The sequence below is a fragment of the Melozone crissalis genome, unplaced genomic scaffold (genome assembly GCF_028551555.1).
Source record: "Melozone crissalis strain CALT ecotype California unplaced genomic scaffold, PUWL_Pcris_2 ptg000013l_1, whole genome shotgun sequence".
Lineage (NCBI taxonomy): Eukaryota > Metazoa > Chordata > Aves > Passeriformes > Passerellidae > Melozone > Melozone crissalis.
Window position 1 is genome coordinate 46652954 of NW_026535791.1, and position 144179 is coordinate 46797132.

Consider the following 144179-nt stretch of genomic DNA (forward strand, 5'->3'; position numbering starts at 1 on the left):
GCTTGCAGAGTCCTCAGTTCAAGTGTGCTTGTTGGGAGATGCTGATTGCAAGCCTCGGTTTTTAGAAGGTGAGCGGGTGGTTCATAATTTGGGGAGAAGAGGGTGCTGAGCTGCCTTGCCGTCAAGCCTTCTGACTGCAACCGTGGCAGGTCTGGCTTCAGTTCTGAGAAGAGAGAGGGGTTTTTGCCAAATTTTCTAACCCAAGTACCTGCATTGTTACATGCTTAGCTCTGACATGCAAATACTGACGCTCATACATATGTATGAATATGTCAGTGTCGGTCTTCAGCCGTGGATAGCTGTATGCTTGACTGGCATGTGTGTTGCTGATTACTTGATTCTTGGATTCCAATGATTTTTTGAGACAGCTGAAACCCCAATTTTTTTGCATTTTGTTTATTTAGTGAAATAGCAAAAAAAAAAAAAAAAAAAGGAAGAGAAGGCGAAGGTTGATTTAAGTTTGGAGGTTTGTTTTTTTCAAGTTTTTTTTTTTTTTCCTTTGGCTTTGGTGTTTTCTCTTAAGCTGTGTTTCAGCTTGCAGCAAGTGGTTGGCCACCCCTACCCTTCTGGTTCCTTGCTTTCTTTTACACTATTCCAGAACATGTTTCATGCCTTCCCTCTTTCTTGTTTAGACTAAATTAGCCAATGAACAACCTGACCCAGCTGCTTAGCTGTTCCCTGATCTGCATTTTACTTCTTAATGAGCTCAGAGTGACAAGCTATTTAGGCTGCTTGTTCCAGCATCAGCTCTGACTCCATCTGTAACTTTAGTGCCACTTCTTTGTCAGCAATGCCAATTACAAATGTGTGCCTTTCTAATTTACAGCACTCTACTTATAACGCCCACGCTGTGCTCCGTGTGTTCTCTCTTTGCTTCTACTGTTTGTAGTCACCTGAGCAGACCTTCAGATTGTCAGAGCAAGGGTCTGCTACATGGCTGGCATTGATCAGCTATCTATAGCACCATATACAATTTGGCACTGCATAGATCGTTTGCTCCCTTTCATCTGCCCTGAATTTGGAAAGCTCTGTCGGTTCACACGGGGTTCTACAAACCTGTCTGTGCGTTGATCCTTCTGTGAACTGGCAATCCTGGAGCAAATGTGTTCCCTTGCATATGATACTGCAATATGGGAAAAAGAATTACTTACTGTGCATCTGTAGGGCTATATTATATTTTTCTTGGCCTCCTCTGCATTCATCTGCAGAAAAATCTTAAATATGTTCCTCTTTTGCCCGTGAGCAATAACTACAACTTGATCCATTTCTTTGTGTGTATTGTTAAAAATGCAGAACATCCTCAATTCTCTGCTCAGGCAAATACAATATCAGTAAGCAGTCTCCATTTCTGCTGGTTTATAATATGGCTTACTGAGTAGCTGAAATGGATCTGCTCTTTTCTGTTGTTGCTGCTGCTGCTGGGTGTGCATTGCCTGTTGACCAGTTGGTCTTCCGCAGAGTAAGACTCATATCTAGAAAGATGTTTCAGGGAGCACTAAAGGAAGCAATCTGTTTGGCTCCTTATCTTCTCAGACAGACAGTTCCTCAGATTTAATAGCTCATGTATTTTAAATTAATTAAAATACATTACTTCTTCACACTATTCATAATTTACTTTTTTGTTTTAACTTCATCATGTACTGTTGCTGTTCTGATTGGTGGTTGGATATAAAAATACCATTATTATCTCCAGCCATGCCAGATGATATGAGAGCACAATCTCAGACTGTCTGATATTTCATCTGAAAGTTCACTATGGGTGGTTTTCCCACTAAATTTTTTCCTCCCTGTTTGCACTATTTCTTAGTAACTGTGGAATGCCCTCAATTATTGTAAGCAGAGAGGAATGAGGGAAATCCCAAGAAGAGCATCAGGTGGGTTATGATGTATATCTGTAAAGGTAGGATAACAAGGTTCCAGTAGTTACCAGGCTACATTTCTTTCATCAGATCCCATGTGGTGCTTTCAGCTGAAATGAGTGGGCATCAGCCAAGATATTCCTGAAATTATTAAGCCCTTTATCTCCCACAGACTGTGGAAGTAGAATTTGGTTTGATGTGCAGAACAAAGAAGCAGTAGTGAGCAACATTTAGTATCTATTTCTACATTATTGTTTTGTCTTCAGGGGAAAAAAAATTGAGTCTGAGATAAAATGGTTACTTGCATGGTATAAGTGTTAAAAGTTGTGTGTTGCACTCACATGCATAACAGTCAGAAACTGTAAACCAGAAAATCTGGTATTAGAAAGTTTAGATCTTGAGTCGGTAAAATTATAGACATAGGTTGCTGAGTGTAAATGGCCCTAAGAATAAGGCGGTGTATGGATTGATTTTGAACCATTTATGATCTGTCTCTAATAACTGTTCCTTTATTAGAAGATTTACTCAGTTTTTCAGGAAAACAAAACAATAGTGAACAAGCTGCTCAGCATTTAGATTCTCTTGAACAACTGATAAGTAACTATGCAATTTGTTTAGGTTATTAAAAATGCTACCAAATTTTCAAGTTTTATCATAAATTCTATTTCAAATGTTTTTGCAGAGGGTAAACATCATTGGAAAAAATCCCAAAGGCTGACATGTACAGTGAACATGGTGGAGATCTGAATATCATATCTCATTTTTTCTATTAAACAAGCATAGAAAAGTGTAATAGTAAGTGATGGTGGTGGTCAAACCTGTAACTTTTAGGTTTTAATACTGGAGGATTCAGTTTATTTATTGTTTTTTTGAAGATTCTTCACTAAAAGACCAGAAAAGCTTTGAAAATTATGATCATAATTCTAAAGTAATACCATTAGAATTGGTGGGTTTGTCTCAGGAAATTAGATTTGCTTTTATTCTTCTGTTTTGAGTGGCTTAGGTTTTCTGAAAAGGAAGGTTTATTACAAAGGTTTTATCTACTTTCCACAAGTAAGATTGTGCTGATGTCTCTTAAGTGTCACAGTGAAACAACTTCTTTTAAATTTACTCATTTGTAAGAAGGCTTCTGTCCTGTAAGAAGATCCTGTCCTTATCCTTTTTTTAAGTCTATTGATAGTAAGGATGAAATAATTTATTTTAGATATATTATTTTAGCTGCAATAAGGAGATGTGATTCTGATCACAATGACTCTTTGCTACTCCTCCTACTTTTCCTCTGTCTCTCTAGTCTTTTTTAGGAAACACACTTTGGGGACTGCCAGAGGAATGAGTGTAGAGGTGTATGGATCCTGATTTGGCCTGATTATTCATCAGCCAGTACAACAGCTACAGGACGCATTTGCCAGCTAGTACAACTTAGGGCAGTCCTGAGGCTGCTCAAAGGGATGAACAGTCCCAAGAAGGACACAGGAACTGTGACTCTCTGTCACCACTTTTCACTTCTGCACTGAGAGTACTTTAGCCAAGGCAGGAAAATCTGGCAAGTGAAAAAATCTGGAGTGTTAGAAATGTGTTATTTTCAAATAGTCACTTTAAAAATGCATAGGATCAAGACCTCCTTATTAATTTCCATTGATATTGCATCAGCTACAGAACTATTTTGTTAAGATTGGTCATTGTTTCCCAACTTTTTCCTTTTCCTTTTTCTTTTTTTTATACATAATTTTTTTTTTCTCATGTGGTCTAAAACGAATATATTAATACATTTTAAATTCAAAAATATGAATGACAATATTTTGGTTTTACCTCCTATATTACATGAGTCATTGAACTTCTTTTTGTGATTTCTGCATTGAATCTTATAACTTACAGCTTAGCTAGAACGTACCTTTTAAAAAGCTGTCCAGTATTGATTTAAGGACTCCCACTGAAAGGGAATCAGTTATGCCCCTCAGTAATTTACTCCAGTGATTAATTACCTTCAGTATTAATATTGTGCATCTTATATTCAATATCTCTCTTTTTCAATCCAACATTTTCAGTGGGAAAGATAGGAGAGATTTTACACTGTTCTGTGGAGAACTGCTCAGCACTATATGAAGCAAAAATAGCGTTACTCCCTTATTGCTCCCTTACAGATGCATCATTTCACCAGTAGCACTTTGAAGCTCATTGAGACATACCTCTAAATAGGGGCTTAAACATGGTATAAGCCCCTATTACCTCCCAATGAATGCCAGAGAAATACTTACTTTTACATGGGATCTGGAGAGTGAGCTGTTGTGTGTACCAGGGGGCTAAGACTGCAGGTACATTTACTCTCTGGCCTGTATCAGGTAACCTGAAGGAGATAGAGGTTAAGTCCTTCCCCTAAGTGCATGTCTGAAAATAATGTGATTGTACAGATTACTTTGTAGAGAACAGCTTTTCTGGTACAGATTTTTCATATATTTTCATAGAAGTCAACATGGTGATGGAGATGACTGGAGAGTATCAGCCTCTCCCCCTAATTATGAAGCATAATTTTTAAAAGGAAATCAAAACCTTTGCTCATTTATAGGATAAATTGAGGCAGCAAGACTAGACATTGGTTAAGAATTGGTTGCATTGCCTTCAGTGCAGGCTAAAGTTTCTTGTTCGCAAATTAAACAGTACCTTTGGTGTACATTTTTCTCTTCATTTCTTCATCTCCAAATGTGCTTTAGTCTTAACCTAGAGGGACCACCTGTGAGTGAGAGGGTAGTTTAGTCTCCATGCTTATTCACTCCTTGGTCTCTCTGCTGAGACTGTCAAGCCAAGAATGCCAATTAGTTCAGCATTAACAAGCCCCTTTATGTGTTCTATTGGGTCTGAGAATTGACAGCTTCAATTCTGAATTTCCTTGGTTATGTGGATTTATGTTAAATTCTTGTTTCTCATGAAAATGCTCTCAAGCCTCTAGTTGGGCTGTAACTAATTGTTGCAGAATTAAAAGTGGGTGCAAATGAAAAGCTGGTCAGGTTACCCTTGGACTTGGATACACTATCAAAGCTAATCTGCACAGATCTTGCCTAACTGTGTTTACAGTGCTCCTCTGAAATATTTTTTTTTTTTGTCTAAAACTGTGAAAGGTCTTAGTTTTATATTGATGGACATGCATATGCCTGATACATGAGCAAAGAGTGGAATTCGAAGAAAGCCCTGTTCAGAAACAAATTTTGAAAAAGGGAAAGAATTTTAAATGCATGCGCTATATAAACTGCCTTGTACATTTGGTTCAATGTTAGCCCACGTCTGCAAAAGCACGGCAAGTGCTGGCTGCTTATGGACTACATAGGGTAGTTGTGCTTTCTACTGTGCCACCCCACATGCTTAGGAAGACATATGGGTAAACTCCAGAAAACCATATTACCTCACTTTTAGTATTCAACATGCCCTCTTAAAAGCCTTCATCATGAGAACTGCAAAGCAAAAGAAGAAAAAGAAAAAAAAAAAAAAGCTGGTGGTGATTAGGCTACTCTATTGCTGAGATCACAGCATGTCCCAGGATCCTGTATTTTCCCATTGCTTCCCTGTGCCAAGCCCTTCCACTGAGTTCTTTTACTAGATGTAACAGGAGTGAATTTTTTTGTGCATAGATTCTGACCCTTCCCAGGGTAAAAGTTTATGACATAGATCCCCATGCTTCACAGCTACACCAGTATGAAATAATTTATAAGCACCTGCAAACAAAAGGGCAAAATCAGAGAGATTGTTTCTCATTCTGCTTTTCCATTGACTGTACAACACTAGTCAGCATGCCTGAAAAATGTCTCTATGCATGTTGTTTATAGCTCTGTTGCATTAGTCAGCTTCCTTTAATAAATCAGATACAAGTTGTGACATGTTGTTAATTCGATCACTAATAACCTGCTCAAATTGCAAATCTATGTCAGCAGGTTGGTGTTGATTAAGTCATAGTCACTACTAACATATTGTTTTAAATGACTGATAAATTTTATTTGCTGCAGTGATAGACTGCCTGCTCTGATGTATTTGGTTGTGGGCTTGTGGGGGATTTTTGTTGCGGGGGGCTTTTTGGTTGTTGTGGTCTTTTTTTTTTCTTTTTTGTCTCCTTGTAAGCTTAGAAAAATGACACAAATGGCCCTGAGGTGGTCCTCTAAAGGCCTTTCTCTTCCCCTGTTTGCTGCAAAGAGAGCTGGTAGCCACTAGAGGGGAGGAGACTGCCGGCTTTACTGAGCGCTCCAGCTACAGCTTGAAGGTGCAGAGGCTGTCACCAGACTGGTTGCCCAACGAAATGGTTTAAAATATGTCATGAAGGTTAGTAAAAAAATAAAAATAAAATGTTTTTCCCTCATGCCCCCACTTCCTTTAATGCATTTGAAATATTAACTGCTCAGCACATGGGCTATCTTAGGAGGGTTACTATCTCAGGTGATAACTGGGGGAGGGAAAAAAGCCTACGGCAATAAACATTTAAAATGTTACGTCTGAAGGTAATGTGTTAAATCTTTCAAGGTAAATGTTTAATTTTCTATGCAAGGGTGCTGGAAAATTAGGGTGTAGTCTAGGAATAACAGTCATTTATTTCCTATGTGAAATGAGAAGTTTTGATTTTATGTGTTCGAAGTTTCCAATCATTCTGTCCATTCCCCTCTTCCCTTCCCCCCCCCCCCAAAACTATTGATGCTGAACAAATGTATAAACTAGTAGAAAACTTAAGTATCATTCTTACAAACTTTTTGAAACATATGGTCTGTGTTATATGTAAGCAAATCTAAGCCAGAATAGCAGAAAATCTCATTTTATCATCTGTAGATGGATAAATATATATTTCTTTTTTTATATATACATTTGACCTTTTTATTTTATTTTTTAAAACAGAGTAAAATTCTTGGTATTGTTAAAGAGCTATAATGTAGAACTGTAGCTTGTTACACTTACTCTCCTGAGTGTAATTGCACTAAGATCATTCAGTTTCCATTTGGAAAGCCAGTGGCAATTACTGGAATACAATGTATCATGCATTTGCTCACTGGATATAAAACGTATATACTAATTCGCAATAAAATGTAACAGCTGTCAGTGCATTTTCTGCTCTGTTACTTCAATAAATTGGAACTCTGACTAGAAAATGGGAATATTGCATTTTTACACACTCTGTAATGTGTTTGCTTTTTGCAAATACAATTTATTTTTTTCATGACAAAAATTGTGGTTTGTTATTACTGCTAGTGGATAAATATTCTTATATCAGAATGAATTACACATGGTATCTGTAAAGAAGTAGTAATATTTTCTGCTTTTTATTGTAGCCTGTCTCCAGTAAACAAAATGCACTTAACCTACTTCTGTCATGTATTGGGTATTTTTTTATTTTATTTTATTTTATTTTTTAGCATGGCAGTGGTTGAAGGATAGCGGGAGTGTATTTTACCCTACCTTTGCAGTTATTTGAGTAACTGGTTAACATTTTATAGCAGATTGTTAATTCTCTCTTGGATTTATTTTTATTTTTATAAACATATATAGAGATAAATAGTTCTGGAAGACAGTTATTAACCATGACTCCTCACATCATGAACTAGTGCATCTGAGTTTTATTTAAGATAAAATGCCTGCACATTTGTGTAATTTTGTTACTTGAGGTCAGACTTTTCACAGATAATTAGCCTTTTACACACTGTGAAATCAACCTGCATTGGTTATTTGGCTAGACTCTTTGCTTCTGTTCTTTATTTCCCAGAAGGTTAACGTGCTGAAAATCTAGCTGCAAGCACATAGTACTGTCTCTTTGTGTTGCTAATTATCCCGTTGCATAATTATTAATATCAGGAGCAGGAAGAGGAAACAAGCACACCAAATAGTCATGAATGCTAGTGTTCTGGCAGGAAGCTAGTCCTGCATTAATAAAATGTGCCTGTGCCAATATCACAGAAGATAGGAGCGTTCCTTGTTAAGGATCATTTATTAACTGAGATCATCTTTTAGTTCGCCTTGGGGTAATGACTAATGTCAATGGCAAATTTCACAGTTGTCTAGAGAAATGAATTAAATTTGTAATAAAAAGCCCTTCGGCTTGTTGTACATGTTCATTTATTGGAGTAGTTGAACTAGGAGAACTGTAAGGCAACCAAGAACATTGGCTTAATTTTCCTTACATATAATAGTGACCTTTAGCTTCATATTGAAAAAGTTACCTATTATAGACTGGTAAATTAAATGAGAAGTTCCTCTAATGCAAAATAAACTAAGTGACTGAGCTAAGTTAAACGGCCCTTGAGCTTATGAGGTTTTTGGCAGAAACAAATTCCTTTTTTTGCTACATCTGTTCAGCACCAGCCTTCTGAAGGTGGTTTGGTATCTAATCAGTCAGATAAAGTATTACAAACTGGGATGCTAAGAAGTAGTTAGAAGCTCATCCTGTAGGATACCAGGATGATTACAATCTTGGGACAGTACAGTGACATTTTTCACACTGAAATTCTGGGTTTTTTTGAAAACTTTCAAATGTTCTTTACATTATATCTTTTATATAAAGTCAAAGCAACCTGCATCCATTAATAAAAGGGGTGTGTTGGAGTTTACTTTTTTTAAAATTTATGTGTGCACTGGAAAACAGAAGAAAGTTTTAAATATTGTCACCACAGAGAGTAAATATGAAATTTACAGGAAAATATCAAAATGTAAAGGGAAATGGCATGCACCACAGCACAGATGGAGTGAGAATTATAAAATTTCTCTTTTCCTAGGTCAAAGGACAAGAGAATTTTTTGACTTTGGGGTGTATGTATTTTAGTTTCAGGAAAAATGATAAGCCCTGTCCCACCACCAATTTAATACGGACTGTGTCTAATGGTTAGTGTGGTGGGTTTCTCTCTTTCAAAGAGAGACAAGACACAAAAAACAGAAAAAAAGTATGTGGGGAAATCCCAGCAGACAGCAAGAGAAAAATACTGTAGATGTTGAAAGAAAATAGAGGTGAGAATACATTTACTTTGCCATCAAGATCTAGCAGGGCTCAGGATGTGCTTTTATGGTGGCTCCCTGAAATCATACTGCAGTGCTTGGAAAATGGACAGAATCAACACAATAGTGCTGTCTTACTCTGCCTGTTTTTCAAAGTTCATGACAGAATTGCAGCACCAATGTTTTCAAAATCACTTTTCTGTTTGTATAACTACTCCATTTAATTCTAAGTAATGGGTGCTTTGGTGCGATCTGCTGCTGGAATCCTGTGTTTATTTCAATCAAATTTAATATGAATAAATAAGCTTATTTACTCTGAAGGTTCCTGAAGTCTTAAAAGTTTTGTAGATGTGAAATTTCCTTTCTGGTCTATTCAACAGCATAAAATAACTTTTGTAATTCTAGTGACTTTAATGGATGCTTTCCCCATAAAATAATATTTAAAATATATTTTCATGGGAATTAAAGGATGTTCTTACTACAACTGGTGAGACTGAGCAAAAAAACATTGGAATGACTAATAAAATAATGAAAACACAACTGTTAGTATGAATTCCTAATGGCCCCCAGTGCAAACCATAGATTGTTGACAGACATGCAGACATAAGAAGTTTTTACAGAATTTGGGCAACTCTTGACTACAATATTGCTGTGTGACCAAGTCAAGATTGAATTATTTAAAATGTAAAATTAGGTTGAGGAAAGGTTATAGTCAAGTGTACTATCCAGAGATTGTAATACATCCACAGGGAGTCAGTGTTGCCGGGGATCTTTTTTGCACCAGTCAGTTAATGGACCCAAACTAGGGAGGCAGAAAATAGGGAGTTAAATGCAGAGGTACAAAGCTGCTAATGGTTACTGTTTATTTTTTCTGACAGAGAAGGTCAACTTTAATTTTGTATCTGTCACATGCCTGAATTCTAATGTATCATGTTAGCAGCTTTTAAGAATATTCCGGAGATGGTTACCAGAAGATAATGCAGAAATTAAGCATGGTGGCATTCGTAGGTGGGGGAGGGAAAGAGCAGGTTTGCATTGTCCTTCGGTGTAAATCATTGTTAAGTTGTGTGGGACAGCTATCTTTCTTTAAAGTCCAGACTAATATTCATGGCACTGACAGATGATAACTAATTGAAGAAAAATTGTCACCTACATGGCTCTGAGTAAAATCTAAAAGTGTATCTTTTATTCCTTTTTGAAATCCAGAAAAAACAGTTGAGAATATCTTTTTCTTCAGCAGTAAAAAATGGTTTTGCTTAGCTGTATGCAGTGAAATTGCATTTTCTCACTAGCAAGAATGTACAGTAGCAGGAGACTTTCATTTCAAAAAGGCTGCTCTAAAATCCAGCCGTTGAAAGTTGTGACCATGGTAAGCAAGCCCTGTGTTTTTTAAATAAATACTCTAATGCCTGTTCAGAATGTGGGCATGGGCATGTATAAAAAGTGTGGTTTACATAAAGTTTCCAGTATGTTGATTTAAGTGGGGTTTTTGTTTGTTTTTTAAGGAAAGAGGAAAAAAGTGCAATCAAAGCTAAAACTTGATCTGAGTGACAAAAATATTCTAATTTGGGAGTTGATAAAGACAGTGATCATATACAGGTACTGATAAATTTCAATATGCAGTTCTATGAAGAAAACAAAGAATGTTTTTTATGCGTAAGGAAAAGGAGAGTAACTCATACATAATTTTTTTTCCACAACTTTTATTCTTTTCTAGGTGGTGTGTGACCAATAATATAAAATCTTTTAAAAAAACTCAATGAAACTAATGTCCCTGTAGCCAGAAATATGACAGTGTGCAATTATTGCACAATTAAATGAAACTATTGAATATATATATTCTTAAAATTCAAGCACTGTCATTAGCATTTGCAAACTCAATACGTGGAGTACCTGCAGCACATGTCAAAATGTTTCAGAAATTTCGATGTGCAGAATCTCTGAAATTTGGGCTATTGTTACTCAAGTCAGCCAAATATGGATTTAAGTAGCTAAAGTAGCTAAGCTTCAACATGCTGGCTCACTTTTGGGCTTTTAAAATTGTTTTCTTATTTTTCTTTTTTTTTTTTCAATTTTTTTAGCCTTTTAGGAAAAGATCTTTCCTCTCTGCTCTGTTTACTTAAAATTTATTTTGTGTTTTCTACCAAGAGGCATGTTATATTCTGGATTTTTTTTTTTTGGTTTTAATTTTTCCACCTTTGTAAACTCTAGTATTTGCTTTTCACAGCCTTAGATGACCAAGAGATACAGCAACATGGGAGAAATAAAGCAGATATGGGTGGGGTTCTCTAAAACAAATTCATTTTCTCGCTGTGCATTTCTGTGCTGTGGAATAGACTTTGTGCTTATTCACACAGAGGGAGTTTAGAAATGTTTTTAGAAAATGCAGATGTGTAAAGCATTCTTAATAAGGATGGGAAAAGAGTTTGCACTCCCCTTTTAACCACTCTCTCACCTCAGCCCTTTTCAGCATGTAACCTTATTCTCTGTGGGATTACTTGGATGAAAACCAATTAGAGAACTGCTCACACAATATAAATGCATACAGATTAGTACAGATTGAACGGTACCAATGCCAACTAATCATACAGTATATAAAGTCCTAAACACTATAGATATTAAGGAATGATGGGGAAATGGACTCATATTGTTATAAAACTGAGCACAAAATGGAAGCAGCAGAAAACTATTTATTTAAATAATAAATAAAGTATAGGTTTTCTTTTGCCCCTCCTTTTTTTTCCCCTTTGTGGCAATCTGCCCATAGACAAAACTAAGTGTACCAAAGAAAAGTCAGCCTACATGTTTTCAGGGTATTCCCCACGCCTTCATGGTAATGTTACTTTATTGCTGCTGTTTTCTGTCCTTTAACTGTCCGTCCCCTTGATAACCTCGAATGTAGAGTTAATTCTCCAGCTGGGATGAGAATGAGAAAATGGTCTCCTCTGATGTGGATGTTTATTCCTTACAAAGGTGTCTGGGAGGGACAAATAGAGACTGTGAATATAACTGAGTTATTTTAATGCATGGCCCCCAAGGACTGTGTGACCTGAAGGGTTTGTTTTGCCGAGGGAAGCCTGCAAGAGGACGACTGCAGAACCATGAGATCAGCCATTGTTTCCTTTTGCGTTGGTGTTGTCAGTTCCTGACATTCCAGGGAGGATATTTTGAGGAAAATATAGTTGTTTTTTCTCCTCACAACTGTTGCCCAGCAAAGGTAATGGAAAGATGAAAAAATGCAAGTCTCCTTCAGGTTTCATTCTGTCTTCATACTACAATATCTGTTCTGATATGCTTACAGCTTTGGTCATTTGTTCTTCCTTTACATTTTATTTATGGTTTTTTTTGTTAATATAAACAGGAAAATGTTTCAACAATTCAGCTCTAGGCTTTCTGTTGAGCAGTAAGCTCTTCCTACCTCTATCTTCTGATGTTTCTTTGCTATATATAATCACAGTGAAAAAGTAATTTTTAAAGTAATTTCCTAGACAATTATAATTCTGTTTCTAGTTGGAGTCATGTGAGGTACCTGTTATCTACTTTATTATTGGAAAAGCTTTTTAGTCCTTCAAAAACATTTTGGCAACATTGTTGAAATAATAGAACAGAATTTTGAGTGTCTTGCTTCATAACTGCTCCTGGGCATTTGTCTCACAGATCTCTTAGCTGCTGGACTGAATTGTCCATTTATGATTATGCTGAAAGTGACAGAGTAAGGAATCTATCTAGATATAGCTACAAATCAAAAGAAACACACATAAAAGAACTGAGTCATACTCAGTTTGGAAAAAGAAACCCTTAACATAACTAAAGGAAGTGGAATAGTTTACAGGAGGGATTGGTGTGTACATTGGTCTTCTCCAGAACAGCTGTCATTTTTAGATCAGCAGTGATTATGCATTGAGTTTTACTCTGAAAGTGTTTACTATAGCATTCAGGAAAAAAAAGACTAATTACTATAGTCACTCTCTGTACTACATAGTGTCTGTTTTTCTCTAGCTTCAAAGAAGAGAGAAAAGAAGTCCTTCCTACCATGGTTGTTACATAATTTTAGCTGGATTTTTGTGTTCAACTTTTGATAGAGATGTGCAGGAGCTCAAATGCCTGCATTCATTAAGCTCTAACTGCTCAGTTCTGTAGCTGCAATCCAGAGCCAAATCCTGACTGTATGCTCAGATACTAATTATGTCCTAAAAGGAGTGTTGGATTGGCCCTTGTGCGTGTGGCACCCTCATCAGATGATGTCTAGGTGCTGTAATTTCCTTAGCTGAAGTAGTCTAATAATGATTTCCGTATCATGAAAGAAAGCCATTTTAGAAGTGATGTAGAGAAAGCAAGAGCTAGCAAAGATTACAGTACCCAAGCAGCATGACTCCTTAGTGTTACAGAGCAGGAGAGAGCAGCAGGGGCCTAATGTCTCATATGACTTCATGTAATCCACTGCTCCCTTCCTGGTTTGCCCAGGTTTTGGGGACTTCACTGATTGCTGCTTTGGTAGAACTTTCCATTTCAGACCTCAAATGAAAATAGACATGAGCAAAAATGACTGCTATGTTGGAGCTTCTGGATTTTGCCTGGAGATGGGATCACTGGGGTTATTCATGTCAAGTCTCAGTGAACTTGAAAGAATACTGACCTTTTCAAAGAAAAATTCAGACCTGATAATTTGAACTTTTAGGGGGAGTAATTTTTATCATTAATATGAATAATTTCTCAGATTTTCGAGAATGAGATTTATTTTTTCTCAAATGCCTTTTATAACCATTGCCTTAACATTGCCCAGCTCCTTGGTCCAGATGCAGGAAGGAGCCAGCTATCTCCATTGCATTGCTATGGAGTGAAAGACCCTGACTCTCCTCAAAAGGCAAAAATGTGTCTCTTCAGTTCATCTGAATGTTTAAACCATATTAGGGAAAAATATTAATTACTATAATAACCAACACTGAAGATGAAAAGTTTTGATTTAAAGCCGTTTGCCATGTCACTATCACTCAAAGTAAGGATAATCTGAAAGGAATTATTAACATATACTAAGCAGGAAGGACTATGTTATACCATTGGTCACTGAAGATTTATTCTTTTTTCTTATCTGTCACAGATTTGTCAAGGACCAGTCAGGCAACTGACGTATCACCAGTCTGAAGTTTTTAAAATAGAGAAAAACCTATTAGGTCATCCACTCCTCCCTTCTTCTAGGAGAAATTTGTTACTGATAGTGTGGTCTGAAGTGCTTTGTCCTCTTCAATTTTTAATGACAGTTGCTGCTCTCTAGAAGTTCTGGCAGGAGAAACAACATCTTACAGGAAAAATAAAAAATACCTTCAGTGAACAAAGACTACTAATTTAGGAAATTAAATGGAAGTTAGAGGTTTTGTGTGAGCTTTCTGAAATCTCAGAAGGCATCTGTCCAGAAACAGTGAAAAAATTCTGGGCTAACGGTGGAAAGATACTTTCCACAGTTCTTAAACATAAACTATAAATGATAGCAGAGCATTGATTTTTTAATAACAATTTTTATTTTGTTCTATAAAAATGTATTGTAGGAAAAGAGTAAGGGATGGAGGGTTACATTTGAGTGGACAAAGGAGAAAATTAGCTGCCAAGGGTAATAGAATCTGTGCGGTACAACACTGTTTCTGTTTCAAGCAGAGGACAGTGTAAGAAAGCAGTACAGTGCTTACTGATTCATCTCAAAAACCATGCTGAATCCTGAAAACCTGCCAGAACTAACAAGATATCATGGGTGAATTCCTGTTCCCCAACAAGTGAGCAAGGATCTTGCCATTGACTTCCTTGGGGTTAGGATTTCACACAGTAGTTGAAATTTCTGTTGTGTGGTGTGGAGCTGAGGGGTCACTGAGACTTTAACTCATGAATATGCACACACAGTGCTATATTGGGAAGTGAAACGTGGGCTCCAAAGAAACAGGGAGAAATCAGTCTGGGATGCTTTTTGTGCCATCTCCTGACCGGGTCTCACTTCTACTGGGCTGATACTAATCCCAGACATTCCTCATGAATTTACATTCCAGAGAACAATAACTTACCTGAAAGACTGCATTTTCTCTAATTCCCTTTTAATATCCTGTTCATGTTCCTGAGTGTATAAGTAATTGATATGTTATTGTTATGCTTAGATTTCAGGGGTATTTTTGAATACTATCTTCAAGGAAGTGGTATCAGGGCATCATGTGAACTGTGAAGGAAAGGAATGCCATAGCTGACTACCTCCTGTGACCAATAAACCTCTGTGCCATGCTCTTTCCGATTTCACTGTGTCATTGATACTGTCAGTTCCAGGCCTCCTTGCTATCCTAGGCTGTAGAGGAGGGGTGGAAAAACTGCCCTCCAAATAGTAGAGATCTTACTTAGTGGGAATCCTGAAGATCAGGCTGAAGACCTTGAGTGGATTAATGGTGTACACCTTAGTAGATGTGATGCTGCATTTTGTACTGTTTGGAGCATCTGCATATGTTGGAGCATCTGTATGCACCTTGGATACTTTTGTAACACTTACAGCAATAATTTTCATTGAGCTCATTCTCATCCCTCATTTTAATAATTTAGGTTTAATATGGAAGGAATTATAGATACGGCCTCCTAGTCAAATTGTGAAAGATATTCAGCATATGTGTTCATGAAAACCCCACATTTTTACAGATTGTCCACATTCAATACTAAAAAATTTTGAATAAAGAAAAAAATAGTCTTTGGAACAGGATAAACAGTGCATTTCTGAGTATAAAATGTTTGGGAGAATATCCACTCAATCTGATTTTTCTTCATAATTTTCAAAAATGATCCTTATTTTTCACTATTTTATTCCCCACATCAAAACATGAAAAAATACTGTTCATTTTCATATGTTTCTGGTACCCTGGGAAGAGTTACACAGAGCATTTTCATATTAGAAAACTCAGAACATATACATCAGAAGACGTAGTATTCAATGACTGAAGATAATGATTTTTTAAACAAATCAAGAAATTCTCAGCCAATATTTGTTATTCATGCTAAAATTCTGCTCCCATTATCCATTTTTCATTTCTATATCAGAAAAAAACGTTTAGCAGTTTTAGTATCCATAAACACTCCCCGCCCAAAACATAGCACCACTATAGGGAGATCTCTATGCAAAAATACCAATCTTGCTATATAACTTATTTTCCTAATAAATTTTGCAGTGGTATAAAGAAAATTGGACCACATTTATTACTTGTCCTTCCTCAAGGCAACACAGCTTTTTAGATTTGTGGAGTGGACACCAAGGAAGAGAATGGCCCTGTAATGTAGTTCACCATTTGCTCTCTATGGGAAATTTAGGATGGCTTCCTTAAGAGCAGTTTACAGTATAGGTATGACCTAGGTCCCTTATGTAGCTGGGCAGGTTTCTACCCTGAAGTCATTAGTAGAATTAGTAGAATAAGAGCTGACTAGATCTTGTTCATGCTGAAGTCTACTGCTGGAAGTGATAGTCTTGTAAACGTCTGTATTGCACAAGAAATATTATGGGTGAGCTTGTATCTGAGGGCAGAATGAAAATACAGATAGTAGGATTCAGCTGGCTTTAATTCAACTCATTGCTCCCAAATGTCCAGTAATGGCCACCTACTGATCCTGGTCCAGCTGGCAGCATGTGAATATAAAGGTCTCCGTGGAGATAAACAGCAATTAAATCACAGAGAGAGAGGGAGGGAGACAGAGGCAGAAAGCAATTGCTGTTGAAGAAGCTAATATTGAGAAATACCACAAAACCAAGTTTCTACTGCAGGTGTAACATTATTATCGGATTCAAGCTGCATGCACCAAAGTAGAAAACACTGATCTCCTAAGCATATTAGGGGGGGAAGAGAGCTGGATATGATTTGCACTGTTCAAGGCCACAGTGCCTGTGCTACTGTGATGGAAAGACATATGGTGCTTGCTTGAAGCAAGCTGAATACAAGCAGAGGTCAGTCTTGCACTGGTGAACAGGATCTTGCATGTGGATATACGGTGCTACTGGAATTCAGCAGTGGTTAGCACAGCTTGCTTTTCCATTGTGGACATTGTAGAATTGGGGTTAAAAGATGCAACTGTTCTCATCACTGGAGAGGTTGCCCTGAAAAATGTATTTGTTTGCAGCAGTGATGGTATAATTTCTGTTATAGGAGCCTTGTGCCTTTGTTAAGAATTTTTGTTTCACCAATATGTTTCTTTTAGACACTGCATTCTCATGGTATTTAAAGGAAATAGAGTGGGTTAATACCCAGGAAATTCCTTCTTAGAGAATGGAATTTACTATTTTGGATATTTACATTAATATTTTTTTTTTCTATTGAAGTGTCTCTGAAGGAAAAACCATCCTGGGGTGAAATGTTATTTACCTATATAGAGGATTTTTACAGGAATTTTGTTTTCAGGTGCATTGACTCAGCCAGCCTTTCTGTTGGTTAGCATTTGGATTTTGTTGAAAAATCTGAATTTATCATGTACTCTCTAAGTTTAACTCACATAGAGCCAGTAGATGGTAATTTTGTTTCCATCCTCATACAGTAAAAAATAACCTCTTCGCATTAAGATGACTTTGCTTTTTTGCAAAGATGTAGTACGCAGGTCAAAATCAATATGTATCCAAATCCTTTGTGGCAAGAAAAGATGGATAAAATGCTTTGAGACAAAATTTTAAAAACAAACACTGTAATTAGCTTTTATTTAGTCTTTTTTTTTTTAAGACAATGATTTTCATTTCATATGGAAATGTAGATTTCTTCAGAGTAATTTCATGTTCTTTTTGGTTTAAAGCAACTTTTTTCCTTTGATTACTGAAATATGCAGTTCTCTCTATTTAACACGTAATATCAAATCAACATACTTCCCCCTTGCTTTTTTTGCTGATGACAGTCAGCAGAAATCATGTTCCAAAGTGCCCTGAGAACAAGGACATTGATCTCAAGTGAGACTCTTGTGCCACCTTCCCCTTGTCACTTTCAGCTGTAATTTGTTAAGATACCAGCTCTAAATTATTAAACACTTTATAAGTATAAATAATTCAGCAGTCAACAAATAAAGTGACAGCCCATTAATCAGTTCCTGTTCATGTACATAGGTGGCATGCTGTGGTCTGCGGTGGGCTATGAATTCTGCTGGAGTCCGTGCGCTTTGCAGCAGTGCTGCTTCTTCTCACATCAGGAAAAGGTTTGTGTGCATCTTCTAGGTTTGTCATTTGTTTGCACAAAATCCAAGGAGTTCCTGCTGAACTCTAGGGAGGCTCAGTGGTGAATTGAGTCTTTTATTGTATGAGACCACATTGATATGCACTCTTTCCTTCTGGCCTGGGGTTAAATCTTTTGAGGGCCAGCCCAGCTTGGAAACACCAGAAATCCAGCAGTGCCTGTGAGTGGGAATACTGCAAACTGACATGGTCCAAATAGTAGAAGCAACACCTCTTTGCTATTTCAGGCATCACCTGAACAAGGGAAGCAGTGTGTAAATCAGGCTGAGATTCTTGTATGCTGCCTATAAGGTCAGCAAGCATCCCCTCCTCAGGATTTCAGTAAAGTTCTTGTCAAACACAAGCAGTATGTACCAATGAAAGGCTGTTTTCAGAACACCACATATTCCAAATCCAAAGTATTATTAGGGTTTTTCAGTACAAAGGTAGCCTATTTCATACTCCTGAAATTCTACCAAGGAGCTATCGATGGACACAAATGTGGCACAAATGTCCTCGGAAATTTTTATCCAAATATGTCACAAAAATCTAGGTAAACCTGTGTATGAGGATTATGCACTGTGCTTAGACATGATGTTATTTTTGGGGAGAAAAAAAAAAAAGGAAAAGAAAAATTCTCTGGAAAGTGTTTTAAAAAATGCTGTATGAATTCTTGTGTTTTTAAATCACTGTTTGACAAACATAAATGTAGAGTGAACGCCTTTAAGTCTTCATTTTCAACACCGCAGGTGTTGCAAATTTGGATTGGCAGTAAAAAGTTTCCTCAGGAAGAAAGAGAAAATGGTTGTTTAACAGCTTTCCATTCTCATCTTGCATAGAAAGCCTGGGAAATTCTTGTTGTAATGGAGAGACTACAAAGAGGCAACTGAAATGATCCTAAGTCAAGGATCAATCCATCACACATAGGAAAAGATTATGTATGTGTCAATCTCTCTTGCTTTTTGATGCAGAACAAATGGATGTTACCCTTTGTAAATGGTTTATATGAATGCCAGTGCAGCGTTTTAATAGAACAGGCCAAGGACAGAGAGACCTCAGACTTCAGCACAGTCAGGGTTTCTTGCTGGATAAAGCACTAGACTGGAACTCGCAAGACCTAAGTTCTGCTCTCACCAAGCTGTTAGATGACCTTGAGCAAGTCACTTCACCCCTACACAGCACCCTTATAAAACTGTGATAATGATATTGACCTCTTTTGTTACAAAAGTGTGAGGTCTAGTGTTTAAAAGTCCTGCTTAAGAGCAAGTGGTGGTGTCACCCTGTGTGTAGTTGGAACTTGGATGAGACAATTTTTGGACGACATACATGCAAGTGAAGGATTCTAAATTACACTGGTGATTTAATTTGCATAAGTGCTTGAAAAGAGAAAAGTGAGCACCTGTGACGAAGCTGGTCTGAATAATATATAGTAAGTAGGTGCAATGGCAGTAACAAGAAAATAATGTGGTTCAGAAACTGAATATGAGAAATGACAAGCAACTGGCAAAGGAAAGCTTTCACTGAAAGGAATGTGATTCTGTGATGAAGCTGGGATGCAGATTTTCTAAAAAATAAAACAATTTGGATTTTTTTTTTTTTAGAGTGGGATCATATTAAACCTGTGAAATTCTCACATGTAAATAAAGATTAGGCTCATCTCTTTCTTGCAGTAGGATGTATGCAGAAATCTATTGTCTGGTGGAGAACTTACTGGGACATCGGACTGTTTATTGCAAAGTCAGAGCATCACAGAGCTAACTGAGGGTGAGGGAAACATATATGAGATATTACTTTTCTGACTATTAAAAGATAGTCTTTGGTCAAGGGATCAGGTTTCTGGATAATGAGTGCTTTTAAGGTCTGCAAGGTTAAGATGATGTGGCATCAGCTATATATAAAATGCTAGTGCTGCCACTTGAAGCAGAGCTCAAGGTGAAAGTTAAAACTGTCATGGAACAAGGTGGCTGAAAAAAGTTGCAAGGCCAATTGACTGGATCAGCAGTATGGTGGCAGTTAGAAAGACAGGCAAACTGATGATCTGCATCAATCCAAAGGACCTCAATAGCATACTAAAGTGCTTATACTGTTCCCTGCCAACAGTCACTGAAATATTGCCAAATCAAGCGAACACAATAGTCTTTTCAGTCATGGATGCCAGAGATGGCTTCTGGCAAGCAAAACTGGATGCAGCAAACAGTTACTTGACAACTTTCTGGACCCTGTTTGGGTGCTATCAGTGGCTGACAATGCCATACAGAACAGAAATTGCTTGAGGGGGTACCAGCAGAGATTGCACACAGCCCCTGAGGGTTGTCTGCTGCAGATATCAGTGCAGATGACATTGTTTATACTCATGTGGGAGGGCAAGGATTGAGCTATGGCCAACCATGATCATAAATTTTCTCTAGTAGAGACAGGAGACAGCAAGAAAGAACAGTCACGAGGAAGCATAGGAATAGCTGTACCAGCTCAAAACAAAGGTTTCTAACCCCTGTTTCTAGTGCAGGCTGGTGGAGGAAGCCAAGGAGTACAAAAACATGTCAAGTGCCCAGTGATAACACCACAAATTTCTTCTACAGAGAAATTTTAGGAGCTAGAGATAGTTATAGAGCAATACATATCTTTGTGCATTATCCCTGCCGTCTGCAGGACCATCAGTATCTTCTGAGAGACATTATTTGCCCCTCTTTTCCCCTTCCCTTCCCTTCCCTTCCCTTCCCTTCCCTTCCCTTCCCTTCCCTTCCCTTCCCTTCCCTTCCCTTCCCTTCCCTTCCCTTCCCTTCCATTCCCTTCCCTTCCCTTCCATTCCATTCCATTCCATTCCCCTCCCTTCCCTTCCCCTCCCTTCCCCTCCCCTTTATGGGAGCCAAGTTTGATGATTCTAATTTCCACAAATATCCTCAAATTCTTTTGAAAAATTCAATTGCCACTTTACATTTCTCTTGTACAGAAGCCATTTTGATGTCCAATTTCTTACTACAACTGTTGGAAGGTCTTATTATTTTTTAGGCAATTGGGAAGCTATTTATAAAAATCATTTGGATTGTCTTAACTTTTAAGGAGGCTTCAAGTTTGTTCTGTTTTGTTTTAACTTGAACAATACTTCTACTTTTGAATAATTGAAAAATTAAAGAATTTTAAAATAATTCAATAGAATGCTGTAGGAAAGTACAGCATCTTACATCTTACCATCTGATAATGCTATAATTAAATTACTGACAAAAAATAGCTGTTATTAGGCTCACTATAGATTTTATTTTTTTCTCTTTGTGTGTGCAATCTTGTACAGAATCTTTTATTTTAGTAGATAATATTAATTTTTATTTATATTTACTATAACATTATGCCTTTAATGTCTTTAAACCATCCACCACCTGCATTTTACTTCTCTAATTTTTATTTTGTCCTCCTACATAATAGTAAATATCATTCTAATGAATTTTGACTGTATTTTTTTTAATTTACATTTATTCAGTTTGAACATGCTATGCTTACTCTTTTACCATAAGTATTTGATGTCAAATTTTTGAGATAAGGCTTGTTTCAGAATTAAGTTAAATACAACTTCTGCTGTGGATTGCTTCCCAGCTATTCCAAGTGTGACTATCTGAATCATGTTGTGCCTTGATGCAGCATTTACCTGCAAATTAAAGAGGGCTGGCCCATTATTTTGCTTTCTGCTTTGTCATCAACAACTCTGAGCTTCCCTACCATCTCCTTGGCTTTACCACACATCAGTGTGGAAAATAGTAGAACAGTCTTCACTATTTTTTCACTTCACTTTTTTCATTTGGTAATGCAGTCGAAGGACTCTACTTTATTCATGGGTATGAGAAACTTTTTGTTCTTACTTCACTTTAGGATTCTTTAATGTGGTGACCTTCTTTTTTTTATATATGTGCTTATATTTTTGAAGATATATTGTAAGAGAGCTAGAAGACCTTTTGCTAAAAGAAAACTCAAAATATTAAAGAAACCTAAAATTTAAATGAGAAAAATCACCCAGAAACAACAATAAAAAGGAAAAAACTCCCAAACCCAAAAATGTCAATATTGCTTCTGATTATCCTTTAAATAAATTCTCTCATTTTTGATAGATATGCCAGTTTAATTTTTTTTAACCTAAAAAAAAAAAAGCCTTATTTAAACTATTCACTGCTGAATTCCCATTGTCATTGTCTTTGGCTTCTGTTGCACATTGAGCCAATGCTTTCAGAGAACTCTTTATGGAGGATCCAACATGTATTTCCTGAGCTGTAACCACCAATTCTGAATGCAGAATCATGTAGACTTCATTGGCATTCCCCAGATGCATTACCTTATATTTAGCCACTAAAGCCCAGCTGCCACCCTTCTGGCCACTCTTTTTTGAGGGAAGTGTTTGCAATCCTCAACATTTACACAGCTCAAGAAAAAAAAAAAAAAAATAGTATGGTCTGTAAAGTTGGAGATTTTAGTGATCACACCCTTTTCCAGACCACTGATGATTTATGCTGGAAAAGAGCAGCACAAGCATCAGTTGATGGGACAACATCCTACTGTTGTCCATCTAGAAAATTAAAGAACATTTGGGCTATAAAGGTCTATGTTAGGACGTTTTCTTCCTATCCTTTAATCAGTTTTTAATCCATAAAAGACACCCTCTACCAATCCTGCCACAGTTTAATTTCTTTAATAATCTTTAGTGTCAAGGACTTTAAAAATGCAAGTACATCCACATTTCTGCTGACATTGTCAGCACAGTAGGGTAGCAAGGTAGCATTTCCTTTACAGAAATCCAGCTATTTCCTTTGTAACAACCTTTTTTTCTTTTTTTTTTTCATTTTTTTTTTTTTTTTAAATAGAGATGGAGTCCTGCCTTTCCCAGGATCATTTCTTGAGACTTTTTTGAGATGGGAGGTGCATTGGCAATCTGTCAGTCTTCTGCCACAGTAATCTTTCATAATGTAGGTTACAGATGGCAGCCAAAAGTCCTGTAAGTTCAGATTTAAGTTGCCTCAGAGCTCTTGGGTAAAGGCCATGCAGTTTAATATCTTGCTTCTTATATCAAATTGATATATCTAGTTCAACTTAATGCCTGTTTAAAGTCTAGCATGAATGTCCAACACTAGGAACAAAATAATCACAGATCTACACAATATTCTGACTTGGAAGGGACCCATAAGGATCATCAAGTCTAAATCCTAGGACATCCAGAATATCACACCCTGTGCCTGGGAACATTATCCAAATGCTTCTTGAACTCTGTCAGGCTTGGTGCTGTGGCCACTTCCCTGGGAAGCCTGTTCTAGTGCCCAAACATCCTCTGGGTGGAGAACTTTTTTCAAATAGCCAACATAAACCGCTTCAGGCCATTCGCTTGGGTCCTGTCACTAGTCCCCACAGAGAGGAGATCAGTGCCTGCCCCTCCTTTTTCTCTCATGAAGAAGCTTTAGACTGCAATGAGATCTCCACTCACTCTCCTCCGGGCTGAACAAGCCAATTGACCTCATTTTCTCCTTATAAACTTCTCCTTCATCATTCTTGTGGCCCTCCTTTGGATGGTCTCCAATAGCTTTATGTCTCTTTTATATTGTGGCACCCAAAACTGCTCACACGACTCAAGGTGAGGCTGCAGCGGTCAGCGGCCTTAAAATAAAGTCCGTCCGCTAGCAGAGCGGCCAGCTGGCTGCTACAGCAGTGGGGAGTCAACCCTGGTGGCAGGGCCCCAGGGTTGCTCCTACGGACGCCCCTCGGCGGCAGTGGCTTTGGGCTGCGTCCGTGTGGACGAGATCAGGCTGAGAGTCCAATATCAAGCTGCAAGGAAAGACGAGACGAGAGACAGACACTCTCTGGGGACGGTCAGGTTTATTGCCTAGATGAAGGCCAGCCAGGGAGTGACAATCTGGCTTGCACTTAACATAAGTCCAACACAGAGTGATGGTGAACAACGAGTGCAACAGAATTATAAAGGGTGGAGGAATCCATGGGAGAGGTTCAACCAGAACCAATCCAGGGCGAAGAGGTAGTGAACTTATGATAATAGACAGTAAAGGGAGACCAATCGATACATAACAAAGGAGGGGCTCCGGTCCCACAGCCAATCATAACTCCCAAAGTGAGGAACCTTCTAGAAAATTAGGTGGAGTAGGGAGTGACTGGCAGGGCCCAGGGTGGGAGGAGTATGCTCTATGTAAGGAAACAAGGGGAGGGGAACTGGGAGTTAACCAGGGGATTGGCATAACTCAAGGCAGGAGTAACCAAGGCAACAGAATGACTGGCAACACGTGGCGGGAAAAACAGTTGAGGGCAGAACCATTATACAAAATGGGGGTGCAATTAAACAAACTAACCTAACACACTACAACATGAGGCCACCCCAATCCCCCATCCCCTCCCTTGCCCAGCTGGCCATGCTGTGCCTGATGCCTCCCAGGACAGGTTTGGCCCTCCCGGCTGCTAGGGCACTGCTGGCTCATGTTCAACTTGCCATCCACCAGGACCTTTCCATGGCACTGCTCTCCAGCCTCTCATTCCCCAGTCTCTCCATACATCCAGGGTTGTCCCATCCCAGATGCAGAATTCAGCACTCGCCCTTGTTAAACTTCATAAAACTGGTGAGTGCCCAGATCTCTAATTTGTCTGAACTCTCTGAAGGCTTCTTTGCCTTCCAGGGAGTCAACAGCTCCTCCCAGCTTTGCCTTATCTGCCAACTTACTTAATATCTCTACATATATTTACATTTGCCTTTTAGAAGATGAAGAATAACACCTGGCATGTATTTCTCAGCAGAAAATGTTTAGCTTCACATCACACACCTTCCTTGTTAGGAAATGAAGAGTTAATTAATCTCTCTTAGCTGCTCTCCATTTATAGTTCAATCAGGGAGTACATTCTAGAAGAATCAAATCCAGTACAGTTCATAGACATTGCAGTAATTTTGTACCACTATATCATACTACCAGAGGGGATATCAAGATTAGAGTTTTCATGCTGAATATTGAACACATCAGACTGAAGATGTGGAGTTCTTAATTGCCAGAATGGGAGTGTCTGTGCCCAAAATAAACTTGCAATGGAGAAAGTTCACTCATCAACTTGCATGACATAGGACTTGTTCTTTTTATCTGCTTTTTTCACTTAGACAGTAAATTCTGTGAAAAACAAAATCTAATTCTTATGTGCTGAAAAGTCTTGGCCAGTGCCTGTGAAGGAGAGAGAGTTATATATTGGCCAGTGTTGGTGGAGAAGGAGGGTTATACCCTCTTGAACCAGCAAGACATTTCTTTCACCCATGTTTTATCCCACAGGGGGAGGTCCTAACTGTTTTCACCTTCTCCTCGACAGTGTCCTAATCATCAATGCTGTTACCAGCACTGTATCTTAGAAAAATTTACATTCTCATTTGTAGACCTTCTCCTGGGAGCTGAGCATTTCTGCAGCTTCACGTAAAAGAGGAAATTTAAATTGTTTTGTTATAGTACATAGGTGTAGAATATCTAAAATATTTAGTTAATGGAGAAAAGGTGTCTTCTAGCAATTTTGGAAAAAAGGCCCTCACTCTTTCAATTTTTAAGTAGAAGTTCCCAAATGAATACAGTTGATTTTGGATAGGGAGAAATATAAACAAAGTTTTTCTGAGTTGTTTACTCTGTTTCTGGTGCAACAAAAAATCAAAATTCTGTTTAGTCTAGATTGAATGTTTTCCCTTCCTATTTTAGTTAATGAACTTCTCACTTCTTTCAATTCCTCCATGTCCCACTCCCCCAAATAACCAAGATTCCCAACATAGTCACATCAGTATAAATAAAGAATGAGTGTTTTGTGGTTTTTGGATGAGACTAGCATTACCTCTCAGGGAAATCTATTCAGCACATTGTGTTTTATATAAAATATGGTACTATAGAAAAAGCAAAAAAGATGAGATTTTAGATTAAAGTCTGAAAATCTCTCTTAAAAATTCTATTATGAAAATGAAGTAGAAAAAATCATTTCTATACTGCAGAGGAATAAAAACTAACAAAAGCAGATTTTTTTGCTCACAAAATGATGAAATTTTCCCCATAATGCTTTGGGCCAAATTATTTTATTCAATGCAATTTAAATATTTCATTTTGATTTCCTTATTAATGATTTTCTCTAAAAGCAATTTCACTCTGGGAAGAAATTTTGAAATAAACGTTCAATTCAAAAAATGCTAAATAGGGCACTTGGGTGTTATTGAAATACCTAGCTTTATTTCAAGCTGACATGCTTTACAAATGCTGTAGTTTTTATTAAAATTTTATGTTAAGTAGTTCAAAACTGTGTGATTATAAATTTGTGAGTCAAGTCTATTGCGGCGGAAATATAATACTCCTTAAAGAAACAGGTGGTTGGACATGTATAGCTTGCATTGTACTGATCAGGAGGTATTTAAGTGATACATGGAACAGAGTTCAGTGTGCTGATACGTTTCCAATTTATGGGCAGAATGGGTTATTGGGTTTTGTTTTTGGAGGGAGGGGCAGGGATAGAGATGGTGGTTACACTCCTCATTTCAATTATAGCAAGAATTAACATTCAGTAAGTACAACATGCATGTGTTCTACAGACTGGATCCAAACCCTCGGATCTACAAATGCTACAGAGCTTCCAGGTTTGTAATCCTGACATTTGGAGTACTGCAACTATAGGGTGCACTGTGCCAGGAAGCTGCTCATGGTTCAGATCTGACCTCTGGAAAAGTTACAGGGCTGTTGCTGTTTACTGTTTGCATCTACACAGTGCCAAAGGAACGAGGACTCTGCAGTGCCAGGTGGTGCACAGAGATCACACAGACTGCCCTTGCCCCAGAGACAGGGAGGACAATAGAGACAGACTCAAACAAATAACCAAGCACAAGGAAGCAGTCAGCTTGCTGTGGTAGTAGACCCTGTGAACATATCAAGATTGTAAGATGCACTGCAGAAAGTGACTTAATGAGAAATTGAAAGTTGAATAATGAATCAGTTTAAATACTTCTTCTAGAGAAATCCTCTTTAGTCTAAAAGAAATTAACATCTTGGAAAACAACACACTGGTGCTTGCAATGAATTTAACAAATGAGAGTGAGTGTTTGCATCAGAGATTTACCAACTCTTGTCCCTTAACAGTAATAAATTAAAATAAAACAGTAGCCCAAGTTTGGCAGTAAGGCAATCTGAGAGTGTAAATTTAGATGGTCAGTAACAAGCCCAAGAAGGGATACAAAGCTGAGAGAGGATTAGCTCTATGAATCTGGCAGAATGAACCTTGGAGCAACAGTCTGGATTGATATGAGTAGGGAAATTTCTCAAGACCACACAGAATAACGCAACTGCAATTAAAATGAATGCTAATTATACCCTACTCAACAAGGATTATGTCCTGGCCATGTCATGCAAAAGATGGATATGGTAACAATCTGTGGCAAATGGTGAGTCTGCAAAGTACACTGGGATGTGGCAGGGGCACCTGGATCCACAATGGTACTGAGGCCCCCCTGGCCAGGAAAGCATCTCGTTCCTTTCTGAAGGAATGGCTGCAATAGGTTTCTGTTGAAAGTGTTAATATTATTTTGTTCAAAGGCAGGTGAATTACAATTTGGTTAAAAAAATGAGATAGATCTTTGTCTTATAAAACAATGACCACTCCACCTGTTTTAATGATAGTGGTCAGTCAAAAAAAGTTCACTGTGAACTCCTCAGCATTCATTTTCCATCCGTATTTCAGGGTAATACGTAGACAAACATACTGCAGACATTGCCCAAATAGATCTGAATAATAAGAACTAAGCAATATCAGTACTAGAAACATAAAATTTACTATTAGAAAAATATCAATCTTAGTTACTTTAAAGATGAAGATATTTTAATAGTTGAAAACAGGTGCATTTGTTAAAGATTATAAATTATTATCAATTGCTGGTTTTAGCTAATTTAAATATGACTGTTTTTCAGTCACTGTGAAATTCTGGTGTAGGTTTGGGAAAGCAGTTAAAAAATACAACCTATAGGAAGCTTTCAACTTTGTATGTATTTAGAGATTTAAAATGAGACAGCATACTATTTCAGATAGGCATAAAATTAGAAGCATCAGCTAATGAGATGTTATGTGTTATGACTTTTTAATGTATTATTTATGGAAAACTTTTACTAGGTAATATATCACTCAAAATAAATGAAATATAGCCATTTTATTAATCATATTTATCAATCACCATTGTGCTTGAGAAATAGGTTTTTCATGTCAAGGACAAGAAAGCATACATACTATTTTCATTTTATTCTGCATGGGTAGAGCTTCATAAGAGAAAATGATATACAGGAAATAATTTTAACTTCAGTATAATATTCTTTCATGCTAGAAATTCAGAGCAATTCAGAAACATTAAAGATATGAGACAGAAGGTGCAAAGAAAGGACAAAATTATCCAAAGAATAAGCAGTAGAATATGGAAAGAACCAAAAGATTTCATCTGATCTTGGCTGGAAAGCATCTTTAACTGAAAGGTAGTGACACTTTCTGGAAAAAAAAGCAGGGGTCTTGAAGAAAGTGAGAGATAGAAAGTTGCAGAATCACTTTTCAACCTCAACTGTAACTAAAGCAAAGCATAACTTCTTGCATACATGTCTTTGGAGATGTCTTCAACTTCCAGAAAGCCTGATCTCCTCACTGAGGGGCTGTGAGTCTGCACCAGCCTCTCTGGGTGCATAGCTGTGTGCTCCTACACCCCAACACTACCCTCACTGCAAGTATACAGCGGGGACTGCTGACCTGTGCTGTTGTATTTAAAAACATAAGGACAAAAAAAAAAAAAGGGAAAAATAATGCTTTTTAACCACTGAAAGCAGTCTAGTGTTGTTTCAGGACAAAGTTTGACTGAACATATGACTAGACACGTGGAATCAAGTAAGTTACCCACACGAAACAACAACTGAGTGAATTTTTATTCCTTAAAGGAAAGCACCTAAAAAAGACCTGTGCACCCAAAGTTTTTAACACATTTAATAGACATCTGCATATTTTTTCTTGTAATTTTTTTTCTTATTTTTTAACAGGAGGTGTCTTAGTGGGTCAGCAAAATTGGAAAGAGCAATTTTTTGTTATTAAAGTACATGGGAATTACAAGTGCAAAATGCTGAAATGTATAATTACTTATGTAAAATTTCACAGTTATTAAGATATCATATTCATGATTCTTACAGGATTCATATGAAAACTTAGCCTGCAAGAAGGAGAGAGAAGGGGTCCCAAGTATCAACAGGAACTCAAACTCTTTATTTTGTTACAAAAGGTTTATCATTACCATGTCATGGATCGTTGTCCAACACGCATAGCAGCCTGGCGCCATGGAAAATAGACGAATGCAAGCCCCGTCCTTGATGTTTACACTTACAAGGGCAAGCGGTTAGCAGAAACAAATGACTATATCCTGTAATCAATAATTACCAACTGGGGAAACTGAATGTAATCACGGAACAAAATGGTTATTTAATCAGAAGGTATTACTATGTATTATTCAATATTTAAGCTCATTGGGTATTTGCTTGGTTATTTTGAACTTATATAGCTTTAAATAGGTTTTGCTCAATAGAAACAATAGAAGAGTTCAATAGAAGTCTGAAAATCAGTAACTTTTGAGGGTGCTTGAAACCAAGGTGGACATTTGATCTTGAAGACTCCTATAAATTGGTTTCTGTATACCACTTATATGCCAGCAGCTTAATTTTTTTTAATTGACCTTCAGATCAAGAGAAATAGATCTCTGATTCATTATGTTTCAGACTTCCTCTTTGTATATCAAAGTTACAGGTTGCTTTAACAACAGAAATTTTAAACTGCCTTTCAGTTTTTATTTTGTAGAAATCCTTTTCAGCTCCACTGTTGTTGGAGTTATTTTGTATGACATGAGATTTTTTTGTATGCCTGTGAGCATCTCTCCTGTCATGTCTTAGTTTTGACTTAAGCAATGTTACCTCATTTAACTGCAAAAACGACACTTAAAATGTGTGGCAATAGCAACTGTAATTTTGCCCTGCCTTTATCAGGAAAAAGCTCTGAACATTTAGTGTGCTGAGCAGCGTGTGAAGACAAATATTGGATGAAAGACTGTATGCTGCTGAGTGACTTTTTGGGATAGTAGATTGCTTGTTTCACAGGAACCTTAGGTCACTGAGGCAGCATCTCAACACTGTGTTTAAACTCTTGACTCTATAGGCACTGGAGAATATTTGGTGGTCTACCACAGTACTTATTCCTGTGCAAATACTTAGATTACATGAACTGAAAGTGCATTATCTCTAAAGAGAACCAACAGCAATCTTAGTTCTTAAGGGAAACAAGGCTTGATCCTGCCTTGACCCTAATGATCAAGTTTGGATTAGATGCGCCTTGCTCAAAGATATGAGTGGAGAACCTAGTCCCAACACGATTCCATTTGTTGAATCATAAACTAGCAGTTGCGGCACACAGTTTATCTTTTGTAACTTTTTATGGCTCTTTCACTAAGCTAAAATGTTTCTGCAGAAGTGTCCTCCTTTCTTTACTAGAAGATCAAACTGAGTTTCTTTTGCTGTTCCCAGTCAAGTTAAGCTTTGATGGATCCACAGGTAATTCCATACTTCATTGTCTGGACTCCTCTTCTTTCAGCACAACAGAGAAATTTTAGAAGATTCAAATAAACTTGCAGATGATTGCAGTTTTCTCTTCTGACTTAATTTCAGATAAATGGACTACTGCATTTCCCAAAAAGAAAAATTTTAAAAATCAAATGCGAAAACAACTCCTGTGGTTGGTTCTTCACACTTGATGCTTTGAAGATCCAAATATTTTTCTGTTCAACTCTCTTACCATTATAATTTTCATTTGTACAGAATTTTTGTGTGTTTTGCCCTGAATTACAGGTTTGTTGTTCTTGGAGAAAAATAAAATATTTTTCTGTAGAAAATATTATATTTTATTGTAGAAAGACAAACCTTTCTACAATCTTACCTTTTATTCATGAATGAAAAGCAACTTCAAAAACTAGGAGTGGATAAAATGTAACTCAAATTTTATTTAATGTTTTTACAAGATTTTGTATTTTAAATTCCATGTTCGCTTCCATTTCTCAGTAAAGCATGCATAACAGTAGAAAGAGTAGGCAATGCAAAGGATTTACTGACCAGAATCCTTTGCAAAAGGAATAAGCATTTTCTATTACAGAATCTGCTGTGTGTAGAAATAATGAAAATAACTTTTTTTTTTTCATTTGTGATTGTGTGATACTAGAAATTCTTGAAAGTGTCCTACTTGGGCAACTTTGAAATTTGGTATTTTACGTGCATTTCTTTACCTATTAACTTGTTTTTCCTACCTTCCCTCTCATTTGCTTGCAAGATGGATACAAATATAGAGGCCCACACTGGTCCTAAATGAAATTCCATGTTTAGAGAGTCTCTGTTTCTAGAGTCAGCTAAGAAAAGATGTAATCTCTTTTGATCCTCATGACTGCAGTCTGTCAGGAGGAGCATAGGATTAGCAGTGGAGTATTGGATTGTTGATTTCAATGCTCTTATGACAAGGAACATCATAATACAATCTCACTGTGATGGCTATCAAACCCTGTGTTTAGACTACCCCTTACAGCTCTTGCCCAATACTCTGCTCTGCACTGGTGCAGCCTCACCTTGAGTCCCACGTGCAGTTTTGGTCACCTCAATATAAGAAATTAGCTCATTAGAGAGTGTCCAAAGGAGAGCAAGGGAGATGGTAAAGGGCCTTGGGAGAAAATTGTATGAGAAGCAGCTGAGGTCACTCAGTCTGTTCAGCCTGGAGAAGAGGAGACTGTGGAGGGACCCCATCAAAGTTTACAGCTTCCTCAGAAGGAGGAACTGATCTCTTCTCTCTGGTGAACAGTGACAGGACCCAAGGGAATGGCCTGAAACAGTGTCAGGAGCAGTTTAGGGTGGATATTACAAGAAGGTTCTTCACCCAAAGTATGTTTGAGCACTAGAATAAGCTCCCCGGGGAAATGGTCACAGCACCAAGCATGACAGAGTTCAAGAGCCATTTGCACAATGCTCACAGGCACATGGGACACATGGTGTGACTTTTGAACATGGTCTTGGGCAGAGCCACGACTTAACTCAATGGTCCTTGCAGATCCCTTTCAAATCAGCATATTCCATGAATGTGTGAAAATGTTCAGTGTTAGCTGATTTCTGTAGCAAAGAGAAGCATGGTAGTTTCCAGATTAAAATTACTTATCTTGGTTTTATAACTGTATTTTCTTATTCTTATGCTTTGCCTTAAATAAATGGGGTTTTTTTCCTCCTTCCTTTTGTTTGTCTGCTGTTAGATTTATGAATAAGACCTACAGTCCTTCTCCTATTGTTCAATCATTTTATCTTGGTGTTTCTTCTTAAATAGTGATGCCTCCATTGCTTTATCATATTAATATATATTTTTTTAATTCTAGTTAAAATTTACCTCTCTTGAACATGTCTGTAGAGACTGTTCTAAGCAAGATCTAGGATATTGATACTTGCTGATTGCTTGTTGATCTCCCTCCTCACTTCAGTCTCCAGAATCACAAATAAGTTTCAGGCACCTGCATGAGATAGCAGCTTGTCATCATTTTGTGATTTAATGATTTCTTTGAGACTAGATCTATTCATCTGCACCATTCCCCTGTCTAAGAAAAGTCAGTGCATCTCACTGAAAAAAGATACCTTCTAATTCTAGCACAATGAGTATTTGGTAAATAAGTGTGTAATTTTTCAGTTACATCCATGTTTATAATTTTGAATTCCCATTTATGTTTGTTCTAAGTCTGTCATGTTTTGATATAGCTAACCAGCTATCAATTTGCCATGGCCATTAATTTTACCTCTCACAGGCAAGTGCTCTTCTGAATCTCAACAGTATCCAACAAAAATCTTTGCTGCTGGTCAGAAGACCAGTGTGGATGAGAGTCAAAGGAAGTTGGAAGGAACTTCTGGAGGTCTGCAATATGACCTGCTGACCAAAGCAAGGCTAACCAAGCTCTTTAGGGTCTTGTCTGGTCATTTTATGGAAACTTCCAAGGCAGGGCACAGTGTTGTACAAGAGAGACCATCCTGTTCTTCAGACTGAGTCCATTGTGGCTTTCTTCTATTTCAGTTTTGAGTGTGGATGATGTGAAAAAAAGTTTATCAATGAACAGAGGTTTTTGTCCCCATGTTCAAGCAAGGGCAGATGAATAATTGATAAGAGAGAAGAGGGACTCTGGCTTCCGCCCGAAGCATGCAATGTGTGGAGGTGCTGTCTGGAGCCCAGCCCTGACTCTGACTGAAATCTTTTCATAGCTGTGGCTTCCCTAACATGGGACTCAGAATATTTCCTCTCTCAGACCATTTCCAGAAAAGATAGTTCTACAGGTTTTATAGGCAGTCCTGTCTCCATCCTTGAAGATTCCTTAGCCTTTAATAAGAAACACTTGGATCATGTCAGCATTTGTCAAGAAGAAGAGGAACAAGGATAGGCTTTAGAAACTAGTAGTACCTAACAAAGGAATGATTGTCTGGCATTTCTTTTTTTTGTCATTTGCCAGATTTTCCTTTTTCTGTCTGTGAAAATGAACTACTACTCTATTATATTTTATTTAAAATCTCTTATTGATCAAGACTGTCTCAATCCCAAAAGGTAAGAAGATGAGAATAAGTAACTTTGGAGCTTGTATTGGAGCTGAGATTACTGCTTAGGGATTCTGATACGTAATGTATGACCTCTATATCCCATCATTATTTTGTCTACAATAGACCGCTCTCATACTGGTGATCAAGCTAGTCACAGAAATTTATACACTAATTTTGAATAAAAAATATGTTTGAGAAAATTAGTCTGTTCACAGATAACTCACAGTTCCCACCCTGTGATAACCCCTTTTTCATTTAGGGAAAGTTAAAAGGTTGGAAACAATGATTTTGTGCCTCTCTTTCTCAAAGTTTAAGGTCATTTTGGGAGCACACATTTATAAGGCAGAATTCTTTTTGTACCATGGGCTTGGATTTTTTGATTATTAAATAGAAGCATGCAGTTTTAAATAGCAAAAATTATAATACCCTGCCTTTCAGGTAAGAAAGTTTTAGATTTTTCTACTCTAGAAGCTGTGACTTGTTCTTGCATGTGAGAATTTACAGCAAAAGAGACAGCAGATATCCAGTGCAGTGGAAACTGCGCAATGAACTGGCATCTGCAGTTTGGTGCAATGTATTCTTCAAATGTATGCCTGTGCTGGAGTCTGCAGTATCCCGGTATTTTTGCACATGTCAAAAACACTGAAGACTGTTGGAAATTCCTATAAGGAGAATATTCTCTAGTGGGGTTCTTGTCTCTCTCAGGAGGAATATCACTAGGTATTCCAGGAAACTGCTTATGAACAGAGAAAGGGAAGCTTGAAAGACAAGGGTCTTTTATTTTTACTTAGAGCACCACTCATTATTCTTTTAGGAAAGACAAGGAGAAGACAGCTTCTTCTTACTTTGGCAATATATTTTATTGTAAAGAAAATTATATTAGATTTAGAAACCATGTAAACAGTTAAATGAACAAGAGGGATCAAATTCAGGTGAAGCATACATTCTATATGCTTCATTATAATTCTCTGCAGAACAGAGATCCTGATAACATCCTTCAAGTCATATGTTATCACTTCTGCCAGTTATTATTAGAACTACTTGAAAATTAAGTTAGCATCAGTACAAGTGAGGCCAACAAAGCCTGACACTCAGGCTGATGTCTGATCAAAAATATAGGCTATTTAATTTTGTTTTATTAATTTTTTAAAACATTTAACTTACCTTATTCACAAATGGAAAGTCCATAAAAGACACCAGTGGAACCTTAGGAGGGTCAGAGATTATTATCTGCATGCCTTCAGTTTTAGGCTGATCTTGTTTAATACACACAAACAAATCAGAGCTGATTCAGTTTACTTTCTTTTTTTTTATTTTTTCCTTTTATTTTCTTTTCTGAGGTGATATAATTTTGCTGGATCAAGTTATGATTAAATTTTGATTTTCAGATTTATAGGTACTTCCTTCAAACTCCTGGTTGGTCAAAGCAATTTCTTTAGTCCCCTTCCTGAGTTTACTGCTACACTAAATCAGGCAAAAAGCTTATGCTGATATCTGCAAAAAGAATTTCATAGAGAATTTTGTAGGTTTTTTTAAAAGCTGATTCTGCCTTTTTCCTTCAGACCTACAATATGTGCTTTCATTGTTCACACACCAACTTATGAATATGTTGATGCCGTTTTCTCTTTTTTTAAGCTCCCATCTGAGTTCTGTTCATCACAGATGTTTAGACACACAGCTGTCCATCTACAGTGGTTCTGCATGAAAGACCATGGCTGTTGTGTACAAAGAAGGGATTCAGGCAAAATTTACTATAAATAGATAGCATTGTCTGCTTCTTCATTCTTCACTGGAGTCCTAAGTTCTGGAATTGGAATATTTGCTACTTTATCAAAATAGTTTTTGCCTCCTGCCTCCACTGAACTAAAAGATGAAGTGCAACCTGAGCATTTATTATGGCTGTTATTTGTGAAAGATTTCCATTCTCTCTGAACCAAGGAAGCTGGCTACTCTGGCAGGGTCCCAGGCGACACGCAGTGCGTGGTGAACATGGGCACACAATGTGTGCCGTTACACAATGCGGCATCTTCACCTGTACAAGTCGGCAAACTTCACGTAAGATAAACTGTTTAAAAATGCTTCAAGGTCATGCTATTAATGTCTTAAAGCATTTGATTTAGAGAACAGATCTGCATGCAGCATGATAAGCCCCTCTGAAAACTGTGGAGCAGCAGCATAATATCTGAGAGCATTGTGGCAAATTGGGAAGTTGAGATGGAGCTGCTAATTATTCCAAGGCATATTTCTGAAAGGACAGGAGGTGTGGGATGTTCTCTGCCAAAAGCCCCTATTTCTTGAATGCTCTCACCATCTCCATATGCACATATGAAAGTTAAGCTATGCTGTGTGTGTATAAGCTGTAGATAATGTGGTCTTATCTATTGCTTGAAACCTTGAAAATCAGTAAGATACAATTCAATAATGATGAGGGCAGCAGTGGAATAATTTGGGTAAGACTAGATTATCAAAAAACAAAGAAGAAACTGCAATTAGCATCTGCTACAGACCCCCAGGACTATAAGAGAGTGAGGAAAAATATTCATAGAACAACTCTGGAGTAGTTCAAAACCACACACTACTGTCCCAGAGGGGAGTGTAACTGTCCAAACATCTGTTAAATTATAAAGCTACTGTAAATATAGATCAGAGATTCCTATGCAGAAATAAAAGTGTGTGGATCCTAGAAAAGATTCCGATCTTTAGTAGTAGAGCACCTTTTCAAAAATATCATGCTAACAAATCAACAAGGAGAAGCTACTCTGAAACAATGGGAACTATATTAAGGATACATGAATACAGCTGGAAAATTCTAGTGAAAATGTGCTATTTCAAGTTGGGAATATATCAATAAAAGAAATTACAATGACACAAGAAAAAAACCTCTTTTTAGTATGAGACTAATATTTACTTGATGCAGTTTTATTGCAAGAACAATATCTACATAGATATATAGATACATAAAAGACATGAGTAAGCAATTTGACAAGGAAGAGAATTACTGGAGGTTTATAAATAAGAGCCCTTCAATAACTTTCTGAGATGTTGTTAAAGGTTTCATGATAGCTGTACACACCTTGAAATTGCTAGAAATTGTGAGGAATTTTCTGAGTAAGAAATTTCTTTTTTTCAAAGAGCATATCCCTCTAAATGTGGTCTTTTTTTTTTTTTTTGTTCGAAGAATAAGCCCAGGTTTCTCTTCCATATTGGATAAGGATTTGAACACCTGCAGAAAAAGCTGTTTGAGATGCTGGCATTTAATAGTATCTACCTGCTGACTCCTGCCTTCGTTAGCCTGTAAGGATCAGCAGATGTTTGACTTTGGAGATATTTGGAGAAGGTCAAATTCAAATGTTTTGAGATATTTGGAGAAGATTGTTGATCTGCCTTTTAAACCATGTGGTTTCCACAGGTGTTTGATGCCAAGTGGAAACAAATTTTAGTGATACTCCAATATTTGTTTCCCTTTTAATGATGCCTGGCACTTTTATAGCAATGCACCAAAATTACAAGGTTCATCTGTTGGTGCTTCATCCAGGTAAACCAAAGTCTATCTGTCTGAGGTGTAGCTGCTTGACCTCCATTCACTGGCTCAACAGAGGAAAAGCAAAGAGAACTATTTGAGTGACCACAAAAAAATTTTACTTGTCACTGAGCCACATTTAGCCTTTAATAAGCATAAAAATGTGCATGCTGCAATTTATAATGTTAATGATAGATGAGAGGCACACACTTGGTTCACACTGGATATCTGTGCGAGGGCCATTTTCAAATATCTGTATGTGGTTCACTTGCACAGGTAATTGAGTTCCAACATATTTCTCCTTTGACTCCTTCTAGAAGGATGGTCTATAAAGTAGGAATCAAAGAAAATAACTTTTAGGGTACTGTGGTATTTTTTTGATTTGAGCCATAATGGAAACTTTTTGTCAGTCTTCTATTGTATTTTCTTTTAAGTGAATATTTACATACCCAAAAAGAAGCCCTCTCCATATTCGGAGATAAGTACATTAATACAGCCACTTAGGTTGTGTATTTAAGCAGGTGTTTTGCAAAAGAGCAAAATACTTGCTTGTAACAGGCTGTGATGACATGGGCATCCTGAGAATATAAATTTTTATGAAGAATAGGCCCCCTGGCAATTACAGCTGTGTTAGTGACTTTCTACTTTCACTAAGAATATCTCAAAATCCATTCACTCTGTGCATTTCTGGTTTGCAGGGGTTTTTAAATAGAAGAGAAGACATTTTACTTTCCTTCTATAAATTACAGTTTATTCTCAGAAGCCATTTCATGCCCTGCTTTTATTTATTGCTAATAATGCATTTTTTGTCAGGCTTCAAAGTGGGAAGAGGTGAATTAAAATGCAGAGTTTCAGAACTTCTTATTTTCGAATTCTTTTTTTCCTAGGGTTGCTTGCTTAGTCTTATAATTGTCAGGATATGTCACATATTTGATAATTCATTTCTCTGAAGTCCCCATAATCTGCCTTCTTCATTATGGTAGAAATGCCACAGTTAGCTCCCTCTTAAAGTCAAATTACCATGTTGTTGTCCTCAGTCATGACTTTGGACCCTGTCAATAAAAATTGTCTTCCACCATGTAGCAGCCTTTTTTTTTTTTGAGACCTGCCTTTAGTTCTTCTGCATGTACTGATGACTTGAATATTTTGTTGTCTCCTTTAGGCACTGAATTTCCTCTTCAAGTTCATGGGAAACCTGTAATTCTAAACTCCTTGACAGATACTGCCTATTTCTTGACTTATCTCTACCTTTTTAGGTAATTTATGTTTATTTCTCCAAAATGCTGTACTTTTGGCCCCTAGATGGATCTGTCTGTTTCCAACATGCTTTGTGGATGAATTCAGCCAATCTCTTCATAAAGCTATGAAAGTGATGGAACAGAGTAGTGCATTGACTTTTTTTTTTCCTTTGTGGGAGGGGAAAGAATTTATTTGCTGAAGAAATTAAATTTCTGGCAACTCAGAGCTGTTTGTAACTTTAGTTTCAAATGTGTGAACTAACTGTGCCTGAAGAAACATTTAGAAATATTCAAAAAGCACTGCCATTGGCTTTTTACCAACTGATAAAGCATGTAGCTCAGATAGCTCAGCTGTCTGAGGTGACTTGGAAGTAGAAGAGAGAAAAACTCAACCCCACCACTGCAGGAGATGCTGTTTAACTCCACTGGGTCAAGGAGGAAAAGCAGCACTAAAAGAAACACAGTGGCCTTCTGTTTGATTGGAATTGATGCTCCTGTTGTCATTGAGAACAGCATTAACAGCATAGCATGTTAAGAAACCCATCCTAATATGTCATATGATGTCATGATTTTTACAGATGTGACAGAAGGAATGTCAGTCTGCTCAGACAAACCTGCCAGTCTGATCATGGGTCTTCCATGACCTAGGGGAATAATCTAACCACACTGGATAAGAGGAGAGATAAAGCAAACTGGGATCTCCTTAAACACAAAGCTCTGGAGGATAAAACAAACAGTCACAGGGTTTATTACTAGTGAAGTCACATCTGGAGAAAAGCATCCCAGCTATAGTCTCATTCATGGCTTTTTAAACATGATGTACATTTATAACTTCTGTCCATGGAGAATGTACATCTTAATTGACAGGAAAAGCAGAGGGTGAAAAGAAAAATAGAGGCACAAATACTGAAAATTTGTTCCTGAAAGAAAGATAGAAGCAGCACAAGGGTTTCTGTTGTTTGTCACAGCTATCACTCATCCTTCCAGGCAGCATTTGACCACTCCTCTTAAATTATCTTATGTTCATAACACATCCAGCAAAAACTTGTTATTTGCTCTTTCCTCCCACACTCCTACTTCCTTTGATTACAAAACACACTCAATGTTATGCAAAGGTGTATTTTGTAATATAATAGTGATTTAGTTGTGATATACAAATGATGTTAGAAATATTGTTGGGTCATGTATTGACATTAGATGTACTCAAAAGTCAGCAGATCATTAAATGAGATTATTTCTACTGTGCACTTCTACATAATATTTGACAATATTTGTAACCCCCATGCAGTTTGGGTACTCATAACAAGGAGTAATATTTGTGCCCCAAGTGGTGTATTTGCCTCTCACGTGAGCTGAAGGTGTTTGTGTTACAGATGCCGCTCCTGATGTTCAAACCTGAGCCTTTCAAAAGATACTGCCTTTCCATTCTGGATGCCCCATTGCCTTTGTCCAGTGCTGGCCACAGAAACAGCAAACTCACCTGCAGTATTCACAGGCAGCAATGAGGGAACATCAGTCTTAGTCACCCAGAAAGAGAAGGTTGCATTTAAGATGTTGGTTCAAGAAAAACACAGAACAAAATGACATCGATCAGTTAATATGAAGGGAGCCTGTTTATGCCCAACACAATAAAACTGTGAACAGTTCTTACCTTTCTGTCACCAACATACACAGGGCTCATTATTCCCATTCCCTGAAAATACTGCTAGGCTCAATGAAGTGCAGGGCTACCATCTATACTGCCATTAAACTGGTACACCTCAATTAAAAAAAAAAAAAAAAAAAAAAAAAAGATTTTGATCTATGAATTTCCATGACTGCTTTTTCCTTGTCCACTGGGCCAAAAAACACCATATCTGCCCTCCTCCTCCCACTGCTCCTCCTTGTCCTTCTCCCCACTGCCCCTCACATAAACATCTCCAGGCTCCTTTTGGACTTGGCAATCCTCTCAAAGGGAGTATATATAGTCAGCTAGGTGGGTATGCCAGTTTGAAGGTAATCTTAGACAGCATTCTGCCCTAAAATACATAAAATCTATGCTTATGTAGCATAAGAAGTGTGCTTTAGTGGACTGAAGACTACAGAATAATATTTAGGTGCTACATTGGAAAGTGACTGCAAGTATTTCAATTTGTGTATTTATTAAATTTTTCCAGTGGTGCACAACCTATCCCCCTGTTTGTTTGGATTATTGACTGTATAGTATTTTCTCTGATCACTCACTAGGCTTAAATATTATGAAAAAAGCTTTTCTGCAGCTTCTATCTACTGTGCCTCTTCCCTCCACACGGATTAGACATTTTTCTGTGCTTGTTTCCAGAATAAAGGAACTCCTCTGAAATTGCCACAGTGTTTGAATTTATGGACCTACTCTTTTATATTACTTGCCGCCAGTGATGTCTCATGCTTGATCAAAGGTGACAGCTGCATTCTTCAAAGGGACAATTGTACTCAAGACATTCAATAGGTGTTAAGTGAGCAGTTGTTAGCTATGATACTGCTGGTGGCCAAGACCTTCCAAAACAGTGGAGGTGCTGTTACTGCTGCTCATCTTGCCTGCTGCAGCAGTTGGCAAGCACTGCCAGTCAGCAGGGAGTGGTTAGGGTGAAGGAGACCCAATCAGGCATACTGTAATTTACATCTGATTGATGAATGCATGAAGAGTGTGGAAACACCAATTAGAAATAAAATCGTGGCCACTAAGGATTTTGGATGTGCTTCTCTTACCCTGTGCTCCTGAGTGCTCCCAGAAAACTAGGAAGGTCTGACAAACAAAAGAAATTCAAAAGGCAAACTCTATACATCCGCAGCTTAATTTTGATTGCATTGCAATGTTTGTAGTCCTTTGCAAAAGGTACAAACATTGTACAAAACGTTTATTTTGAAAAATTTTTACTCAACTTTGAAATGAATATTTAATTTTCAAGTAAGGGCAGAATTATAAATCATTTGTATTCTCATTCTAAGCATGGTTCCTGATTATAATAATTATCTAAAACTAACTTTTGATATGCTTTTGAAAATTTTTATTCAACTATAATAGTAACTTGAAATAAATTTAGAGTTTCTTTCTTAGAATGCACTGCTTTTAAATACATCAAAATAATGTTTCAGATTTTCCATGCTGAGTGAAACAGCCTTTAACATTTTGTCCCTAAGCCAGTATTGTCAGTGCTATGCTTTTGATCTGTATGACCTGCTTTTCTGAATCCTTCCTCTCTTTCTGTTTTTGTGTGTGTGTTCCCAGTAGAGTGATCGATATCATTTATCTCAGTATAGAAGAATTGGAGTTGATATTGATTACGCTGTGTTAGATTTTGAAATTCCTTTGTAAATGTGTAAAGCTTGTGAACATCTACCATTCATCTACCTACACCTTAAAAGAATCATCCTTCCTCTGACCACATAATTGTTAAATTGTGCATGCAAAATGGCTAGAGGATATTCTGTCCCTTTTCCAGCAGGTTATCAGGCAAAACTTGCTAGAGAACATTGTGCTGTTTATATATGCTCCAGTTTAAGAACTCAAAGGTCAATAGTTGCCAAAAGCAGTTTCACTTAGTAACTTACTACTTTTCCCAAGCTCTGCAACCTGCCTCACCAGTGATCCTTATCATTTATTAGTGAAAGTGTACATATCCAGCTCCTAGATCTCTACCCATAGGCAAGTAGTCTTGGTTTACTGAAATAATCTGTCCACCTTCTAGTATAATTAGTCATGATGATTAATTACCTGAATAAGCAAATATTACCTGTAAATACAATGAGCTTACATTGTAATGTTTTTGTTTCCTAACACTTCTTACTGACTGAATCTGCAGTGCAGCTTGATTGACTGAAAGTTTTCCCTGGGTTGGAGTTAGCCTTTTTTTTCCTTCCATTAAATAGCTAAGAACTGAATCTTTTTCTATTTTGTTTGCTTGCTTGCTTTTTAAATTTAAAAAAAAAATCATTGTACTAATTTTTCCAGATCATGACATAGAGTGTTACCAAATATTCAAATTGCATCTGCTTTCAACAGCTTGATTTTGTCTTCAAATTACTTATGACACCCTATTGATTAGAGGAGTTGTTTCTGTTGCATGCTGATGGAATTGAAACGAAAATTAAGGTTATATTTTCTTTTTTTTTTCAGGGGGAGATTTTTCTTTTATTTACAGGTTTTTCATACTTTATTTAAAAGGAATAAAAAATATATATTATTTTTCATTTTAACAGTCATTTCAAATTACACTTCCAGGCAGGAAGTTCTGTTAAAATTGATAATTTTTTTTTTTTAACTAACAGGTATTTCAAAATTCTGATAATAGTTCTGTCATTGGCAAATACTGCTAATATTTCTGTTCATTTCAGAGGAATTATCCTTTTTCTTTCCTGAACACTTACCTGGTGTTTAGCTGAAGTTATCTTTTAGTCCAAACTGTCCAAGAATTACTGCTTAAACCAACTCTGTGCAGTGTGCCAAGATGAAAAGATGAACAGAATTTATTTTAAAATTTTGCAGCTTAAAAAATAAAGGCATTCATGCTAAGTCACTTCATAAAAAATCCAAGTAAAATTACCATGGTGCTGAAATTTGCAGATTAATTGTATGCATACCTTAGGGATTTTGGAATACTGCTATATTTTCAAATGTGTGTATGTGTTAAACAAATGAAAAAAAGGCACCAAAAACTCCCCAAAACCAAACCCAAACTCAAAAATATAGAAGCCTTTATATTTTATCTGTAGTAGAGTGCTTATGGAGTAAATATATGATTATGTTCAAATAGACTTGGACTTGTTTTCTTCTAATTGTGATGGCATCATTCAATCAAATAATATAGTTAATGAACATTAAAGCAAAAAAACCCAAAAATAACCCTGAATGGACAATGATGGGAAAGCAGTAGCTGCAGTAATAGAAATTAATCTAAGAAAATAATGCATTCAATTATCATGGAGCATCTGAAAGAAAATGAATGAAAGAAGACTGTCATCAGATTCTTTCCTGTCCCCAAAAGTTTGATACCATTTCTTTAGGGAATAGTTTGCAAATGATATATATAATATGTGTAACACAACCATAAACAACCATGTAATTTGCTTCACTTACAATCTGTTCCATGATCTTTGTTCATCCCAAAGAAGAAAGAAAAGGTGCAGGTCTTGAAACAGTAGGATGGGGAAATAAATCAGAGCTGTAGTTAATAAAACTGGTTTGGGACATTACAATCCTAAATGTTTACCTGTTTTTCTTTGTACGTATTCCAGAATTTATGCTAGCTCTGGCTTTTCAGTGTCTTTGTGGAATATTTCTTAACCCATTTTAACATTGGTAATGTTAAATATAGCAAACAATTAAGATAATCTATGGGAAATTATGGTACATATTCTAAAATCTAAACTTCATTCAAATATAGAAATATTGAAAGTAGTCTCCTTGTGACATGGGCAGCCAAGTCTATCCTCTGCTTTTTCTTGAGCTTGGCTAGATCTGTTTGAGTGCCAAAAACTGAGCAGGATTAAGGAGAAACCCATAGTGGAGAAAATTGCACATCAGAAGTATTAACTGGTATATTCAGTGATGTTTACACTTTCTTTCACCAAACGCATTATGCTCAGATCTGTAACTCATCTGCAGTTAGACTTCTATGGCTCTCTTCTTAGCTGAAAGACAGTTTACTCTGCAGTGTCTCTGAGAGGGTGGAGAGTGTCTCCAATAAGTTTCTGTCAAAACATGAGAAAACAAAATGCCATCATTTTTGCGGTCCTTGTTCCACTCCACTCCATCCAACCCCCAGCTGTGCATGGCCACTTGCCACTGACCCTTACTTTGTCCCATTTTCATTCCTCCTTTGAGGGTACACGTGGCTGCACAGAGCAGTGCTGCATTTGGGAAACAATCACACAGCAGAAATTTCCAGCAGAAATCTGGGCAGGAACAGGAGCAGCTCTGTGCAGGTTTGGAGCCTTCAGAGGTGGTCAGCACGGACATGCTGCTCCTGACAAACTGTATTGTGTCTATTACAGGCTGCAGGATCACTGGAGTAGAAATGCAGGATGTGAAGCTTAGCTGGGAATGGCCGAGGAGATGTTTCCATTGTATCGCAGAATCTGTGCTATTTATGCCATTTAAATCCTGTTTCTTACTGGGATACTACTATGATTCTTCTCTCCTCTTGCTTTGCCCACAAAGCATCCACCCTCTCATCAAACAAAACAGTCAAGGCAATCAGAGAGTATTTTGTGCTATAAAGGCTGATCCAGTGATAATGTTGATTCTTCAGATCTTTTTATTGAAAAAGTAAAATCTTTTTGCAGATAATGACATTCTGGGGCAAAAAATGAAAATGGCAGCAGATAGCGGAAAATGGTCTTATCTGAGTACTTAAATTAATTCCATTTTAATATATATCAGAAATAATCCCTTTTAAAAAGTCCAGTGATTAACCCCTTGCCTGCATACAAAGGAAAAAACAGCACAGAAAAATTATGGCATAAGTGAGAGGAAAAACTCATCCCTTGTTTACATTTATGCATTATACTACCTACATGTATGCATAGTGATGACTGAACAGCCTTAAAGGATTAATACATATGCAAGTTCTTCATTTTTACCCTCAAATCATTAGTTATCTGTGAAATAGGAACAGAAAGAAAGCGTGCAATATAGAGCTGATCAAGCAAACCCTTTACTTACTGTTTCCATACATATTTAAGCAGGATTTCCAGGTGTGTTCTTGAAAATAAACTTACTTCTGTCAAAGAAAATGGTAAAATTTGTACAAAATTTTAAAAATCGGTATTTGAATTTAAAATATTGTATTTGGTGCTATTTGAAGTAAAATTGTTGACCATTCATCTGAATGAGATTAAGAAAATTGCTGCTTGGCTTCAGAAAGAGAAAATGCAAAGCATGCTTATGATGTGACAGCTGATTGAGTGTATATATCGATGCTGTGATTTTTGTGATTTGCTCTCCCCCTTAAAAAAGCCCCAAAACCCAAAAAACAAAAACAAACAAACAAACAAACAAACATGAGAATCTCTAACAGGCTAAACTGTAGCAAAAAATACAGGCTTAAGGTATTTAAAAATATTTTTTAAGTAACAGAAAATCTTTTATACCATTGTAGTTTTGAACAGAGCATTAGTTCTCTATGGCAAAACATGCAAAATTCATGAAAAGAAAAAATAATGTGGTTGTCTTAACATTGTTGTTTTGTGCATATGCCTAGCAATAAAGGTATTTAAATACAATCAGTTTCACAAATATAGTCACATATATCAGCTTCTCAGCTTGCATATTTTAATACAAACTATTACATACTTTTGCATATTAATCGCAGGGGGAAAAATGCCACTTTTGTATGTTTGCATTAATGTTGTCATAATCATCTATCTGATCTGTCTTAATTGTCTCTGGGAAGTGACCCAAAGAAGAATTGCCTTTTTGCAATATTTAAAGATTAATATATAAAATCTTATCTTTTTTGGCCTGATGCACAATTAAAACCACTGTGGGAATAAATATCTTTGTCTGTGACAGGTACCTTATCTCTGCTTGGATTCTGATTAAGTTTGTCTTTTGCCCTATCTTCCATATCATGTTTCTACTTTGGTCTTATGCTCTGGCATCTCAAAATATTAATAAAATGTTCTTTCATAATACTTTTTCATTCTCTGGAAACATTCCTGAAAAAGGCACAATTGGGAAAGCAAGATATACCCAGAACTAGTAAATCCTCATTGATTTTCCTTGCTATTACTGTTTCTTTTCTACCCCTACCTAGTGACCTCTCAGTGTCTACTGTTGAAGTATTATTGTTGTTTATCATAGATTCATAGCAAGTAGGGCTGGAAGGGAGATAGAAAGAATGTTCAATCCCTTTTCCTACCCTGAGGCAGAACCAGCTGTATCTAAATCTTCCCTGGCAGATGTTTGTCTATCCCGTTTTTAAAAACCTCCAGTCTGGGGATTCCAAAAATTCCCTAGGCAATCTATTCATTTACTTCACCATCCTCACAGTGAGAGAGCTTGTTTCTTCTTTTGTCTTTTCTAATGTCTAAACTCAATAATAAGCTCCATATTGCAGTTTTTATCAATATCCTCTCTTGCATCTTCAACAAACTGGTATGGACAGCAATCTGCAGTCTTTCTCCTTGAAGCCACCTTATTTTAATTTGAAGATTAATATTTGAATATTAATACCAGGTTTTGTCTTTTCTGATGATTAAGAAACCTTACAATTTGGTTTTCTGCCATTGTACATCTCTATTTCCTTCCTTCCTTCCTTCCTTCCTTCCTTCCTTTCTTCCTTCTGCCACTTCCTTCCGCCACTTCCTTCCGCCACTTCCTTCCGCCACTTCCTTCCTTCCTCACAACTAAGCTGTTTTTTGCTTAATCTTCTTGCTCAGAACCTTCTCGTTCAGTTTGTCCACATGAGGCAGTAATTGCATGGGACTAAAATGTGTTGAAACTTAAAGTGGTCAGTGCAGGACCCATCCTACAGTGAATGCCCCCATCCTTTACACAGCCAATGGAAAGTCCAGCTAGCTGGCTTCCTGAAGGACATCCTGAGTTTGCTCTACATTAGGTATTTAAACAGTACAGTAGTCTTTTGGAGGAGCAGTGAACAGGGGTGACTGAAAGAGGAAGAAGGAACGAGAAACAAAGCAAATTATGTGTAAAAATTAAGAGAACGTACCTACTGATAATTTATTGTGTAAGCAGAATACTCCATGCCGGAAGTCCCGAGAAGTTATTGTCTTCCTAGACATTATTGGTCCAACAAGTGGGTTTAAGAACAGAGGGAAGATCTATCTGTGATAGATCTAGTAGGGTGATATCTCACCCTGCTAAGGAGATTCTGCTAGCTGCAGGAAAAGACATGAACTTTCATTTTAACCCCTTAGACAACTGTACTGACTAGAGGGGCTGCTAAATAATGTGACACTGTGTGTTTGCTCAGGGACAAACACAGGAGTCCCTACCTTATTTGCAGATTAACATTTAACCCTTGGGACTTCTGGGCTGATTTTTGTGGTGCTGTAGTTATAAAAGAAAAATAAATGCTCTTTATTCTTTTTTTTTTTTGTTTTTCCTTTTTAATGCAGCTCACATTAAAAAACCCCAATGGAATTCAATTTCTGAATAACCATTAATATGTTGCTCACATTTCAGACAATTCTACTTTGTTTTGGGTATATTAGTCTGTGTTCTTTTGATATGTTTAATTTTTGTAATTGAAGCTTTCTGAACTCACAGTGAGGTATTTGCAGAAAGTTAATTAGCCCATGCAAATTCACTAACATCTGTTTTCTACTTTAAAATAATTGAAATTTTCTTTTATGGTACAGTTAAAAAAATTAAATAATTAGTAAAATTTTATGCTATACAAATGACCCAGGCTGTGTTGCAGCCTTCAGACAGGTTTTATCAACTTTCTTAGGCTGCTCATTGGAAACAAAAAATCAGTTTTACTAAGTTGAGTAGCATATTAAAGACCTGATAGATACCTTAAAAGATAAAATAAAGTCAGCCAATATTCTCCCATGTCTTTCTGTAAAGCACATTATCAGTCTTGGTGAAAGTAAGTCTGAGGTAGCTGGTGTTATTACAGTTTAAGTAATAAATTGCACAAATTAGGCCATAATCTTGTTATCAAACTGATATAGAAGGAGGTGGACATCTTAAAAATCAGGAGGCAACAGCAATTTCAGAACTAAACCCAGCACTATGTATTAGACTAATTGGAAAATTTTTGGGTGGAATTCATCACACTAAACTGTAGACACTAAAATGAAAAATGTACCATGACTCCAAGTGCAAACTAAGAAAAAAAATCAGGAGATTTTTGAAGACCAAATTCCAGATGTTCTAAAAATCTCTGGGCCTGAGATCATATGAGCACTCTGCTAACTTCATCATATAGCTGGGAAGTCTGTGAAATCTGCCATAATCTAACAGCTTAGGGATTGGAATCTGGGAGATATTGCAGCCTTTTCCCATTACTTGTATGTGAGCTCTTGTGGTTTTTTCCTTTTTAGAAAGCTTTTCTATCAAACACTATCAACAATATCAAAAGGTATCAAACAGACATTTAGAAATCTTCAGTGAAGGTAGCAAAATTTAGTATAGTTATGTTTTCTTTAGCAATCTGTTTTCTGTTGTCTTTTAGAATGGTATCTCTTAGTAGACAAAATTTTTAACAAAACTGTACTTTTATGGGAAATTCCCCTTTACCATTCCTGTATCAAAATTATCTCTTTCAAAAACATTACCGTGATATAAGGTTATCTACACATTTTCATGTATCTTTTACAAGGTATCTTAGGGAATTATAACAATCTTCTCTCACAGTCTCTACTATATGAAGATTCAGAGTAGAGTTGGCTACCATTGATGAGCAAAAATTCCTTAAAGAATACCAAGAAATATTTAGATGTGGAAAACCAGTGTGCTATGGCAATTAACATTGCTGACCCCCGAAGAGTACTTCAGAGGATGGTACCACAAAATGAACAACTGTGTTATATAATTGCAGTAACAATGATTATAACCACAAACAGATGGAAAATATTACTGAGAATATCTCTCGGTGGTTGTACCGGTCAATATTAAAAGTAAAAACGTCTTTCAATATTTTTATGATAATCATCATGGATCAGTGGCAGCAGGAGGGGTGGCTATGCTTGCAAGCTCCTCTGTGGAGCTTGCTCCTAGAGGCTGCCGGTCTCACTGCCACTATCTCCCTTTGCTGAGAAGAAAAAGCTACAAGGCTGCTTTTAAGCATTCACAGTAACTTATAATATTTGGCAATCAGTTGCAGCAGGGATCCACCCAGAACATCAAGTTATGAATGCAACATAACCCCTCTGCCAAGTGTGTAGCACTTAAAGTCTGTGCAGTGCCAAAGAATCCTTTAAAATATGTCACCTGTTTGGCTTATTCCCTGATTGATAGCTGTAAGCACTCCATGCCTTAGAAACTTTAAAAAAATAAACATCTGGATTTTCTTGACAGGTGATTTTTTTCATTACTTGCAAAACACTTGGGAATCCTTCAGTATGTGAATAACTTTAAGTGGGAAAACAGATAAATAACAAGTTGTGCATTGAAATACTTCCTCAAGAAGTACACGAGGGTAATGACAGTCTTCCTAACTTCAGGTCATAATACTCACTTATGGGTTAAACCCTGAAGACAGAGAGAAGATGCAATAATGTCACCCTTCCCCAGCTTTTCTGCTGCCATTCAGCTGCCTCAGTCAGATTCAATACAGACAAGCAGATCAGGTGTTAGCTGTTGGTGGCAAAGCTCCCATTTAGGCCACCTGCAGTCAGTTGTCTGAAATTAAGATTACTGGGGGCAGTCAATCTCATGATGATGTTTCAGGATTCCACTGGGTCAGTCAGCCTTACCAATGTTCTGGCAAGAAATCATAGACTGCATACTAGAACAAATTGATGAAATTTTAACTAAAACTTGAAGAAGGATGGGAAAATGCATCACACAGAACAAGTTCATTTGTAGTTCTTGTATGTCATCTACATTTGTAGGCCTCCTATGTGAAAAACACACATCCATGTAGGACCTAGGTTGTGCTGCCATTTCTAGGTTTTGCTATGGAGGCTATTAGCTTGTACTTGACAAGCAAATCTTAGTTTTCAACTCCGTTCTCTGGAAATAGCCAGAAACAAAAAGAGCATGGCTAAAGAACATTTTGCTTTTGCTGACATTCATATAACTACTGAAATGACCATGTATGGGGCTCTGAAGCATATAAAGGAAAGAATGCAACTTCCCTGCTTATTGATGACATCTGAAAAATATGTTACTGTCACTGTTTGACAAAGGAAAATAAGCTTAAGCTTCTGATTGTCATGCACTGATCCTGATAATCCTGACCTTTGTTCATTCATAAATTCTTATTATTTACCACTGAGAAACCTAAATAACATGATATTTTAGAATCAACAGATTTTGCAGTTGAAGTTTCAGAAACACAAATCACAAAAATTTTGGCAGTGACTGACAAAATAAAGAGTTTCTTTAGGCAAGGATCTAAGATTCAAGGAAGAAATCTGGCACGTCTTTTTTTTCACCTTTCATAGAAGAATTGACAGCAACTTCCAAATGGCATACTGAATTTCAGCACTGTTAAGACTCATGAAGTTATACTAATTGTAATCCGCTTATTCCAATCTTTAGCCACTGTCACCACCTAAAATTAAGTCACTAGGATATTGACAAATTATGTAAGTGATGTAGGAATTGGACTTTTCTTGAATTTGCATTGACTTGTGTTCCAGAATTATTGTTTTTCTCTTAAAAATCTTTGGACCCTCCCTTCTGTTTGCTTTGTTGTGCCCTTAATCCTGAAAAAAAAAAAAACCCTGTATTTTGGGTCCCAATAGTACCAGTCAAGCAGTTATAAGAAGTAACTACAATAAGTCTGTTTTACCATTGATGCTAATGGCATTCTTTGTTAAAGCAAATGATTGGGCACTAATTTCTCAGTGCAAGAAAAAGCCATGAAAACAAAATTGTCCTGAAACAGCATGGTATCTTAAAAAAGAATGTAATATGCTTAAATGTTTGTAAATGATGATTTTATTCACTTTGGAAGACAATCTATCTTCATCAGTGAGGATGCAAAATGTAAAATTGAGACTGTAATAGCTACTTACCCATCCTTTCACTCCTACACACACTACTTAGAAACTCTAGAAGCTGAAATTTCTGTCTCTGCTGTGAAATAGAGAAGTACTTCTTCTTACTTCAGATACCTGAAAAGGTGATTTATCAAACTCCCTCTTCTTCATGTGATACTATAAAATCAGAAAGCATATTGAACTGATTGCTATAATTCTTCAAAGTTTGTTTTCCTGAGTGTAGCAGATGCATATCATGAGCTGTTTTAATATCAAAAGTGTTGTTTATGGATATGTTATTATGCTCCTCTACTTGTGTTTCCTTCTTAATGACAAAATATGCATTTTCATATAAATTTTCACTGATAAAGTACTTTAAGGTAAAGGACCTAATTGTTTTAAAAGCATTTATCAACAGATATCATTAGCAAAATATTTTAATCACTATAGTTTATGTAGACTAAGTCTAAGCTTTTATTAATACAAGCTAAGCACTCATTATAAATTTGCGCAGAAAATGATAAAATATTATGTATGAAATGAATCATTAGCATGGACCATTAAGTCCTCTATTTTCCTTTAATTGAATTTGTCAGTAGTACCCTCTTTAACTGAAAACCAGTCATAACCACAAAATTAAATAATAATTAAAGAAACAACTATTCAAAGAGTTGCTTGGTAGCTAAGGTGCCATTTAACCAAAACAGCAATTTAATGTAAATTGCAGCCCATGTAGACATAGTTCTGAAAATTATACATCCTGTGGTTCATATACGTTTGAATTAGCAAAACATTTTCACAGTCTAGATGTTCTTATAGTGGTTCTGGAAGCATAAAGGAAGACTGAATAAATTGGTGAAAATAGGTATAAATAGACCTATGGCAATTAAAGCTAATTAAGACTTTACAGAAATAAATTGCTGGCTGTTCTGTAAATTTTTAGCAGATTAGAAAATGCACCAACTTACAGTATGGGCATTCAGTCACTCAATAAAATGCACTGGATGTGAGACCAAAAATAATTATTTTCCCACTGGTGTTTTCTTCTAACTCAACCCAACTATTAAAAGATAGGTGGAACCTTCTTTTTACAGAAACCTTGGTGTACTGCCCTTTTCATGCACAAAAAGAAAAACCAAACCAAACAACTGAACACCCCCACAAAAAAAAACTAAAAAAAAAAAGAAAACAAAAAAACCCCCAAAAAATACCCCAAAACCCAAAAAAACTCCATACAAATTAGGAACAATTCCAATAAACACCACTACCGTGTTTGAGAAGAAGGTGAATCTTGCTCTCTCTGAATAAGCAAAGATGCATCTTGAAAGAGGTCCAAGAGCCTCCATTGCATATATAGAGATTTGCTGTTGCTGCTTTAGAACATAAATTGGGAATATATTTTCTTGTTGATCATGATTGTCTCACATCAATTACCTCTGGGACAGTGGTTTTTTTAGTCAGAATATCTGTTTTGCACAACCAGCAGGGGGAGGCAAGATTTAAGGAAATAAACTGGGAAAACTTCACGGAAGCAAGTTCTTTTTAAAAGGGGAGGGCAGTTGAAAGCTTTGAACAAAGGAGAGAGGTGAGTAATACAAGACAGAAGGGTTAAGCTGGTATTTTGATTGCTATTTTCATGTCTATCAAACCATAACATGCAGTTGCCACATGTGTGAAATTTGAAAGAGCTTGCATCAGTTTGTCCATTTTTGCAATGCAACCCATTTTTCTTACTGTGGATACATAGCTGTAGTAAAAAATATTTTATTTCCATTTTCTAGTAATGCAAACTAATATGAAAGAACAGAGCTGTAAGTAAACGATGTTACAAGTTTCAAAGACAATGTCTCTTGTTTAAATATTTCACATAATTGACTACTTGTGTTTAAGAGGCAATGAAAGAGATGCACAGCTGGACTGAATACCCTAAAATTATTTTCAGAAATACATATCTCATTGTACTTTTTAATTCTTACTTATACAGCTTTCATTCTTCTGAACAATTTACAAAACAACTTGCGCAGCTATTATGGTTAAATTTTGATTCTGCTAAGAGCATTTCAAGATATTTTCAGAGAGGACCTAACGTTTTGATGTGTATTCATGTCTTCTCCCTGATTGTTATAATGTAGGGGCACAAGCCACATGATGAGGACTAATAGTCAATGTGTGTGCTTGTTGCTGCCCAGGATCTATTTTTCAGAGCAGGAAAGGATGCAGACCTGCTGTGAACAAAAGGGCTGTTCAGCTGTGTGACTGTGTTCTGCACCAGGCAGGGTGAAAGGTACAACCAGACCCTAAGAGCTTCCTTGTAAAACGTGCACATGCAAAGCTGCCTGCTGAATAACTGCCCCATGAATTTCATCAGGACTTCTTACAGGTTGGTGAGTGAACAGCAAAGTATACCATGTGAGCCACAGATTAATACCCTGCTGGTTACCTGTGTGGATCATCAAGGAGTCTTTTCAGCTCATTGCTCCTTCTGTACTCCTCCATAGATCCCACCTGTTATATGTCTCATAGGTGTGCTTGCCTCCATACACTCTAGACTAGTCTTTACAAATATGATTAAAGTGTGAGTGCATGTCTATTTTAAATCCTACAATTATATGCATATTTATTTTATATGTATAAACCCTCAAGAGCATATAGACTTAAAAAGCAGGTATATTTACCATTTCCAACTGTAGACCAACATGGCAAGAGGGCAGCAGCCTGCTGCCCCTGAGTGCCTGAGGTACAGGATGCCATTTGCACAACAGACCTTGGAAAAGCATGGTATGGTATGGTGTGGTATGGTATGGTATGGTATGGTATGGTATGGTATGGTATGGTATGGTATGGTATGGTATGGAATGTTTGCTGCTGTTATTACCCTAATCCTAACTTTCTAGGCTCTCATGATACCGAGTCCCAAAGAAGCATGCAGATATAACAGTTACTTGTAATTACAGCTTTGACGAGTTATTTGAATCAATGTATTCCAGAGCAGAGGAAAAGTTCCAGCCTCATGGCTTTGATACTGACAGATCTGGTGCAAAGTGGGTGCTTGGATACAATGCCAAGCATAATTGGTGCCAGCAGTGGAGATTACATGTGCTGGCTCTATGGAAGCTTTTAGACTTATACAATTGTTGGGAACAGGGCCATGCATGGTAGCACACATGAAGTCAGAGCACAGCCTTTATGTGAAAGTGATATTATTAATTTGGTCTCAGCCTGCAGTATGATTTTTGGAAATAAGAAGGAATACAGACCTTATTGCTTTGGTTCTGCACTTCTGTCAAGTTCTTCACTCAAATCAGAGGGTAGATACTGGCACCATCCTCCAGATTCAGCTGCTCTTCTTCACCAGGTTTCAAATATAGCATCTAGAAATTTTTATTTTACCTCCTCCAGTAAGGCCATCTGTTCCCATAGCTTTCCCTCAAAACACCTGGCGTTATCTTTTTTAGAATTTCTGGACTTCTATGAGGTTTTTTTTGTCATGTTTAGGGGAAAATAAAGATTTGAAAATACACTTTTAAATAAAGGAGTACACATATCTCTTTTGTTGCTGTTCCCATTTGTCATGCAAGAAAGTGACAGGCCATTCTGGCTGAATTCAGAAGTCCTTTTCACCTACAGTCCTGCCAGGATAAGATGCCTATTGTAGATGCCTTACAAGGTGAAAAGGAAATGTGTGTAAAAACTGAGTGACAACAATACTTCAAAGTTTAAACACAGGATTATTTTATTGAAATTATTACAGGAAATAGTTGGTATAATTTCCTTTCTCCATAGCAAGAAATTTTAGCACATTGCAACAGTTTTCCATAAAACTTATTGTCTTAACAAAAATGTATTATTACTTAAATAACTAAAGGTCTGGATTTAAAACCACAAATTCACAACCTGGAAGCACCCCACAAACTCTTTGTGATTTTGCAGTTGCATGACAAAGATATGAAGGTTTGATGGATCTAAGAAGGGATTTGTGGTCTGGAGAACTCAGTGAAATTCCTTGGCCTGTCTTATGCAGAATGTCAGACTAGACTCTGGTGATCACTTAAAATAGAATAATTTAAAACAGATTCAGTTCCAGCAGTTTCTAAAAGGTCTGGAAAGACTTAGTAAATTAGCATTTGGAAAGTTAGATCATACTCATGCTTCAAGTAGTCACAGCTTCTCCTCGGCACACTTTTTATTCTTTGTGAATAACCAGGTATGAGTAATGTATCTTGACCAGCAGAAGGATCTTCATCTAAGGCACCTGAACTGCACCTGCTCCTCTGCTGTCTGTAAAATTTGGAGGAGGAAGACTTCTTGGCTGACAAGATGAAAAGTTTTGGATCCAGTGACTGTCCCATCATACGTACCATCTTCACATTACACTGCAAGTGAACCTGCCTAAAGTAAAGACATTTCAGGGATAACATTTGGGACCAGCGACAAATGCCTGGCTGATCCAATTGTATAACTTATGCTAAGCTACAGAGACAACCCAGACAACCCTTAAGAAATTGTTACAAGATTGTGTTAAAGCACTTCTAAAGAGGGAAGGATGCTCCAGAGCCAAACCCCATCAAGCCAATGTCTTTAATATATGATTTTAAAGATAAAGCACTGAGGTAATTTATAAATTGTCTGTCACCAATGGCTGAACAACACCTTCTTTCCAAGCAAGCTTGAATTACACTTGAGAAAGTATGTCCTGGCTGAGCACTGAACATCATTCAACCTGCTGAAGTTGGGTTTGAAAGTGATATGGGCACAGATGCAGTGTTCAAAGGCCAATCAGCTGTGTCTGACACCATATACCACCATATGCTTTTAGACAAAATAAAGTACATGAGAGAAAATCAATGCATATTATGACTGATACAATTTCTAGCTGAAAAAGGACAAATTTCCCCATAATCAGCAATGATTTCTATGCTGAACTCTGTAAGAAGAGCTAATAGTGGAGGCTACAGCATGCTGTACCACATGGGAATGTGCTTGAGTCTGTATTATCCAGCATCTGTGTGACAAATCCAAAGTCCATTCTCATAGCAGAAGTATTATTTCTGCTAGTAATATTTTTAAGTCTGTCTACATTAAGGGCTTCACATGAGTTCAAACCAGATTTATGTCCATGTTCCTCAGGTTTTCACATTATATTACCAAAACCCAATTACAAACCAACCCAAAACAATCTTATTAAACAGTGACTATCCTTTCTTCTTTATTTTTTTTTCCTCTGAAATCACAAGTCCAGTAAATTTAGTGTGATTTGGAACAGGTTATTGTTTGCTCACTGTTGCAATCCTGTTTGTTTTGGACATAGGTAGAAAATAATTTCCATGCACAGAATTGTATACTGAAGAACCTCACAAATTCTAAATGGACAATAACCTGAGTACATTATGAATGACTACACTTGCATTCTCCAAGGGCTTATTATAAAAACAAAAAGGGCTCATTCATGGAGAGAAGTTAGACAGTCCTAAGAGAATGTTGCGGCTGTATTTTTTAATGCCTTTGACTGGGTGAATGGAACAAACTGCCTGCGCATTTTGGGATCACCCCACTGAAAACCAAAAGCACAGCTGTGAATAAAGTGGAATCCTTCCAACAGATTGAAGATTGAGGTACTGACTGCTAGGGCATGCTGCAGCTGTTGGCCAGCTGCTGTAAGACTTCCAGCTACAATGGAGCCATTTAATAAATCATCAAGGGTTCTGTATCCCATTCAGTTTGTTTAGTGAAAAAAGGGAAAATGATCACTGACTTTTTCAAATACCTACTTGGGAGTTCAAGGATAGACTGACCAGTCTGGACATGTTTGACTTATGTTGAGAAACAGTTGATGACACAGACGATTTATATGAATATAACACATAGACATGCCAATGTGGAAAATCACAGATCAAAAAATATCTTAATGTATCATGGATGGTAATTCTTCTATGGAGCAAGTCACAACATGCAAACAATTTTGGAAAAACCACACAGTGACCCCAGAAGGACATAGGAAAAAACACCCCCAGTGCTCAGAAAGTTTATTATTCAATTTCCTTGTGCCATTGCATTTTGGCCAGCATGCATCCTTCATATTCCAAATAAGAAGTATAGAAAGATTTTCCAGAGAAGTTCACATAGATGAATATTAAGAAAAAATAATGCTCTCCTGTACTAGACAAACTCTTTCAATAAAAAGTTCAGCTTTTTGTATGTTTGTTTTTTAAATTTTGAGACATATCCACATTTTAATCAGAGGTACCATAAGGACAATTCAAAAAGTTCTATGAAGCTTTTGACTTACAGATCACACCAATTCCCTGTCTCAGGTAAACAATGTTAATTATTAATTTGATTTTCTTTTTAAAATGAGCTGGTTGTTTCAGAACAAGTTCAGATTGCTTGTCCCCATTTATACTTTTTTGTCTGTCTCTGCATCTCATGCCTTTTCAAATATATATCATTTCTTTTTCAAATTTTAACCTCTAAAAGATATTTCTCCTTCTGGTTTTAAGAGAAATTAATACCGTTATTTTATGATGTTAAATAATCATGAAAATTGTCTGAAGACACTTAGGAAAGTGTATTTGAAGTAAATTTTAGATGGATTACCTTGGTGCAAAAAAACCTCAGCAATATAAACACTCCAAGTTTTTCAGTGTTATTAATTATTTGCCTGCGCTTTTGTCAGAACAATATTTTATCACTATAGATTGCTGCTGGTTTTATATATTTGATCTTGAAATTTCATAATACAAATTCCACTGAGATGTTACGCTTCTTCCATTTTTTTTGCCTTTCCTGTCCTGAAGATTGCCAGCAGGATTAGATTTATATAGTTTACTTGCAATAGTGTATGCAAAATGTTTTTATTGCAACAGTGTGCAAAAAAGTCTTCTCAAGAGCAACCCACAATATTAGAAGTTTTACAAGGCCAAATTGGATGTGTTGTGCAAAGGAAAAAATAAAGGGACAAAGGAACAAATAAAGGGACAAATAATTGAGGCTGAGATCAAAGAATAAAGAAAATTCTGTAGTGAAGAGTATGAAGTGTAAGCATCAAATGACAAAGAATATGTCAAACAGTACCAGCACTAGAAAGGAAATGAGAATCGCTCAGTGGACTGAGATTTCATTTTGTCAGGACAAAATCTTTTTCTCCACAATTATAGGAGGAAAAATTTCCTTTCACTACTCACTCTCCACACTTCATATTCTAGATAATTTTACACACCTTAATAAAACAGATCTTGTACATGAAAAACATTTTGATTTCAGCAGTGGGCTCACCATTAGTAACAGCCAAATTCCCACTCAAACTCTCACCCATTTCCCGTGCCTCAGTAGGATAAGAGGAGGTAAAAAGAAAACCAGGTAGAAGAATGTTTGTGGACAGAGGTAAAGATATGGAGATCGCTTACCAATCACTATGACTGGCAGAACAAACTTGTCTTCAGGAAAATTAATCTATTAATAATTAAAATTTACTTGGATAGTGAGAAACAAATACAATAAAATTGCAAACATTACAGCCTTAACTTTCCTGCTCCATTTTCCAGGCTCTACCTCACTCTTACTCCAACCTCATTTACTTGTGAAATGTTGTAGAATGGGAAGTGGAGAATGAGGACTATGGTCTGTACATGTCCCTTTGTTTCTCATCTTCCTCTTCATACTTTTCATCTAAACCAGCATGGATTCTCAATGAGGCTTCTTGCCCTTCATGAAATATCCACTGTCTCCCAACCTGAGAATCTCTTCCACCTCCTGCTCTGACCTTGGTGCTCCCTCTGCTATTTCTCTCCATTGGGTTAGCCTTTTTTTTTTTCTTTTTTTTTTTTTTTTAATTCCCTCCTCTTATGTCCATACTTTTTGTCATTTATTTAATATGTCTTCCCATAGGTGGCACCATCTTGGCTGCTGGGTCCTGCCATGAGTCTGCTGGAGGTGTCTGGAATCAGCTGTGCGTAGCATAGGGCAGCCTTTGGTCACTTCTCACACTTGCACAATGCCATGGCTGATATAAGGCTACCTGCACCCACCATGGCTTCACACTGTGCTTCAGTGAGGCTGCTTCCATTGGAGGCACACAAATCTGCAGGACTGAATCAGTATTTTGTAAGAGAGTTTCTGCTATGTGAGGTGTGGGTGTTTTTGCAAGGTGCTGTGACAGAGGTGAGAAGTCCACACCTGGAAAAGAGAGTAGCAGGAAAGGGAAAGGACTTAAATGTGAAAATCATCTACTTTTGCTCTGACAAATCTTCCAGGGTATCAGTGTTTGTTCTGTAAATGAGTGACATGACCCAGTAGCAAAGCTTTACTTTTTAGGACAGGGGGAATTGGTGAACCCTGACACAGTGATACTCCTCTTAGTCATACTACCTTCAAGTTTTCAACCCAGGTCAGAGAGTATTTCCCGTTCAATCTCTATTTTCATTTAGTCAGGACTCTAACTATGGATTTGACATTGCCATAAAGATTTTTTCTAAAAGCAAGAACTTGTCTGACTAGCATTTTAAATGAATATTGTTAACAAAATCATTAATAGAACTCCAAAGATATTTTGCAATAGAAAATAGGTCCTGTATTATATATTAAAAGAAAACCCAGGCGAAGTCAGAACAAGGTGAAAAAATTGAGTGAGTAGAGGAATTCAATGGAGTTATAGAATTTAAATTATTATTATACTTCAGTGGGAACATAAATGAACTCTAGAAGGGAGGAATAATTTGGCATCTCCCTTGAGACTAGCCATTTCCTGGTTTCCACAGCACTGGAGTAGGAGAGATCTTTGTGCTCCCTTGAGGTGTAGCAACGTTGAGATCTTCCTCAGAGAGTGAAAGAAGTTGCTGTGGAAACACCTGATTCTAATTCAATATAATAACAGTATACTATTTGTTGTTTTGAGCAAAAACATATTTTTCATAATGATGTGATAAAAGAAAAAAAAAAGTAATACAGCCTCCAGGCTCTTCATGGGTAATTAGTAATGGTGAGTAAACCCAAACCTCTTTTAATATAATTCCTGAATGTGTGCTCAGCTTGGATCTTTATTTTAAAAGTTCATAATACATGACATGATATGTCATGCAGTCACTTTGTAAATGTCAAGCTCTTAATGGAAAATAAGTCTTTCATTGTTTATTCAACTTGTGCTGTACATCCAGCACTCAGGACTAGATTTGTCCTGTCTAGTTGCAGGTTCATCACATGTAAATGGAGAGAACTGTTTTTTTAAATTTTGATGGTCTTTTTTGTTTTGTTTTTTGGGGTTTTTTCTGTTTGTTTGTTTGTTTGGGATTTTTTTTTGTTTTTGTTTTGCTTTTTGATTTTGTCTTTTGGGTTATTTTGGCCCCAAAAGCAGTAGAGATGCCAAAAGACTGTTAACAGTCAAGCAGCCTGACTGAGGACTGAATCACCTTCTTCACATTCAGAAGAATGCCTTTTCCTCTATTTTCATCTGTAACAAGGGCTAAGGGCCATTTCTAATTTGATTCCCTGGATAGACGGATGAACATGGGATAGTCTGCATAGTTGTGCTTATTCTTTTGTCTGTCATTTCTGTTTCCTCTTGGATAGAGAAGGATGTTTTTTTGGGCTCAAAAGGATGCTTCTTCCCAGAATTTTCTGGGATTTTTGAATTAGGAAATTAGGAAATATCTATTTTTTTTTCAGAAGTTTTTGAGGAAAGCATGTCAAATAAGGGGCCATCCATTGATTTCACCTGATTTCTCAAAACAGATTAAAAGTATTAACATTCTGGGCATTAGCAAGAGGGAATGTAAATTTTTGGTTGGCTAAGTTCCCTAAGATTCTTAGGAGAATATCTGAGCCGAGTCAGAGAGAGAAACAGCTACTGAAGAGTCTGGCAAGCAGATGTGGATAGAGAGCAAAACATAACAGGGTGATGTTTGCTAGTGGCGCGGTTATTATGTGTAATACCCTACTCAGAGTAAAGCATTCTTGCTCAGGGAAACCATAGTGATTCATATGTGGTTGTGAATGAGTTTCTAATAATGCTCTAAAATTCTCTGGAGTTTGTAAAGGAATTCTGACATTGCTCATTAATAAAAACCAACACAGTCTCTATGCTCCCTGCCCAGTACAAACAAAAACTTATTCTGCCATTACTAATAGAACCTATAAGAAAATTACTTATTTGGGGTTCGTAGTAAAACTAATAACACAATAAAGCATGGGCAAATATAGGTAAGCATTGAGCTAAGAGACTAATTTTAACATAACATCCAATTGCATTCCTCAAAAGAAAAAAACAGAAGGTAACCAACAGCAGAAACATTGATTAGAGCTGTTCAAAACCATCGAGGTCTTCCCTTGACTTATGCATTTGGCTTCAGCGTGATGTGTGTTTAACTTTAGACCAAACACTTTAAAGCCCAAACAATTGGAAAGAAATTTAATGTAGAAACATTAAACCTTCATGGTTTTCAAAGAAACCTGCTCCAACAGGTCCATGTCTTCCTTGTGCTGAGGACTCCACAACTGTTCACAGAACATCAGGTGGGGTCTCACAAGGGCAAAGTAGAGGTAGAGAATCATCTCCTTTGCCCTTCCAGCCACACTAGATGCAGCCCAAGATACAGTTGGCTTTCCTGGTTGTAAGTCCACATTGCTGACTCCAGTTTTTCATCTGCCAGTATCCCCAACTCCTTCTTTACACGGCTGCTCAAAATCTATTAATCTTTCAGCCTGCATTGATACTGGTGATTGCTCCAACTCAGGTGCATTGTTGAATTTCTTCAGTTTTAAAGTTTCACCTCTATATACCTAGTTATATTCATATTAAGTAAATCTTTTCTGTCATAGATGATTTCAATTTATGTAGCATACGTGGCATAGAGGCTTGACCCTGGCTGGATGCCAGGCACTCACCAAAGATGCTCCACCACTCCCCTCCACAAGTGGAGTGGGGAGAGAAAATATAAGAAAGGTTGAGATACTGAGTTGAGATAAGGGGCAGGGATCACACACAGAACACTCTCACAGGCAAAACAGACTCAGCTGGGGATTTAAATGGTTTTATTACTAAGAAAATCAGAGCAGCATAATGAAAATTAAAAAAAAAAATCTTAAAATACCTTTCCCCACCCCTCCCACGTTTTCAAGCTGTACTTCTTCCCCCTCAGCAGTGTGGGGAGATGGGAAGTGGGGGTTACAGACAGGTCATCACATGTTGTCCTTGCTGCTACTCAGAGAGAAGAGTTCTTCTACTGCTGCAGTGTGGGGTCCCTCCAATGGGAGACAGTCCCCCATGGGCTTCTACAATGCAAGTCCATCTCACAGGAAAGAGTTCTCCACAAAATGCTACAATGTGGGTCACTTTCAACAGGTGTCCTTCAGGAACAGCCTGCTCCAGCATGGGTTCCCTACAGAGTCACGAGTCCTGCGAGGAAAACTTCTCCAACATGGGTTCCTCTCTTCATGGGTCCACAGGACCCAGCATGGGCTTCCCATGGGTTCACAGCTTCCTCTCAGGCATCCACCTGCTCCAGTGTGGGTCTTCCCCATGGACTGCAGATGGACTTTTGCATCCCAGTGGTCCTCCAGTGGTACAGTTGCCTCACCACGGTCTTCCCCTTAGTGTGCAGGGAAATCTCTGCTCCAGAGCCTGGAGAACCTCCTTCCCCTCCTTCTGCACTGACCTTGCTGTCCGTTGAGTTATTTCTCTGACATATGCTTATTTGTCTCTTTTCAGGTTGCAATTGCACCTGTGCAGTAACTTTTTTTTACCTTTTTAAGTGTGTAATCACAGAGGCACTACTACCACTGGTGGAACATACATCTTGGAGCTGCTTGGCATTGGCTCTGCTGAGCATGGAGGAAGCTTCTAACAGCTTCTCACAGAAGCAACCTCTGTAGCCTCTCTGCTACAAAAACCTGACCACGTGAATCCAATACAGCAGACCAGTAAAGATTTCCACAAGAATCTTCCTTGACCATAGTTTTTTAAAAGGTGATTATCTGTTTCTATAGATGGCTATAGAGAGTGCTATATTCTGTTTTAGCATGCTAGTATTTCTTCAGCATAATGGTTTTTACCATACTATCACCTAAGAGCCATAAGACTATACTTTGCTTGGCATAACTCAAACCATTTGCATAATTCATTTCCTAGTACAATGTTTTCAAAGTCCATGTCTGAACATGGGGTGACATCCCTTAAGAAGTGACCTTTAAAAATACTGCTGGTCCCATATTGCCATTGTGAATTTGGATCCACGAGGTCTGCTTGGTGGTGCTTTCCTTGTCACCATGACAAAACACTTCCTAGCAGCCTGGGCAACAGTGGTGACTAATCTCTGGTTACATTTTCACCGGTCATTTCAGTCGTGTGAAATGAGTGTGCATTGGCATGGTGCTTCCATATATCCCAGACCTGTATCTTCAAAACACATCATTGTGTTTTGGTGCTGACAAATTGGAATCTCTCATCATAGTGGAATAAAAAAAATCCCGCAAGTAAATCTATATAATCTTTCAGAGGTTTGAAGTGGTGTCTGAACCTCACATATTGTCAAATATTTTGGTCTAGCAACAGGGCAGTGGAAAAGTGTAGATTGGCAGTAAAGCTAGACAGAAGTTTTCCAGCAAAGCAAATGTTGATTTGTTTATCCTGAAAGGTTTTGTTTAGGCCCAGCTGGAACTAACATATGTCAATAATATAAATTAAGTCACAGCCTCACCTTTCCTTCAGTGACATTCTGTGTAATTTCCTGCTGATTTCAGATTAATTTGGTGTTTAATAATTTGCAGTGACGTTTGAGCTTCCTTTACAATGAAAATTACTGATATGTAGAAAACCATGTTAACTTGCCAAAACCCCTCAGAGTTTCATTCATTTATCCTGCAGAAACAAAAGAGATTTATTAGCATCTCTTTCTCTGCATAATGCTTGGGGCAGGAACTCTATTATACTACTATTGACAAAAAAGTTGAAAATTATGTTAGACTTTACTTGCTTGTCTATTATGTGCCAAAGAATATGTATGTGTGCAACTGCATTAAAACTTCTCAAAATCATATGAGATATTTAAAAAAGAAGATGGTTATTGTCTCATCAGCTAATAATTAGGCAGTATGAACTGGTTCTGGCCAATCAGCCAGGAAGTGTTTTCATTTTCTAAGCCAATAGAACCTATCTATAGCATTCCATAGTAAAACAAATTAATTAATTTAATTAACAAAACATAAATTCTAAAATGAAACACGATTTTGAGTGGGTAAGTACCCATGCCAAATGGTGTCTTATAACAATAAAATCTTATTCTACTGGTTGGACAGGTTATTCATATGGCTTCACGCTTCCCTACTTGCTGGGAAGCAACAGGCATGCTTGGTTACTTTGAAACTTCTGCTTTCAGAGGGGAGAGATTGCCACTCAGTTATAGACAAACTCTGGTGTGGGGCCTGTCTGTATCATTTTTAAGCTTTTCATGTCAGATAAAATTCTGTATATTTGTCTGTCTTTGAAGAGAAAATGCCAGGAAGGTGATGATGCCCCTGCTGTTAAAATCTAATGCAACGTCATAGGCTCTTCTTTACATGTACTTGCTCCCAGGGGCTTACAAGCATGAACATGAATGAATTTTCTCAACCCTTGACTCATGGGGTAAATCTATCCAGAGACATTAGACCACTAAAATGAATCTGCAGGAGCAAAAGGTCTAACAGGTCACTGCAGCAGTTCAAAGCATGCTGGTGCCAGTCCCAGAGCACTTACACCAAAGCTAGAAATTACACATATATAATAATCTTATTGTTTTCACTTGCAAATTCTCAGTGATTTAAATTCATTATCGAACCGACACTCTTGTAAAGCTTTTTCTTCTGATCTTGTCCCAGGTGCCTGATTGCAGTCATCAAACGTACCATACTAAGTATTTATATAAATATATCATAAAATAATCAAATATGATGAGCTATTCCCTTTGTTCCTTTATGTTGATACACTTTTCACAAAATATTTAATATGCTTCTGAAAATGATGATGCCAGTGATAAAGCTAGTTTGCAGTTTCATAGATAATTTATGGAAGTTATAAAAAATGAACCAAATTGTCATAACAACATGACAATGTGAACATTCATGTTTACATAGTGTCCACATACTGTACAAATACTGAATATTAATATGAAATGAGAATTTATAAAATTTGCAATAAACATAATGTAGAAAAAATAACAACTTGATACAATCTCTGCTTATATTGCAACCTATAAAGAGATCTTACTTTATGAATGGCTTTGACATTTTCTTTAATGTGTATTGTTTTACACCCTTAACCACAAATCCTGGTATATTTTAAATGTAAATTAGATCATATCTATCCTGTTTCCCCTTTCAGATAAACATTCACTCTAATTCAAGAGAAGGGAAGAGAGTCCATAGACAGCATTTTAAACATACTTGGCACAAATTTATCCCATGGGGTGCAAAAAGCAAAATATGTCTGGATCAGATTCTGCTACCTCTGTTCTCATAAGGTAGCTATGTGTTTGTTCAGTGATTCTGTTGCCTTGCAGTAAGTTATGCACAGGTTTTTGCCTGAATATAGACATTTATTGTTGTTTTGAGACACTCTAAGACATTCTCCTGGGGTGTGCAGATGGTGCAGAGGATCTGTGTGAGACCCACACCTCCATAATGCTCTTCTGACCCAGCAGAGATGGCCAGGCAGGACACAATGTCAAATGTCACTCGATAGTTTCAGGCCCCCAGATAAACCTGTATCAATACCCAGAAATGTAACTCTTCCGAGGACAGCCTTTGCACATGATCATCGCCTTACAGTCATGGCTAAGGATGAAGTATCTGTCTGCTAATTGTTTGCTCTGGTGGCATCTTGTCTGTGGTTCTCTAAAAGCTGAAGAAACTGAATGAATCATGAGGCCTGTGCCTTTGTACTGTGCGAATACCCTGAGAGTATTACAGTTGTAATTATAATACTTGAACTGTGTTTATTTCAGTAATCTATTAATTACTCTACTAGCAACTGGGAATGAGTCCTGAGATTTTAATTTTCCTAGTGGCTCTAAAGTCAGCTTTTCCTAATACTTTTTACTAAGGACTATCTTTAGGCCTGCTGAACTGTGGGCTTGGGTAGCAAATTAGAAGTGGCACAGGCCACTGCTTGCCAGTATGCATCAGTAAATTTGAAGCTTTGGGTCAAAATGTAAACAATTTCTATCTAGTATTAGGTAACACCTAACAGTTCCTCCTCAGGGGTTGCTGAGAAGCTAAATGTCGTGTTCCTTCGTGGCAGAATTGCTCTTGGTTATTCCAATCTCTCTCTCTTTCTCCTCATTGACTGTGTAGAGACCCTGAACAGTTGTAAACCTGAAGTTAGACACCCCAAAATGGTTTTTAAATCTAGATGAGATAAAAGGAGGCTTCAATAACTCAGTTTCCCCATTACATACGTATAATGTTATATATATATAACATAAATGTTATATATATATATTTTTCTGCTGTTTCATTACGTGTTTAAAATTAAGTTGGGAAGTCCTGATAAGCACGTTAGTAATTTTTATTATTGATACCAGAATTTGACTGTTGTAATTTTTGGAATAGAAATATTACAGTTGGATGTTATAGCCTACATCTTCTAAGGTGCATGGTGCACATGCTTTTTCATCACTTGGAAAGTCATCCACTTACCATATTAGCTGATCTGAGGGTATCATAATCATAAGAGCTTTGTGTAATATTAAAACTTGAAATATTATTTGAATACTGCTTACCTTCCAAAAACATTGTAGAGGAACAAATGACTGAAATCACTTATGTAGTAAAGGTCCCCTGCTCCTTCATTCTGTACTAGCAAATAAGACAATACTGAAATTTGATACCCCTTTCAGCCTCCCTCACTGCACAGTACCCAGCATGCTTACTTCCAAGGACAAATACTATGCAACTTGGATCAAAGGAAGGAAAGGTAATTATTACTTTTGATAATTAATTTCTATGTCTAAATTTTATCTTGCTTTTAGCCTAAGTGGTGCTGCTTTTCACAGCTTACCCTTGCTTTTACCATTCATTATGTAAAGTTGTGTTCATGTTTTCAATCTATTTTTAAAAAATATTGTGTGTGCTATGCACTATTCATGTCTATTTTAGAAAGTCTGGGCAAAAATGCACACAATTAGATTTGCTTCTAATTTAAAGAGTCTTTCTAAAGGCTGAAAACCTTTCAGGTACAAATCAAAATAACTGCAGCAGTCATTGGATAATTTCTGTCTTGGCAAGTATGAACAAATCCATGGTAATCAATTCAAAAGGTATTAGACCCATTATTGGTTGTAATTATCATGACACCTGGGTCCAGACTTGTGAAATAATTATTAAAGGCAACACCAATGTGCAAAGGTTTTGTTAATCATTGATTTTATATCAGTAAGTGCTTAACAGATTTTGTGACTCTTAATATGAAGATGAGTGTTTCACTTCCAGAAGCATCAAAAATAAGGAAAATAAATAAAACACACACACTATCATTTAAGTGAATCAGAAGTAAAGAATTAAGGTGAAGATACCACCATTCTTGAAATCTTTCTGGTTTCAAAATCAGAACTGGCTTGCTTGAAAAATGTCAGTGTTATATATTGAAATAGCTTGCTGCCAAATAAAATATATGCAACTGGATTTATAGTGAGAGATTAAGGAAGGGGCCTTGGAGTCTCCTTTTTCTTAATGCTATATGTGTGCTTGATTCTTTTTAGTTATTTTTTGCAGCTGTGCTGCTGAATATCTGAAACTGAGTGTGGGCTATTCCTTCTTGCGGCCCCCACCATGGAATTAGGGGCAGATAGTAGCAGTGGGAGTTTAGAGTCATTTGCCACATTCTCTGTGGCACCATAAGGCTTTTCTCTGTTAAGAGATTTTGGTCCAGAGTATCTGTCTTTTGCACAGGAATAGAAAATTTACTCCTAAGTTAAACATTCAATGGTATGAATATCCCTTTCTATTTCCCTTCTGCCTTCTTCATATGCTATTTTGTTCAGTATGCTACTGCATATGCTGCTTTTGGCCTAAAACTGATGGGTCCATTGATCTTTAGTAGTGATTAATAGAATGAGCATCCTACAGGGACTGAAATGATTACACCTGTGGAAGATCAGACCTACCCACTTCAGGGAACTGAGGTCTTTTAACACCTATCCTCTACTCAGTCTTGACATGTAGTGCTACCTGCCTGCAGCAGTGGGCCAGTCTTTCATTAGTTAACAATTCTTCCACTCTTTAGATAATTTTGAACTGTTATAAACTTAGTTAAAACTGGTTTCCTGCAATTTCTGAAGCAGAGATCAAAAGGTGTGATCTAGACACTTTTGTGTCTACGAGTCCTGAAGCCAAACGAGTTGATGTTCAGGTCCCTATAGCTACAGTCACGCATCATGCATTCTGGTAGATGGACAAGAGATGCAACCATAAGGATATCAGGTCACACTCCATATAATTTGGTGGACATACAAGAAGGAAAATGTCATTAATTAGGTCTTCATGAGGCCACTTTTTTTGAAAAGAAAGATACAAAGCATATATCTGAGTCTCAGCAGTGTCAATGTCACTGATTTGAGAGTGAAACAAAGTGTTAGGTGAAAAACCTTGTGCATAAGGGATGATGGAAAATAATGAGTTTCTGAAAACTCCTGGCTAGCCAGAAAAGAGAGTTATATGGAACAGATTTTGCAGCAGTGACTGAAGAAGTCCTGAAATAGATATTGTAGTAGTGACATTTCCATCTTGCAGCTATTTTTACTTAAAGGTCTAAATAGAAATGGAGAATTAGAAAATAAAAAGCAAAAACTGACTCCAAAATGCCTAAATAAAGCTTATCCTTGTTTTATGTGTTGTCAGAGGACAACATCTCTGAAAGTGATGGTGAACTGAGTGTCATAGAAGAAAAATGATCCTGCATGTTTTAGCTGCTTCAGTAACAAAACACATTAATTGTCAAAATGGAGAATAGAAGAAAGGAAGTGTGAGTCAAAGTTGCATAAAATGTGTGAATCTAAATGACTGCACGTGTATATCAAACTGCTTATACTGTATAGCTCCTTTGGGAAGTGACGGAAATCCTAGCACAAAGAGAATTCTTGGTTCTTCCAACCATCTGTGAAATAATATCCACTAGCTTTGGCTGATGAAATTTTGTAGAAGCTCACCCATGCTGTCTCTGGGTATGTAAATACAAGTAAGCAATACATATGTATGTGTGTATATATACACAAGAATGTATATTTATATTCATACACATATATTAAAAAGGTCGCTCAAGAGGAATACAGTGGTCTTGAACTATCTATTCTTCTGGATTGAGTTCCAGAAAGTATTTTCCCACACCATCTACTCTGTTAGATGTAGAGACATCTGGTCTCCTGTGTGAAACGACTGGAAGAAATAACAAATCCAGGACAGTGTTAGCGCAGCTTTTCCATAGCCAGTGATATCTCTGGTAAGAGATTCCAAAAGCTGACATGAGGAATCTTCTTCATGGAGCAATCTTGCTTATCCTCTGCCCATTCTGATGAATTCAGCTGAGCTGGTGAGATGGAAAGTGTACTTCAAATTTGTCATACTAAAATTTTTTTAGCATGCCCTTCTCTATTTATTGCACATTTATGTGAGCATTATATAAAAGAAAAAAAAAAGTCATAGTGTTAGAAATAAAGCATGGCTTACTGAAACTAATCAGAAGATAGGACTAAGGACAGAAAGAATTAAATGAGATTATATCTTTATCATATCTTCTTAATAAGCAATCTGAAAATCTAAATAGCTATTCATTTGCTATTATGTACCATGCAAAATAGCAGCACTATCTACATGCTTGGGTTGCTGGAAGTAAGTTCAGTAAAGAAGAGGAAGAAAATCCAGACAGGCTGTTTAACCTATTTGAGATTGTTTGCATTGAAAAATAAATGGTGAAACATTTCCTGCTTAAAAAAAAAGAAGAAAAAAAAGAGAGAGAGAGTTTAGAAAAATGTCCTGGTAAAATAGCTAAGAATGGGCTTACTCACTAGATTGAAACAAACTCCATATATTTTAAAATATGGAAATACATAAGGTTTGTATTATACAGGATCCAAATCAAAAGTAATTGAAAGAAAATTACAAGTATTAGAAAAACAATAGGATACTCAATTTTTTTTACTTATCCAGATATCTAAATTGATATGACATTATTTAGAAGTACCAGTATGCAAATGTCAGGCTGTGATAAAATACATACTTTCCCCAAAAAGGAATTCATAGTGAGGAGAGGAATGCCCCTCTTTGTGTAGTACTTCTCTTGAAAAGAGTGACAGAAATCCATCGATGCACATTTGCAACAGTAGTGGATTGCACCATGCAAGGGAAAAGAAACTCCCATGCCTGAGGAAGATAATTACACCAGACATTATGTTTGAGTACATCACATAGGCAAGCAGTGAAGCAGTGGGAGTAACACAGTTGGAGAACACCTACAAGGAGACAGTTTTAGCAACAATTATACTGTTTGGTTACAAAACAGAATAAGGAAAAGGAAAATGATGAAGCAAGGCTAAATACCTTGGTTCTGCAGTTTTTATAACTAGTATGTTCCTGGATATAGTTTATGGAAGAAACAATACTAACATTTACAACTGACAATGTGCCTGAATGAGTGATATCCCAGAGCAAAAACTATAGGAAATGTCTGCCCCTTTGCTCAGCAGAAATATTGTCCACATCTATGAGAATGGCAGGACGTGGACAGCATCTGTTATATCCAGTGCGTGAACAGAATGTTAAATGCAAAGAAAATAAAAATGGTCAAAAGGTTGATCATTCTGTTTGCAAACCAGTACTGAGACTTCATACTAGAATTACAGAAAGGCACTGTACCTTGGAGAAAGATCGGAAAGGATCTTTTGGTTCAGAAAGGAACTAGTCATGTAGTACCTATGAGATTGGTGCAGATTAAAGACTGCTCTGCCTATGCAATCCACTCTGTAGGTGACAATGCCTTCAAAAGTCTGGAGAGAAAGAGAACACACTATGAAGCTCACAGTCTTCTAGCAAATCCCCTAGAAAAATATGGAAGTCAAAACATTAATCAATCCTTGCAAAAATAAAACAAAAGAAACTCCATGACCTTGGATTCCACACAACAATTTATTTACAGTTTATGGTGAGTCTGGAGAAAAGCTTAGCAATTTAGCTATTTTCAACACACTTTTCTGAAGATAGTGTTTTATCAGATAAAAAAGTGCATGAAAGACAAAGTTAATAATGCAGAAAATTCACACAAGTATTTGAACACATGGTGTCAAAAATTATGTGAAATTATGTGAATTGTGGCCAGGGATCTCAGAGAAGTCAATGCATACATAGTTAAGTTGTAGAATTTTTGCCATTAGATGTTACCAGTATGAATTGCTTCCTATTTTTGGAAGAAAAATCCATTAAGGACTATTAAGCCTAAAGCTGCCATCCATGGCCTAAGTCCCAGTGCTTGGAGCTGGGAAGTATCACAACTGTTTCTCTGTTCTTATGTTGTTCTCTGTGTGCCAGCTGTTGTGCACTGTTGGAGATGGGAAATAGACCCTTGGTTTTACCAATTTTGTAGGTACAAGTGGAGACCATTGGTGTCAATACAGAATTATTTATTCTTAAATTAAACAAAAATAAGTTTCTCATTGTCATTGGAAGTTGCAAATTTAATCAAATTTCATCTGTGTAGGTCGTGAAATGGCAAGACTTGTAGAACTTTACAAAATCTTAGAGAGCATTCAGGACAATCCAACTTCTTCACCATCACAACTTCTTACATGATCATAAAACCACAGAGAGGTGCAAGTGGAACATGAAAAGAAGCCATAGAAGAAAACCATGGACCATGTTCCTTTTTCCATGTAGTTTCACAAAAAGAAAGTATGCACTTCAAGATGTCATGTATAAATTAAACTACATCTTACCAGAAACAAGATTTCAAGCAGCTATGTTAGAACAAAAAAAATCTAAGAGTAAGCAAAGTAAACAAGATTTCAAGACATAGTAAGGTTGGTGCGTCTATTACAAACATATCAACTTTTTGATAGACTATATTAAACAAACACACAAAATTAACAGAGTAATTCTGAAGAAAAATAAATTAATGACTACTTCTGGAGTGAATAATGGAAACTTATTAGTCTATTTTTCTCAATGTCTTAAATCGATACTCCAAAACACAACAGCAAAAATTGTACAAAAATTCAAGGAGAAATTAGCCAAGAAAACTGAGGACAGTAAAAATATTTACTTCAGTATTGTAAAGCATCCAACCATACCTGTGGAAACCCTTGCTCAGTTTGAGTACAGACAGAAGAGCAGAAAGGTGTCATCAGCGCTACCTGCGGAGTCTCTTCCCATGTGCAGTTGCTAAGCACAGCCACTGCTCTGGATAAACAGAAGAAGACGAAAATCATTCTAAGGCAGTATCTACACATCGCTGAAATTTTTAATGGAAATGACTGAAATATCAAAGTGAAGTTCCAGTAATTTTTGGTATTGTGGCTGAAAACACAACTGGATGGTTTATATGAAACATGGACAACAAGTACACACCCTCCAGCTAAGGCCAAAGATCCCCAAGGGATGAGAGTCTGCAAGCTGGACTACCTCCAGTGGAGAACAGCAGCATGTAAGAAAGCCAGCTGTTATCCTACCAATCTGTGAAAATCCAGTGTCTTTGGAAACATCATATATCCCAGCTAGGAGGCACTACAGATGTCAGAAGAACCCACTGTGTACCTAAACACAAGGAAAGACTTGCTCAATGTAAGGCCAAAAGTTCAAAACCAAAAAGTGGCAGCACCATAAGATCTGGGATTATTATTCAGGCAGGTTGGAGAAGGTGTCTCAAAGATTGTTTTCATCACAGTGAACAACTGTGGCAATGCAAATAAATGGAAGAATCTTCTTGCAAGGAGGAATCCTGAAAGTGTGCGTCCTTCTTTCTCTTTTCCCAGCTTTTTTGGGTTTCGTTTGTTTGTTTGTGCATAAGTAACCCTCATATTGCAAATAAGTAAGGTGAAGAGATGGGAAGCCCTTTTTTATTTACTCAGTGCTTTGCCTAGGAGTAATCTAAAAAGAAGCAATCATAGCTTCCAGCAGATACAGCACAGATCCATATGCTGTAAAGATGAACCTGACACAGATGTATTTGGTATTATTGTATACCAGAAGAACCCGGTGTCTGGAAAAGATGATCCCACAGAGGCAGAGCAGTTGGCTTGGACTAAACTAAGAAATCTGTTTAGCTGGAAAATGGGAATGTTTTGAATTAGTTGGGAACCATTATCTGCTTGAGAATCAGACCACAGTACAGCATTAAATATTCCAGGTAATAGCAATTAGGGACAAGGTTAATCCACAATGAAATTTTTCATTTTTCTTTGAGGAAATTCTGTTCTCATCTCAAGAACTACTTTTTTTTTTTAATACTCCAACCCTTTTTTTTTAGGATTGGTGAAAATCCCAAGAAAGGTAGAAACAGTATGGTATGTAACAGTGCATCTCAGAGCAGCAAAACACGTGTGCAAACACATGTCCCCTTTTCTGTCAGAATTTGTGGGTCAGAGTTTACAATAATTTTCCCCAAGGCTTTCTATTAACTTCTCTACCAGTGTAAGGTGTGTCTGCTTGGGGCATGCTCATTTCCTTCCCTTCCTGCTTCAGCCTGCTTTGGAATGAAACTAGAAAACAGGAATCCTGGCCTGGTTCATGGTAGTCCCAGGGTCTTTACATAGAGCACAGTGCAATTCTGCATAAAACATGTGATCTTAAGTATTGCATAAGTTAAAATTTTAAAGCTTTATCTTTGAGTATGAAGATATGTAAATTCAGAACTGCAGAGGACATGTTTTAGAGAGGAAAGGATTTTTTAAAGGTGAAGTAAAGGACTGAGGTGCAAAAGTTTCTTTAGAGAGAAGAAAAAATTAAAAGGACTTCTCTGGTACTGAGTTTGAATGAAAAGTAATGGTTTTGTATTTTCAGATTGTTTCAGATTCAGAACTGTTCATATTTCACGTTGCTGAATACTGTGTGATTCCTGAAGAGTTAATAGCAGATAAAGGGTTGGAAGTAATTTATTTCAGAAAATCTTCCAGATATATCATTCAAGATGCCATATCAAATTTGTACTATTTACAGTTTATCAATCTATCTTTAAAAGTCTGTGAAGATAACAAAGCTCTTCATATTTAAAAACCCACATAAGATTCAAAAGATTGTTAATGCTTACCAGGGTTGCAAATGAAGTTAATTGAGAAATTAAAACATTGACAGCCAGGGGAAAAAAAGAGAAAAGGAAAGACACTTCAGCCATTCTTTTTGCTTCCTTTAGCTTTCCTTTTTATCGTGATGCTTCTTACAGTCATTCATTAGTTTTGTCATCGTGGGTGAACTTTATGGAAGGAAGAGTAAAATCTTTGATGGCAAATACCTAACAAGCTTCTGGAGCCAAGGAGCTGTGGAGCCAAGGAGCTGTGCCTGCCAGGGGAACTAGAAAAGAAGGGGCGGGGGGAGAGGGGGGAAGGGGGGAAAAGAGGAGACATTAAAAGCCGGGAGCAGGGTTACCCACGTTGTGAAGGAAAGAGAACGTGAGACTGGAGACCGGATGTGAGTGGCAGTCTGCCAAGGCAACAGCTACGCCATCTGCAGCAGGGTCACAAGTCAGAGCCATCTCTGAAAGTAAGCCCCCAAGAAGACATCTAAACAGAACCAAGGAGGGCACTCTCCCTGCTTTGTGAGGATACCCAATATGCTGCTGACAGCTCCCTGCCAGAGCTGCACGCAGGCATGGTGTGCAATGGGAATGCTGCTCCAAGGTGGAGGAGCTGCCCCGAGCCCTCTCTGGGACACACCGTGCGGGGCACTGCTGCAGAACCTCGTCTGCTCTGCCATAAACCTGCTTCACTCACAGCCTGAAAACCACACAAAATGGCACCAGCAAGTGAAGGAGACTACTGGCAAGCACGGGGCAGCAGCAAAGGCAACCTGGCCACAAAAGACATTGCTTGGAGGGCAAAGGAGGGCCAGAGCATCAGGGAACACCACCCTGCCCTTGGTGGCAGCTGTGCCACACATGGTTGTTTGGCTTCACTGTCAATGTGTCAGAGACAGATTTGGGCATTCTGATCACAGATTCTTGCCAGTTTTTACTAGAACTGGGTTTTCTTTCTCCCCACTCGCCCCCCCAGAAAAGTGATTTTGGGAAAAACCATAACATCCAGCTAACAGTGGCCTTTGGTACATGATCTGAGTCAAATGACATGGACAACATATAGAGTACAAATCAGCCCTTTGTAAATATTGTAAACATCTCACCTTCTTTTCTGTTTTTTCTTCTTTTTCTTTTTTTTTTTCTTTTTCTGTTTTTTGCACTCCGTTTTTTTTTTTTTTTCTGTTTTTTTTTGATTATTTTATTTTATGCCTCAAGGTGCATAGGTACTCCATCTTTTTCCAGGACATCTTTTTCCATATATGAGGTATACGATGAGGGGTCTTTAAATGCTTCTGTTCTAATAATCCTCTTCCAGAGGGAGAGAACAAGGCAAAAGGCTAGCGAGAAATTTATTGTCTAGCAGGCAGTGTGTAATTACCATAACTTACAAAAAAAAAAGAAAGAAAAAAATCCACATGTTGGTGTGTTTGATTTAATGCCATCAGAAGTGTAAGGTTACATGAAATAAATGGCTAATTGGGTTAATTTAATAGCAGGTTAAATCTTTCTTTTATTTTGTGCTAAAGGAACATTAAAATGGTGCAGTTTTGAAGTGGTCTTAGAAAAGTAAAGTAGAGTTTCTTGATAAAAAATATATATAGTGTTCCTACTGCTTGGTTTATGGTGGGAGCTACTGGCATTCTTCCAGTTCACCGCATGAGAATCTAAGCTGCCTGTATAAGTACAGAATTTAGCGTTGGGTCTTAAGGTTTTGGTTGGCATGTTGCCAAAGATGTTATGTATTTAGCTGGGAAAATTGCCTAGAAGTTAATTGAGAGGAAAACACTAATATACATCCTCCACCACCTTAAAAAATGCTATGGATGTGCATATGTTGCTGATCCTTGATAAGAGATGACTGTTTGCAGTAAAGAATTAGCTTAAAATTGGTCCAAAATTGTCTAGATTGAAATTTTCAAGCCTCTCCCTTCACTACATTCACAAGAAATATTATTGTTTCTCCTCTCTAATCTCCCTGCTTGCACCATCCTCAGACAGGCCAGAACAAGCCATGACATGGTCACAGTCCTCTTTGGAGTGGGCAGAGCTGGAGGGCGACAGTCTCCAAGCACCAGGCAAGAGTAAATCTGCCCTTTCCTCTGCCCCAATTCTCTTCTTGTGAAAGCCCCCAAAGCTTATGATGTGGCTGGTTGTCTTACAATCACCACTGTCCAGTAAAATCTGGAAGCTCACTTACGGAGTGGACATTGACACTTAAACCATTTCAGAGCAGCAGATGTCTTTTCCTTCTACACAACCTGCCATGTTGCACACTATCACCTAGCAGAGCATCTTGGGACCACCAAGGGCCTGGAAAAGCCCCATTACACTGGGCAGTGAAACCTCAGCAATTCAGCAATTTTTCATCCTGTCAGAAAAATTAGGTTTTTTTAATCTCAGTAAGTGAAAGATTGTCGTTAAACTGCAGTGAGCCACTCCGCAGCAGCAGACCTTAAGTGGTTAATGATCACATCTGTAAGCAGGCTCCAGATCAGACAATAGACTATCTTTTGGAGCAAGGAGGCTGGGAGGCAAGAGGCACAGGAAAACAAAATTAGGAGCTATACTGAAAGCAAATGAGCAAAAGGCTTTCTTCCAATTGTGACCAGCTGTCTTCTTTCGTACACCCAGTGGATGCTCCTGATGCACTGATCTAGAAGAGACATAAGCAAAGTAGAAACAATGACATTTCGCTACTGTATGAATTCCCTCTCCCTTCACTTAATCCTGTTCTTACTGGGGCCTTGTGCTGAAAGCTGATAATTTTGATGGCCCCTGAATAAAGCCGGTAGCTTGAATTCCTGCCACCAGCCCCCGGATAATGAATTGGGCTAATGAATGCTAGTAAGTGGTAGGAATCTGTGACCAGCTGCATCAAGGCAGGTAATACAGCTCAGATTTAATTGGGAGCAGGTATTGGAAGGCTGTATTACTTTAATTGGTGAGGGGGTTTTATAAATGGAAGGGACAAAGTATAATGGACAAATTGTGCTGTACAATAGCACTTAAGCCGGGATTGTATGCATTCGTTAATCTGTTGAGGAATGAGGCAATTCTAAACAATTTTCTCAGTGAAACCAACTCCAGAAAGCTTGTCCCTTTTGTTCTCCCTTGGGAAAATGCAAGATTGAAACAGAAAATACCTTTACCGAGGCAATCATTTGCCACGTGTGGAAAGCGGATACAGCTGTAAACTATGAAAGAGGGATCTTTGTAGTACAATAAAGGATGGAAAAAGAGATAAAGCTGGGGATAAGAGTGGCCTGTCACTGCATCCAAAGAAGGAATAAAGTGATGACATTTACAGTGACAGATGAGACTGTAAAGGGAACTCAGGACAATTTAGAGAGGGAAATTTGATATTTAAAGAAAGGGCTCTGATAATTAAAAGTAGCATTACATTAAACTGTTACGCATGTCATTAGTGACAGAAGGGAACTGGCGCCTTTTGAAAAGTTAATGATTCGCACAGACCTGCTCTTGAAACTTTGTATGTAGTAAAGTTCACTTGAACACAGCATACTGTATGCAACACGGCATAAATTTTCTCTGTGTTTCATAGTGGGAAATAAGAAAGTTATATGATAATATGGAAGGTGTACTGTAAATACCATATGCCAATGTGTGTACAGTGTGGGTGTGTATGTGTAGAATCGTTGTACGCTGGAGGTCCAAGGTAGAGTTGAAAACCCAGCATATATAAATATTGTCAAAAATGCTCATTCTGTGGAATCCTTGGAAAAGGCAGGGTGTCTTTTTCTCAAGGCACAGGTTCACACATTTTATTTTTGTCTTGTTTGTGTTTAGCTAGATCTGTTCAACCTAGTGTGCCTATGGCAACAGAAGATAGCTTAAAGAATAACCTCTAAAGGTAGAGTGTATTTAAAGTGAAAGAACACAACACATGCAGCCAATTTTTCTGTGTAGTGCAGCTGTAATGGGTTAAGATACCATTTATAACCTAGCTCTTCTGGTGAGGTTTTTGCCCCAGTGTACTTTGTTACAGGTGGGAAAACAAGACGGATTGTATGTCCTTCAGTGTTCGTGTAGGCTGGGAAGTGGGAGGAGAAAAACAAAACAAAGCTGAAAATGAGTGTTGAATGGGCTTTCCCAGGATCCCCAGGTGGGTTTCATGTATTGCTTAATGCTGAAAATGAGACAGATTCAGCTTTCTGTACTGGTTGTAAAGGCTGAATTATCTTACTACTATTGTTCATGACTTAGAGTCAATGCACAAAGCTGGAGATTATTTCAGAAATTCTTTGCCAGTAAGAATTATTTTGAATTCTTTAATATTTTTTCGTTTTTACAAAGAAGGATAGAATTTGGTCTTAAGCTTCCAAAACATTTATATATATATGCATAGGATAAATTCTAAATTAAAAATTATATGCAAGAGCAATGTTATTAAATTCTAAAAAGAAGCATGAAATTAATACTTATCCATTAGTGTGAAAGGATCATAATTTTTTTTCAAAAATCTGTGGTTAGCTCTGTGTGAATTGTAGCAAAGTTCTGCAGAAAGCAGGTGAATTACACAATAAAATAACCTATGTCAGGAAAACAAAATACACACAGAACTGCCTATGTGGTGAGAGATCATTCTTTAGTCTCTAAATAAAATGTTTAAACAGTAACAGACACATAAGAATGAAGCTGGAAAATAACTTAGATTTAAAAATAAAACACCATTTATGTGATCTGAGCTGACTCTATTGAAATTCTACAAAGAAGTACTGATCAATCACTGAAAGTGTCTTAAGATAAATTTATATCATAATCATGTTTATTTGATATGGAGAAAATAAAGCAGCTTAAGGTCACCATCTCTTCTGTCATATTATGTGTTATCCCTGTAGTGCATCTCTCTACCTAACCATATGACATTAAAAGACATCCAGGGAAACCCACTTCACAGAGGAAAAAGGAATTTCTTTCAAAAAGACCTGTATTCCTGATTTTAACAAATTAAAAACAGACTCAGAAAGTGCAATGACTTTAGTGGGCTGATTAAATGTTTCTGAGGAAGTTGGGACCACAAACTCTATGAAACTCCAGATTATCCTCTCTCTCTCAGAGGCTCAGATGAATATCTAAACACAAAGAAAAAAAAATCTTTTTCTTCTTTAGCCTGAAGAGAAATAGCCAAATTTCATTAAAGTTTGGATAGCCTGCTTCCTCTGTCTGTGCATGTGTACATATATATATATATATTTAAATATGTGTTTGAAATTAAAAAAATGTTTTCAAAAGACAGTTCTGAAAATAGTAGCTCTGTCACAGAGTTTCATTATCTACATCTGCTTGAGACTGCCATTAAATTCTAATTCTTCAGACCTAAAGGGACATCAAGGAAAACAAAAACCAACAGTTACTTTACAATTTGAGAAAGGTCAGAGATCACTGTGCCTTGGCTTTAGAACAGAAGCATGTCTTGTGTCCTACTTTTCCTAGTTGATGTGCGTGAATCATGACTTTGAAAAGCCAGTTCTGTGGTCTTTAGAGTTAGAGCTTTCCCTGAAACCCTGCTGGAGTGCAGAGCTGGGCAGCATCTCTGGCATTCAACAAATGCACCACCTTGTTTCAGTCTTCAGGCAGCTGCTCTGTACTGTGTCCATGGCACCAGTAATATCTGGCTATTACTCATCTGTGTTAGGTGAGGTTGGAGGAGAGGAACTAGCAATTACTGGTTGTCTGTCCTCTCACAAGGTCCCCAAATTGGTCTCACCACAATGCTCTGTGGCCCATCGATGGAGCTCTTCTCTTTCTGGACCAGCTGTGGTTTTCTGTGCAAAATGACATCTAGGTTTGTTGCTTATGCTTGCCTCTCCCAGGAAAAGGAAATTAATTCATAAAATAAGTTTATTAACTATCCTCCATAAATAGTATTCTTCATGAAAAACACTAGTCTAGTTGTGGGATTCTGTGAAGGTGGTACTGAGGAGATTCTGCCAGTGGTACCTACATGTTGTCTGTATGTTGGAAGAACTTAAGGACGCAATCCACTGCACAATCCAGCTGAACATCTTTTGTATACTACTATGGCTGTTTCTGGAAATGGATGGGTTTGACCTCCTTGTTTTAATAGCTACTCCTCAAAGGTCAGATTGTTGTCTGACCCTTCCACTAGTCAGCATGACCAAGTGATTGAGTGTGTCACTTGTGAATGCTTGTTCAGCTCCAACATCTGCAGCTGGGGCAGCAGCCTCTATGCAATTCCCACCATGTCTGGGCTGCTCAGGGGAAAAGCCACAGGAAAACAACCTGTGGCTTCATCAGGATGCCAGGATCTCTGCTGACTGAGCCCAGCACAGAGATGGAAGTGAGTGCCGAAACTGCCCCCTGATGTGACTCCCAGAGCCTGGGTCCTCTTGGTGGTCTTCCCAAGGAAGTGCTGCATTGCACTAGCCCCTGGGTAGGAGTATTTGATAACAGCCTGGTTCACCTCAAGTGACTAATTTATAAAGAAATGAAAGAAAGCTCCAGGTGGTAAAAGTTGCAGAAAAGAGGATAAACGAAATCTGAGAAGCAAATAGTAAAGGAGTCTATTGAATGTAAAGCAGTCACTGGAATTTACATCCCAGATTTTTCTCATTGCTACATGTATTTGAGATTTGCTATATTCGTTTTGCATCAGGAAATTCTTAAGATAAATAGATACTGTTTTTACCTCTACATATATAAGATTAAAACAATGGGTTAATCTTGAGGTAATGTACATTAGTTTATTCCTCTCTTTTTTGAGGAGTGACTTCCATGGCTTATTTGGATTGCTTCTCTCCTGATTTCATAATTTTGAAATAAAACATAAAGTACATTCAATATCCTAGGGGGAGGGGGGGGGGAGAGAGAGAGAGAGAAAGAGAGAGAGAGAGAGAGAGAGAAAGAAAGAAGGAAGGAAGGAAGTGGCGGAAAGAAGGAAGTGGCGGAAGGAAGTGGCAGAAGGAAGTGGCGGAAGGAAGTGGCGGAAGGAAGGAAAGAAAGGAAAGAAAGGAAAGAAAGGAAGGAAGGAAGGAAGGAAGGAAGAAAGAAAGAAAGAAAGAAAGCTGGGCTTTCAGAAATGAGTTTTCTCTACCTGTGCAGATATGTTGAGACCATTCTACTAGATCCAGCACAAGGATGTAAGCTCTTCAGAAAATGTTATATCCTGTGCAACTGAAGAATGGAAAGAAAGGCAAAGAAGAATTCTTCTTTGGGAAATACTGTTTTGTCATGGTAGACAATGAATCATAAATAACTGGAGAGAGAAAAAAAATAATGGAAAATCTTTACTTCTGCTCCAACAGGGTGAAACCGAAGAAATTCTGGAGAGGTCAAAGGAGCTGTGCATAATATGCTTGGATTTCATAAGGACCCACTTAAAATTTCTACAATGACAAATTTTGTTCGGCTTCAGTGTCTTTACTGGAATTTGGAATTGTGGTTTCACCACTAATAGATACATTGGGCCCCCACTCACTGTGTTGGAGCTACAAAAGCAACAATGAATGTGGAAAGAAGGATGAAATATGCCTGAGTATGCCTATGTACTTTTCAATTTAAACTGGAGAAGGCTCTGTTTATATGAATTAAAGCCTATGAGTATTTTGGCAAACTTACTGAGAACAATTTATTTGTTAGTACTACAAGAAAGTGTCCTAACAATTGACTCTCAAAAGATTTCTAGATCTCCCTTCTTTTCATTTTAGTATTTACCTTACAATTTTATCTTCTACTTTGGCTTAAAAATAACTTTACAGCACAAAAGCACAGCTGATAATACTGATAAAATACTAAAGAACTTCAAATCCCTAAGCAGTTTAGATGAGGTTTGGATTTTGAAATTATGTTACTTTTTCTGTTATCACTATAAATTAGTTCAGTCTCTCTTTTTTCTCACTCATTAACCTCCTTCCCAGAAAGAGAGGCATTTCAGACATAATAGCCCACAAAGAAGCACTGTAAACTTGTCCTGCCCACTTGTATCGTTGACCTGAGAAGAGGAAAGGCAAAAACTGCTTGAGAACCAAGTCAGTGAGTTTTGGAAACCTCTGGAGCCAGAAAGTGCTGTGGGTGTTTTGATTGTGCAACCTATCTTTGAAAGAGCAGCCATTGCCATGAGAAAGTTTATTAATCATGAAAATGTTGTCAGCTCTGTTTCCAAAAATGTAGGTGACATTTTCTTTAAACCACTCTAAAAGATTTTTCCCCTATATATGTTGGTCTAAGTTCCCTCCCCTCTTAGAAGAAAATTATTATTGTGTTTTTGAATTCAGTATCCAGTTACAGCAGGAGCATGTTTTTTCACTTTTTGGCAAGAATAATTTAAATCAGTTCCTGGCTGAGCTTTTTCAGTCATTGTTGAATTTTTCTTTAGAAAAATATTGGGTTTGCTCACTGCTTATGATTAATTTTGAAGCTAAGAGAATGATGCCTGAATGGAAAAATAAAAAATAAAAAAATACCAAAAAAACCAAATTCATGCCATCCATGTCAGCCATCTCCAATTTCAAATAATTTTTTTGTAAAATGATTGTGAGTGGATCCCCCTTGACATGAAACACAGCATCTGAAAGTCCGTGAACTATCGTAACTCTCTGAGCATTTTGGTAAGCTCAACCACAGATTTAACTGTAACACTTTCACTGCTTTTCTCCTGATTCTTTGCTTCAGTTTCTTGTAGTTTGCAGAAAAATGTTATGTCTCTTCATGCACTCTTATTAGTGCAGATAATCCTTCTTATTGACTTAGGTGGACGGAAAATACTAGTATTAAAGTATTTAATAGAGGTTATTTGAATTTTTGTAGGCGTGGAGATGATCTGGGTTTTTTGCTGTACTTTGGCTTTCTGGAAACATAATTCACTGGGACTATTCAACAGAAACAAATATGTTTCTTCAGGCGAAGGCATTAATCAACTGTGGTCTTGCATCAGGACCCTCCAGTCTTTTATGTGGCCGGCAAACATTCCTATCAGGGGGGACACTCACCTCTCCTCTTGGTGGTGAACCACATCAGAAAAGGGTGTCTACTTGAGATGAGAGACAAGCTCATGATTGCTTCCTTTTTTCTAATTTTCTCTTTGGTTTTTGTTTCTTTCTCTCTCCCCAGGCTCCATTCAGATGCATTTGAAATGTGAAAGTTTTCCTGTTCAGAATATTTCGTGCTGGCCGAGCATGTACAGCTGGTTGTATTGGAGCTTGCCTTACAGTTAGTGGGCAGCTGCTGATGCTTAGCACCAAACATCAGCTTGTTTCACCCAGCCTTCGATACCTAATTCTTCGCTCTGCTGGAAAGCACAGGGCTCTATACTCCAGTGCTCTATAGTTACATATTTGTCTTCCATATTTCTTAAGGCAAAACTCACTGTGTTTCTCTGATGTGCTTAAAATTCAAATACCATGTTTGCTGTCAACAAGTCATCTGATTCAAGAACCTTTGACTTTTTCTTTTTTTTTAAAGAGGAAGATGAGGAGTAGCAACCTTCACATCTTTAAAATATTATGCCTCTAGGGGACCGGTCATTATCCTGCAGTAGGTATTTCAAGTTCCCAAATCAATGGAGAAGATCAGGGATGAAGATGAAAGACCCAGCTAGTCTTGACCCTTGCCACTTCTATTTTTTTAAGTCTCCTTCAGTGCTGATCATGCAAAGAGTTGAAGTTAGGCTTATTTTACCACCAGCCAAGGTGGAGAAAACTCATCCTTCTTTTGAACTTATCCTTCTTTTCTCCAAAGGCTTTTTGAACAGCCTCAGGTTTAGGGTTAATGTTTTGTCTTTCTATTGCTCAAGACTTTATTCTTTGCCTAAGGAATTTCTGAGAATATTCCTTTCTTCTCACGTTGTAATGACCATCATGTCATGACAGTAATGATGACAATCATGACAGACGATCTGGTTTTACAACCCTAGAACTAGGAATTTGAGAGCAGGTATGTCATCATAAAAGCTTTTGTGCTGAAACAGGGCTAAGTATGATAAATGAATAATTTACTTTGTGGATTGCTGGAGATTGTTCCTTTAATGCAGAAACATGTTCTGCTTTATAGTGAACCCTGAAGTGTTAAAGTGTGTCAGGTATTAGGAAACAGAAGGCTTCTCCATATGGACATGGACAAAGTTATTATCTCTGCTGCTCTGCAGAGCAAATTTTAAAAATTACAAGTTATTTTGTTAAGGATGAACACTACCTGCTATTTTGCTTCTATTAATCAACCTTATTTGCATTGTCTATATACACCAGCAAATCAGCAGCATTTTGAGTGAGCTAAGAGCCACCTAAAATCTCTGTCTTTAAAACAGATTAATGTGCATTAACCTCACTGTGGCATTCTGAAAAATATGTTTTAATGACACCAAGGTCCCAATATAAGGTTTATTAAAAGTTCAGGAACAGAAAAGTTCAGACAACAGTCTGTTAAAGAAAGAGTGAGATTATAGTACCTTACTTGAAACTTCTTAAATTTGCATGATTTCAAAGACATCCAACACTTCCTTGAAAATAGAATGTCTTTCAAAGTGTATCCTGTAAGCCTCCTCCTCTGAAGTTGCAGGTTAGAGATGTTGAAAGGTTTCATGTTATTTTAGTCACCAAAAATGCAGAATCCTCATGTGACTATCATGGGTAAAGAGGCATGCTTTCCATGCTTAGTCCTCACATTGTGGTTGAATGTGGGACTCCCTTTTGGTATTATGAAGGAAAAAATTAAACTTTTTCCACAATGAATTTCACTGGAGGAAGCTTTCCTCCATAATTAGTTAATTCCCTCTACACGTTTTCTCAGCAGTGACCAACTCCTATTAGTGCAGTATTTAGACATATTCTTGATCATGTAAATTTTAGCATATGCTTTAACATAACTGGTGGAACATTAAGCCCCCAAAGTGCATTAGTCACAGTTTTAGATTAATCTTTAGATTAAAACTCAAATGAGGTTTTAGTAATCTCTTAGATTCCAGCTTCTTCATAGTCTGTAAAGACTTTAATTTATGAAATGTTCACCATTCTCTAGCTTGCTCCTCAACAGATGTGGCTTGATCCCTCTTTGTTCCAAAACTGTGCTGTGACTCATCTGTTTTTAGTGTGAAGGGATGGAAGGACCATGGGGGGAAGGTCACTGGAGACTTGTGAGTTTCCAGTCTAGGCACATTTTCTCTGTCACCAAAATACTGCCTTATATTCTTTGACAATTATCAGGAAAGGTTTTCTCTGTAAAATCAAAAATCATACCCCATATTTTTGCATTACGCACAAGTAAGTTCCTTCAGTGTCATAGGAGCTGCAAAATTTAAAGTCTAAAGCAAAGAAATAGCCAGCTTAAATTAAGAAATTAATCTATTGGTATTAGTTTTACCTCAAACCCAATAGTCTTGAAAAATGACATTTTAACTGCTTCAGTGTCAGAGATAACCACAGCACCTTACTTATTCTCAAGTTTGGTAAGCTCTGCCTGGGAGTGCAATCTGCTGCAGTTGCTTGCTTTAAGAGATGTCTGAGTAACATATCAATGACCCCTGTTTGAGAGAACCATATTCAAAACATGTTTGATCTTGTGTTAGCATGTGAGGACTCATTATAGACCTTTAAATGTTCAACTCCTCATGCTATTATCAAGATAGTTTGGGTTTTATAAACTGAAGTCACTGAAATGTGAGTCAATACACTTTATTGTTGATACTGGAAATCTACATCTGAAAAATACTGTAAAAACTAATCAAAGCAGCATTTGGTTTGTGCTGGGTATTCTGAAAGGCCATTTCTTTACATTTTTTTCTGTCTTTTCATGTACTTTCCAACAGAGATCTGCATAGTTATTTATATTCATATTTCTGTAGTCTTTTTTTGATTAACACAAGGTTTATGTGTTGTATTCATTCAGTTTGGTAATCTTTGGTTCTTAGTGAGATTGCATGAAAAAACACACAAACAACCCTTTCTCACGTTTGAGCACTGTGAGTAACAACTCACAGTTGGTACTGTGAAGACAGAAGATCTCCTGATGAAAGTATCTCATTGTCATCTCTGAAATGTAGTTACAGCACCAGAGAATGTGGAGGCAGCATTGTCTCATTGAAGAGTAAAACCAGCTAGATCACTGCTTTTGTTCATGGTTTTATACCTAAATACTAGCCCTTACTATTACTTCCACACCTTTGTTCCTTCACACCTGAGGCTGAAATAGGCCATGTTTGTTTTGGTGGGTTTTTTTACTTTTACAGGGTTTCTTTCTTTAGTCCTCATGCTCAGCACACATCATCTTTTACGATGGGAAGTTTGCTGATTCTTTTTGTAACTTCCTGTTGGTTCCCATGAGCTTCATGGACAAATACTTTTACTAATACTGTCATAAAAACTTCAGCTTCAGCTGACGGGAGGGTTTTAAAAATTAGGAGCAGAAACAATTATGTTAATAAAGCATATTTACTTTTAGACATGATAAGTGTTTCATGATCTGGGAATAGTCAGATTTTATCATTGAGGCTGAATTGTTGAACACAGCAGTATTACTAGTTAGGAGGTAAAATTGATCTGGAAAAAAATAGTTTGCATTATCAGTTACTTCTCTGTCAACCCTCTATCTCTCTTGATCAAGAAACGAAGTCTTCGGAAAATGAATATACAAAACAAATGTCTGTTGTACAGCAAGATGTTCTTTAATTTACTTCCTTTTGTTTAAAAGTGATGTCTGCTTAGCACATTGGTTTAGATATGATTTAAAGCAGTTGACATGACAGATTGAAAACTTAAAATGTAGCATGAATAATACACAGTAAATTTATGTTGGGATGTTTTTATTCACTAGGGAGCCCTGAATAAGTTAGCAGCACTTGCAGCCACAACTTATATACTGGGGAATAATTTGTATTTATTTCTTTCCTTCATGTAGCTAACTTATGTATATACATGTGTATATATATATACACATACACATATATGAATGTACATGTTTGTGTGTGTGTTTTCATGCATAATATATGAGTACATGTATACACATATAGTCAGCTGAGATTCACACACACATGCAATCCATGCAGTTTATTAACAGTTAGCATATCATCTCTAAATGGAGCTTACTGCAATTTGAGATGTGCCCTGCTAGGAGCTAATGAGCAAACTCCTGCCTAATATTGACAATTAATCAGGCATAAAAGCATCTAGGAACAGGACCCATTGCCAAGCAGAGAAGACTCATACAGACTTCAATGAAACATGATATGTGAACAAATTTGTCTAATTGTATATCAGTCCTACGAACAAATTCCCACCAAAAGACTTAATTATCCACAGTACAGAAGCAATGGATCTATCTCAGAATATTACTGGCTTTTTGGTTTGTTGTAAGCCATTTACCGTAACTAATAAATTGAAGGAAGTATCATTATGTTTTCTTGCCAGTGTTCCTATTTTAATTGGCCTTGTATACTTGAGCCAATATCTGTGCATTGACTAGAGTAACTGAGTAATGAATGCACACTAAAAAGTGATCACTATTGGCTGAATACTTTTATTCCATTGATGTGGGAAGATTTGCTCTCTCTGATAAAATTAACCTCAAAAATAAAAAAAATCCCCAAGCTAACAAAGAGTGCAGTAGAAGGTTCAACCTTACAGTTTATAATAAAAGAATAAAAACATAATTGCTAATATAGAAAACACATATTTGTTCAGGTTCTGTGAACTTAATACTGCTAAAATATCTGTTATACAACTTTTTTTCTTCTAGAATAAAACTGTGTACCGCTTTCTAGTTTAAAATCATGGTACAGCCTTTTTTTTTTTTTTAGCAACATCAATAGAAAGCCTGTTATGACACACAACAGAAAACCACTTGAAGTATTGCTGTTACTCACTACAGAAGAATGATTTGTGCAAAGATAAGATGCTTTGGCCTTGAGACACACACGAGTAAATTGGGTAGTTTTCCTAAGAAGCATTCTTGTTGAACTGTTTTCCTTTTCCATTTCAGTTGACAATATGGATCTGTAGTATATTGTTGGATCTGCTGTGTGATAACACAACAAAGCCTGTGTTCTGCTCTCAGCAGTGCTATTTATACCTTGTAACATTTTTCAAAGTACTGCTTTAGTGTTCTTCCACTGTTCAAAAAAAAAAAAAAAAGCCCAACCAAAACAACACAAGATAACCTGCCTCCAAAACAGATAAATAAATAAATAAATAAAAACAGCCATAAGTCAGCTTCAAGCCTGGATATTTCCCTGACAGTGAAGCTCCTTTTTCAGTTGATTTACAGAGGAAGAGCTGTGTATTGCAAATGATGTAATATGAGCCAGAGAGTCCACCCTTCACAACTGGAGAAGGCAAGAGCTGCTCAGATCATTTTCTTAAGCCTATTACTGTGAATGGAGAGGAAGGACTGTCTCTGGGATTGGGCTGAGGGCTGATGAATAGCTCTCTCCCAAAAATCTCCACACCAGTGAGGGCAAAAGCTTCCAGTCTCAAGTGGAAGGCAAGAGCAGTGAAGGAAGCAGGTTAAGCACCTTTTAATTTTTATTTCTAGATGGCTGATAGTAAGAAAGCTCAGTATGACTGCTGAGCTTTCATATTGAAGTATATCTTCATGTGGTCTCTGAGAGGGAGAGACCCTTCTGTCCTGGATGCCAATCAGCTGTGATCAGCCAGAAGCTGAAGTGATACTTACTCATTGCTGGAAGTCAGGGGAAGAAGCAGGAAGAGATTTATGCTAGGCAGCAGCACAAGGCTTAAGTCATCCTTGGGCAGCAAAGAGAAGTGAAAAAAAAAGAGGCTGCTAATAAATTTATAACTGGTATATTTTGAAATATATGGGTCACCAAAACCAAAGCAAGACTAGGCATGGCTTTCCCTTATACTCAGAATTCACACTTTCCTGGTCAACACTGAACTGCTTGGCAAAGGTCAGCTTTTAATATTGACCGTTTTGTGTGAGTGTAGATGTGTTTGTGCATGTCCATGCCCCACCTAAAAATCAAAAACATTTGATGGCCACAGATAACATTATTAATTTCTCTTAAAGTTACAGTACACAGTGAGATTACAAATCAGGAAAAGTTATATCCAATAACTTATATTGGGGAGTGTGTGTGTGTGTGATGATGATGATGATGATGATGATGATTATTATTATTATTATTATTATTATTATTATTTCCTGTTTTTCTAATAAGCAAGGCAAAGATGAGAAAGAAAAAAATTAAGGAAGAAAAAATACAATGCTTCATTAATTGACTTCTTTTAGCACCCCAAGATCCTGATAAAATTATATAAAATGGCTGGATATTGCCTCTGTGGCTTCAATATAGATAACATGCTTTTTAGCAACACAGAATGACTTTTTTTTTCATGAGTGTAGGAAAAAAATTAATATGAAGGACATTATGATCTTGGGCATAAACTTCAGAAGATGGGTTATCTTTCTATTAAGGACATCTCTCATTTTCTATAGATAGATAATTTCCTCTCTTTTTGAAAAAAATATTTGTCTTGGCTAATCACAATAAAAGGGAAATATATTAACAGCTGTACTGTCATAAATCTGCTTTTCTCTTAATTCATAGTAAATCAGCAGTTTCATGGATAATTTGCTACACCCAAAGCACACAGACATGGAAATACAGCCATCACAGAAAATTTTCTACTGTAAGGAATAGGAAGAAAAACTGCTAAAATCAGACATAGCACCTTTAAGCTTCTCTTTTTTCTTGCTGTCTTTCCTAAATAGAGCCTTTAGACCTCCTGGTACCTCTCAAAACAGTAATTATTCTTTCATTAAAAGTCTTCCCTCACCAAACTCACAGTCTTACAATTAAGAGCCAAGACAAAACCATGCTAGGTTTAGCACTCTAGGGCAGCACTCTAAAGGAGGAGGTTGCTGAAAGTTGGATCTCTCCTTTATTCCCCCTGCAGCTCACCTTACTTTGCTATCATTTTTTGGCACCACACTAAATCAAAAAGGAGCAACTGCCTTTGCCCAGCTCTAGGCTGTTCAATTTTTTTTTTCTACATGCTTACCCTCTTACCCATTGGAGTATCTGAATGGAAAATATTGAAAGCGGTTCTATAACACATATGTTGCAATTGAAAATAAAATAGCTGTGACAGTATATGTATGTATACATACATATAGGTACAGATACATATAGAAACATAGATACATAGATAGATAATAATAAATATATATATATCTATAAATATACATAAATGCATATATCAAGTTGAAATTTCAAGACAGCATAGAATGGTTCTGTTAATTTTGGGTGTTTATTTTTAATGTGCTAATATATAAACATTTTAAAATGTTTAATACGTTTCATTGACTGTTGATTCTTCACCCTGGTTCCTGATCCAGGCACACTGGGACAGAGCAAGGATGTCAGAGAAGGACAGTCACATCTCTGCAGATTTTGAAGAAGCAGGTGACATCAAGGTGAGGAGCAGATCATCTTCCTCAGTGTTTCAGAGCTGTTTGATGTTCCTGGGAGAACAATCCTCAATGCAAAGTATATTTTGAAGAGCTACAATTATTTAGCAATTGAAAGCAAACTTTTCAAAACCATTTTGGGATTTGGGGTTTTTTTTACTTTTCTATTGGAAAATTAATAGGAAAAAAAAAAACCCAATCAGGGAAGGAATTCTTATGTCCGAAAAGTTTATGTTTCAAAATATGCTTGCCAGCTGGTGTGAGCCTGGGCTGTTTCTGAGCCTTTTGTCCAGGCTCTATCAGTTATTTTGAAGGCTGATATAGAGCTGCATGTGAGGCCTGGAGAGAGAGAATTGCCGTGCCTACCTGCAGTCAGCCAACAGGCTTGGGATACCCAAAACCAGCACAACTCTTGAGTCACCTAGTGCGTTATGCTTTTTTGCCTGTATGCACCGGTGACACTCAGCTTTAGCTTTCTTTTTAGTTCCTAATTTTCCTTTTTAGTTCTGCCTCAAAACATTAGCATTTAGAGGTGAAGGCATGCACATGTTGCTTTTACCATCTAATAGTGATTAGATGGTAAAATGTTCAATATGAGGGACAACTGCTCCTGCTATCTTTCCCTTGAAAAGCAGCAAAAGCAGTGTCTGGTGGGGACACCCACTGACTCATCCAGCCTCTTTTCAAGACAACATAAAAATAAGCCATGAAGGTAATGCATAGGTGAAGAGACAAATTTTTGAGATAGCTACAGTTTGATACATACAAAAGTTCTTGGACTCTGAAAAGAAAAATAATTTCCCTCCAGACTAGTGAGATTCTTTGTAGAAGCCACTGTAGTACAATACTTTTATCCAAGCAACACAATGTATCTCTTTCTCCAGAAAGCCTTGAAGTAGAGTCCTAACTAAGAGGTTGTAATAAAAATGTAAGTAGTCATGGGATTAGAGGCAAAGTTCTTTCCTGAGTTCCAATCTCATTAAAAGGGAGCAAAAATAAAGCTCAGGAAAAACTGAATTTCAAGGTGGAAGAGGGATTAAAACCAAACCTTGCTCCTGCAGACTCCTTTCCTTTGAGCTGGGTCTGTAGTACATGGTTTTCAATTGCACTACATGCGTTTACAAGGTTATGTATATATATGTTATGTATGTATGTGTTATTATGTAACATGTGTGTGCTGGTTTATTATTTTTAATTTTTTATCTATTACACCTTTATTACAATATGATACTGTTACAGCCATAGAGGAAGAAATTAGTTAAATTCCTGACATAGTTTAAAAGCACTGAAATTTTTTCAGAAGCATTTATGAAGTTCCTACATTACAGAAGTTCAGAAGACTGCTAAAAAAGAAGGTGGTACTGTTGGTACAAATATTCAAAATCTTAATAGTCAAAAGTATAGAATAGGAAGAGAGAGGTAGACTTTGTAGAAGACAGCATAAAACTGGGCTTTAGTTCCTGAGAAAGGCTATGAAATACAAGTCATTAAAACTTTGTAAAGGGACAGTATAACTTTTTAAAATGAATCTTCAAAGTAACACAGTCAGAATTAAAATAAAATGTAAATTTCATGCTTATGTGCCTTAGAGAAAGATACTAAGACAGAAGTTAATAAGAGAAGCTATTTGTGTTAGCATTCATTGCAGTGAAATACCATTTTTTGTTCCTAACTTAGAGTTATCAAGGAATGTATTATAAGTCTGAGGAACATCATTTTTTGTCACATATCTGCCTTTTCATATGATAAATATCTTTTAAAAAATGTATGTAAGTTATGCTTGTAAATATCCTTTAAATAACCTTCAAGGATTTCTTCCATATATTGAAGATAAAGGAGAAATTTGATTTTGATATTTTCCTGATTTTAAATGACATACAGAAAAATATGTATATATTTTATAGTTTAAACATGTCTAAGCTTTACATTTTCTTTTAATGAGGACATTAGAAGCAAAAATGACATGTGTTGTGCAATGTTGCTGCCACAGAAGTAGAAAAGAGAAAGAGTACAAAATTCAGGATTTCTGTCAGCAATAACTTGATTATTTTGGTGATTTGGATATGAACATTACTAATTTTAAGTGTAGCAGAGCAGCAGCTAAAGGCAGGAGGATGCTGCCTTGGCCCTGAGCAGGTTATCAGAGCCACTGCTCTCTTTGTAAGCAAGAAAAGCCAGGTGAACTTCACCTCCCCTCCCACATGAATCTCTGCACCACTGGAAATGGGTGACTGACAGAAAAAAAAAACTTCAGCAAGAAGCATGGCAAAGAGGGGAAAGGGCTGGAATAAGAAAAGGAGCCTCCATAAGTACTGTTCAGCAAGGTGAGCCTTACCCACCAAACCCAATTGCTTGTGATGCAATAGCACAAACATGAATCCAAATTTTTGGAATATTTATTGGAAAGGAATATTTATTGACTAGAGCTAATTACACTTAAAATTATGTGATTTCAAATTTAATTGAAGGAGTGATCCACAGTTATTTATTGATAGCAAAAGATTCAATAGATATGTTTGTAGCTCACCACATTGTAACAGAAGGTATATTTAAATCATTCTTTATGAAAATATGGGGAAAGCAAACAGAATTTTAAAATAAAATTTCTTTAAAATAGAAGCTATCTCAACTTATCATTTCATGAAACAACTGTCCATGTCCTTATTTTGTTTTTGTTTAATGTAGATTATGCATTTAAACTTTCTGGGTTCAATTATTCAACAAGTTTAAAGAACAACTTAGAGGAGATGGGAGAGAATACATTTTCTCTCCCTAAAATTATCCAGTCAAAGGTGGCTGCAACAAACTTCCTTGCCCCTCTTTAGAAACAAAAATCACCTTTGGGCCAAGAAAAATAATCTAAAATTCCAGACCCTGAGGAACTGATTGAGAAAACTCATAACAAGTGAAATAGGTGAAAAAACCAACATTTCCGAAGTGTTCCAGAACTAGTGGAAAAAAAATTTCTGTGTGTATATAAAAAAATCTTGCAAAAACATATCCAAATAATCATGTCAAATATAATTTCTCATTAGCCTTATATAGGTAAAAATGTTTAGCAACACTAAACAATAAGGTATTCAAAATATAGAACATCTAGTTTAATGCAGATTAATTTTTAACAAGAATTCCTATGCAGTAGGCAGATAGTTCCCACATTCCATTGTGATTGACAAGCCTGACATATGGAATAGTTCACAAATTCCCAGGTGACTGACAGATGGAGAATAGAAAGGCGGATAAAGTTGCCTAGAGAGCTGAGGACGATTTCATATTCAGCGGTTTTGATCAAAAGGATTCCAGATCTCACACTAAATTTAGCACCGCTGGCAATTAGTGCATGATTTATTCAGTCCTTTCATTTGCTGGTTGACAAATGGAAAACAAGCACAAAATTAAAAATAAGTTTATTTCCAGCATTTCGGATATTTAAAATGTGAGTGTCTTTGTTTGCACATAAATTAACATGAGATGAATTTATAGTGAGATTAAATCTGAAATGGAGATGCAAGCAATAAATAAGAGCTTTTTTATGTATCTTTCAGGCAGAACAGGTGTTTGAATTAAGAAATACTAATATGTTTAGCAGCATGACTCCACCTTTAGCATTAGGGAGTTGATGTTTCCCTAAATTTAGAATAATCTTTCCACAATTTAAGATTCTTTCATAAGCTTCCAGCATAGGTGGCCATCTGTAAGTCAATACTAATGCATTTTAGACCAATAATAATAAGGAAAAGCTATCCCCACGCTTTTTGAACACAATTGAAGAACTGCAATTTTCCTACTGATGTGTCTGCATAATTCTTACAAGTGGCAGTTAAACACAAACAAAAAACAAGGGAGTCTTCCCAGTAGTGGAAAACGTCATTATTTATGAAAAATAGAAAGGAAACTCTTCAGATCCGCTAGCAAAACTTGTTGAAGCTAGAATCCAATTTCTCATCTATTTTTCTGACTTTGGAGTGAAGAGTCATTTCCTCCAAAACAATTAATTCATGTGAGCCTTTTGAATAGAATATGGCAATATCTCATCCAAAAATGGGGAGCACAGCATGGTATTCCACTCCTGGGGCAACCTGTGATCTGGGAAATTTCAGGTGTGCTTTCAATGGAGAAACCAATCTATAAAGACTGATAAGAAATGTTCATTTCTAAATCTAACCCTGAATTTAGTGAGCTTGTACTTATTCTGAGGGATAATGAAAGCAACATGAAATTCTGGGTACATCTTTTAAAACCACAAGTACTGTTCTAAATCGTTTGTGGAAATACCATAATTTGCAGCCTATAAGAGTGTAAGCCTGTAAGTCTTCAAAAGTTTATTTTCTGCAACAAATAGAGAGATGTTAAGCTAATCATAATGCAAAAATGGCCAAACAAAAAGCTGCTGCTCTTGGTGAAAAGGTATAAACTACTGATGGGAAATGTTTTAAATCCTGAAACTTAGAGAACTGAGAATAAAACCTACCTACTATAAAATTTAAATTTAAAAATATAAATAAATTAAAATAAGTTTATAACAGCTTCTACTATTATTTTTTTTTTCTGGCTACAGAAAGCTGGAAATAGTAGCAGGTAGTGGTGCAGTGTAACTCTGTAGTACACCTATCTCCTAAGACAGAAATATGTTTCCCAAGCCTCTGTGAAAACTCAGCTCATTGCTTCAGGAAGTCATTGAGCTAGCATGACACCAGTGTAGCCCAGCCTGAGGAGCACGGCACACTTTGTGCTTCCTTGCACTCAATTTCCCATCTTCGCAAGAACCTGTGGTTTACTATTACCATTTTCTCCTCCTCTGGATATCTCTTCCTCGCTCCCAGCAGCAACCCAAAGTAATTCCCAGGCAAGCAGCCTCAGAGCAGACTTTTTTTTCTTTTACAGAACTCCCTTCCCAGTGCCCTTAAGCACTAGAGCAAAATCATTGTCTCTCCATAAATGTAATTCTCCTCAGATTTTTTGCACCTCTGAAACACAATAAGTCTCTCAGCTCTTCCCCTTCCTCTATACTTATTTTCACATTTAAGAATAAAAAGAAAACAACAAAAAACCCACAAAACAAACAAAAAAACAAAAACAACAACAACAAAACCCCCAAAACAAAACAAAAGAACACACCAGTAGTTGTTGCATTCACAGTACCTAGAGCTATGTGGCCTACATAGCAACTTTTGAGTGAATGTGTAGAATATCCATATTTCTTGGGATGAAGGAGAACATCTCATAGAGAAAATACATATGGTAGATTGTCCCTAGATGAGGAGGATAGAATTTTTGTCTGCTCATATAAGTTATGGTATTTCCTCTGTCTATTCCAGATCCTAAAAGATGAGCACTTGATTCACTGAATCACTGGGATTTACACATATCTAAAACTTACTTGGTCCAAAATAGTTTTCTTCTCCTTTGGGGACAGGAGAGAAGGCAGCAGGAATTAAAAGGGAAGTGCCATGCACTTGCTAAACCCTTCTAATAGGCTAAGAGCCTGGAATATCTGCTCCACTTGGGAAATGTAGAGAGCAGAGCAGCATCGATGTTCTCTCCTCTATTGCATCTAAGCAGCAAATGTCACCATCTTTCCAAAAACAGGCAGTCTGCTTTCATGGGCACAACCATGAAGCTGCCATTTTGCAGGAGATTCTAACTGATTGGTAACTCTATCACTGTTTTCCAAGATGTGCCTGTTTTGCTCTTTTCAGTTTTTCTTCATGTCCCTCTTAGTTTTTTCCTCTTTTTCTGACAGACAGGAAGGAAGTGCTTACTGGTTTCTGCTAAGGCAACGTCTCCTTTTACTACACAGCTACACAGACTAAAGACATGCATTTAAAATGTAATGTGAAATTCTGTAAATTCAAATTATTCCAGGCAGGTTGGATCCAATCCAAACACTGGATTTTTTATGCTTCTGTCCTGTGGTTAGCAGTGCTCAACATTCTTCATTATTCTGTGATGAGTGTTGTTGCTTGCTTTGTATGAGTATGCTAGGAATAAAGTTTTGCTGAACTGGAAGTGGAGCTGATCCAACTTTCATCCCTTCTTTCTTGCCATCATCACTATGAGTGGCAGTCAGAGGCATTAAGGAGTTCCTAATATCCCCATTGTGATTTTTTTTTCCATTTGTGTTCTTCATTAACCAATTTTTAAATCCTTGGGTTAAAGATCTGTCTTGTTCGTCTTTTGCTGGTGAGGCCCTGCACCTAATGAGGAGGGCATGATCACACCAGAGCTGGCTGTGAAGTAATAGAGGAATCAGAGAGGCAAAGAATTTTTCTCCTTGTAAGTTACCTTCCCTGCACTTGAGTGAATACCGATAACCAAAACTTCATGTTTTTCTTGTGTAGTTCAGATAGTTCATTTGGTGAATTGTTTACTACATTGACTGTTTTCACATGGTATTGTTTCTTTGCCATGACTACATGACTAAACTTTTAAATAAGATACTAGGAGAGTAATGAAGAGAGTGAATTCACTGGTAGCAAAAAAATCAGATTTGAGTCACATCTTCATGAGTCTGTCTTTCATTATTTGACAAGCTGGAGTTTATATCCATCACTATTTTAGCCTCTGCTGATTTTTCACTTCATCATAATGTTTTGGTTAAATTCAATAATCTTCTTTCTGGGCCAGATTCTGCTTTCAATTATGTTAGTGTAAATCTAGAAGAACCTCACTAAAGGACAGTATAGTTATTTTTATTTATTCCAGTGTAACACAAAATGGAGATTGTCTGCTCTACATGTGCTGCTAGGTCCCTATATTATTCTTTAAAATCTCTGTATTTGTTTACAGACACAGCATTTTTCCCCAAAAGCCTTTATCACTTGCTCTGCGTGTGTTGTAAGGAAGGAGAGAAGTGTTCTTCCCTGATATTTTTTTCTTAGCCCTTTTATTTTTCTCTCCAGACACTATATTATGTGTTTAACTACTTAATATTATTTCCTCCCTGTCCACCCATCTGTTTATTTTAGTTGCTTCTTCCTCTTGGCTGGCTTCTGTATAGACTCTCCCCATATGCCTGCTAGGAATGTGAATGAATATGATTAACAAGCACTGAAATGCACAAATAAGATCTTGCTTGAAACTCTGTTTCAGGATCTGCGTATGGTGGGTGTTTCAGACCGTGTCTGCTTCTCAGCGCATTAAATATCCTGAACATAGGTGTGCAGACAAGAGCGCGTCCACACGACGAGACGGTGTTTCCTTGCCCCTGATGAGTAGGTCTGTGAAGTGATCCTTTCTGCCTAATAACCCTCTTCGTGCACTGTAGCAACAGTGGCTAACAGCTCTGCAAAGAAGCATGTGCTGTGCATTTGCATCTGTGGAGCAGATACGCAGAGCCGAGTCCTGCCAAAGCCTCTGGAAGTGTCACATCTTACATGGGTGTTGCAACTTCCTCTGCCTCTGCACAAGCCCTACCGCTGCTGAATTCTTCCAGAGCTCTGCTAGCTTTTACACATATAATTTAATCCAGTGTTACTTCTCTGCATGAAAGTACCCTGTGGAGTTCTGCTTACCGAGGGTTTCCTGTTGTAGCAGAGGTTGAAGCAACATGCCAGAGACCTTCGAGTCTTTGTGACGAAGCAACAGGTTGAGAGAGCTGAGAAATTAAGACTGTGGGAAAAAAGATGGCAAAGATGAAACCTACCAAAGCTTAGCATAATGAGTTCTGTGACTGGGAATAGCTATCAGCTCAGCAAGTTATGCAAAATAAATCCTAAACCCTTTTTCCTTGCTTTCTGAATGCTCTATCTGAATCATCTTAAGGCTGATTTTCTGAATTGTTTAGCTGTATTTAGTAGATCTTTCACAGCTGCGGGCAATCACAAAAAATCACAAAATCTATCCCAAAAAGAAAGTTTTCTGCCAGGTAAGGGGAGCTTCAGACCCCAAGCCAACTCCCTTGCATTCAGCATTAATACTCAGTCAGCAGATAGCTGTCACTCATGATCTTTCCATCCCAGGAAATGGCAGTACTTGTCTTTCATACACTTTGAACTTATAGCTGGACAAACGTGTATAGACCAAACAGAAACAATATGTATTTATTTTTCAGTTTGGCCAGGAATTTGAAAAGGATTCATCTTCAATTGGCCTGAAAAATCTGTTTGTGGAAGTGCTGCCATAAGTGGTCAATTCCTTGATTGTTCTGGATAATGCTGGAAAACCTCTCTACAAATAATTTATGGTGGTTATTGATTTACATTTTCATAGTCAATATATTTGGCTGTGATTGCATCCTCTTTGTGCTTGAACTCTGCAAGTCTGGTTTAGTCTTACTGGCACCAAAGCTTATTGAAAAAGACCTTTAAAAGCAGCTGCTGCAGAGTGCTTATAGTAGGAAGCCCAATCACAAGGGCCACAGCCATCCAACAGCAACAGAGAAATGGTGCCAGCAGACTCATGACTGCTCACTGTTTGACTCCACAACTTAAACAGAAATCCAAAAACATAAAATGTTTGGCTATGTTGGAGGGGACAGTGCATGTATTTCATAGATGTAAAAGGAGGTAACTAATAAAAAATACTATGTTCCTGAACAGAATAGGAAGTGAAATTAATTAAACATACTATTCACTTATGAATAAGTCCTATGTGTTGATCAAATTCCAGAATATGCCCAGTGAAAACCTGGCAAAAATCCAGAATTCAGTAGGACCTCAGTTCTCCAAATGTGTGTGAGTCTGAGTAGGTGTAGAGCTCCGTTGACAGGGCTCCCAGCCTGCTGCACAGTATGGACCTTTGGAAAGAAAACTTGTGTGCATCTGAGTATGTGTAACTGGCTACATATTTGGAACCCAGATTTTATCATTAATAATAAAGTCAGAGCTAAACGGTTGGTGATAAGTTGCTGAAATTCAGAGGAAGAAATTTGAAAACATATGGTAAGATTTGGTTGAAATCCAATGGAATAAAGTAATTGAATTTTGTACAAAGGCCACAGAAGGGAAATGGAAAATGTGCAATGATAAATTAATGTGTGGCCAAGGGTTGCGTGTCTTATCCAGCAATATATACACTAGAAAGTAAAAAAGTCCGTGTGGGTAAATAAAGATGTGAAAAAGTAATTAAGGGTTGAGACACAGGCATATGTGAGGTATAAAACACCCAGGTATGAGAGAGATCTGGAAGCATTAGAAAAGGATTTTCAGAAAAAATTATGAGGAAAGCAAAGGTGAAAAATGAAATGAGGATCACAGAAAAGTTTAGATACATATTAAGGCATTTTTCAAGTATCTAAGGAATGGGAGGTCACTGAAGGAGGCAGCAGTGCCTAAAAGAGAATAGAAGGATAATTTATTGAGAGGTAGACGCTTCAGAAGAAATAAATGTTTTCTTTGATTTATTGTTCATAAAAGGAATGGGGGACATATGCCAGGAATAGACAAATACCAAAGGAAAACAGGTTCATGCCAGAATTAAAAAAATCAGAAAACTTTGGCATAGGTTCTCAGCTGATGAAAATCTGCCGGATTCCCTTGCCCTCAACAGAGCCAGTTAACCCATTAAGATGGTTTGGAGACATTTATCTCATATTTCCCAGTTCTACATAGAATACTTTACTGAAGTATACAAATGGTTTTATATTCTCTATTTTTCTTCTTTCTTTTCTCTGATTTGGGTGGTAGCTTGTTGCATGGGCTTCAGAGTAGAATTTCCATTCAATATTTTTTTTCACTGGATGAACTAATGTAGAACTTGAGGACGCTAGCTATATCTTTGATGTATATTGCTTTGTATCATAGTCCTGATGATAAGATGAGTAATATATAAATAGAGAAAAACAGCTATACTTGTTTCAGACTGGGAATGACAAAAATGAAGAGACTATTTTGGCCAATGCTAAGGTATATGATTTATTGGGTACAGAATATGTTTTCCTTCTGGCATTTTCAGTACAGGGACTGACTCTGTAAGCCTGCAAGTTTGATAGTGTAACACTTCATCTGTGAGCAGTGAGACGTGTGACGGTGGAGGAGCAAGTTAGAAGTTCTGTAAAAGAAGATTCCTGTGTGAATTTAACAATTTTTGGTAGCACATTTAATGAGTCATCATACTGACTCGTAGGACTTCAGGATTCCATAGCCTGTCAGGATCAGACATACTTCAGTACCCTCTGAGAATCCAATGGCAGAGCAGTTCTAACACAAAGTTTAGTGTAGTGCCATGTGTGCAGCAAGAAGTGTCTTATCTTCTTTTTTCCATCAGTCCTGCTGCTAATGTTGGATGGAGATGAATCTTTTTCTTGTGACCAAAATCCTGGGTTTTTTTCTGGTTTCCTTCAACATGTTCATTTTCACAAAGCTCTAAACTTAGCCTTCCACTGAAAATCAAAGTGCTTTTCCACATTTTCTTGTTATAATTTTGGTGGATTGCCTTAAGCAATATATTTTCATTGAGTAATAATGATTAAAATCCTGATGCCAGTGACACCTTATTGCTGTATGGGAACCTGTGGAAAAGCACTTGGTGTTGACACCTGGGTCAGGATTTTGCAGTGGCATTCACTGGGTTGGTGAGGAGCAACTTGAGCAGGGAGGAGGAGAGCAGTCCTAGGAACCTAACCCAGTTACTTCCAGTCTTGTTTTTCTCCCTTTAGGTAGTCAGCAGGAAGGCAATGACAGAGCTACCTTGCTTGCTTCCATTTAATAATGCAAAAAAAAATGTTGTGAACCAGTAAACAGAACGAGCAGAAAAAAGCGTTCTGCAGATGAGGCATTGCCAGTAACAAAACGGAAATCTACAAGCCAAATTTTTTGTGAAAACATTTTAATCGTTTTCATACAGTTCTAAAATTAGCCCCAGTGACAGAAGATGAAACTTAGTTAATGTATTTGTAGCTCTAAGGTGTGCTGATTTATTTATGAACAGTGAATATTTTATGAAGTTGAATGAGTATTGCAAAAAAGAAGATGAATATTCACTTCAGTTTTAGGAATGGGTTGTTGTGTTTATGCCTTTTCTATGATCACTTTCTATGAACCTTCTAGTGATTGAAATGCAATTCCCTTGAACTGATATCAAACTGTACTGTCTGAGGGCACCCAAGGATAGTGGATATAAAACTCAACCTGAATGAATCACATAAAGACCTTACCCCATCCATCTTAGTTAGGATAAGGCCACATACAAATGTACTGTGACTAGATTTGGAAATGTATTTTCTTGCAGAATGCTGTTTATTTATTTTCTATTGAAAAAAACCTATTTAATCAGCATAAAACATTTTGAGTAAGGCAAGTTTATTTCTTTAAAAATTTAGTTTCAAGAAAAAATAAGTCAGTAAGGTTGAAATATTCTGGTTTAGCACTTTTAGAAGGCATTCTCATTTTTCTAAACTTTTGAATTATTTCCCATGTAAAAAAATATTCTTCATATATTACCCAAATCAGTCACATATAGGAAATAAAAACAGATAAGAAAAAAGCTTTTTTTTTTAATGCAATACATTTGAAATAGTTAAAAGCCCACAAACTTCTGGAAGTTTCAGATCTTTCAAGTCCTTATTAGCCACATTCTGTCTTGTACACTTTCAGGAATTTTTTTTTTTAATTTTTTAGTTACAACATTGTTATTCAAGTTGATGAATATGCTCTCCATATATATGGGCACGTGTGTGTGTTTCTGAAAAACCTCCCAGACAAATCTTTGTGACAGGATGTCAGTCAGAGCATAGTATTTTCTTCTTACTAGATCAAATATTTAAAGGCTTTTCAGATCAATAAAGAAGAGGCAAACTCTATTGAAAATGCTTATAGGTAAGAATTATGTGAAGAATTGTTATGGATGCTTTTTCAATTAATTAGGATGTCCAAGAGAAGGCCTATCAGCAAAGGTAACTTTTGGTAACCAGCAAAGGTAACTTTTGGTAACAAGCATATTTTTTCTTCAGCACACTGTTCACAATTATATAATTCATCTAACCCCAACGTTTTTCTCCCAGTGCACCACTTTCATGCACCATATTAAAGGACTACCAACAGTAACATCACAGACAACAAATCTGTCCATTTGTCCATGCCATGCTAAAGTCATGGTCAAACATCAGTCACCCTGGCATTCATCAGTGTGAAGAGTTCAGGCAGTACTGTCCAAATACATTTTGCTGAAGTTCATGTTGTTTGGGATTTTTTTTCTTGGCTACTTAAGGCAAAGAAATCTTTGCACAGTCCTTCAATGCTTTTTAACAAGGAGAATTTCTAAAATTACTTCATGAAACCAAGGTATAGGAGAAAGTTAAAAGTGAGAAGCACACAGGGTTAGATGTTAAAAACAATGTGCACCTAAAATATATGCAAAAAATAAATTAAAAACTGTAGCCTGTCCTTAAAATTAAAAATTGAATTGAATATCCCTGTCTTAAACAGTGGAAGCAGGGAATGATTCTGTATAACAAGGTTGTGGAGTTTGTCCCTCCAAGCCCCAGAGGAGCAAGATCAGCAGTGACAATCAGGCTTTGCCTCTTATCTCACCACCAGAGTGTTTCTCTAGCTCTGGAACATGCTGGCCCTTCGGTAAGGTGATAACTAATTTGAGATTTCAAGATTAATTTCTCTTAGCACCTTTTTTTTTCAAAGTTTTCTACACCATAATTTTCTGTGATGCCCTGATAAGGACACATCATTACAAAGGGAGTAGGCTGGGCTTCTTCAGTGTAGACCTTCAATTGAATCCCTATTTATAATAAAAATAGAAAAGGTGCTCCATGTGTTGACCTTGGCCACCAGCCTGTTACTCAGCATAATCCTGGCAGAGACACCTTACTAGATATGATCATCAAAAAGTGGATTATGTAGCTGAACTCTGCTCCAATTCTGAAGCATTCAAAATCTATTTGGAAAAGTGTCAGCAATATAGTGTTCATATCCACGAGAAGCCCCTGGCAGAAGATTCTTCACAGGTTATTATGCTATCACCTGAAACCAATTGCCTGAAACAAATAAGTTCTTCTTTAAAACACCCTACTCTGAATTCTCATTAGGTATTGGAACTAGTTTAGTAGCTTTATTCAAACTACCTTACAGAAACAGTAAACATTTATTTCTGGGCAGAGGGCTGCATGAGATTTTTGGTTAGTTGCAGTTTTGGTGGGGCTTTTTAGCTGTGCCTTAGTAATGAAAGCTTTTAAGTTTCTTTAGAAATGACTGATAAAGTCCTGTGCATTACTGTATTTATTTAATTTCTGCCATATATCCATTTATAAGACAAAAGATAAAGTTTTAATATAATGATGCATAGCTGTGGTCAAGGTTCTTCATTAATTAGAAATAGAAGGGAAGCTAATGGCATGTTCACAACATGCAGTGAAATATGTTTAATTAACATGGAGAGGCCTCCAAAAATAGTATCTAACTGAGCTAGCTCCAAAAGCAGTAATATTGCACTTACTTGACAAACCACTTAAACTAATTAGCCTTGCAATGAGATGGGGCTTAGCAGCTTAGTTATATTGTCTCCCCTCTCCAAACATATTGCTTTTGGGGCCCAGCAAGGGACATCACCTGGCACTGCTTTTCACCCTGCAGCCCTGCTCCCACACTCCCACTTGCCTCCTGGGCTGTGCTGCATTCTCCACTATGTGTGCTCTGCATGCACCTGCTCTCTCTTCTCTGTTGGGTACAGGGGAAAACACAAACACGTCCCTCATCCTCCTCAAAAATAATCCAAACCCAAGATCAAAAGATGAACTTGCCAGATGATCTTTTAAAAGAAACAGAGTAAAGTTAATGTTGTCTCAGGGGCTGTCTATGCTGATATTGTCAAATTCAACATGTGTGTGAATATTTAATGTATTATGGAAAAAAAATCAGCTATATTTAAAAAAATAAAAGTAATGATAAAGGCTGGACAAAAAAAAAAGGAGAAAGTGTAAATTAGGGATCTTGGTTTGTTATAACAATTCTGGAACAATATTCATGAAAGGACTTATGATAGCAGCTGCATAGCTTATGGGTCAATGCAGTGAATGTCAATGCTTCACAGGCAATACCTGTCCACGGAAGGTGTGGTTTGGTTTGGTTTGGTTTGGTTTGGTTTGTCGCGAACATGCTGCCTGCTTTGTGTGGAAGCAAGTGGCTAAGAATGTTCATTTATAGCAGCATTTGCTTTGGAAAAGTGAAAGCACTACATTTTTACAGTAATCCCAAATTTGAATAAGTAGCACATATAGCAAGAGAGTTAAAGTGTCTTTGTTTAATCTAATCACATTGCAAAAACAAAGTAATGGGTGTGGGTTAATATCCTATTTAATTTAATGTTTTGTCAGAAAGACACAGAGGTGTCATCGCATATATAAAATGTTACAAAAGAGAAATTGTATAGAAAGACTTATGAATCCCCCAAAGCTTTTTCAGTTTTCTCTGTTTCAAAAACTTATAGAGCAAATTAATAATATTAATATTAATATTAATATTAATAATAATAATGTATTCTAGTGCTTTGTTATTTTTAAAGTAAAGAATTTGTTTTTGTGACGATAGCATGTTTGCCAGATTTCATCTTTCAGTGGATTTTTAAATCCTAGTTATTTGTTAGTCATAGAAATGATGGTTGAAACTGAACCATTGTGACTCTGGGACACAACACTATAATAAAGTGAGTAAAATACCTCTAAATATAAGGAAAAATTATTAATGTATTTATTTTCCTTAGACTAAACCAGAAGTGAAAGTGAATGGGTTTGTTAAAAAAAAAAAAAGAAAAAAAATGGTGACTTAATCTGAGAATCCCTTGGGCATGAGAACTATGACTCAGCTGGCTTCTAATTTGATGCTGATATTCAGAAAATTACAGACAGAACACCACAGCCCTATCAAAAGTGTCCATATCCTCAGCACTAGGTGAAAAGAATAAAACTTTTTACAGTGTTTCACAATAGGGTGACAGCTGTCACCTCTACTTTGTGGAGGTCTGTCTTACTGGCACTTGTGAATGACTTACTGGTTAATACTTCTGATTTATAGGCAGAGAAATAAAATTAGAGTAAGAATTATGAAAACAGCACACTTACACTATCAGAAAGATAATTTGAGTAAGAAGACAGGCCATTGGGTATATGAATGACATTTTTGAAGGTATTTTTGGCATATTTGCCCAAACCGTGAGCTAATTTTTAGTTTGAATAAGGACATAATCATGGGTTAATTATAATTAGCATACTTCTCTTTTGTAAGTAATGTCTCCTGCATGCATAATCTGCACTACAGTTCAAAAAGTTTGCTTTAGCAAATGAATTAACATGTAGGGGCAACATAACTCAAGAGTTCTAAAATGCAAAGAGACAGATACATTCACCAAGATGAGCACAAACTCACAGATTATTTTACCCAGGTTCTATCTCAAGTTTTGCAGTACATGTTGACTTCATTATTAGCTCAGATGGGCTGTTACTGTTGTCCAATGATGTGTTTTATAGATATCTGGCTGTGTTGGGGAAAACACCAAGCTGAAGGCCAGGGAAGCAGAGATGCTCTGGTAGACGCTCTGATAACATGCGTGGGATTTTACAGACTATGTTTTGGTGACACTTGTGGCAGAAATTAAAATTCCAGGTAACACAATTATTCTTGTGACGCACAAAATTGCACAAAGTGAACTGCATCTCAAGGTCAGGAAGGATCTGAGGACAGAATTGCTAAATTGCAAGTTACTGCAGAAAGAACACTAAAGAATATGTTGGAGAAGAAGGTGGTAGTTCTTGGTTTCCCATTCTAACTCCAGACTGCAAATCAGAAATATCTCAAGAGAGTAATAATTAAGAAGAACCTAAAAATTTTCAAAATTCATTGCAAGATATAAGAGTAATACTTAAGTAGAGCTTAAGACATTAAAAATGCATTTTAAGATATTGGTCTTTTGGAACTTTCAGGCCCTGGAAGTTTTAGATAAGTGAAACAGAGGGTCAGCTTTTCAGCTGACTACCCCCACAGCACACTCTTGGGTTGTATTTTCCACTGAAAACAGCATGGTGAAACAAAGGAATTGTAGAATACTGAAATCCTAGCTATATCTTAAAGAGAGAGTTCATTGATTATTTTGTTTCAGTACTAAAAAGAAGGAAGCTAGAATAACATTTCATTTTCAGTTTTCTAGGTTTTTAATGAAGCTTCTAAGCTATCAAAGAGAAAAGTCAATTATATCTGACAAAGAGGTAAAGAAACTACTGTACACAAGTAAACACATATCAGCTTGATACATTTTATTTTGAATTGTCAAGATCAGATTTTTCTTTATAAGCCTGCTTAGAAATCCAAACAGCCAGAAAATTTTAAAGACTCCTCAGATACAGTTTGCCTGTGTTCTTTCTGAACTCCCACATATTTTGAAGGTATGGTTTTTTGTCCAACGCTGAAACATTTTTTTCCATCGTGTTTCTGTGTGTGTTTTGAGTATCACATAGACTAATGGCCTTTTTGGAGCTGTCTTTCCACTTGTACTTCGATCTCCTTTGGAATGAACAGGATTCTACTCTGACCTTTAAGCATACAGAAAAGACATAGCATGGAATACAGAAGGTTAATTTTTTAGCCAGAGATTACTGCCCTTTTAACAGTGGTTTGTTTTTTTTTTTTAATCTGATATTAATTTTATCCCTAACCTTGCTGCTCAGATCACTTATTGCCAGCATAAAACAAGAATCACTCTTTATCATCTACACTGTGATCTTTGAGTTAAACTACTTGGAAAGGGTATGCACATGGTATGGTTCCATAGGGTTTATTAAAGGAAATTGTCTTAGCAAATATGTCTGTTTCATTTGATTCTCAGGAATAATTGGTTAATGAGGGAATGATTACTTTGTTCAGAGATGATTACTGGAGAAATGTTTGGTCCATATGTTGCTGAATAATGTGAAATTCTCCAGTGAAAGGGGACAATGATTAGAAGAAATAAAATAACTGGAGAATATATTCCCCAAAGTGTTACACTAGTATTTGCTAACAAGCCAACTCTAAGGATAGTATTTCCCTCAATAGGAATGGAAGTTCAAAAATACCACATTAGTTTAAACTGTTTCTTTCCTTTGCTTTTCTTAGATCAAAGAACTGCATCTTCCTCTGATAAACAATGTGACAATCACAGCTGTTTCTCCCCTTAAGCATGATGTTAATTTGTTATTGTTGTCTTGATGGACATGTATTAAAACAACTATATCTTAAAATCAATTCCATGCATCTCTTCTGCTAATTAGTTTATTTTACCATAGGAATTGAGTGTATTGACCCTCTGACATACATGCAGTGTTCATGCATGTGCACATGCACATGCACACACACACACACACAGGTTGTATGCATTGTAATTCTTATAGTTAATAAGAATATTCAAGTGTTTTCATTATCCAGAGTCATTTTCACTTGCTTACTTAAAAGTCTTAGTTTATTGCTGAAACTTGGTGCGCTTGCTTGAAATCAAAAGATGTCTTTTTCCTGAATAAAAAAATGGCTGCACACCTCCAGAGATTTATGAAATAGGTAGGTAGGTAGGTAGGTAGGTAGGTAGGTAGGTAGGTAGGGAGGTAGGTAGGTAGAGAGGTAGGGAGGTAGGTAGGTAGGTAGGTAGGTAGGTAGGTAGGTAGGTAGGTAGGGAGGTAGGTAGGTAGGTAGGGAGGTAGGTAGGTAGAGAGGTAGGTAGGTAGGTAGGTAGGTAGGTAGGTAGGTAGGTAGGTAGGTAGGTAGATGTGACACCATTTGTGAATTAACAGAAGATACTGAAAATTTCAAAGCTGCCAAATGCTAAGGATCTAGTTCAGTAATATGTTCAAATGGATGTCTGATTTGAAGCCTGTGGACAGTCCTACAGAAGTTTATGGCAGGGAAGACAGGCAAGCAATAGCAGATCGGAGGAGGGACCCATAGATACAGATCTCTGAACTTTCAGAAATGCTGGAGTGCTTGACTGCCACTGATTTAAACTGGAATTAAACAGCTCAGTGCTGTTGAAGCTGCCTCTGGCATCTAGCTTTCAGCTTCTGCCAATTACCCTGAAAAGTACCTTGGACCAAAGTGACTTGCCCAAGGTCATACACAAATATGTGTTCTCTTTTCTAAAGTTGAAGGACTATTCAGTAGCTATTTCATTTTAAAAAGTTATAAATTTAAACAATTTTTCTGTCCATTTCCTTTTCATCCAGTTAAGTCTTTTATCAGATCTGACTACAGACAAGGAATTCAAAATTCCACTTCATGATGTCTGATGGAAAATTTCTTGTTTTATTTTCTGTAAGCAAAGTAGCTACTATTTGCCAGTTCAATCCCCAGGTTGATAGCTTTCATAGAGTGGAAAATAAATGTTGTAAATGAAACATCTGTCAACACTATTATTTTCTAATAACATTAATAGGCAGATGCTTTTAGATGACAAAGCAAAGTGTATCAGTTCTGATTTGTTCTTTTGTCCTAAGCTGAACTTGTGGTCATTGAAAAGTACCTACCTAAAAGCATCTCAGCATGAGCAATAATTCAGTAATATGTTCAATAATATGAGTTCAATAATATGAGATTCTTCCATGTAGAAAGGTATCATTGAGGCCAACTGCTCACAGAAAAAATGTTAGTGCATTGTCCAAAAACATACTTGTGTGGAGGAAGGTACCCTCTCCATTGGCAGGACTGGTAGTTCAATCTACATATAGTTTGCACAGAAGTACTGTGCCAATTCAATTACCGTCTGATTAATGAAGTGTAGCAGGTTTATTTCAGGGGTCTAGCTAGCTATTAATTAGCATATTGGGGCCTATACTCTACTGTTTTGCCCTGATATGCTTTGAAAAATCCCAATGCAATTAAATAAACTCTAATATGCTTTAAATAGTTACTTGAGAAAACACATTCAGATTTTTTTAAAACCCTTATGGGATTTTTAAGCACATCCAGATTTATTGTAAAGCATCTGAAGTTCTTTGTAAACACTATTGTTGTGTTGGTTTGTGCTGTTCAGCAAAACAGCATTCCCTTTGCTTTAATGGAAGACTTCCTCTAACACAAGAAGCTGGTGTTATTTCCTTATGGTGCTCTGCAGCAAATAATGAGGTTGCTGGTACCCCCAAATCCCACTAAAGTTGCTTGCACTTTTCATGGTCTACTTATTTTTTGTTGGATTTCTTCACTTCTACAGTCTTTTAATTTTTTTTTTTTTTTCTCCAAGATCACTGTTAACAGCGGAAAACGGGAAAGCTTGTTAGCATAGGGGTTGAGGTCAGGCAGTGGAAAGTAGGAAGCACCACATTGCCTAAACTAGAAGGAGCTGAACCCTTTCTACCCTGGACAGTAGCACAGAGAGCTAATAAATGCACTATATGTTCCTCAGGTCAAAGGGATTGTCTGAGCAGGAACATTTCCGCGCATACTGATCACAAGTGGGCTGGAGAGATGTTTTATTCAGAGCATTAACTATTTAGTATCCTTGCAGTCTGGGAGATACAGGAATGTGAGACCAGTTAACAGAGATATGGAAATATTGGTTAGATATGTCCCTTATTTATAAATTTTAGTACTCCTCTGACTTTAAATAGTTTCATGGCTTCCAATGTGTCACAAGTGACTTACTCAGCTCTGTATCCCATGTACTTCGTAGACCAGTTTGTTTATCCTCTTGTCTTCACCAATCCCTTCTCTTTCACCGCCCCCAGAATCTTTGTCCCACTTCATCTGGATCTCAAAAAGCTCTCAAATTTTAGTCTGCTATTCTCCTTTGTTCTCTGCATTAAAACTTATAAACCAGTTAAATCCCTTATCCCCCTTTTCCCTACAAATAGCAAATTAAAACTTGTTTTGCTCTGGAGGCCTTCTTTTGTTTGCCTACTCACCAGCAATGCCTGAATGCTCCATTGCTTTGTGTTTGCTCATGCCTGGGTTAAATCCTGCACTCTTAAAAGTGCCTTTTTGCCTCTGAAGAAGTTTGTGGGAGCTGGGTCATCTTCTTTAGACCCAAGTTTTGGCTTTTAGTGTTCAGACTTGTCTTTTTTGTACCACAGGTTCTGGTATTTACAGTTCTGTCTGAATACACTTTAAAGAAACTCCTCACCTTCCCTCAGCCACAGTAAAAATTAGTTCTTTTGTTAAACAGGATTGCATTAGAAGGCTCTGTATTACATCTGCCAATATTATCCCATCCTGTTTAAAACATATTAAGGAATGATTATTTTACATGTGCTTTATAATGTGCTGTTTTGCACTCACCAGGCAGCAGTGCGTTACAGCAAGTTGCACAATCATCTGCTCACACTGTTCCCCTACCCTGGGGAGTGTTGCTAGGGGGGTTTGTGGACCCACAATCAAGCAAGCTTGTATGAAGAAGCTACCAAAAGTAAGGTACCACTGCAGATCCAGTACACAGCAAAGTGCATCTGAGAGTGAGGCAAAAGGCAGGGTTAGGAAACCTGGGTTAGGTCCCAGGGCAGCACTGTAGACCTTCCCAAAGGGCTCACATCAGAGCAAGACAGAACCAACATGCCACACTTCTCTTGGTATCTTCCTTTTCTTGACCTATCCCTTTATTTTTTAATTATTATTTTTTATTTTGTCATTTTCACTGCTGTTGTCCTTGTATGCATACAGTCCTGAAATGCACCTGACAAACATCTTTCTGTGCATTCTTGTAACTGATGGAGACAACTCAAATGCACACTGAACTCTAGGCGCTTGCAGAGTGCTTTTGATGCAATAAAGTGATTCATGTGCTTAAATTCAGGCATGTTTCATTACCTGGCTGAACCATGGCAGAAAAGCCATTCACTTAACATTAGGGTTGTTTTGTTTTAGAAATAGCATGATTAACTTCCTGCCTTTGCTATTTGTATGCAAAATGTAGTATACATATTTTACATAACTGAAGCTAAAAACAAGGTCATAACTGTGCTTTAAATGGGCATAAAGTGCTAAATAACTGGGTTTAGGGGTGATTTCTATGGGTGATTATTAAATGAATGATTGATTGACAGGTTGGTCTAACAGGGTGGCAGTGAGATGATTGGATAGCCCTGTTCCATTACAAATAGCACTCTCACCCTCCTTTAGCCCTGTCTTTACCACACTCAAGCACACCCTTTTTATGAGGTGGACATTGAACTATCTTTCCACAGTGTCTCCGAATGGTACAATGAACGTATTATGTGACTATTCATTGCAGCAAAGTTACCACATAATAATTTACAATTTTATGGAACTGCTAGGATTAGCTATGTATCATCTATTTTTAATACACATCATTGTGGTATTGGAGCAATAATGAATGTATTTAAATAAATCAAAAAACCCAAATGAATGCTGAGTTGTTGTCAATCACTTGCAGATGAGCCTACTCTGGTGAGAAGATATAATGGAGAATTTTCTGAGAATGATTTATTGAGTCAGCCAGCATGACTCTGGAACAACAGATACCTTTCCAGCACAGAGCTACACAGAGAAGTAAAATTTAGTGAGAATACCTACGAGACAAATCTGAGGTAAATTTTTGTTAAAAAGTTTTATCTAGACTTTTTGAGTTACAGTGCAGAATGAAAAAAAAAAACAAAACTAAAACAACCAAAACTGGACAGAAAAAAAAACTGAACCAAAAGCAGAATCAAAAGGGAGCATATTCATGTCTAATTTGTAATTTACAAACAATGGAGATCCCTGTACCTCTTACGCAACCATGTGATGTGTTGACTTACCGAGATGAAGGAAGCCATTGTTTTGTCCTTTCAAGGAAAAATTACCCAGTTTCATAGGAAAGAACACTAAATTTAGGTTTGCTGCATTCTCTTTGTGAACTGCTTTTTTGCCTTTTATTTGGAAAGAGTTATTGTCTGAAGTTGTATCATAAGCAGCTACCTTAAGGACATAAAATAACTTTAAGTAATGAGATTCGAGAAACACAAAATATTTTACATAATGTTTTGTAGTCCTGCAGAAAAAAAATGCAGTTTTGTTCAAGAGGGTTGGAAGAAGCATGTCTATTTTCTGGGACTGATAACAGAACATTTCTATCTCCTGAGCATCTGACTTCATGCCACCTATTCCATATGTTCTGAACTCAAATCTAAGTAGGATTAGACTGGGTCAGTTCATGGATCAAAGCTCCAGGGGAAACTTAAATGCTATATACAGGAAACAATATTGATGATCTAACTTTTTATTGGGCATTATTTCAGTGAAGTAGCATGACAGATTTGTGTCATGGGGCCACTCTGCTGTTAGAGGTGCTGTTATACAATGACATGTAAAGATTTTATGATCACTTAAGAAAAAGTGTCAGGCAGATATAGGTATAGATATAGATACAGATGATATAGATATTCTAGCCCCGAGATTATAATTTGTCTTTTAGTTTCAACTGGAAAAACACTCTTTATTTCAAAACTATATTGTAATCATGACCACTTTTTAAGGCTGTATTTCACATCAGAAATAAATTTCATTGGTGCTGTTTTTATTTCTTTACAATTTGCCAAAGACCCTGGTCTTACAAACTCATGCCATTGAATGAATGTTTGGGGTTAGAATACAAAATTGCACTAAAATTAACAGCTCTCTGCACCAGCCTCATCTTTTACACATGTAGATCAGACTTCAGTTCTGGAATGTTCATTTATAAAGAGCTTAGAAGTAAAAAAACACTTTCACTGAAACTGCAGTACTGTCACTGAGCAGTGATGGTCAGCACAGGAATGCCTGATGATACAAGGCCAGCTCTCACCTGAAACTGTGCACTTTTGGAATCTTTCTTCTGTGGAAGCAATTGATACCATTTGCACAGAAGGACTTAGAATGGTAACCCTGAAGTGAGGAGAGAAGAAAGCCTTTGAGATAACCTATATCCTGAGAAGTGACCTACTCCTTTTACCAGTTAAGTTAAAGATCCTTAGATAGGTATGAAAACCGCAAAATACCATTAAACAAAGCTGTTCTACCTCTTGAAATGAATAAGTTTACTTCCTTCCCAGTGCCTGCCGTCCTGTTTGGATAGCATGACAATCCAATCTCTACGAGCAAAAATGAAAATGAAGTAAAAATTAGTGTTAATAATGAGGGCGTGTTTTTACAGTTTCACTTTCATTGACTAGAGCAGCAGAGTGCAACTGGAGATCTTGAAAGAAAAGCTCTTCACCTGTCCTCTGCTTAATTAAAATACATTAGATAAATAGATTTATTTGAGGGTTTAATGTTAAATGAAGATGAATGAAATGTTTTATGGAAGTCGATGAAATGCTATCTACTTAAATACACAATTCTGTTCTACCAAGTCCACTATAACATTAATTTTTCCAGTAGCTGGGAGCAGGCAAACCAGAAAAGAGCAACTATTTATAAAGGGTAGTTTGAGGTGTTCCACAGCAGCCAGAAGACGTCAAGGCCTGTGATTTTCGGTGATCTTCACTTCTTGATAAGGGTTCCATGCTTTCTGGTCTTGCCCAGCCAGTGCAGACTGCCAGCAGATATTGCCCTGTGGAAATTGAGTCTCCAGCTCAATCAGGTCACGTGGGGTAGCTTTAGATATTGTTGCCTACAAGTGTCTATCCTCATGCTATCAATTCTTTAAGCCTAAAAATGCCTCTACCAGTTTTGCCTTAGGTTAGTGATACAGAGGGCCCTAAACTGCTGCTAAACAGGCCCCAGTACTTTTTCAGCCAGGGAAGGCTGATGGGGTTTATCATACAGCTATCTCAAATCCTTTTGCATAATCAAATAATTTTCACTGGCTTCTTATGAAAAGAAGCCTTCCTCACCTCAGACATTCCTGGAGCTCCAACTTATCCCATAGGATTCACACATAATTTCATTGGGTATCTTGGACTGAAGTGCAGTTGTTGCAGACTGCTTGCAGAAGCTCTAGCTAAGAGTAGCATATTTTGGCACCTGATGTTCCTGTGCCCGTGAGACACAAAATTGCTACTTAATCCTTCATGGGCTTGGTTTTTTAACTCTTCAGAATAAATTTTAATGTTGTTCTTTATGATGATAAACTTTTCATCTAGCATCCCATACTACTTCATTTAAATTAATTAAGCTCTGGTGGTAGAAAGGCTTATATAAAAGTTCATTGACCATTGCAGTTTGGGTAGATATACTAATGGATGAATCCTCTCTCTTTGCCACAGTGCCAGGGTTTATAAATAACATATATACAGGACAGAAGGGAAGAAACAGGCCCACTTGTGGGATATGCTGAAGAACTATTGCTTTGTATATTGCCCTATATCTCTCCTCCTGCCACAGTTTATGTAAAGTTCCTCTAAAATCAACTCCAGTTGTTGGCTGAAGAGAGGTTGTTATCCCATCAGATCTGTTAGCACTCCATCTTCACTCCTTCTGTGTCATCAGACAGAGCTTAAAATTAAATCCCAGGTTGTTCTTACAAGTTTCTGAATCAGTTCTGCCACTTTCCACTAAAATTTGGAAGAGTTATTGTTAATCATGAACATTTACAGATGACTGGTAAATGGTTTAAGGAAATTATGTTTTCTTTTCAGTTGCTAAAAACTCCTAAGTTGCAGAAAACAGAGAAAGAATGCAAAGTGTGCTAGTGACTAAGGGGGTGCAGAATTTCACTCCCACAACAAAATAAGCCAAGTCCATAATAGTGAAAATTTGTTCTCTTGGCTCTGGTTGAGCTACCAACTTGCATTCTGGATCAGTCCATGCATCCTATTGACACTATGAAGAAGAAGGGATTATTGTCTTGACATTTCCTTCTAATTTTTCTAAAAAGAAAATAATAATTTGTAGCTTGTCAGTCTTTGCCAAGATTCGGCTTAGAGAGAATATTTTATAGCTGAGATATAAACCTCTGAAGTAAAAATGCAGACACAACTTTAAGTACAGTGTTGCAAATGCAGAGTTAAGTAATGTTAATCTATCAATACACAGTATGTGCAAACATATGTTTATAGACAGAGAGACAAGCATGTATAAATGAGAGGATAAAATCCCTATTTCTCATTTGGTGCTATGCAATTTCTATCAATTTAGAAATGTGTTATGATTTTATTTTAAGCTGACATACTGTAAATTGTGCTTATTTGAGAATACTTACTTAACTCTTAGGGTTTATAAGACAGAAAAGGAAGATGTCTTTGGAAGTTCTCCAGTGACCTAAAATGAACTAATAAATAATAGAAAAATGTTGTCCTTTCTTCGGAAACTTTGGAATGGTTGTCATCTTTAAATCTACACATAACATAAAAATAGGCTTTCAGTGATTAGGATTTACTATAAAATCTGCTAAATATAGCAGAGGTTGCTTCTTTAGGGGCAGGCTGTATATTATGCTCATGTTAAAAGAGAAATTACCAGATCTCTAGGTGAGGTATTTTAGAAATTTGGCAGATGGCTTTACTTTGTATTTGTGGCACAGAATTCTGTTCTAATTTTGTGTTTGATTGGAATATTCAACAGCTTCTGGTGCTACTAGGACTTGCTATCTGAAAGACAGAGTTTGCAAACTATAAATATGAACTTTGAAAATATATATCCTAGAGTTAGTCCAGTAGATTGTGTTTATAACGCTCAGTTATTGGCTGACTGATGCATTTTGGCCCCAGACCAAAAACTGCCTGGTTGAGCAGTGCCTATTGCCAGCTGGGAAGGCAGAGGGATATTGGGGCAGTGGTTAATATTGGGAAGGTATTTAGTGTTGGGTTCTGACCAGCTACTAGTCTTCTCCCCTCATGGTCCCTGCAGCCTCACCCTCACTTCTCTTGGCCATATGGCCTCAACTGTCCTCTTTATTCGCAGCTGCTGATTTGTTCTGCTGTGGAACAATTCCATTGGAAGACAAGAAAAGTTCTGTCTATACGAGCAAGGGACTTCAGCCTCAAGTTTATTCACAGCCTGGCTGGCAACCTACCAAACAAGGCTTTGGAGGGTTGACTTGTGCCACTGTTGTCAGCACTAAGGGGAGCCCTTTTCCTGTTGGGAGACAGGGAGGCATTTTCCATCTGTCTCCTCAGCTGCTTCCACCATGGAGCTCGATGGAAGCAGAGCTGAGCCTGTGCGGAGATGCGGGCACATGGCAGCAGTGACATTGCCTGCAGCATTGGCCAAGGTGAGGGGTGGATCTTGTCCTTGTCCTCTTTAAGCTGTTTGCCACCAGCTTGCTTCAGGGGTGGCAACACCAGAAGCCTTGCCTGGAGCCGTGACCAGTTCAGCACTGCCCATTGTGCCAGTTCATAGCCAAACATCAGAACCTTTCCCAATAATTTTGGCTTAAGTGAACAAGACTTTCAACCTTAATTTGTAGAGTCATGACTGATTTGTGGATGTGACTGTGCTCATATAAGCTAAATAAAATTTTCTCTGACATATTCCACATCATGGCCTGCTTGCTCATACCCCTGTCCTGGCCTGAAGCATGCGGGCAGATATATGAGAGAGGTATTTTCTTCTACTTCCTACAACTGGATTTGTCAGGGACCAGCAGGTTTGTTTAACACATTGAAACAGACAGTATTTATTTATCATAATTTATCATTTTAACTTTAGTTGAATGTAATCTTCAAGGAGTCATTCGGAAGTGGTTATATGAGACGAGTAAGGCAGTCTTTGCTGATATTGCTATTTTTCACACAGGACTGGTCAAAGATTTCTTCAAACTCTTCCCAATCATTAAACACTCTGTGTCTCTTCCCTGAGTTTTCTCTGATAGAGTGCATATTCCCAGTGGAAACGACAGAGGAATTCAGAGGAGAAATTTAAAAAGATGCCCTGAAGCATATTTGACACTATAAGAGCGGGGTCCCATCATGGATTTGTATATAGATGGGTGCTACTGTAGAGAATGTTCTGTTTTCTATCTCAAATAAAGAGCTTCCAAGTGTTGGAAGTGGCTTTCGGAGTGTTGTGAGTGGCATTCAGGTTTGAATTCAGGCTTTGCGAGTCAGAGGGGACAAGAGTAGATAGCAGCCATTCAGCTGGCTTTGTCAGAGTGGATTTTCTACAAAAAGAAGGATTTAGCAGTTCTGTTATCCACTGTAATTATACAGTGGATAGAATGTCCAGTCCATCTGTAAAGAAGTGTTTTTCCTAGAAATAGTGTTGAGAAGGTCTGATGTGGGACAATTGCACTTTTTGGCAAGGAATGATAATTTTTAAAATACTGGCAAAGAATCTCCTTTTGTACCATAAATTCTGGCGATAATAAACCTTTTCTCCTTAAACTGCCAGCTTACGTTGGCTCCATTTGTTTTGAATCCCTTGTTCTCAACAGGCCGTGTAATCAGAGTGACAGGCTGCTCACAGCTTCCCTGGTGCTCAGCTGCATGCAGGTCATGCCCAAGCCTCCTTTCTGGAGGAGGCTGTGCACTGACTCCTGGCTACCTGTGAGTCTGAGCATATGTACCTGCTCAGGGGCGAAGAAAGCACAGCAGCTTAGTGTTTAACACCAATAAGTGCTGAAGGAGTGGAAATCTTATTCTCTGCACTACTGTTTTTAAATTGGAGTCTCTCTGCTTTTTACAGCAGCACAGCCAAATCTCCTTAGCCAGTATTGTCATTACACTGTCAATAAAGACTTTAAAGTTAAGGTCAGGTATTCATTGAACAGTAACTGCTCTGATAAAGAAAACTGAAGCACTTGTTAGCACCTGTCTTTTTGGCAAAGTCTGTGATTGCTTTGGCTGATGTACCAAGCAAACACAGTATTATTTTATTAGCATTACAGTTCAAGAGCTTATTAAGAGATGCCGGCAAACACCAAACTGTGATTTTTTGAAGAGATGCATTTTTAGGAAAGCTAGTTTGCCATTTGCATTTCTGTCTTAAAAGTCTCAGTACCATTTGCGTGTCACTAGCCTTGATGATATAAATGAATTATCAGAACATCATTGTTAGCATGCCAGGAAAAGCTAGCTATTGGGTATTTATGAACAATTTGAGGAGAATATATCACTACTATCCGTTATACTAATAAAATGACTAATATAAAACCCCAGATAAACAAAAGGCAATCCTCAAAACCACATAAGATCAAAATATCTTTATTCCAAGTACTTTGGTAATTAATAGTATCACTGTGTAGAGACAGTTTGCTTCAGTGTACTGGAGACAATAACTGAGTAGTATACTCAGACATCTTAAAAAACACTGCAAACAACACATTTAAGTGGAAACTTTCTTTTTCTTGCTATTTAGATCTGCATCTTGTACAGGTCTGCCTAGCTGTTAGGATTTTGATTAGTTTTACTTAATCTATTGAACACATTTTACTGATAACAGTTTTTCTTAATTTCCATGCATTTTAACTGATACTCTGAATTATTTTGTCCTTTTTGAGCTCAGGGTAAATGGGTGACTTGAAATCCCCCCACTTCCCAGTACTCTATTTGAATAATATGTAGCCAGACTTAAGTCAGCAAAGATGATAAACACACACATTTTATTCCCTCTTCTTGATTCTTTGGAAAACTAATGAAGGATCATGTGAGGGAAGAGCTAAGACTGTTGGAGTTGGTCAGCCTGGAAAAGAGAAGGCTCCAGGGAGATCTTTCAGTGGTCTTTCAATACTTAAAAGGGCTTACAAGAAAGATAGGGCAAACTTTTCAGCAAGCCTGTAGCAATAGGACAAGGAGTAACAGTTTTAAACTAAAAGAGGATAAACTAGATATAAGAAACAAAATTTTACAATGAGGGCTATGAAACACTGGAATAACTCACACAGAGCAGTGATAGATGCCCCAAACCCTGGAAACATTCATAGTCAGATTGGAAGCGGCTCTGAACAACCTGATCTAGTTGAAAATGTCCATTCTTATTGCAGAGGAATTTAAAGTAGGTGATTTTTAAAGATCCCTTCCAACCATGACTGTTCTATGAGTCTATGTCTAAGTTAGCCAGAGACAGTGCTGGTGCTTTCTAACATACACAGTTCCTAAAGGGGCTCATAAAGCAACTAACATAGAATAAAAGATTCCAAAGTCCTGCTTCCATTTCCTTTTTCTCTCCCTGTACGCTTTCTGAAAAATTAATTTACTGAATAGATTAGTATAAGTTTGAGCATATTAATGTTTCCTTAGTGAAAAAAAATTGTCCTGCAGAGGCAAAATGAGAATTTTATACTATAGAAAATCAAGAATTGCATATGTGAATGAGCATTACAGACCTGGCTTTCAACTTCGAAAATGCTGTAAATGTTTTATATTTTATGGAATAATATTTTTATGTACTGACAATTTATTTTACCTCATGGCTAGTGGTGTTAGCGGCTGTCTCTGAGCATTGATATGACTTCATTCTCAATGAATGTGCAGATGGATAGGGTGATTAAAATAGACCTGAAGTGGGGGGAGGGAGAAAGTAGGGGAGAAGTGAACAAATAAAAATAGTATTATTTAAACACTTCCAAAGTAATCTTCTCTGAGACACATATCAAAATGCCTGAGATGTTTTGTGATATGAGAAATTTTTAATTTTGCTTCTTTTGGCCAACCTGCATTTCCTGCCTATATATACACTCAGTTTATGTAACTATATTCTACCTCCCTACATTCCCATCTGCACTATTCTTCAAAAATTCTTCCCCTAAACTATTGTGTAGGATTTATGTGTTCTGTTAAACAGCTGCCAAGTTTTACTCCATAGGCGGCTGCACTTCAGTGGTGGATGAAATTCTTCTTGTAAAGTTATAAAGCATTTTGGGCTCTTTGCAGATGGAAGAACTGACTAAATCAGTGATACGCAACTTGTGTTGCACGTGGCTTTTTTTGGAAGGCACATTTGATAGGAGCTGTTTTGACTTCTTCCTGTGAGGGAACAGGCAGGGTGTTTAGCTGTTCCCTTCCATCTCTCCAAGCAACCAGGAAAGTTGGCTTATGCAGTTATTTCTCTGTACTTGCATGCCTGATAGGAATGCTCTGTAGGATTCTGTATATAGCATTTGATAAAATATATTTTAAAGCCATGTATAATCAAGAAAAGCTATATATGTGAGCTATAACGATGTAACAGATGTTAACGAGTGTATCCTATTGTATCCTATTTGTATTTTCTATCAAAATTATGTGGTTCTGTATTTCTTGATCCTGGACTGAAGTAATAATGCAGACAATGAAACTTTGGGAGACTATGGTGTCATTAAAGCAATATTACGATTTCACTAGAAAGCTGCTGGAAATCAGAACTGAGCTGTTTCCTCAACCTCTACTATTACAGATCGCCAGAACAGAGTGAGTGTGCATGATGAATGAGCAATGCAACTAACATTTTTAACAGGGAAGCTGTCTTTCTTATGCCACTGACCTATTCACAGAGCAGCTGGCGAATGGCTCTAGTAAAGTCCTCCTGTTCTTTTTACCAACCAAAAAAAAAATCTATTGTGTATGCAGTCTTTCTAATAGATAGCAGAGATATGTCATTCATATCAATTGGTCTTCTGTATCTCCATGTTTTATTCAGTTCCTGAGTATTATGCTAAAACGCAGTCTGATATTCATCAAGTTTTCAAACACTCCATAACAGCAACTGAAAGTGAAAAATAGCCCCGGAGTCATTACTGCTTTCCTCAATGACCTGGGAGGGGCTGGTTGGCACAGTGTGACTGTGGAACTAGGAGGGAATTAGGAGACACACTTGGGAGAGGAAAGGAACGTGTAGCATCAGCCTGAAGGTGGTTCATACTGTTCAAAGTAAAGGTGTGCAAATGTTAGTGTGTCTCTGCCATCTTTTGCATATTTCTTTTCTAATTGGTAGAAACACCCAGAAGTGAGCATGGTGAGGATATTGCCTTCCATTATAATTCTTAGGCTCTTCCTTCCACAACTGCATAAGCAAATTTAATAGCTCGTTATCATCATCAAGACTATGACTTCAGCTAAGCATAGCACTGCACTGTCTTTCAACTGACAGAATGATTGATGTATCATGCATTTACAATTATAGAAAATAATCTTTTAAGTGATAATTTTATTTAAAATAACTAGCATAACTGGACAGAAAAACTGAAAAATAAACATAGAACAGCACCATATTAAACAAGCAAACAAAATTGATGTCTGAAAGGACAGGAATCTAAAATTGCCAAATTCTCACAGAAATACGATGGCAGCCCTGAAGATTGCAGCCCGTGTGGATAAGCATTGCAAGGAGACATCCTTGCTGTTTTTATTCATTGATACTGTAACAATGCCTAAGGAACAACTAGGAATTTACACCATTGTTGCCAGTACTCACTGAAATCTCTATAAAAAGTCACTGATCTAAAGAGCATAGGAGCCAACAATACAAGATTTAAAAGGAAAGACAAAAGAGATATAATACACAGTAAGAATGAACATACCAATTTCTGATTCTATTTTTTTCCCCATGAAGTTGTCTCATACAGGTTTCTTTTTTCATTTGTTTTCATCTTATTCAGTCAACGCGTGGTGGGCCCAGCACATAATTTCAATAAAATGTCCTTCCAGGCAGAAAATCATCCATTAACAATATTTTGACTATGGAAGAAAAAGAAATATTTGATCTTCTCATCAACATAATGATAACACATCTCGTTTGCAGAGTGTAACTCTATATTATTTCCAGAAAGATTGTAGGCTGCTCTGCAAATGAGTATTTCTGTTCTACAGGCAGTATCTTACTTTTGGAAAAGCTTAATTTCACTCCTCTTCACTAAGCTTCTGAAAAGTCTGTTCATTACTAAGCCTGAAAATAGGTTTATGTAAGGCTTACAAAGTGAGTAAGCTTTGTGTGGGTCTCCCTACACAAGGCAAAACATTTCATCCTAAAAGCAGATAGAAGAGGGATAAAAGGAGGTAGAAACTGGCTTATTCTTGCTGACCATCTCCTAAGGATGTCATCAAAAGAGTAACATAATTGGTTCCTTTTCATGTTAATAGAGTTTAAGGTAGCTATTTAAAAACAAGCTAGCTCCTAATAGATTTTGCCATTTCACTTGCAGAATATTTTCAGATGTGGCCTTAATGACTAAAATAAACATGTGAGAAGAATTTCTGTTTCATCTGAGAGTGTGTGTCTGTGTGTGCGTGCACATCTGGGTGCATCTGCATCACACATCGAGGCATATTAAAGCCAATTTGGAAAATTTGTGTCAGAATTTTTGCTAATGAAAAATACCACTGTTATGCAGACATAAAACAAGGTATATTCTGTTGGAAAGCTGTACATTTTTACTGCACAGAAAAAGAAGTTATATTGATTAGACTCTGTAAAAAGAAAGTATATACATAATTTCTTCTTCCAAAATGAAATCTGGGGAGAAAATTCTTTTAGAATGACCTGTGATTTTTTTTAATTTTACTTTTTATTCTGATTTAAATATTTTAATGATTTGTCCTTCCTGTAAAAACATTCATTGATTACCATACTGCTTATAAGTATACCATCTTGATAGTAAATCTCCAATCTTGCATAAATAAATAAACTTTGTGCACTTCAGCTGGTTTCTTCCCTCTTTTTTACCTTTTTTTTTTGGGTTTTGAATTTTTCCATTGTAACTTGCTCAGAAGAATGACTGTACTGGGTCATGCCAAAGGTCTTATCTAGCTCAGTACTCTGTCTCCAGCAGTGGTGATAAGTGGGGCACCATTAGTGTACCAGTAGAAAAATTCCTGTTAAGATTGTTTGCTCAGGGTGAGAAGGGTCATGGAAGGCCATATTTTTTACTATGTAAGTACTTTTCACTTTTTTTTCTTTTCTTTTCTCTAAGAAAAATATGTGTTGTAAAACACATAGCTGCTTAATCCTGTACAGGAAAAGTCTGTAATTCAGTGAGGTGTCATGGCTAACGAGTGTAGAGTTGGGCTGCAAACATTTCTTTAATTCTTCTTTCACAGAAAATCATTATCAAAAATAGTAAGAGATAAATATTTACGTTGATCCGGGAGTGATTAGTTGGGACAGATATTACATGAAAATTCCTGAGTAATACTTTGACAGCATTTCTGGATGATAATATTATTTCCTTCCTTTATTCATTCATTTGTATCTGTCTTTGAGGGTCGGTCATTAAGGGGTTTTTCTCCCTTGTGAAGTAATATTATCTAGGGATAAATATAGCAGAACTGTTAGCTTTTCTAATGGAGTCAGGCAAGAGGAAGCATGATATTTTTTAGAGTCACTATTTTTATAATTATAACTAGAGAGATCATCAAATGTCATGGTGAGGAGTTTCTTACATACATTTAAAATAAATAAATAAAATACCATTGATAGGTATTCCAGACAGATTCTGTAAGGAAAAATGAGATGGATGTTTATTTTTATCTCTGGTAAATTATAGAACTGCATAAATAGGTGTTAAATGTCATTTTGTGTGTTAAATTGCTGCATTTAGAGCAAGCTGACCAATATGGGTATCAAAATAATAATTAGTACTGATTAATGACTGTATTTATCTTTTTGATCCAAATGTTATTCTTAAATGAAATGTTTTGTTCGCAGTAACTACTGCTTTATTTTAAAATATGAGATATTGAGGATGCTCTATTGTGAACTAGGAAACTTCATTCTGCCCTCTATGAGTTATGACTGCATATCAAATTTTAATGAAAAAGGATAAATAAATTGTCTTACAGTTCACCATCATCCACTATATCACTCAGTTCATCCCATATAATTTGTAATAAACTGAATGCTTCAATTTTTGGTTTATGTGACCATTTACAAGCAGTACTATTGCCTGAGAAATTGTCATCCCATAGTAGTTCACATAACCAGGGAGCAGACTAAAGTTCTGTGCTGTACATCTTGACTGAAGAACACTGACTTTTTAAAAATCTTTAATAAAAATAAGAATGGCAAAAAGTTGAGGTACATCAATTAAAGAATATTATCAGCAATATAAGATCTTATTCCTCAGCTCTGTTTTTGACATCATGAGGAGATTTATTTCAAATAGGGAAAAGAAACCCAAACCAACAAAAGAGGACTTAGTAATATAGTTTATGAACTGATTGTTCTATTCAGTTATTGTGTAGTCTGATTAATCCATCTATTCACTATTAATGTTATAATTCTAAGAGATATTTAACACTAAAAAAACTGTAGAAGTAGTTATAGCATCTATTTCTCCAAGAAAACTCTTTAATGTTTCCTGGTGAATTGTAAAGAAATTAGAGAAAGAAAAAGCAATTGGGAGGCTAAGCTACTTTTAAGTTCTGATTGTAGCAGAAAACAATTTTTACAGAAATCTTTATTTTCAATCTTCTTTATATTCATCATACCATTGTAGATTGTTCCTCTGTGTGAGGAGACAAAAAGAAGTGTTACAGTACAGTTAATAGTCATTGAAAAACTGGGGTAAATGTACTTGTCTGATATGTACAGCCCAGATAATGAAAGCAAGGAGCACCAGAAGTCCCACTGAAGTTTGCTGCATTTGAGTTTACTGATTAAATATCCTTTTCCAAAGGACTGCTTTCAAGTAGTTTACTTAATCATGTCATATCTAATGCTATGAAAGAGATCTACCACAATTCTTATTTAATAATGACATAAAAATTATTACTCACAGGAAGAAACAGATATTACACAGATCTGCCTCACAGAGATTTTTTCCCATATTCTTGTTAGTGGCTTCTACAAAGGCAAGAATGAACAAGGTCCTTTCACTTTGGACAGTCTGTGCAGGAGTAGGTGGAAGAAGCATTCCAGAAGGGAACTTTGATGAGATGGCAAAACAGACCTTGATATTTTTTATTTTCTGCAGAGTAGCTGTTTGTCCCACATATCTCACTATGTTACATTAATAAAGGTTGAAGATACCTTGAGTAAGTCATAAATCCATGTACAATATGGAATTCTGAGCTATCATCATCTTTTTAACAAAACGTGAACACCTGCTGCTTTAGAATTATTCCCGAGAAGAGCAATATTCATCTTAGCTCGATTCTAAGAAGATATTTTTACATTATGGATGATGATGAGTAACAGAAAGGTGCAGAATAGAACGGATTAAAGATCTTTCCTTAATATGAGATGACTGCTGGACTGTAAATTAAAGTTAAGAGTTTTTTTAACATCCTTTTGTGAGTACCAGATTCCCCACACAAGGTATGAAGATAATTTTGTAGTAGCTCCAGAGATCTAGAAGTTTGGGAGTTTTTTGCATTTGAGTTCAATTTTTAAAATAAATTAATTCTTAGGATGAGATAACCATCTTTACCCTGGCTCATAAAGGAGTAAGAGTTACGTAACATTACTTCAACTTCCTTGTGCATGTGTGCATCTCTCTGACTACTTTTTGTACCTGCTGGCCAAGTTTAACCAAATTTAATGGCTGGGTGGAAGCGAATTTCCTTTCTTTAACATCCTCACTGAAAAATATACTGAATCTCAAGATAAATCTTAATTAGGTACCAGAGAGATCATGCCAGCATGTACTACTAGGAACCTGCACACTAGGGAAAATCCAGTCAAATTTGCGCATCATAAATGCAGGAGAATCCAAAGCTTGAGATTTGGAGACTAACATTTATGAGCTTTGCTGATTATAATAATAATAATGATATACATATATAGCACATTTATTATGAATTTCCTTAATTTTGATGACTTCTTAATGTTTCAAAGTATTTTTTAAGAACTATGTGTTAAAAATACTAGTAAGACCCAAGTGAACACAATTACTGAAGGTAATGTGAGATAAATCTTGTCTGAGACTCTTAATGTAGAATTTTTTCTTCCTTTTTATTAGTGTTCCTTATTATTGAAATGAATTTTACCTAAATGAGAGAAAAAGTTCATCGCAATGGATCATGTTTCTACACTCATGAACTGCTTCTCAACAGTCCATAATTTTCTTAAATGTGTTCATTATTCTAAACCACACATTAGGTCAATTTGCTGAACAATACTTGCTGCCTAGGTTGAGAAGACTAACTTCTAAAAGGTTTGTGTGCAAAATTGGAACTGTGCTGGCTGAAGTTCAATCTGTGGTCTTCATACAAACTCTGAAATATTGCCCTCCTAGAGTGTTCTTCAATGCTATCTTAAACTGTGGTGCTTCAAATATACTCTCAATAAAGGGTTCATTTTTTCATGTATTAGAAAAATGTGATTGAAAAGAGTTGTGAGCTCCATCTGGTTGTTCCATAGTCCCATTAACTATATTGGACTTTATCCTGAGGTTTTCTTCTGCTCTAGCACTAGCTTTTAAAATTCCAGCATCTCAGGTGGCTAACCATATGTGTTCTTAATGAGACAGGGAGTTAATTACCCATCTAATTTCTTTTAAAAATTCCCTTGCTTTCACTGAAGAAGCCTCACAATTCTATCTCCTTGCATGTCCTATGGCTTCATGAGTGATGAATATTTGGTTCTCTACATTTCTGAAACTGACAAGTGGGAATCAGCAGGAATGTATTTGTGCATTATCCTGCAGAGGTTTCAAAGGCTTCCACTGAACATGACCATATAGCAGCAGAAAATGTTACCTGGAGAAACTGATGATCCAAAGAAATACTGCAGAGTAAACCAGGGAGAAGAGAGTAAACATAGTTTTCAGTAGATATTTAGCTTCACTTAAAAGATTTTGAAAACATTTTCTTCCAGAGACAATTTTCACTACTTCATGAAAGCAGTCTAAAAGTTGGCTTTAAAAGATTTTATTTAAACATGAGAGCTCAAAGTCTCATGGAGTCTCTTGGGACAGATTTCAAATGTTTGGATTTAGGCAGTCAAAATTTGAGGATCCCAAATTCGAGGATCCTCAAATTTTGGATTCGGGGCCATTATCATCAATAGAACAAACAGATTGTGTCCAGGAAATAAATTTTCTGACATGTCTTAGAGTTTATTTCCTGATATATGAGTTTCTTTTCAGAAGTGCATCTTTCCCACTACTGAATATAAAGCACATTTTAGGTATAGTCTTCCAGTTCTAATTCCTGAGCAGCTGAAGTTTAATGAAAGAAATGCATGAAGAATGAGCTCACATGCATTTATTTTCAAGATGTTAGAATTATTTTTCTTCTATCTCAGATCTCCGTCACTATCAGGGAAGAAAGAGATAACAGATTATTATAATACATATTATTTTTATTTTTATAATAATAATATTAACAATAATAGTCTTAATAATAATGATATATGCAGCCTTCAGAAAAATGAATTTGTGTTCCTAGTATTAGACACAATCTCTATTAACGGTCATATTGCAGAACTTAGTAAAACAATAAGCCAGTAGCCAATGTTCTGCATAAATAATGAGCCAAATCAAAATCAGTCATGCATCTAATTGGGACATTTGTACTACACTGCTTGAGGCATAGAATACTTTTTTATGCTCGATATGTGCTTGGCAAAATTAATCAGATAATCAACTCTCAGTCTCATCTCTATTTTCTGAAACTCTTTGTGGCACTACATAAGGGTAAGATACCATTTCTGCTGACGGTGGTCTTTAACCTGTTTTGTTAAAAACTGGTTTTTTAAAAAGGAGATAGCTATATCATTGAAGATAATAAATAACCGCAAAGGAGGTTTTGTGAATATTGTAACTTTAACAAGTATCTGTGTCTAGGGGGAAAGAACCAGACTGGTGATCCAGGCCCTCTTTCTAGCTTTTCTGATGGTTGACCACATCCATATTTCTGGCTCTTTTTGTGCCTTAGTCTCCTCCCTTATAAAATAAATGATAAAATATTCATCTTTGCATTACTTTAATGTCTGCTGACAGATATCTTTCAAAAGCCCAAGAGATTGTTTTCAAAATACAGCTTTCATTGAGGACTCAGTGAAATATGAGGAAAGCCTGGTAATGGGACTAAAATCCTGTCAGGCTCAAGGTCCAGAGCTGATTAGGGCAAAACACTGTAAACAGCTCAAAAAAAGTAGTGTTTTAGGCAGATAAAATATCAATTTTCATTCTTAAACAATACACTGTCATAAAAAATTATTACCACATATCATGCCTGAGAAGGCCAGGGCCCAACAGAGTCCCTGGTTCAATTCATCCAACGCCTGTGGTCATTCACACCTGTGAATTATTTGGCAGCTTCCTTTCATGATGCCTTCTCCCCCTGTGGGCCACATCAGAAAGGAGATGTGGAGACATCACGTAACAGAACAACACCCTGAAGCTTTTTGAACCTTGTTGCAGCTCACATGAAAAGGACATATTTGATGACTTGCAGAGGACCCTTTCTTTGTGTTCAGAGGACAGCATGACCTGGTCATATGACAGGATATGGGCGGGAGATATGTGATGGGAAAAAATCTTGCTGACAATAAAACAGGGGAATGGATAAACATAGGAGAGAAGGAACCACAATATGTAATCCTTGAGGCATCTCCTGCAACGTCTATGCATCTATATGTACTATATTACTCTGAACTGCCAAAAACATGGTACTGCAGAAGATCCTTGTACACTCTTTGTTGTAATATTCTTATCTATGTTTGTCATAGAAACAGAAAGGATTCTTTGTTAACTCAGGAGAGAAAAGGTACTGTGTCCAGAAGAGTTTCTTTGTGGAACTGGATTTCAAGACTCCCTAAAGGAGAAAAGATACTGAAGAGAATATTTCTGAATACTAGCATGTATTGGTTGTAGCTAAGGCAGGCATTAGTTGTTGGAGTTTAGCCTGATAGTTATAGTACAATAGCAAAGGACTCTACACAAATTCTGCTGAAGTGTTAAGCAGAACTCTTTGGGGGAAAATTTTCAACCAAGCACTCTAGACCCAATTGAAATGAAAAAGTACAGTCTTTCAAAGTGGCTGTTTTGGTGCTTGATTATGTTGGAGAATATAGCGGATCTCTCTCCAAATTATACAAACTTTTCATGGGACAAGAAGACCATCAGATCCAGCTATAAGTCCTTTCCTGGGATGGGTTTAGTGTGCTTACACTATCCCTGTGTTTCAGAAAAGCTCTAATAATTCCCTTTGCATATCCTTTTAGCCCCTGAAGACATATAAACACTTCTTGGTCTGGGCCATCACCGAAGTTTTTATGGGTAAGGTCAAGACAAATAAAACAGGCTGTAACCTAAGCCTTCTTTAACATTGATGTTGACTGAAAACCCTTCTGAGATTTTAAAAAAGTTTTATTAACTTTCTCAAGTTTGATGTTTTTCATGGTTGTCTGACTCCTTAGTAGAGCAGATAAATCTCTTCCATGGAGAACTGACATACTACAAGAGACTGTTCTTGCAATGTTTCTGATTTGGCTGGCATGACTATAACTCAGTCATGTTCGAATGCCAGTTTGTAACTCCTTTAAAGTTGTGGCTTTGGGAAATCAGGCTGGCTGCAAAATCCTCTTACATTATATGCAGCAGTCACAGGCAATTAAACAGTTAAACTTGAGCCCTACCTAGAGAAAAACAGAATATTCCCCAAAGCAAGTTAGTTGCTCAGTGGTCTTGTCCCTGGGCCAGCGTGTGCTGGGACATGATTTTAAAGTAACTCTTTGGAAAAATGCCTTGTTTTGGATGAGTAAAAAATACCAGCATAGAAAATTTAAGTCTCAGTTTTATCCGGCTCAGCTCTGATCTGCCTATGAATTTGCATTAACAGTAATTAAAAGAGATATAACAAAAATATTACGAGGGTCCAAAACTGAATAGTTACCAGCAGCTTTCCTTTTCTGACTAAGAAAAAAACTCGAGCAGTTATAAAGCCATCAGAAAGATGAATTGTGTTTGGCAAAAATAAGGTCAGAAAGCTTAGAAAATTGATATAAAATTGACAGACAAGATAAGGATATGAAAACAGTTTAATTTTCTCATGAAATGCAGAAATAAACATTCTTGAACTAAACAATGAGCATAAGTATGGTGAATTCATTAGGGTCATGCCTATGTTTAATTTGCTACTTAGCTGGCAAATCCAAGCTGGAGAAAGTCTGTCTAAAAATAATCAAGTGTTCAATATTAAAAGAAACAACTTGTAATGAGTTTGAGAAATTGTAATATTAAAATATTTGGTCATAATATTAAAATATTTGGTCAGTTACTTAACTTTATTCAGGAAACCTCAAGAAAGAGTCTCAGAAGTAACTCAAATCAGAACTAAAACTGTAAAAATTTGATATACCTCTTCCTTGAAATTCCAATGGTAAGTCCTCTTGGATTTCATTGTCACCTAATGTTAATTTTATACAAGTGTATTTTCACTGATTTCATCTCTGCTTCAAGTTGTTCTTTCAGTTGAGTAAGATCAGAGTTAAATGATACTCAAAGTTGCACCTGTACTATTAATAAAAAATACTAAATTATTCCAAACATGCACACCAGTTTGTGGCCATTACTCTAGAATTTCCTTTTCAATGTATAAGAGTTTTTTTGGTTTTCAGTTAATATCACCACCTTTATGTCAGAAGTAAGATAGTTTCTATTGCTCTGATAAATCTTAAAATGCTTTAGCTTAAACTTCTAGGACATATTGGAGCTAGTACTATTGTTCTTACTGAGTATGGTTTTTTCCCTTTCCACTGTTCAACCATAACTGTTATATACAGAAGTCTGTCTTTATGTGCTGGTTTTATTCTAAACTTTGGTAAGTTTTACCTCAGATGATCACTGAGATTTTTAAAAAGATTTGTAATAATATCTAAAGCAAATCCTACTCAATTTTCAATTTAGAGGACTAAAAATTATTAAGTAGTGATACCTAAAGCTGTGGTCAGCTCTGCTTCTCTTGTTGCAGACAAGTTTGTCAACATGATCAATGAACAAAATGAATGCTGGTTAGCAATGAAAGTACTTTGATTATTATCACAAGTATGCACAACTTAGGAATATACTGATCATTTCTCTTTGTTTTGGCAAACGCCATGTGGAAAGCAGACAAATTTTTTGAGGATATTTACTGCTAAGAGAAGTTTTTCCTGTGGGTTATGGATGGAATGGGGAAAGTATAAAAGTCTTGGGGGAAAGTATAAAAATAATTGAATTAATATCGTACTGAAGAGTAGTAATGGCTGATATCTTTTGGAAAGTATGGAGAGGTCTGACACTCTCCACAAGAGGCCCTGAGTTTAAAGACGGAGATGAGAGAGACAAGACTGGAAGACATTTAAATTGAAAATAGTTTTTGAGTGATGACACAGGAAAATGTTCATTACTGGGAAGGAGTAGTGTTAGGGTCAAACCTGATACTCAGAACCCTGATCTTCTATGTCTGAAACACAGACATCAGATTTCCAGATTAGAAAAAAGGGTTGCAATACTTCCATCATAACATAATGTAAAGCCAAGGGACTGGATGAAAATTTAAGGTGCATAACTAAATGGAAAAATATAGGTCTGTATTGACTAGAAAGGAGCAAGAAAAATCAAAATCTGCTGGTTTTCAGTCTTGAATATGTTTTGATAATAACACTCGCTTCAGAGTAAAAATGTTAATTTTTTTATAGCTCCAGTGAGCCATTTTAAGGATCATCCACCTCTTATTTTGACAAATTTTTTTTGAGCTAAGCATTTTAGTTGTAGGACAACCTTTTGATTTCAAAGACTTAAACTGCTGCCATAGACTCTAGGCATCTTTGTATTGCCTTGCAAATTCTTTCATCACTGGTCATAGCTACAGGGTCTATGGCAACATAGCTTTTACTTCTGATGTCACTTATGCCTTACATCACTAAGAGTTCTCACAAGGTTTATGCTCTTATAATTCGATCTCAGCTTTTGAATGCTCACTTCTTCATCATTGTTACACCAAGGGAGAGGGAAAAAGTAAACTGAATGTTAGTGTATTTTTAATAAGTTTTCCTTTGGAAAAAAATCCAACAACTTGAAGAATTTGACAAAGTAATATATAGGTAGTTCACAGAAACATTCTTACCTTTGATCATGAATGTGTAAGTGAAATAGAACACATGCCACGGTTACATTTTTCTTCATGTTAGAGGTCAAAAAGGATAGGAAAACTGCCTTTTCATTTAATTGCATATAAACATGTCCCCAGCCACTGCTTAAGCTAAACTGTACACAGAATGTTAAACTACTGCATGTGAAGTTAGTAGAAAATTAATATTTCATGAAAATCCTGCATTAACCCCTTGATCCTGACCTTCAGGTTTAATGGGGAACTGGAATAAAGATGTAGACCAAAGGCATCACTGCTGCAATAACAACAAAGAACACTACTAGAGTTTGTCCCTTCCCATATCTGGGAAGTTTTAACACAGCTCTAGATATTTCTTCTTGGCTCCAAAATTCTGACTCTCTCCATAAAATCTGACTCCAGAGAGGAAAGGGGCTTTCATTTACCCATCTAATTTACCTATTTACCTTGCACTTTAAGGCAGTCTATATTTCAAAAAGGAAAAAATTCTCTCCTCACTTGTATACTTCTGCTGGACTTTTGCCAGCAGTTGTCACAGTCTATAGTCACAGATCTGAAGATATGGACACATATACTTGGTGGTCTTGGCTTGGATGTCCTGGGACATTGTCATTCCCTGTGACATTGCAGTACCAAGCTCTCCCTATATGATTCCTTAGGTCTAGCAAAGGATTTTGCTGAATATACTGATCTCTCAGGGTCATCCATCATAGTTTGCTGCTCTCAGAGGCATGGTTTAGTGACAGAGCACGTGCCTGCCCACTGGCTGAGCTGTGATTTAATATCATCCCATGGGTGTGGAGGAGCTGTAGATACGGTATGGGCCAGTTAGAAGATTCTCATGCAGAAGGGTACTCGTTGCTGTAGAACATGCTTAGCAGTAGGATGAGCCTTTTAAAGAAGAAATTCTGGATGTTCTTGAATTCCATATACTCAAGACTAAAGGCCAGAGGAGGACAAAATCAATATGTAGCTGTTAATATGCTTGCCCAGGTTTTCTTGAAGAATGTATTTGCCACATGTATTTCCCTTTCTAATGGGACATTTCTTCTTAGTGGTTTATTTGTTATCTAATCCATGGGTCTCCAGATCATCCAAAAAGATGAAGGCATGATAACTCCCACATTTTGCCCGGCGCTTGGCACTCATAAAAACACTGTCACAGGTGGAGGAGAAAAATGTCAGACCATTTTTTATTCCTAAAAGTCTATTGTTAGAACTCCTCTTATAGTAAAACTGGCTCATAGATATAGAAGTTATAGCTTTATTGTAAGTCTAACTTAAACACTTGAGCTTTCAAATCAGTAAATCACCATTAGCCCTGGTACAGATATCCTTTGGAGTGTGAGGAAATATGGATTAATGCTGAGTTCTGTGCTTCAGTCGGTCAGGATTCTGTAGTTCCATGATTCACAACTTTCCCCTGTCACTACCAGAGGCATCATTTCTTGAATTGAAATTTGATGATGGCAGATTTAGACAGTAATGATGTCTTTGCTAAACATTTCTGAGCACTTATCTGAATGCCCAGTCATGGCCAGTACAGCACTGGGACAGGGAGCATTCACGTGTTTGACTCTGCTAGAGAGTGTCCAGGTGCAGAACACAGAACCAAGAAAAGTGCTCCATCTTGATGCAGAATTCTTTCAAGGTTATATATTAGTGATAAAGACATCCTTTCAAAAATCTTCCTTTGAAGAATTCTAACTATCCTATTGCTAATAGAAATGACAAAACAAGTATGGGACTTGCTTATATTTCCAATCTCCACTGTAGCACATGTTTCAATTAAAAGTAAAATTACCACATTCTTTAGTTTGTGTAATTTTTTGATAGAATGGTACATTTATATGTTAATTTTGCTAAGATCAACTTTATTTATCTACAGGAAGCTATTCCAAGATTGTTGTACGTTTTCTTCACTTCTGAAATGTTATCACATTTAATTGCCTGATCTTATTTGGGTTGCAATCATAGTCATTAATTAGCAGGAAGGTGAGGGACAGCATCATATCTAACTATCTGTTATGGCTGCTTTAATGAGGAAAATACCTGCCATCATTTTAAAGGCATCCTGTATACTTCACAAATACAGCTTGCTGTAGCATTCTCATTTAGACTGTGAACATCAAAGGAAATTGATGTCAGGTGTGAACAGAAGCTGTTGAATATATCTGTTGAGGAAGCTGAGTGGTGTGTCTGGATGGGAGAGATGAAGGGCAGCTTAAAACATTAACAAAACTACAGGTAATTAGTGTAAACTTTCAAGGGTAAGGTATGCTTGAGGAATAAAAATGTTGTTTATAGCTATTCCCTGTAGTGCCACTATCGCTAAGGGTCTGTCAATGTTTTCATTTATAAAGCTCTATTTTTATAGGATTGTGCACTAGTAATAAAAAATGTGCTTGGGGCTAGAAGTTGACAATTTAAAGAAAAATAAATTGTTTTTGTTGTTTTCTAGGATTTTTTTGGGGTTTTTTTTTAAATTATATGAATATAGGAATAATAAAAGTTTATCTGTTTTGAATTATTATTTTCCTTTGTGTAATTCATCTGTTGGTTTAAGATCAAATTAATGAAATTTGTCAAGCAATTAGTTGTTGGTATGATCTAATAGGTGTTGGAATTCTTGGGAAAGAATATGTAGAACAAGATTATTTAGTGTTTCACAGGCAAAATTATACCTTTAAAACCAGATCATAAAGAATTCAAGGCATCTGCAGAATACATTGAATAAATGTTTTCATTCCAAGGCGAGTGATAGAATGCACAACCCAAAAATCAATCTTTAAGAAGTGCAAAAGAAATAGACAGTTGTGGTCAGTTTGAAAGATGTAAGCTTACTGTGTCCTATCAGCCTTGCTGACTGGCTGCTAACAATGTTTTAATTCATAAATAGAATAGAGTAAGAATCTTTTTGGGCTGCTAATATTCTACGTGCTTAAGAGAGACATGAAAAAAATTTCTTGTGGGGAGGAAGAAAAAAACCTTTTGACTCTTACCATGCAATTATAGCTAAATTCTGTTTTACTGTTATTTTGTATTTGACTCTACTGTAAGAAACAAATTTTTCCCTCATCACATTACAACAATCACAGTAGAGAAAGGATGGTTGTACATTTGGGAAAAGGATCCTTATAAATGGAAGTTTAAGGGCCAAAGATGTCATGTGTCAGATGAATGTATACCTAGAATAATATATGCTGTCCATACAAGTTTCTTCACCTTCCAAGATCTCTGATTGCTTTAGGAGAAAAGCCAAGTATCATTACCGTATTGTATGGATGGGGGAACCAAAGGCAAGTGAAGAGCTGGTTTAAATGCCTCTGAGTAAAGTAAGCTAACAAGGCACAGAAAGTCAAGTCTCTTGAAACATCATCCTAGTGCTTTACCCACTGTATGAATTTGCCTCTGCTATCTTTTGAAGCCTTGGAAATTACTGGTGCAAGCTTTATTTCAGTGGTTGATATGTAGTCCAAAATAAAGCCCATTACGTTTTGTATCTATTTTTAAAGTTTCCATCAAATACTTATAGTAGAGCCTGGATAGAAATAAAAATATATGGGTTTGGATTTGGTGTTTGACTTTTTTGTTTTGTTTTGGCTTTGTTTGGTTTTGGGTTTTTGTTTTTTAATTGTGGAATCCATTGTTTCATACATATGCATATATATATATCTGTATATATACGGTAAGTTCTTCTTGAATATCATAGTTGCAAACTCATAGCGCATCACTGTGGAAGAAGTAACACTGTGGTCACAAATACTTGCTGCAGCAACTTTTGATAAGAGTAGACTTTTTATCATGGGAATGTTCTACATGGATGCGCTGCGTCCAAACCCTGGTAAAACGAGGATTTAACTTTCCTGATGATTGCTACAGTTGCCAGTTTTGTGAGAACACAATATTGCTCTCCTGATACTTGACATTCATTTTCTGGACCTGCAATCATTAATCCAATTACATATGCTCAGAAGGCAGGATCATGGTTCTCTGACCCAATCATCTCCGTGGCACAGGCTAGAAAATATCCTAATCATGGTTTTGTCATTAGAAACAGAGCAACTTTTAGAATCATCCCCAAAAAGCCACTATTTTCTCTGTGTACTTTCATGACTTTTCAGAAAAGAGTGAAATTGTCCTTTTCACTTTGTAGCTCCGGAGTCCTTAAAAGCCCATAGTCAGTGAAACTGAGATCCTTTTGTCTAATAGAGGTGCCTCTGTGAGGGAAACTGAGGGGGAATGGCCAGTCTGGATTCTGATACTAATTTTATAATAAAGACAGTCTGAATCAATACCTTCTGATCTTCATCATGCTCATATATATAAGGTTTCTTTTTTCTCTCTCTTATACTCATCACCCACTGCCCTTATATGAAAGGGCTGAATTCTGCCCTTAGATCCCTGACTTCAATTGAATTTCAGTTTAAAAGCTGAGGGAAAATTTGGCACAAATATCCCATATATTCACACTTTTTTTTGAGAACGTGAAGCTATGTTTGGGTGCAATAAACACCTGTCATCTTAAATAGTAAAGAATGTACTGCATTCTGCTTGTGTGGGGTCGGGTTTTTTTCAGGATAAAAGTGCTTTAATTTCTGGTTAAATGCAAAGACACAGAGGAGAGACTAACATTTTAAAAAAGGTATTGTAAGGAGAGCTACAAGTAAATCCAAATAGAGTACAAAATATCTATTTTATGCAAAAAGACACAAAACTGCTGTTTTAATTCAGACGACCTTGGTACAACCAAGATTTTTAAATAATGATATGCCTAATATTAATGTGGAGATGACAAAAACTGGTTTAGACAGTTCCCAGTGACAGCCAGGTAGTGATATCCTATGAAAAGCTTGAGCAGAACTCTTTCCCTATTTCAACATCTATCTTTTTTTCTCTCCAAAGTTAAACAATAGATGAGACCTCCTAATGGCTTTCCATGTGTTCATCGCAGTTACCTGCGTGAATTTACAGTAATTAAGCAATCTGAAACACTGACTGACCCAGAGAGAAAGCTATTCCATACCAGTGGTGTCCTTGAAATGTCTTCATCATCAAGCGATCTCTTCTCTTCATCTCAGTGAAAGCTAACGTCAGCACTACTGTGTAGCAACCCTTCCCCTATATAGCTATTGAAATCTTATAAAGATGCATTTGTTTTATATTAAATAAAAGAAAAAAAAAAAAAAGAAGAAAACTCCCACTAGCCAAACAGTGTAGGCAGAGAAATGGTCCTGTGAAAATGCTTCTGCTATCAGGAAGGAGGGAAAGGGGGCTTGCTGGGGATAAAAACAGTCCTTTTTTTAAGGTCAAAAATATAATTACCATTTGAAAGGATGTGAAGATGCACTACCTCAGGGACCACAATGGCCAAATTTGTGCCATTTAATGTCAACAGCCATTGGAGTTGTGATAAAATTAATAGAGCCTTGTGTGATTGATAACATAACTCATCTGCCATTCCAGTAGAAAAATCCCACAGGTTTAGCAGCAAGGAACAGTGTTTAGATCACTTTTGAAGGGAAGCTGTGTGAAAGATGTACTTATGAGCTTTAATTAGCTTATGAAATCTGTGACGACCTTCCCTATTACCAGCACCAAAAAATAAAAATGTGTTGTTTAATTATTGACTGTGGGAGGTGAGGTTACTGTATCTCTTTAGTAACAGGACACTGTTTTTGATACTGGAGGTCGAGAGAGAAGAGAAAGGCAGGCTTTCTGCTGTGATTTTTTAAATGGAAAAGCAGTAATTTATGTGAGGGAAAGAAAGGTGGTGCATCACCGACAGTGAGGGGAGTTCAACAATGACCTGAGGTCTGAAAGGAAGCCAGATATTCTGTAAATATCATATGCTTCAACTAGGAATCAGTTTATTTTTCATTTATTGATAGACTACATCCGTTTTAGTATCCTATTCTGAGAAAAATGTTTAAGAGTTTTGGCCCACATAAATTTCAAAATCATGCTGATTGGTTGTGTCATGAATCAGAAATGAAAGTTTTGCTTAAGGACACCAAGTCACAAGCCTCGTAGGGACATCTTTATGATTCTGTTGAATTGAAAAGGCAGCCTGGTCATTAATGTAAAATATTGACTACAAATCTGTTTTATGTTTTTGAGACACTAGCTTTTTTACATTTAGAGAAAATGAATTTTTTATTTGATTTAGAATCATATATTCATACAAATTTTAGAATTTTTTGTGTGTGTGCCATTAATACTCCTTTGACTTTTTATAAACTATAAATAATGTAAATTAGTACAATAAGTTAACAATTTTCCTGCCTTTTAGTGAATAATGTTCTAGACATTTCTAGTTACATTTCTAGTAACAGTGGTTTTATCCTACTAAAATCTCTCAATGATTAACTGAAAAACAATGGATAAATAATTAACTGAATATAAGCCGTGGGACAGAGACAGTGTTTTCACTAATATTTTCTGGTATTAAGGTTATGATCTCAGTGCAAAGATGTCTAGAGCTTAGTTGGGCAAGATCTAGCACATAAGCCCAGTATCTTACCTCTGTGTGGAGAAGGAGCAGGCTGCAACTTATCACAACCCAATTATTTCAGCACCGTTTTTTAGCCAAGACTTCCACCATAAGTCCTAACATATTCCTCAATAGTGGCAATAAAGCAAGTCTACCCAATCTGTCAAGAGTAGAGCTAGCCAGGGGAAATCACTGGTGCAAAAGGTGAACTGGTTAAACAAAAATTGAATCTTTGATGAAAAATTTAATCAAAACTTAAATGTGAACAAAAAGGGTTATCCATCAAGATCGCAAAACTTCGACTGGAGCAGTCACCCAATGCATTAAATAAAGTGCTGAATCCCTGTGAATGGCCCCAGTGATGGTAACCATTCACCAGCTCCAGTGAGGAAAATACATGTCAGAGGAAAGGAGCCACAATGTTACTGTCCTAGATGTCATTACTCTTCCACTGCCTCTGCCCTCTAAAAAATTGTGCAGAACCAATTGAAAAGTTCCCGAAACCAAATTATTTGCTCTGATTCAATATTTCAATGTAGGAGGCCACTAGGCCAGAATTTCTGTTGGTAAATCTCTATCACTTGAGCATTTGGCAGTAGCACATCGTGTCTGTCATCTTGCTTCCTGACACATTGCACAGGCAAAAAAAGCATAGGAGAAGGAGTTACAGGTGTGTAATGACTAAAAAAGGCCACAAAACCTGAGGCATAGTTTACTTAACACAATATCCAAGTACCTGAGCTAAGAATTATCATCACATGTAATGCTTTTAATAAATAAATTCATTCAAGAATTTTAACTGATGGGGAAAGCTTCCTGAGGAGTCTAATGCTGTGATAACTTAATGGGACTATCCATATCCCAGCTGATAAATGCACAGCAATTCATGTCAAGATACTGGCACTCTGAAAAGCTGATGGACAGAATTGTACTTTAAATATCACTTACCTCCACAGGCTAACTAGTGTCAAAAAAGACTGACCTTCGAAATTGAGTAACAATGACAGCATTGTAAAAAAATGCATGTAACACCAAAACAAAAGAGGAAAAATTGGTTAATTTATATACTTCAATGGATTGTTGATTTTTATAAAGCATATTATTTTCCTTTTATAAAAAGAAAATAATATATATTATTTTATTTTTTATATTGAAGATTATTTTTTAGTCCGTAAAATATGATACTTTCAAACCACAGAGATTAAAACACTGTGCATATCTAGTAGCACTCATAACTATGACAAGGAGCTGAAAGAAAATCTATGATTAAAATTGTCTCAAATTTCCCAGGGATCTTTATTTTAAACTGCTATGACCATGCCATTGACTTCTTTTAGCATAAAACCAGTTGGGCTGAAAACACGTCAAAGACAGATGTCTTACTTCACCCTGAAATATTTTGCAAATCTCAGTTATAATGATTTGTTGACCAGATTATTTACAGTATTTCTGCTAAAAAAAAGTCTGTTATTTCCAAGTTTTCAGAAAACTGCCTGAAATCCAGTTCAGAGAAAAAAGGATGAATGGAGAGAAAAGGGTCAGGCTTGTTAGGTTATGATGAAGTTTTATGAAGACTGTGTTCATACTGAGTGCCTTTATTTCCTCACAGCTCTTAAGTGCTGAGGGGCTGTGCTGCACCTCTCACACAAGTACGTATGAATGCCCCCATATAAGCCTGCAGCTCAGGGTGTGATTTCCCCATCAAGTTTCTTTCCAAGCAAAGAAATACTTTCTTAAGGTAAGGAGTAGCAGATTGGAAATCAGGGTTTTTCATGCGTTGTTAGCATCTGTATTTGCTTGCAATACTGAAGGATGAACAAGAAATAGTGCAGAAGCAGTGAGTGAACTGCATCATACTGAAAAATTTTAGCTGACCAAAATAAGTTATCTTACTGAAATGACTGGCTTGGTTCTGGAAATGTTGGCAGCTTAAATTCTTGAATTTGACAAGTATAGTTGTTGGGTTGGGGTTTTTTTCTTAAAGGCATGGTCCATTTCAAATATAATATCACAATCATTTGAAAGATTTCTGGTGAAAAAATTCCTTAACTAAACATGAAACTTCACCAAAATAGGCATTTTAAAGAAAGTGTAGATTTTGTTGAATGCTTTTTTTTGTCTGTGAAGACAGGATTTTTGCCTTATTATGTCAAGTTTATTTCAAGATGTAATCAAGCAATACAAGTTCTGATGGATATGGAACACACCTCCCCCTTTTTTCTCCTCCAGACTGTGGCTCTCCTGGCACTTCCATTTTGCCAGCCATTTTCCCTCTGTCATCTACTAGAAGTTTCACACAACATAAACTACCAACAGTACAGAAAACTTTTGGGCTACTCAGTTTAGAACAAATAAAAAAATTGAAGTGGGAATAATGATTATTAAAGAGCCCTGTTAAATTATTGGCTGAGTTGTTTGTTTCTAAACACATTAAATTCACTTAGGCTATTTTGTTTTGGTAATAAGTATCTCCATATTTCAAGTTCTGTTAAAGAATCTGTGCATTTATTTTTCATTTTAAATTCATTTTAAAAAGTTTTAAAAATAAAAAAAAACAATAACCAGCACTGATTCTGCTCAATGATTAGATTCTTCATTGTTTTGTGTAGACAGAACACCTAAAGGCCACTGAAAAGTTACAATGTAGGGAAGTCCTGAGGGATCTGAGAAGAAGGAATTAAATCTGGTAGGAAAAGAAGTCTGTAGAATTTTAGTGGTTGCATCAAAGGATATATGAGAATTGCCACATTAGTTGACTGTACATTTGTCTGATGGGTTGACCCAGCAGGATACCAGCTGTCCACTAAATCACTCTGTCACTCCCCCCCTTAGCAAGGATGGGAGGGGAGAAAATGGGATGGAGCAAAACTCACAGATTGAGACAAAGGCAGTTTAAAAAAGCAAAAGCTGCACATGGAAGCAAAGAGAAACAAAATATTTTTTTTTTCTTCCTGTGCTGGGATCCAGCACAGGAATTTGAAGCAGCAATGGATACCTTTCTTGGCTTTATTCCTGGAGGCAGCATGCCCACTTAGAATATGTCTCCATTCTTTAGCCTTCTGTAGCCTTGCTCCTCCACTGAGCTCAATCAACAAAACTGTAACCTCCCCAAAGAAAATAAATATATTATTCCATTTTTTTCTTTTTTCTATGCCTTCCAGGTTACTGTATCACTACATTTTATGGTCCTGGTGTTTGACACAAATTTCCATGTAGAGCTTTCACAGGAGTTATGCACTGTGCAATGTCTACTGACTGCAACATTTTGGGTTTCCTTTCTAATGTACTGCATTAAGCAATACTTCAACAGCAATATATTTTGTTTGCTGCTATAGTTTGCAATACACAAAACATTAGCTTTAGTAAAGTTAAAACTAGTTTGGATATAATGCTGACACCAGAACAAGATCATAAAAAGTATTTGGAAATGATCCCTTATCTGATTTTACCTTCACTCATGGACCATAAGAAACTGACTTAAATTTTTTCTTTGTTTCTGGTTGTGGACCTTTTATTGAAGACTATTTTTTATATGATTTCTCATTTTTAAGTCTTTTTATGACTTTTCTGCCCTTTTAAAACTGGAGGTGAACTTGACCTAGTATGCTTGGTCAAGTGGAGTGAGGTGGACTTCATGAGATTTCTTCTCCTTCCTTTATTTGAGAAATCTGTCGTAGTCCAATGGGTGTCATTTTTAGGTTTCCTCAGCTATATTTTGTTCAGTGTTTTCATCCAGATGGAGAAAATAGTGCATATTTAAGGAAGAGGAGAAGAAATCATATTACTCTAGTTTGACCATAAGCCTCTGTTACTTCTGCAGGGAACTAATTTCGTTTTTTCATACTTTTCCTATGTATATGCTGCATTTCTGAAGATTGCTTGTGATTCTTCTTCAACACAAGGCTTTTCTTGAAACATCTTATCACAGTAGAGTGATTCAGAAGAGCTGCTTAAATATCTACTTACATGTGTACAAGCAAGTATTTCTCACAGGAGCAATTGGGGAATTCATAAGCTGAACAGGATATGCATGCTGCAGTTAATTGTTGCAGTGAGTACTATATTTAAAGCAAAAATATCAAAACCGATTCTTAAAATTTTTGCAGTGATTCAATGGGAACACCTTAAAATTCAAACTTTTGCATTTCTTATTATCTTTTAGATTTAGATCCTGTCCACAGTTTGGAGAGGATCAGTGCAGCTACCAACACAGCAGTCAATAATCTGTTCGGGGTGCAAGGCATGACCAATATATCTTCACTTAGTGGCATCAGTCAGAACTAGCCAGACAAAGCAGTCTTAAAGGTAAAAGACATTTTCACCACAAGCTGACAGGTATACTCAGATTATGGTGCAAGGGGTGAGAAGATTTTTCCTGGCAAAAGAGGTCATTGTACCCACTAAATCAGAAAAATCAGTTTTCAAAAATTAAATTTCAGAAACTTTTTGCAATTGGAGTTTATTAAAATTTTCCTGATCTCTCACTTCTGTCCAGTCACCAAGTTTGGCAAATAGAACTCCTAAATTCTTTACATGCTCTCAACAAAAGGAATCAAGTTCAACCCTCAGTGTTATTATCTTGGTGCTCACGTAGTCAGAGAAGTCAGATTGGTATTGGTAATGCAGTCGCTTTAACTGGTTTCACTTTGCCTATATTGGGGAATAAGAGAAGGAAGGAAGTGGCGGAAGGAAGTGGCGGAAGGAAATGGCAGAAGGAAGTGGCGGAATGAAATGACGGAAGGAAGTGGTAGAAGGAAGGGGCGGAAGGAAGGGATGGAAGGAAGGGGCAGAAGGAAGTGGCAGAATGAAGGGGCGGAAGGAAGGGGCGGAAGGAAGGGGCGGAAGGGGAGGAAGGAAGGGGCGGAAGGAAGGGGTGGAAGGAAGGGGCGGAAGGAAGGGGCGGAAGGGGCGGAAAGGGTGGAAGGGGCGGGAGGAAGGGGCGGAAGGAAGGGGCGGAAGGAAGGGGCGGAAGGAAGGGGCGGAAGGAAGCGGCAGAAGGAAGGAAGGAAGGAAGTGGCGGAAGGAAGGAAGTGGCGGAAGGAAGGAAGTGGCGGAAGGAAGGAAGTGGCGGAAGGAAGGAAGGAAGGAAGGAAGGAAGTGGCGGAAGGAAGTGGCGGAAGGAAGTGGCGGAAGGAAGGAAGTGGCGGAAGGAAGTGGTGGAAGGAAGTGGCGGAAGGAAGGAAGTGGCGGAAGGAAGGAAGTGGCGGAAGGAAGTGGCGGAAGTGGCGGAAGTGGCGGAAGTGGCAGAAGTGGCGGAAGGAAGGAAGGAAGTGGCGGAAGGAAGGAAGGAAG